Source organism: Rhamphochromis longiceps, linkage group LG22 (genome assembly GCF_057381845.1).
Source record: "Rhamphochromis longiceps isolate RC_006_pf linkage group LG22, R_longiceps_female_GT1.1, whole genome shotgun sequence".
NCBI lineage: Eukaryota > Metazoa > Chordata > Actinopteri > Cichliformes > Cichlidae > Rhamphochromis > Rhamphochromis longiceps.
This window is the reverse complement of record NC_140577.1, coordinates 24,865,773-25,006,357: the sequence shown is the minus strand read 5'-3', so window position 1 is coordinate 25,006,357 and position 140,585 is coordinate 24,865,773. Positions and strand designations below refer to the sequence as shown.

The 140,585-nt window shown below is 41.0% G+C and overlaps 11 protein-coding genes across 16 annotated transcripts in view; 5 read left to right on the top strand and 6 right to left on the bottom strand.

Annotated features, from left to right (window-relative positions):
- The window catches only part of mfsd2ab (MFSD2 lysolipid transporter A, lysophospholipid b), a 14,409-nt gene extending 11,625 nt beyond the window's left edge, over positions 1 to 2,784 (top strand). The window contains exons 10-14 of the mRNA XM_085395736.1: positions 507 to 590; positions 727 to 839; positions 944 to 1,087; positions 1,342 to 1,518; positions 1,611 to 2,784. Of these exons, the coding sequence (XP_085251862.1) occupies positions 507 to 590; positions 727 to 839; positions 944 to 1,087; positions 1,342 to 1,518; positions 1,611 to 1,665 (573 nt within the window). The 3' untranslated portion in view covers positions 1,666 to 2,784. The remainder of the gene's footprint in view (positions 1 to 506; positions 591 to 726; positions 840 to 943; positions 1,088 to 1,341; positions 1,519 to 1,610) is intronic.
- A 1,488-nt stretch (positions 2,785 to 4,272) lies between these two features.
- Positions 4,273 to 5,504, top strand: LOC146644149 (SOSS complex subunit C-like). Its single transcript, XM_085396822.1, has one exon. It carries the CDS (start codon positions 4,489 to 4,491, stop codon positions 4,798 to 4,800), a length of 312 nt encoding a protein of 103 aa, XP_085252948.1. The 5' UTR covers positions 4,273 to 4,488; the 3' UTR covers positions 4,801 to 5,504.
- A 7,040-nt stretch (positions 5,505 to 12,544) lies between these two features.
- Positions 12,545 to 17,756, top strand: yars1 (tyrosyl-tRNA synthetase 1). Its single transcript, XM_085395650.1, has 14 exons — positions 12,545 to 12,667; positions 13,234 to 13,307; positions 13,391 to 13,537; positions 13,626 to 13,801; positions 13,919 to 14,048; positions 14,191 to 14,271; positions 15,452 to 15,544; positions 15,662 to 15,797; positions 15,910 to 15,995; positions 16,084 to 16,219; positions 16,308 to 16,426; positions 16,515 to 16,708; positions 16,807 to 16,948; positions 17,062 to 17,756. The coding sequence occupies exons 2-14, from the start codon at positions 13,251 to 13,253 to the stop codon at positions 17,170 to 17,172; spliced, it is 1,608 nt and encodes a 535-aa protein (XP_085251776.1). The 5' UTR covers positions 12,545 to 12,667; positions 13,234 to 13,250; the 3' UTR covers positions 17,173 to 17,756.
- A 1,140-nt stretch (positions 17,757 to 18,896) lies between these two features.
- Positions 18,897 to 57,565, bottom strand: nhsl3 (NHS like 3). Of its 4 annotated transcripts, none has more exons than XM_085395645.1 (10): positions 57,062 to 57,565; positions 56,072 to 56,477; positions 26,355 to 26,513; positions 26,107 to 26,150; positions 25,862 to 25,997; positions 23,818 to 23,925; positions 23,562 to 23,725; positions 23,281 to 23,451; positions 19,713 to 23,148; positions 18,897 to 19,334 (listed from the first exon to the last, which is right to left on the bottom strand). In XM_085395645.1, the coding sequence occupies exons 2-10, from the start codon at positions 56,301 to 56,303 to the stop codon at positions 19,294 to 19,296; spliced, it is 4,491 nt and encodes a 1,496-aa protein (XP_085251771.1). In that variant the 5' UTR covers positions 56,304 to 56,477; positions 57,062 to 57,565; the 3' UTR covers positions 18,897 to 19,293. The 4 variants fall into 4 exon arrangements, with proteins under 4 accessions (XP_085251771.1, XP_085251773.1, XP_085251774.1 ...); XM_085395647.1 differs by having other exon boundaries at positions 23,281 to 23,448; positions 57,062 to 57,564; XM_085395648.1 differs by lacking the exons at positions 56,072 to 56,477; positions 57,062 to 57,565 and adding an exon at positions 45,184 to 45,698.
- A 12,945-nt stretch (positions 57,566 to 70,510) lies between these two features.
- On the top strand, positions 70,511 to 75,310 carry sync (syncoilin, intermediate filament protein). Its single transcript, XM_085395987.1, has 6 exons — positions 70,511 to 70,685; positions 71,639 to 73,224; positions 73,303 to 73,517; positions 73,668 to 73,875; positions 73,945 to 74,069; positions 74,142 to 75,310. Exons 2-6 carry the CDS (start codon positions 71,695 to 71,697, stop codon positions 74,188 to 74,190), a joined length of 2,127 nt encoding a protein of 708 aa, XP_085252113.1. The 5' UTR covers positions 70,511 to 70,685; positions 71,639 to 71,694; the 3' UTR covers positions 74,191 to 75,310.
- A 139-nt stretch (positions 75,311 to 75,449) lies between these two features.
- rbbp4 (retinoblastoma binding protein 4) lies at positions 75,450 to 82,880 on the bottom strand. The gene is made up of 12 exons (XM_085395988.1): positions 82,595 to 82,880; positions 81,132 to 81,282; positions 80,888 to 81,033; positions 80,619 to 80,792; positions 80,258 to 80,373; positions 77,734 to 77,894; positions 77,506 to 77,632; positions 77,248 to 77,325; positions 76,416 to 76,492; positions 76,229 to 76,286; positions 76,035 to 76,145; positions 75,450 to 75,846 (listed from the first exon to the last, which is right to left on the bottom strand). The coding sequence occupies exons 1-12, from the start codon at positions 82,611 to 82,613 to the stop codon at positions 75,784 to 75,786; spliced, it is 1,281 nt and encodes a 426-aa protein (XP_085252114.1). The 5' UTR covers positions 82,614 to 82,880; the 3' UTR covers positions 75,450 to 75,783.
- A 544-nt stretch (positions 82,881 to 83,424) lies between these two features.
- Positions 83,425 to 97,234, top strand: tert (telomerase reverse transcriptase). Of its 2 annotated transcripts, XM_085395493.1 has the most exons (17): positions 83,425 to 83,717; positions 84,356 to 85,631; positions 85,719 to 85,908; positions 86,002 to 86,155; positions 86,246 to 86,413; positions 86,550 to 86,711; positions 87,665 to 87,766; positions 87,852 to 87,937; positions 88,019 to 88,135; positions 88,279 to 88,350; positions 88,643 to 88,831; positions 89,064 to 89,190; positions 90,855 to 90,916; positions 91,780 to 91,904; positions 94,000 to 94,137; positions 95,318 to 95,480; positions 96,299 to 97,234. In XM_085395493.1, the coding sequence occupies exons 1-16, from the start codon at positions 83,502 to 83,504 to the stop codon at positions 95,419 to 95,421; spliced, it is 3,288 nt and encodes a 1,095-aa protein (XP_085251619.1). In that variant the 5' UTR covers positions 83,425 to 83,501; the 3' UTR covers positions 95,422 to 95,480; positions 96,299 to 97,234. The 2 variants fall into 2 exon arrangements, with proteins under 2 accessions (XP_085251619.1, XP_085251620.1); XM_085395494.1 differs by lacking the exons at positions 91,780 to 91,904; positions 94,000 to 94,137; positions 95,318 to 95,480; positions 96,299 to 97,234 and adding an exon at positions 91,358 to 91,670.
- Positions 96,320 to 101,853, bottom strand: slc6a18 (solute carrier family 6 member 18). 2 transcript variants are annotated; one of them, XM_085395496.1, is made up of 12 exons: positions 101,478 to 101,853; positions 100,631 to 100,771; positions 100,212 to 100,349; positions 99,022 to 99,203; positions 98,734 to 98,844; positions 98,545 to 98,657; positions 98,332 to 98,460; positions 98,088 to 98,244; positions 97,761 to 97,965; positions 97,512 to 97,671; positions 97,260 to 97,422; positions 96,320 to 96,538 (listed from the first exon to the last, which is right to left on the bottom strand). In XM_085395496.1, the coding sequence occupies exons 1-12, from the start codon at positions 101,611 to 101,613 to the stop codon at positions 96,320 to 96,322; spliced, it is 1,854 nt and encodes a 617-aa protein (XP_085251622.1). In that variant the 5' UTR covers positions 101,614 to 101,853. The 2 variants fall into 2 exon arrangements, with proteins under 2 accessions (XP_085251622.1, XP_085251621.1); XM_085395495.1 differs by having other exon boundaries at positions 98,088 to 98,460.
- A 1,819-nt stretch (positions 101,854 to 103,672) lies between these two features.
- LOC146644142 (sodium-dependent neutral amino acid transporter B(0)AT1-like) lies at positions 103,673 to 109,831 on the bottom strand. Its single transcript, XM_085395383.1, has 12 exons — positions 109,606 to 109,831; positions 107,877 to 108,017; positions 107,606 to 107,743; positions 107,340 to 107,521; positions 107,139 to 107,249; positions 106,928 to 107,040; positions 106,573 to 106,701; positions 105,902 to 106,058; positions 105,624 to 105,828; positions 105,378 to 105,537; positions 104,513 to 104,675; positions 103,673 to 103,843 (listed from the first exon to the last, which is right to left on the bottom strand). Exons 1-12 carry the CDS (start codon positions 109,799 to 109,801, stop codon positions 103,673 to 103,675), a joined length of 1,866 nt encoding a protein of 621 aa, XP_085251509.1. The 5' UTR covers positions 109,802 to 109,831.
- A 7,806-nt stretch (positions 109,832 to 117,637) lies between these two features.
- LOC146644141 (sodium-dependent neutral amino acid transporter B(0)AT1-like) lies at positions 117,638 to 124,733 on the bottom strand. The gene is made up of 12 exons (XM_085395365.1): positions 124,517 to 124,733; positions 122,319 to 122,459; positions 122,090 to 122,227; positions 121,820 to 122,001; positions 120,576 to 120,686; positions 120,381 to 120,493; positions 120,107 to 120,235; positions 119,344 to 119,500; positions 119,031 to 119,235; positions 118,741 to 118,900; positions 118,034 to 118,196; positions 117,638 to 117,793 (listed from the first exon to the last, which is right to left on the bottom strand). The coding sequence occupies exons 1-12, from the start codon at positions 124,713 to 124,715 to the stop codon at positions 117,638 to 117,640; spliced, it is 1,854 nt and encodes a 617-aa protein (XP_085251491.1). The 5' UTR covers positions 124,716 to 124,733.
- A 10,086-nt stretch (positions 124,734 to 134,819) lies between these two features.
- LOC146644140 (sodium-dependent neutral amino acid transporter B(0)AT1-like) lies at positions 134,820 to 139,944 on the bottom strand. Its single transcript, XM_085395384.1, has 12 exons — positions 139,643 to 139,944; positions 138,960 to 139,100; positions 138,345 to 138,482; positions 138,075 to 138,256; positions 137,876 to 137,986; positions 137,166 to 137,278; positions 136,948 to 137,076; positions 136,680 to 136,836; positions 136,353 to 136,557; positions 136,107 to 136,266; positions 135,332 to 135,494; positions 134,820 to 135,211 (listed from the first exon to the last, which is right to left on the bottom strand). Exons 1-12 carry the CDS (start codon positions 139,839 to 139,841, stop codon positions 135,002 to 135,004), a joined length of 1,908 nt encoding a protein of 635 aa, XP_085251510.1. The 5' UTR covers positions 139,842 to 139,944; the 3' UTR covers positions 134,820 to 135,001.
- Between the last annotated feature and the right edge of the window lie 641 nt (positions 139,945 to 140,585).

Sequence of the window (140,585 nt, the reverse complement as noted above, 5' to 3'; positions counted from 1 at the left end):
TTGCAGAACAGCAAGACTAATTTCAAGTGCATACATTTTAAAACAGAGTGTGTGCTCGTATACTAAAGTGAAACTACATGAAATGAGTCTGAAAGCTACAGATGACTGCACAGAGAGACTGAGGTGACGGGAAGTACATGAAGGACATGAAGAGTCCTTCATGTACTTCCTATCGAAGGCATTCAGAAGGAGAGGTGGGGAAATACCGAGAACACTGTGCACAATGGCTGGGTGTTCTCGCCACGACGATCTGGGGGCTGTCCCGCCTCTTCATGTCCTCTTTAGGTCAGATGATATCTGAAGTGCTTTGTGACTGCATCATCAGATGTCTAACATGCTTCTCTTCTTTTATATAACACAGATAAAGTAGGGTTTTTGTTGTTGTTGTTTTTCCCGATATTGACCTGGAATACGGAGGGGCGTTGGAGAAACTTACAGGAACTTCTCTGAGTTTTGGTAAAACAGTTGGTTAACCACACTTGCTTTTTGTTTCCCCCCTCTTTCAGCTCTCCGCTACTCTGGCCATTCCCTTCTGGCAGTGGTTTCTGACTCGTTTTGGAAAGAAGACAGCGGTTTACGTTGGCACACTGGTAAGTCCCTGAAATCTTGTTAAAAGTATAAACAAACCATAAAACTTAGGGGAATTTTTCTTTCATAGGAAAACTGATGCAGTATCATTAAGAGACCTGTTTTGGGATTTAAATCTCTCACTGCTGTCATTTCCAGGCTGTGATTCCTTTCATGATCCTGGTGGTGTCCCTGAAGAGTAACCTGGCTGTCACCTACATCTGCTCCTTTGCTGCTGGCGTTGGAGTGGCTGTCGCCTTCCTGCTACCTTGGTATGCCTCTCCGCTGGCTCGTATTTGATGACTTTATAGATAAAAACGTTTTTTCTTATCAGGAATGCACATAAATGACCAAGCCTCACGTTTTGTTTGTTCAGGTCTATGCTGCCCGATGTCGTCGACGACTTCCAAGTGCAAAATCCTGACTTCACCGGCCACGAAGCGCTCTTCTATTCCTTCTATGTCTTCTTCACCAAGTTTGCTTCTGGAGTCTCTCTCGGCATCTCTACTCTTAGTTTAGAGTAAGCACTGGCACCAAGTTTAAGCATTTGCAGCGATTTGTTTAGTTGAATTTCTCAGCACCTAAAATCCCACATCAAAGCAAGGAGTTCCTTTCCGTTCCATTAGATTACAGTGAGGCTATAGAGTGCATGTGGGTACATATCACATGAGCAACCACAGCAGTGTTTTTCATTTGATGAGTAATTTGTTACTTTTCCTGCACATCAATATCTCTGCTGCGCTAAAAGCTAATAATTTTATTTCTTCTTTTTAGCTTTGCGGGTTACATCAGCCGAGGCTGCTCTCAACCTAAGGAAGTGGACTTGACGTTGAAATTACTGGTTTCGGCGGCACCCATAGCTCTGATGGCGATTGGCCTGTCCATAATTTACTCTTACCCGATCAATGAGGAGAAGAGGCAAGCTAACCGCAAACTCCTACAGGACCTGAGGTAAGTGCACAGACCCAAACGCTTCACCATCTTCTGTGTGTGTGTTGCATCTGTGTGAGGCAACCCTCCAACCGAAGTCTCTCGTCTCACAGGGAGAATGAGGCGGACTCTGAAACGGACTCAGCAGAACTAGCCAACGTGGTCTAGCTCATTTTCCAGACAGACCAGTGGGGTGAACGAATGGCACTTTTGCACCGGACGGCACCAACAGACCCGCGACTGTCGGATCACTGCCTTGTCCACTAATGCTGCTGTTCCAGAAGTACTTGATTCACTCAAGTGTCATTGTTTCAGCCACCCTGAGGCCTTTTCTAAAGACAACCCTCCCATCTGTGAATCTGTGATATTTTCCTGGCACACTTCTCTGTTTCTGTTTTTCGTGGGGAAAAAAAGCCTTATTTTTTAGATGTACTGTGAAAAGATCCTTTTCATTTTCTTTGTTTAGTTGGTCTTTCTCTGAGTCAAAAATCACACAAGAACTATGAAAAGCATTAAGAGCATGTTTTCATTAGTATTAATGGTGCTATGTACGCACGTCGAACGTGAGCGACCTCAGGAGGCTCTGAGATGTGAGCGTTCGACACGAGGAACTTGAACAGCGGTACAACCTTAATTTGTTCCCCCGTTTACGGGGTTTTAAAAAGCTGATGCAAACGTCGGGGGGGTTTTTTTGTTTTGTTTTTTTAAAATAGAAATTGTATTTTTACATTTTCACTTCATAGTTTACACAATCCAATCAGCCAGCCTGTTTCATCTTATTCCCATCCCACTGGCTTTTCTTATAAGAGGTTATAAATAATGGTGATGTTTGAACTTGTGGCCAAACAGGAACACCTGCGCTCTAAAGGGCTTCTAATAGTACTCCACCGTCACACTGAAACCACTACAGGAGTGAAAGCAGTTATTTTTCAAAAACATAACTGATGTCTGTATATTCAGCAGCTACATTATTTCCATTATTTATAAGGACAGCTGCTGATGGCAGGAAAAACCTTTTCTCTCTCAATGCTTTAAATTTAAGTTGCTACAGGCACCTGTAATTTAGTGATATCATTATTTAAATATTTATTAGTTTTCATTTTTCCTTTTCAAATTCATGTTTTCTAGAAAGCCATGCTTCTTGGATTATTTAACTCTATTTAAGGCCTGTAAAGCTGTTGCCAACTGGGCATTCAGGTTTAACCTCCTTTGCGGTCTTTGCTTCATATGCATTTTATAAAAGGGAAGCGCATCATTTTGGAGAAAGAAGAAGGGGGGGGGGGGAAAGATGAAGATAGAAAGCGGAGCTCTTATCGATGGGTGTTTATGTTTATCTGTATATATGTTTTTATTGGAGAAGCACATGCCAATCTGTCATCACGAGGATTATGTTTCATGTCTGTCGATATGGAAATGTGTACATTGAGTGTCATATGTTATACATAATGTTACATCTTTGGCATTTGATTCGGACAACTGAGTTGCCAATGTTTATTTCATTCATGCTCGTTTTCTTTACCCTCTGCTGAAGAGGACAGAGAACGTACATCCTTACAATTACTACAGGTTTAGTCTACATCCTGTAAATACTGTCTTGTTTTAATTTGTTGTGTAGTTGTTTTTTTTTTTATTTTTTTTTTTATTATTGACTCTTGAGTGAGGCTGTAGCCAAATGTGTGAAGCTTTAATCCCGACAAAGGCACACAGGCGCCTCCTGTGCATATGTATATACTTGTGTATATATCTTTGTTATATTTGTGTCTGCAAGTGGGATGAACCCATCTACACTGTGGTGTAGCTATTTAAGAAAAAAAATACTGTGATGGAGGAAAAATATGTTAATAAACACTAACTGATAAATGTCCATTGTGCACTGTGGGGGAAAAAGAAATTGGCAGTAGTCTTTACTTCCTCCTTGTGTGGATTAAAAATAAGGAACTTCTTCTCCATCCACACATCCCATGTGGATGGATGAGATTCCAAGATGCATTGCTGATCAGTTGTCTCCCTCTATGATCAGAGGGGATTTTGGTCTTTCTGGTCCAGGATTTGTAAGGGGAAAGGGGGAGTAAAGTACACAATGAGGCCCAGCTTATGTCATCAGCTGTGTTGTTTGCCTCCAAGACGTGTCTTCCCGTCCTCAAACGGGGAAGCGAGTGTGCAAGTATACAAGTACAAACTGTGTGTACTTAGTATTGAGAAACACCTGCTGACATATTTGACCAGATCAGCGTCATCCCTGTGCCCTGGCTCTAATGGGTAAGGCTGACAGATTGCAGATTGCCAAGGAACCATGAAATAATCAATTAAATGGTGAAATAATAAAATATGTTTTCAAAAAAGATTAATTGACATATGTATTTAATACACTATTTATTTATTTCCATTTTAATTACGTACTCATCCATTTAATTGCTTAATGGTGTATTTAGTGATATAATTTGGCCACTCTTTGCACTCCAACTATGACGAGAGTCCTCGTCGTATTTTCAGGTGTGGCTCTAGTGAAACCCAGTTTTCACATTCACATGGTTTATGATTCATAATGAACTGATCCCATCTAGTGTTCAGTCACGAAATTGCAATAACTGTTTGGTGAATGTTGGTTTTATTTCGCACACATAAACGGCGACATTTGGATGAATATTTTCTTCCTGGTAGAAGTTATACTTTTAAAAAAAAAAACATCATTACATAAATAAACATTTAACCGTTGTCATCTGCGTGTTTCCGTAAGATAAAACGATAAAAAAAAAACTGATGTCGTTTCCGTGAACTTTTATTTTGAAAGGAGAACTATTAGCCGGAAGTTGTCCAGTTCCTTTGCCTAAAGGCGGTATTTTATGTCTTATCTCTGACAGTGCGTGCTTTGTGTTTCTCCATAGCGAAGATATTCTATATACCCACATACCCTAAAGAAGCAATCCCGGCAGTCGGCTTTATGTGCTTCGTGGACTCGTGAAACCGGTGTTTGCTAACTGCTTAGCTAACATGGCTGCTAACCCGCCGGGACAGGGCTTTCAGAACAAGACCCGTGTGGCCATCCTGGCGGAGCTGGACAAGGAGAAGAGGCGGCTGCTGCAGAGCCAGTCCATGAACAGCCCCGGAGCCAACATCCCGCTGTCGTCCAGACCCAGCCTGAAGGAGGTGAGGGACAGCGCCGAGCAGCAGCACATCGCAGCCCAACAGAAGGCCGCCCTGCAGCACGCTCACGTCCACTCCTCCGGGTTCTTCATCACCCAGGACTCCTCGTTTGGGAACCTCATCCTCCCGGTGCTCCCCCGGCTGGAGCCCGACTTCTGACTCTAAATTCTGACCCCGACCCCTAAGACATTAAAACTGGTTATTTTATGGTATTGTTGATCTGATGACTGATATTATATTTTATTCTGCCAGGGAGACTAAAAGACGTCACAGACAGAATAAAATATTTGAGCGTAATGTCCTGTGTTAAGCCCTCACACAGATTATTCTTCATTAATTATGCGATCATGACTGTGTTTCATTCAGATCAGTGTGAGTCAGGATGAGAAGTCTGCTGCTGGCATAATAACAGATTTTACGTGGCAAGTGCTTTCATCTATGAGAGTTGGAAAAAATCCAAAGAAGCAACAGGATGTAAAACGAGTTTCAGAAATTGTGTCTTCAAAAGGAACTGAATACTGAAGATGCAAGTCTGGATAACCAGATGGAAACACTTACCGACGTCCTGGAAGAGCCCGAAAACCCCAAGTTTACTGCATACAGTTGCATCACCAACTCATTTTGTTGTTCCTGGTATTTTAGAACCGTTTTTTTTAAGTGTGTTGTACTTTCATATGTCACAGTATTATTAACATAGCACATTTCAGCCCAGGGGTACTGACTGGTTTGTGAATATCTGGGCTCATAATTGCAATCTATGAGATCTGTGTAGGTTACAACAGTTATTTGCCCAGAATCCCTCAACAGATGACTTACTATGGAAGCACAAACATGAGATGGGTTTAAATAAACTGTTAAACATATTCTGGCATAATTCATATGTTTAATTATACAATTTTCTTTTGCATTTCCTCATTTTATGTTCATTCCAAAGAAATAGATTTGAAACCTTTGTATAACAACTTACACAGAAGACTATCAGGATATCCAAAAGCGAAGGACAGTGTCCTACAGGTGAAGAAGAGAAGGGAGGGTGGAGTGGGTGTGTCAGAAGGATAGCAGCAAGAGTGAAAGGGAATGTTTACAAGATAGTAGTTAGACCTGCTAGGATGTGTGTACAGAGGCGGTGGTATAAAGGATGCTGAAGGTGGAGCTTCCAGGCAGGAGGAAAAGAGCAGGGCCACAGAGAAGACTGATGCAGGCGATGCAGAGTGAGAGAGGAGAGCGAGTGCTCACACACATACCTGTGTCAACACACCTGTCAGTCAAAGCAACCACTCCCCTCACTTCACTGTCTCTTTCTGAGACAGCCTCAAGTGGCTTAAAGAGGAACAGCAGTTCTCTTTTTTTTGCCGCTTCCTTGTTGGCTTCATTTTTAAATCAAAAATGCAAGAAACAATTTAATTAATCACTGTTCTTCACTTAATTCCTTAACTTATTATAAAAAATAAATAAAAACTTTTCTGCTGTCTCACCTCTGTCAGTTCTCATGCTGTTGCAAGAACAGCATGATCATCACCTCTTTTTAACCTACCGTAGTCTCAGCAACTTTGTCCCATAGCTTGCACATCCTTTCCACCTCCATCTTTCTTCTCAGCCACCTGATACATACCTTTCCTCCTTCCTTAAAAGCCAGCCTAAGAAATGTGATTTTATAATTGCCCGATAAAGTAAACTGCCATTTTCAAAAATGTTATCATCCAAATTCATGCAGCGTGGCTAAATTAAGAATGAATTACAAACCCTGGCTTACTATACTATCATAGTGGAGGTGTAACATTACTGCTAAAATAGCTCATATGAACCCTGATACTGACCTATGTATTTATCAAAACAAATGTTCCGATATTACAAAGAAAACTAATGGTTGCTTTTTACAGTATTAGCCAAGGGCGTAGATTTGGTTTTGGCATTGGTGGGGACGGATGATTCAACCACTGAACTCTGCCCTGTTTCTTATTTTTTTCCTTTTTGTCTTTGCTTCTTGATAAAAAAAAGGAGAAATATACTTGCCTACATATGCTATTCTACATGCTTTTAAACCATTTAAAATCACAATTCATAGTTTTATACAGTGGGGCAAAAAAGTATTTAGTCAGCCACCGATTGTGCAAGTTCCCCCACCTAAAATGATGACAGAGGTCAGTAATTTGCACCAGAGGTACACTTCAACTGTGAGAGACAGAATGTGAAAAAAAAAATCCATGAATCCACATGGTAGGATTTGTAAAGAATTTATTCGTAAATTAGGGTGGAAAATAAGTATTTGGTCACCTCAAACAAGGAAAATCTCTGGCTCTCACAGACCTGTAACGTCTTCTGTAAGAAGCTTTTCTGTCCCCCACTCGTTACCTGTATGAATGGCACCTGTTTGAACTCATCATCTGTATAAAAGACACCTGTCCACAGCCTCAAACAGTCAGACTCCAAACTCCGCCATGGCCAAGACCAAAGAGCTTTCGAAGGACACCAGGAAAAGTATTGTAGACCTGCACCAGACTGGGAAGAGTGAATCTACAATAGGCAAGCAGCTTGGTGTGAAAAAATCAACTGTGGGAGCAATCATCAGAAAATGGAAGACATACAAGACCACTGATAATCTCCCTCCATCTGGGGCTCCACGTAGTGATGGCCAAATGAAGCTTTCTGAAGCACTGAAGCTTGTATTGAAAAACGGTTCATTACTCGAAGCTTTTCAACACAGTCCTGTTTGGTGACATCTGGTGGCCAAAAATATGAAGAGCAGCTTGAATCCACAAAATAAAACCAACTGCTTCATTATGATTGCCCACTCTACAGAGTGGAGTTTTGTCTGATATTGGGCCGCTGTTGTGTTGCTTTGAACGTGTATTTTTTGGTGGTTAAAAAAATGTGTTTTATTTGTTTAATAAATCGTTTTGACCAGTAAACTCTCCTTGTTTAAATATGCACCATGGTGTGGTCTTCCTTTGCTTGTGACTTCTTGATGTTAGTAAATACAATAATTGAAAAATACCACGTTACATATAATATATACATATAATAATGTACAACACATTATGGAGTATGCTTCTGCTCTGAGGTCCTGCCTCCATGCACTTATGCAATTAATCGCTAGACAGGTGTATCTATAAATAATATTATATTAGGGAAATTTTCCCAGACATATTTTTGACCTGGGGGTAGAATTGATTGTGAAATGGAAAAGGAAAAATGCTTATGAAATTGCAAATTAAAAACATGATGCATTTAAGGTAACCCTTTTTCATTTTTATTTAAAAAGAGAATTTGTTCTAATGTGCGATGGCCGAACCTGTTCCTTTTCGTGGAGATCATTTATCCTGCCTTAAGGAAAATCCCTTCACATGGCCCAGAGGAGGCTGGAGTGCAGAGAAACTGGTAGAGATGCAGTTTTACAGTCTACCTGGGCCCCACCAACTATCAGCTAAAGAGAATAAATAAATTCAATTGCTGCACATTTGGCAGACTAACATTTTCAGATTAATTAAACAATAATATATATATTTTTACAACATTACATGTAAAGAGTCAAGTGAAAGTTTTTCTAAAGTTATTTAATGATATTTATATTATGGAGGCAGATTTTTGACATTTTACCTTTTTCCCGTTTTCAGATATAATAAACACGCACAAAACAAAAGTAAACGGCCAGAACACAAAGCTGTAAAACCCACCCGATTGACAAAAATCAACTCAAAATTCTCCCACACAACAGAACCTCCTCTATATTCCTCGCTGGCTCCAAATCTCTCAGTGGAATGATCAGTGGTTCGCTGTCACCATCAAAACACTCCACAAATCCCGTGAATGATTCGCTTCCTTATAAACCATTGAATCAGACATCGAAGCAGTTAGGTTCTAAATGAAGCTTCGGACGTCACTGATCACGTGACTCTGGCCAAACGAATCAAGCTTCGATACAGTGCTTCTGAAGCAGTGTGTTGATTTTTTTGACACACGCGCCGGAGCTTCAGCTTCAAGCGGGCCATCACTAGCTCCACGCAAGATCTCATCCCGTGGGGTCAAAATGATCATGAGAACGGTGAGCAAAGATCCCAGAACCACATGGGGGGACCTGGTGAATGACCTGCAGAGAGCTGGGACCAAAGTAACAAAGGTCACCATCAGTAACACACTACAACGGCAGGGAATCAAATCCCGCAGTGCCAGACGTGTTCCGCTGCTGAAGCCAGTGCATGTCCAGGCCCGTCTGAAGTTTGCCAGAGAGCACATGGATGATACAGCAGAGGATTGGGAGAATGTCATGTGATGAAACCAAAGTAGAACTTTTTGGTATAAACTCAACTCGTCGTGTTTGGAGGAAGAAGAATACTGAGTTGCATCCCAAGAACACCATACCTACTGTGAAGCATGGGGGTGGAAACATCATGCTATGGGGCTGTTTTTCTGCCAAGGGGACAGGACGACTGATCCGTGTTAAGGACAGAATGAATGGGGCCATGTATCGTGAGATTTTGAGCCAAAACCTCCTTCCATCAGTGAGAACTTTGAAGATGAAACGAGGCTGGGTCTTCCAACATGACAATGATCCAAAACACACCGCCCGGGCAACAAAGGAGTGGCTCCGTAAGAAGCATTTGAAAGTCCTGGAGTGGCCTAGCCAGTCTCCAGACCTCAACCCCATAGAAAATCTGTGGCGGGAGTTGAAAGTCCGTGTTGCTCGGCGACAGCCCCAAAACATCACTGCTCTCGAGAAGATCTGCATGGAGGAATGGGCCAAAATACCAGCTACTGTGTGTGCAAACCTGGTAAAGACCTATAGTAAACATTTGACCTCTGTTATTGCCAACAAAGGTTATGTTACAAAGTATTGAGTTGTATTTTTGTTATTGACCAAATACTTATTTTCCACCCTGGTTTACGAATAAATTCTTTACAAATCCTACCATGTGGATTCATGGATTTTTTTTTCACATTCTGTCTCTCACAGTTGAAGTGTACCTCTGGTGCAAATTACTGACCTCTGTCATCATTTTAGGTGGGGGAACTTGCACAATCGGTGGCTGACTAAATACTTTTTTGCCCCACTGTATGTGAATTATATAATGTTAAATTACTATTAAAGAAATGACTAAGTATTTTAGGCTTTAGTTTACTTCAGCCATATTCCATATAAATCAGGTATCATACAAAAATAACAATAGCTTCAAATACAGTCATGACAATAAAAGAATATGACTTTAAGGACTTAACAACATTACTTCAGTTATAGTGCACCAACACCTGTTATAGCACTAAGGGAACACTGAATGACCTGGTGGTTTTTGTCCATAAAACTACTCATCTAAGATTATCACAAAGTAAAAGATCTCTCAGCAAAATTATGCAACATTTTAGGCACTACTGCCCCGATCAAATCAGTGAGCTGGGATTTCTTATTCTAAACAGGAACTACTGTTACAGCTACTGGTGCCCCACACAACAACTCAATGTCCACTATGTGAAGGAGCCAAACACATGCCTTCTCCTCTCATTAACTGAGATAAACTGCTGGCATATTTGTTTTACATCTATACTGTCCAGTCTCTCCTGGTGGACATGGCATACAGCAGCATTGTTTAATCTCATTTGAGTCATTGTTAACCGTAGCCATCTTTTTAGTCTTCTGAGAGCACTGAAGCTTCTTTCAGCCTCAGTACCTGCGTTTTATCCTCAGATTAAAATTATTATTATGTGCTTGATGTGCCTCACCTTTGGCCCTGGCTCTTCCCCTCTGACTGCACTAGGACATATTGCCACCTGATAAAATAACACATTGATTCGTGCCATATAAAAAGTGAGACATGTCAATTCAGATTCTTTGTCAAATGTACACTAATGAATATATTTACATCAGCAGCCTAACAATTGTTATGATAATAAATACTAGTTAATCAATAGCACCAAATCATCAGTCAGTCACCTGTGACCTCGCCTCTTCACCTCTGTCCGAGCTACAACATGGCAGAGCTGCCTCTGTCACCTGATAAACAACAGTGAGACATTCCAAATACATGCAGTCACACATGTGCTTCAAATACAGTCATGAACCAACAAGTCATCATCCAATTCCACCTGTGATCTTGTATCACCATTACTCTCTGAGCTCTGTGTTGGTTCTTCTGTCACCTGACAAATAGGACAAACATGACAATAAGAATAAAATGTGGAGCTGCTTCAGTGTTTCTGTCAATTTGTGCAGATCTTGACTCATCAGTAATGTTTGTAGGGTGAGTGCATTTGTAAAACAATTTGTGCAAACTGCACTACAAGGTGGAATATTTGTAAAATCATGACTACCTCATGATATATTGTCTCAAAAATTAACCCTGTGAATATGTCAGTGCCATTAGGATGAAATTATTGTGTCACCAACATTTTAACGTTAGACGTATAATTTTAACAGCCTCTGTAAACTAATATCCTGGCTGCTCGAGGCTGCTGTTTTCTCTGACAGTTTCAATCAAAATTAGAAATGCTACTCTGAGACTGAGAGAACTAATAGTGCCGCCTGTTGTGCAGTTAGTTTCCAAAACACGTTATTCATGGCTACATACAATTTTAGACTGATGTGGGCCAAAGCCTAGCATAGCCTGTAACGTTATTATGACGGACACATTTTATGAGTGAACTTGACTTTAAGTGACTTACAGGTTTCTTTGAAAAATACTTTATTATATCCAGGTTCTTCCTTTTTGCTGCCATCCTGCTCTCCTCCTTGCAGGTCCTCACTGCGCAGGCTTGCCGCTGCTAAAACTAAACAGAGCTCCCTGAAAGGCACAGCCAATCACATTGGCCATATTTGTCACATGACGTAGGACTCTTTCTGCACCACTGGGTGAATGAGACGTTGACAGATCGTTTTTTTTCTTTCTTTCTATCGGGTTTGTTTTTCTTTACTCGAAGAGATCAAATTATTGGTGGGGACAATTCAATAATCGCTGGACATGTCCCTTCCGTTCATGCCAAATCTACGCCCTTGGGGTCCGCCTCTTTCTTGCTCCAGAAACAGTTCACTAAAAGTCAAGGGTGACATTGGTCATACACACAACACACCGAGTGCCTTAGTGACAGGAGGGTCTGGAGCACTTTTAAAGCGCACCCAAGAAATCCTGGAGGTGACTGAAATTCAAATTCCAACAGCAGAATGAGTTCTTAATTTTACTACAAGCACAGATCTAAAAGTGGCAGAGTGAACTCTTTAGGCCCTTTAGACTTATCTGACAAGAGAAAGAATTGAGTCTAAGCAAATATTCAGATGTCAGAAACTTTAGTAGACCAGCTTTACTTGGAACGCTTCTCTGTTCATTCATATATCTGTCTTGCGTAAAAAAAAGTGCGTAAAAAGCTTCCTACAGTCCTAACAAGGACTGTTTTTTGTTTGTTTTGTTTTGTTTTTTAAAGAGGAGGAATCTTTCAGGTTCTACTGCTACTGCCTTGGGTGTCAGCGACTCTTCTCTGGTGCATTGAACTATTGCCAGCATTTCCCCAACAATCCATCAACTTCTGGCCACCCTGGGAGAAAAAAAAGAGTTTGTTTGCCATTGTCTTTAAATTATTAAGTATCACAATTGTAATTAGATCATAATTACCTGATCACTCCCAAGATTTTCTCTGAAATGCTTGACAAGAGTAGAAGAAAAAATTAGAATATAAGTGAGTACTGTACTCTGACAGGAATTAAACTTTCAGTTTCAGACAACGATTAGACAATTCTTAAAAAAACAAACAAACCAAAAAACAAGTGGACAGAGCCTTTTAACACTTAACTTTTAACACTCTGATCATTATATGAAATGTAATGATTTATCATCGTTGTTTTTCCAATAAATCTCATTTCCTAGTGTAAGGATGTTGGAGGGCAAAAAAGAAAAAAGTTTTACCAACCGGTAGGACCTGCACTCTGAACTCGATTACTTCCGCCTAGAATCGATAGCAGAGCGGAGGCTGTCGCTGATGCAACACTGACCGGTCCGTTCAGCCGGTTTCTCTCACCCAGGACTCTTTGAAAGGAGACGGTTTTGAGGTAAGTCGGCTACTGTGCAGTGTGATTTTACCGTAGAACGACATTGCTGTGAGATAAACAAAAAAAAATGTAGCAATTAGAAAAAAGCAGCTGAATCGATTATAACCACAGGAGATAGGTAACGTTAGCTGCACATGGTTTTCTCGCTAATTAGATCCTTCATTCATCGGTGGAAGTTAGCTAAATTTATAGGCTACATGCTGAATTTTAGCAAATTTACCGGGGAAAGATGTGCTTTTTCATTTTTATTTTTGGGTTAATTGCGTCTTTTTCAAAACTACCGTTATGTTCATTGGCTAGCCTGCACAGCCTGTGGAGCATCAAAGTGAAGTTTATTACATGAATACGGCTTATAGACAGCAAACTGAGCTGCAGTATTTTTAATTTTTTAAAACGCGCAAAATCTATATGCATTACTGTTTTGTTTCAGTGGAAAAAAACATGGCAGTCAGGCGAATGTTAGTCATACCTGTCTGTAGCCAAGATCAACAATAAACCGAAAGCAATTTAACTGGAACTCCCTTATTAAGAACCCCAGGAGGATGACCACTGTGCTTGTGTTACAGTCGGAGTACCCAGCGCCATGGCAGATCAGCTGAGTCCAGATGAGAAATTTAACCTCATCACCAGGAACCTCCAGGTGGGACACGCAGGCAGCTGCTCATTGTTACTGGAGCATACAGGTCACACTCACATGTTTCTGCTCGTGTGTGTGTATTGCAGGAGGTCCTTGGAGAGGAGAAGGTGAAGCAGGTCCTTCAGGAGAGAGCGCTCAGGGTTTACTGGGGCACAGCAACCACTGGCAAACCCCACGTAGCTTACTTTGTCCCCATGTCTAAGATAGCAGACTTCCTCAAAGCTGGATGTGAGGTGGGTGTGGCAGAGCTGACTATGGTTTTATTTGTAGTTGCTATTAAATTAAAACAGCCTTTTTACTCCCTCTTCTACCTTTCCTTAGGTCACTGTTCTGTTTGCAGACTTGCATGCTTACCTAGACAACATGAAAGCTCCCTGGGAGCTGCTGGAGCTCAGGGTCAAATACTATGAGCAGGTTATCAAGGCCATGCTGGAGAGCATCAGTGTGCCTCTGGATAAACTCAAGTTTGTCAAAGGAACTGACTTCCAGCTCAGCAGGTCTGTTTGCTGATTCAGAGGCTGATCTGACATCCACTCGTTCAACTTTACAGTCTCTTAAAACTTGCCTGTAGCTGCAGCTCATACTGAACATGTAGGTGTTACCATGTTTTCCAGGGAGTACACTCTGGATGTGTACCGCCTGTCCTCCATGGTGACAGAGCACGATGCTAAGAAGGCTGGAGCTGAGGTGGTGAAACAGGTGGAGCATCCTCTCCTGAGTGGTCTGCTGTACCCCGGCCTACAGGTAGTAATGCTGTTCATAGAATTGAGACGCTGGTGTCATCACACTGTGACAATGCAGTAGTTGAAGTTTCTCAGATGTGTCCGTGTCACAGCTTAGTATTATTCACAGTAACCGTATCTTGTGTTTTTCCTCATGCCCTCAGGCTCTGGATGAGGAGTATTTGAAAGTGGATGCTCAGTTTGGAGGTGTTGACCAGAGGAAGATTTTCACTCTGGCAGAGAAGGTATCCTACACCTTTGCACATTTACAGAGGTTTTTCCTTTAGTTTTAGCTCAAGTCCTCTGCAGCCTCCCAGCAGCGCACAGCTGCTAATGACTCTTTAGTCATTAGCAGCACTAATGTACTGGATTCCTTTGAATCCAGTACATTAGTGCTGTGACTTATCATACCTTCCACAATAACACTGGTGTATCTTGTGAAACTGGTGATATAGTGATGCATTTCTGTTTGCTAGTGTGGGCAGCAATGGCCTAAGCCCACTTATTTCTGAGTGCGAGAGCGGTGTGTGAGCTTCCAATGACGATTTGTTACCTAAAAAGGGAGCAGCTGTATGCCAATAGTGTGGTAGTGGTTTGCCTGTAAGCGGCACGCACTTTGCAAACTATGAAAGTAAACGGTAAACATCAAACCGGTTTCACTACTTGATGCAAAAACGCACTGAGAATATGAAAACAAAGTTGAAGGAGGAAATCCGCGCGAGATATAAAAATATCTCTTATAATATATAAGATGAGGAAAATAGTGGACAATACCTCCCACCCACTCCATGACGTGCTGGCTAGTCACAGGAGCACGTTCAACGAGAGACTGAGATTCCACAAATGCACCACCGAGTGACAAAAGAAATCATTCCTGCTTGTGGCTTATATCCCAGTACAACTCGTCCATCTAAGGCACAGTATAAAGTCAATAGTTACACCCTTTTTAAACATGTTCTAAAGTGAAAGTAACAAATAAACCAACTTTACTGGTTAGAGTTAACTGTCAGTCATATATATTTCATCTCTGTGATATTCTGGATATTCATAATTGAGCTATTTGTATATATTATATTACATCCAGAGAGGAATGGGAAGTTCATTTACTTTCCTCTTCCTGCACTCTTATGAATGTAGTGTGCTGTAGGGATTACTTTTTTAACCCCGAAGTTAGCCTGACTTTGATGCTTCAAAGGTCGTGGTGCTCTCACAAAAAGCCAAACGAGTTTTTCTGTTATAGAAGATGTAGAACATTTATTCTGTTATTATCAGAGCGTCAGATCCAGTTCTTTACCTTTCTGAGAATTTTAAGGTTTTCTCTCATGTCAGCTTCTATATTTAGTTACATATGAAAGTGTGATAACAGACTAGTACAGAATTGATAACGTTCAGCTGTTCAAGCTTTTAACCTGTGTTGTTCGGCAGTACCTGCCCTCTCTCGGCTACGCTAAACGTGCCCACCTGATGAACCCGATGGTGCCGGGGCTGACGGGGGCTAAGATGAGCTCTTCAGAAGAGGTAAGGTCATATAAACTTAGTTTGTCATGGAAGGAAGTGATTGGAGTTCAAGATTTTGACGGGAAATTTTCTCAACACTCCGTCCATCTTCATTTTATTATCTGTTTTTGCTTCCAGGAATCGAAAATCGATCTCCTGGACTCCAAAGAGGATGTAAAGAAGAAGCTGAAGAAGGCTTTCTGTGAGCCGGGCAACATCCAGAACAATGGAGTTCTCTCTTTTGTCAAATATGTCCTCTTCCCTCTACGAGGAGGTAGAAACAATTTTTCAATCTCTTCCTGCAACCTGGCTTCAGACTTCCTTTTTTTTCGGCAAATCAATTTGAATAATCAAATGAGTTGATCATTTGTACTGTTGTGTTTCAGTGTTCTCCATCAAGAGAGATGCAAAGTGGGGCGGAGACAAAGTTTACAGTGTGTTTGAGGAAGTGGAGAAGGACTTCGTTGCAGAGGTGAAGGACGCCTTAACTGGTTTATTTGAACAATGAAGTCTTCCCGTAACGAGCTCTGGTTTAACCTGTAGTTAACTGCTGTTTATAGATGATCCACCCTGGAGACCTGAAGGCCTCTGTGGAGGATGCACTAAATGAGCTACTGGAGCCAATTAGAAAGAAGTTCGAGTCTCCTGAGCTCCGTAAACTTACCAGCAACGCCTATCCTGATCCCTCAAAGACAAGTCAGTGTCAAACCGTGTGGCTGCTGTGGCTTAAAGCGGGAGTGGCTTCATACTGAGACTTAATGCTGTCTTACTTGTGTGTTATTAGAAGCAGGAGGGAAGGGCGTTAAGGCCGGAGGAGGAGGAGATGGTGGTGGAGGAGAGGACGATGAGCTGGCTCCATCCAGACTGGACATCAGAGTGGGAAAGATCCTCAGTGTGGAGAAGGTAAGTTATTGTCATTTCATTATAATCAGAACTTTTACATCATTGGATAATCACTGTGGAACTTAAAAATAATTTCCCCCCTCTGTAGCATCCAGACGCTGAGTCTCTGTACCTGGAGAAGATCGATGTAGGAGAGCCTGAGCCGAGGACGGTAGTCAGTGGGCTGGTGGCCTACATTTCACAGGAGGACCTGCAGGACAGACTGGTGTTGGTGCTGTGCAATCTGAAACCCCAGAAGATGCGTGGGATCGAGTCTCAAGCCATGCTGCTGTGTGCCTCTATGTGAGTTTCATTTTTGGGGGCTGGGTTGTTTTGTTTTTTTGCACAAAGTGAAATTTAGCTTAAATTTCCAACTCCTCCGATCTCTGTTTGTTTTCCAGTGAGGGCGAGCCCAGAAAGGTGGAGCCTCTGGATCCTCCAGAAGGTTCGTTGCCAGGGGACAGGGTCTTTGTGGAAGGGTATGAGTCAGGCAAGCCAGATGATAGACTTAACCCAAAGAAGAAGGTGTGGGAGAAACTCCAGGTATGTTTCTTTATGTATGTTTAACGTTAAACCGCTGTATTTTTCCCCCTCTACTAAAGAGCTAACATTTAAAGTACAGACTATAAAATCATGTGTGTTATCTGGTATTTTAGGTTGACCTAAAGATATCAGACGAGTGTGTAGCTCAGTGGAAAGACAAGCAGCTGATGACCAAACTGGGGCAGATCACATGTAAGACGCTCAAAGGAGGGAACATCAGTTAAACACGCAAACGCTGAAGCTGCTCCTGCTCGCCACAGCAACAGTACTTCCATCGAGTCGCCATGGCAGCAGCATCGAGCTTCATCTGGATGTTTCCTGAAGAGTGACGGCACATGATGCCTTGTGTCTTACATGTTTTAAACTCTCTTAGACAAATTCTGAAAACCTGATTCATTACTTTTCCTTTCTTTGAAGTTGTTTAGTGTTACTAGTACACATATGGGGGAAGAAAGGGCCTTTTCAGTTAAAGGACTCTGGTCTTTATAGCTTATTCGTGGAAGTAGCCAATGAAAAATATCTCGGGTTTCCTAAAAGGGACTGAACGTTTCCTTAGTTACCTGTTTTACTGTTTGCCTTCATGGTAAATGTGAACATCAGGACTGTGGCCAATCTGCCAAATCTGCTTACTAAGCATAGTTTTATGGGTTCCCAACATCCTATGTATCTAAAAATCAATATGCCTTGTACTATATGACGGTTGTATTTTGACTAATGTTGCACAGAAATCCAGATCTGAACATTAGTTGTTATAATCAAACCATGCATCATCATCTCTAATGTGTAATAAACACTGGTTGAAGTCTGAGTGAGAATATCATTTGTGATCCGTGAGAAAGTTTTTGAACTATGAACACAGGAAACAGTTTAATACACTTAAATTTTATTTATAGAAGTAATAACTGCACATATTTCTCTATAATCAGCAAAACAGAGATTTTTTTGACCCTGTGTGAGGAGTCCGTGTAATTCACTCATCAATGATTCTGAGAGGGGGAAAGTTTTGTGCAAATATATTGAGCTGTATTTGTTTTCCACCATAAAAAGGCTTACAGAGTTACAGAACATGTATTAAAGTGGACCCATCGTGCTCAGTTTCAGCTGCATGTCTTTATCAATGGATGAAGTAGTTTGCATGATTCACAGTTCAAAATAATAATGATTTTTTTTTTTTTTAAAACCCAGGCTTTAATTCATCAACCATCTGAAACAAGTTGTTTTTGTCTCTTTCCCCTCAGTTTAAGCAAACTTTCTCCTGATTGGCTGCTCCTTAACAGGCCTGTGTACTCAGTGCTGTGTGCCTGAGATTCCCCACTCTCACTTACATTAACATCCAAAACTAAAAAATGCCATCTGAAACTGAGGCGTGATGTCTGAGCTTTTGGTTCACAGGGATTACAATAATAGGTCCGCTTTTGAAAACACTGACATCCTGCTCCAGTGTAATGGTCCTCCAGGGCCAGTCACCCCAGTCGTAGCCCTAAAGGTGGTTTTCAGATGAAACAAATTCTTAAATATTTCATATTTGGTAGGAAAAGGTGACTGACAGTGCTACTGGTGAAAACAATCACACATAAATAAATAGGATACTGATGAGCTGGCTTTGCAGTCACCCAAGAATTGCTAAAAAAAAAAGAAAAAAAAGCATCTACTTGATATTTCACCTACTCCCGTATTTAGATGCTTTTATTCTGTTAAGTCTGAACTATTTAGCATATGTTGTTTACAAAAGTGCATCTCGGGAAAACAAAAACACTGAATTCTTAAGTATGCGGCATCCCTTTTTGACAAATGCTTTCCACACCAAAAAGCGTGAATGATGCTAAGCTCAGTAATTTCTTCACTCAGTCTAAGTAAGGAATGGATATCCTGTCCTACAGTGGATGCTTTTGTCAGACAATATTGCAATATATATAATACAAGAGGAGGGGGAAACAGACCATCTATGTACAGAAATGCTTTTTTTTCGAAGACAAGTCGTTTTCTCTGAGTTGAAATTACAACTACCTAATGGAACCTCTGGGAGGCGATCTAACACAAGCTAAATATTTGCAATTCAGCCAATGTACAGTGCTTCACCCTGAGGGGCCTCAGTAGGACATAAACTATATTTTTAGAAAAATACTCCAGAATAAAGCTATTTTAAGAAATTGGGAGTGATACTTTTTTTTTTTTTTTTTTGCATAAATATTAAGGAAGGCCAATACAGGCTAAGGCTTTTTGGAGGAAATGCACACAAACACTTAGTTAATGTCTCTTAATGTCAGTCAGTCTCTCTTGTGAGTTGTCCTTTTTCTGTTCCTCTGGTATCAGCCTGGTTCTTGTTTAATCACCAAAGAAGTCTTTCAGAACAGTGTTTCAATTGTGTCCGCTGTTACTCTGGTTGCTGGAGGGGGAAGACAAGTGGTGGTTAGACATTATAGCATCACCATAATACAGTTACAGGAACACGCTTGATGAGTATTCCTTCCTAATCTAATCGAATTACTGAGACATGATCATGAGCTTCAGGTTACGGTTAATTAAAGCACATGCTTGCGCATTTAACTGGAGAAAAAAAAAGTCTGTAGGCAAACCAGCAGCATCTGTACTGGGCTTGTGCCGGAGGTGACTCTTATTCTGCAACCTCTGCTTTGCATTCTGCTTTTTCATGGCAAGAGTTGGAAGAGTTATTTATTCATGCTGGTACAGAACAAACCTTGAAGCTGTTGCAAACTCAGCAGCAAAAACACCAATGAAGGCACAAATATAATGATAAACTTACTTGTTGTTTCAGACAGGTTTATTCCACTCCTATGTTCTCCTCCTACTACTGCTCCATTCCCTTTGACATTGACCTCCATCTTTGACAAAGAATTCGGAAGACTCGGTGAAGAGTTGATGCTGCTTTGCGTCGGCTTCTTGGCTACAGGTGGAGGAACTTTATCACACTTCACTCCATCAAATGTAAACACAGCAGCCTTGGATTGATCGGACACTTGCATGAGCTCAGCTGCCAAGCTTTGCTTTAGATTTGCCTGAGCGTCAGGGGATGAGGCAGTCTCTATGACAACCTTTTTTGTGCTCCTAGAGAAGATAAAGCTAGCAGTAGAAGCTGGAGACTTGTGCATGTCATATCCTTCGTGTGATTTCCGTGGCAAAGCTCCTGGGTCACTGACGCAGCTGTATGTCGATGATTTCACACCCAGTTTGGAGGGCAGACCATCTCTTGAAGACATTGCTGCAGTTTTCATTCGTATGGCTTCCTGTAAGCGCATTGAAGGACTGGTCATTGTCACAGAGGATGATTTAATGGCCTGAGGGGGAGATTTCAGTGACAAAGACTTGCGGATGGGTTTTTGAGGAATGTTTTGAGATCCTTGGATAGAAACTGGGGAATTATCCTTAACTGGTGCTTCCTCATTTGTGGACTTGTCCTCTGGCGGACTTTGCACCTGATCTTCGGTCATGTTGACTGATCTCAGGCGAACCATTTGAAGCAGGGAAGGGGTGACAAGAGGTATGTTAGCATCCTCTTTGGGAATGGGAACACTTTTGTGGCGGGAGAGGAGCTCCTTGGTCCTGGCATCTCGATTTGCTAGGCTGGAATGTCTTCTGAAATTAACTCCATGAGTTAAATTATCTGACGGTAAAGGAGGCGCTACAGGCACAGTCAGAGCTGAAAACTGAGTACTGATGGACACAGGGGGATCTTCAATTTGCAGAGAACCTCGCTTCTGGAAACTGCCGGGAGGATCTACAGCTGTGTTTGGTACTGGGCTTTCTGCTCTTTTCATACTTGGTATAAGAGGCGATTCCACTGGTGGAGGCAATACAGTCTCTAAAACAGATGAAGAAATCTCCTCAAAAGCTATAGATTTTGGAACCTGCACGTCAATCACTGGTTCTGTGTCGTTTATAACTGGTTGTGGAACAACTGGGTGCAAATCTGAACTCTGTACAGTCTGCACATTAGGGTTGCCCAACTCTGTGACGCAACCAGCCATCACATCTGGTGCACTGTCGGTTATGATGGATGGAGGAGGAGGTGGAGGAAAGTCAACCTCATCCACTCCATCAAATACAGAGTCCCCTTCCAAAGGAGGTGGTGGAGGTGGCCAGGAGGACTCTACAATGTGGATCTCCTCCTGTACCCTTTGTAAATCATTTGGAGGTGTAGATACTGCTGAGGGAGGTGTTTTCCTTGATAGAGGCGGTGTCGGGTGGTATGCTGGGGGAGGGGTAGGTGGCGGAGAAAACTTATTGATTCTGGGGACCTCTATTGAAAGTGTTTGCATGGACTGGACTTCACTTCTGTCCATCTCAGCCTTGCTCTCGTCAAATAAAGCTGTCACACCTTTCTCTAAAGACATGTAGTTCTCCACAGATATAGTGACCTCTGCTGTGCCACTCGTTACATTGTTCTCTTTCTCCACTGACTTCTCCGCCAAGACCATTTCCCCTTTGTGCAGTAGTGTCATGGGTTTCTTCATGACAGGAGGGGGATCTTTCTTTGGAGTTGTCCCTTGACTCTCTGGCTCCTTCATTACAAAGCTACTACTCTGTTCTTGCTGCTGAACATCTACGCTTGCTTTTCTTTTGTCCTGGACGAAAGATGTTTCTTGTTCTGGATATTCCTTACCCTCCTGCACCACATGAACTCTGTCAGGATGCATTGTTGATAGTAACTCAGGCTTTGCTTGAGTTTTGGACAGTTCTATGATAGGTTTGTCTGTAGCTGTTTGAATTTGATCCAAAACCTGCATCTCTTTCCTAGTTTCAGTCTGGGTTCCTGTGTCGTTACTTGTGCTTTCCTGTACTTGTGCTGCTTTTTGTTTAACATTAGGGCAAGGCCCACAGAGGAGCTCCAAGGTGCGTCTGCTGTGGACCCATGTCTCTGGAGGAGGAGGACATGGTGCTTTGACTTTAGGAGGTGGTGGGATGTTCAATAGCTCATTTACTTCCTCTCTAAAAGTTGAGGTATTGTTCTTCAGTGCAAGGTCTTTTGTAGCAACAGTTGGTGAAGATCCCTGTGGAGGCTGATTTGAGCTACACACAGAAACTTCTGTATTGGCAAGCTCAGATGTTCCAGATGATAAAGACGTAACTGAGGATGAAGGAGATGCTGCTGAGGATGAGGCTCGCGACGCTGATCTTTCCGGCTTGACTGGTTTCTTCTTCTGCTTCTCTGGGGAGGTTGGGGAGATCCCTTTTGGAGAAAGTGTTGGCGTGCCACTCTGACTAGAATAACCACTAGATGGAGAAATGGTCCGTTCAAATTTCCCATCCTCTGGTGGAACTTTCTGTGGGGAGGAACTAGATTCTGGAGATAGCCCATCTTCATTTGAAGATGCCTTAGCAGAACTCAGAGGATTGGTGGAAGAATCTGGAGAGCTTGACCTAAGGAAGTTTGATACATCTTCGGGTATCTTAGTGCTATTTGTAGAAACCAACTTTGTCTCATCCTCTGGTACAATATTCTCTCTAGTAAATGTCACCTCCCCAGAAGCAGAGTCATTAAGACTTTTGTTATCCACAATAACCACCCTGGAGTTACCTCTAATCTTATTACTGTGCAGAGAGTTTGATCTACGTGGTGGTGCTGGAGGTTGCTTGGTCTTCATAACTGAAAGGCTACGTTTCTTTTTATTCTTTGCTTCTTCTCCAGCAGCCACCGCCACCGATTCACCAGATTCTGTTGCTGGTCTTGTAACAAGGTTTTCACCTTTACCGCTAGGGCTGCTAATCGCATGAACAGAGCTACGGAAACTAACAAGGTCCTGATCCCCAGCAGTTTGTTTGGTTTGCCCATTTAGACATACTCTCTGTGAAGAGTTACTGCTTTGTGTGCTACCCTTGGAGGACAGTGGGGATGAGTTTGAAATAATGGTCTCAGAAGACTTTGACTCACTCCAGTTTGACCCTGAAGCTGATGTGGCCAGTGTGGAGTCATTGTGATAATGGTTTGTCTGGGAAGTGTCACCATCTGATCTTCTGGATAGCAAGGGGCTGACTGCCGAGTCCCCAGATGCCAGGCTGCTTTTGCTTACAGTGCGAACACTGCTGCCATGGTTGACACTGCTGCCATGGTTGACACTGCTGCCACGAGTCCGGCTGGTACTGCGGTCAATCTCAATGAATTCAATCGATGCTGGCATTACAGCATTAGGAATGATTGTAGACAAGTAAGTGGCCTGTGGAGAGATAGACATCACTGGCCCCTGAAAGAAAACAGAAAATGTTTCATATGTAAATGTGACAAATTGCCAATAATCAACTAGGAATTAAAAACAAAGTTCACACAACTAATTTAAAGACAGTTTTCTTATCTAACAGCTTGATTTAATTCCTACCTGGGGTTCCTGGAGGAAATTAAACATTGAAGGAGATAAAGAGGTGGATGTTGTCATGCCAGGTACTGCAAGAGACTTGGGTCTTAGGTTGGAGGTGGGAAAGAGCTGGGAACCAAAGTCCTGGTGGTCCTGGAGATGCTTCCTCACCAGCTCTTCACCTCTGAATGCCTGCTTAGAGTGGAGTGGAGTGGACCATTCTTGAAATATAAAAGGCATATTAAACTTATAACATATATCAAAGCTATTTACAATGAATAGGTTCTTTCTGAATAACTCTTTACCTCCAGCTCTGAAACATGTACCCTTGCTCCCAACTTATTTGCGACTGGAGTCCCATCATCTGTAGAAATGGTGATGACACCTGATGATTGGCTGTTACTGATCTGTGTGTTGACAGAGACCTCAGTAGAAACAAGCGGCTGAAAGGTGGAGTTTCTGTTTAGGCCTGTGAAAAAGGTATATCACTGTTAGCACCATTAGTAACATGGTAATATAGTTTTAGTTCATCATCAACAAAGAACAATACTTTGAGCGTACCAAGTTCTTTCTGGACCTGGTTGGGAATACCCATGATGGTGGTTCTCCTGGTCTTCTTCCTGCTCTTATCTTGTCTTTTGATTGGATTCAGGGGCTTGAATGTAGAACCTGTAAGTAAAAAAACAAAACTTTCACATGTGCACATTTCAGGCTTCAATATTCTTGTCTGATTTTTCGCCGCACATTAAAAACTGAATTGTGAATTCTTTGCTTTGCAGGTTGTGCTGTAGAACTGCCAAAGCCCCATCTCATGTTCATGCTAACTGCTAATTGAAATTCTGTTGACTGTCCTTTATAGTGATTAATTATGGTCATTATGACAAATGTGGCAGCAAATTTCAGGTATTCCCACAACCAGGGAGAAGGAGCAAGTTTATGCTAATCCTTCCTAAGAATCTACTCTTATATTTGCAGCTCTTTAAGGCTCTACCTAAGCTAGATGTTACCACCAACATGCTAGCATGCCTATAATGATTATCCTAGCATAGTAATGGGATGCAAGTATGCGGTTAAAAATCTTCTACTTTTTGGTGTAGCCCATTAGAGTGACAATTAGTACCAAACAGTATGAATAAAATGGATGGAAATGTCATTAGTTTTTCAAGTAATACATAACAGATTCTGGAAAAATAAAAACAAATTTAAGAAAAATACTTAATGCCTAAATATTCCGAGCTGGCAGCCAGTTTCAGCAGCTTATTCTAAATATGTATGCACATTTTATGATGGCACTCAAGGAAAGGTCAGTGTTTCAACAACATATGTAGGCGCCATGGATATCTATATAGGATTAATGGTAATGTTTCCAGTATGTACTGACATATTTAAGGGAGATGATCAATCTTAGGGCCAGATTGCTGGCATGACTAAAAAAAGTTGTACACTCATTGGACACTTTAATAGTTACATCTTTTGCCTTCAGAACTGCCTTAATTCACAGATTTAACAAAGTGCTAGAAACAAAGATTTTGCTCAGTATTGAAATGATAGCATCATGTAGTTGCTGCAGATGTGCCATGATGCAAATCTCCCACTTCATCATATCCCAGAGGTGCTCTACTGTATTGAAATCTGGTCACTTTAGAGGCTATTTGAGTACAATGAACTCAATTTTATATTAAGGAAATCCATTTTAAATGATTTGTGACATGGAATTTCAACCTCCAGTTGTTGGAAGAAGTGCACATTGTGGTCATAAAGGAATGGACATGGTCAGCAACAATAATCAGCGAGGCTGTGGTACTTAAACAATGATCATTTGGAACTTAGGGGGCAAGAATGTGTGGCAAGAAAATATCCAACACGCCATTATACCACTGCCACCAACCTGAACCACGCTTTCCATGTTATTTATGCCAAATTCTGACCTTCCTAATCCTAATATGGCAGCAGAGATTGAGACTTGAACTTCAGAAGATCATATTGACCATGTCTACATGCCTACATGGAATGCTGTCATATGATTGGTTGATTAGATACTTACTTTAACAAGCAGTTGAACAGGTGCACCCAAAAAAGTGGCCAGTAAGAACAGTGCTTAAATACTGGGAGCAGTGAAATATATTATATATAAAGTAAAATATATTAGGCACTTTTCTTCTCTTGATAATTAAGGTTTTTTTTTTGTAAATATATGATCTGAATACCAATTAGACTCCCTGCATGCACACACAGAATGGCACGCTTTCCCCTTCAGTTGTGATGTGTAGAGCTGCTGTGATGTCTTTAGATGTTTAGAACTCTTTGAGTTACAGAAAAAAAATCTTCAGCTGTGCATAAGAGTATGTTAGTATGAGTGTGTGTCTGTGTATCGAGTTCCTCCTCCTTTGATTTCACACCATAACTGCAGAGGCACCAAGTAGCTGGAATGAGACGTGCATGCTAAATAAGTACCCACCTATGATTCACCATAAAGCAGTAAATTCAGGAACAAAGCTCAAACTGCTCTCATGGGCACTATGATTAGCTCCTATTCCTCTAAGATGAAGGCAATACATATCCCTCCTTTCCAAGTTCTACACACACAAGCAGAGCTGTTTCTTGCCTTGGCGGGTAAGTGCAGGTCTAGTCATCGCAGCAAAGGTTACTGTGCTATCAGTATTCCCAGAGTTGGCTCTTGACTCTGGAGATGCATCTCCATCCTTGGAGTTGATATCCTCCGGATGAAGAGTGTCTGTGGACTGCAGGGATACACACACACCGACACACATAGAGGTGTGTAGTTAGGTAGCTGTCTTTGCTTTGAGGAATAACGAGTAAAATGATCCACAGAGCTTTTAGGGCACTTACAGCAATGCTTTCACTGTCAGGAAAGTTCCCTCCATTCTTGTGTTCTGAGAGATCAAAACAGACAAGTTTGAAAAAACTGAAGCTCCATATACAATCACTCTTATATAGACATACAATCATTTATGTAACCATAGATTTTTTTTTTTTTTTTTAAATAAAGTGGGATATACAAAAATCTTCAGTTTAAGACCTAACAAAATGTTATGTTATGTCATATTGATATGAAGAATCAAATGAATGTGCCTTACCTTCCTGCTGTTGTATCTTGAGTCCCTCTTGAGCTTCAGTGTGCAGGTCTTCCAAGTACTGAGGCCTGCTGCCCTCAATGAAAACATTCTCCTGGTAGTGCTGCGAGGCTGTATAATGGACTGTCAACCTCTTCTGGTCTTCATTCACCTTGGGACCAGCTGTTGATATAATAAGAAAAAATAGTAAAGGTCAAATCTATTTGGTATTTTATACCTTTAAATGCCTGAAATTCACCAAAAAGAATGGTCTTAATTTTGTAACGTGCACTGAAACGTCCAGGTATATTATAAAAAACGATTTTTGCACTCCAACCATGTCTTGCAACAACTGTGATGTCTACCCATCACTGTCCTGCTCAAGGGCAAGGTCAATGGGATGGCACAGCTAACAACAAAGACACAAAACCACCGGTTTATGCCTGTTAGAGCAGGGGCAACACACTCACAGAACTGGAGTTATATCGAGTTTATATCAATTTGTTTTGGAACCCTATTGTGTGACAGAACCTTTATTCACACATATTGTAACATCAGAACTACTAATTTTGGCAACAGCATTTATCCAGAATTATTCAGAATTAAAACAATAGTGAGACATCAACTCTTTGCACTATCCCAATGAAAGCAGTGGTGTTAGCATAAATACAGACATTTATCAACTTGACAGAGAACTTGCTTCACTTCCACCTGATAAGAATGTGCGTTTGTCAGCGCACCTTTAATGCAGCGCACTTATTAAGTCTCCTCATCCAAGTTTGGCGTGCAGACATCCCAGTCTGGCCAGGCCCTCGGCAGTAAACTATGGCCTGGCTAATCTCCTGCAGTATCTTGCTTCCTTGTAAACCCCGCAGGGATTACTGCCGATAATCTGTCCTCATGCAAGGATGCTGCAAGAAACCCTGCTGAAATATTAACTACAACACACATACCTCTTACTGATCAAATAAACAGACTATTACAAAAACAGGACTCCTGTGTGGGAACTGGACCAAGCTCTGTCTCTCTGCAGGACTGCTTTGCACGACGTCAAATGACAGCTAAGGAGCTGATCCCAGCTGACACTGGGTAAGAGGCACCCTGGACAGGTTGCCAGTCCATCACAAGGCAAACAAAAAGAGAGAAAAGCAATAATACAAACCTTTAGCTAACGTAGAATCAACTGACCAAACATTCATGTCTTTGGCATGTGGGATAAAATTGGGGCTTCTTGCCTTCTTGTGTTAACCACAGTGATGGCAGCTACATCACAGTGCTACATCTAGGATTCTGAACCACAAATTCATGAAAATCTGCACAACTGTGTATGAACTGGGAAGTCATTTCCATGGGAAATCAGTCATGCAAATTGGCTAAAATCTTAGCTGAGCAAGGGTCAGCGTGAGTTGTTCCTTTTCCTTCCTTTATCGCTCCCACTGGTTCCCAGTTAGGATGGACTACACTCAGTTTAGTCTATAAACTTCCACTTGACAACTGTGAGCATCTCATGACAATTACTCAAATATGTAACACTTTAACCAGTAGCAACAAATAACCGAAGAAGCAGCCCTCCCTGATACTCTGCCAGACCCCTGCAGGAGGTTTAGGGATTTGGGTTGATTAATACGATTCCCCCCCAAAAAGTCAGCAAAGAGCTTTATCTCATTAGACAGGACCTCCAAATTACCTTCAACACTAATTCTTACACATCGGTGTGTTTGTGAACTGTTGAGGTAGATGTCAGTTAAAATGAAAAAACAGTACTTGCTTTTAAGGTATATTTAGTATGATAAAAAGCTTGGTTAAACAATCAATCACAGCAAAGTTAAAGAGATTTACTGCAGCCTCCACGTGAGTCGGCACTCACCCTTTTTCTTGAAGATGGACAGCAGAGAGTGGATGCTCTTCCTCAAGTAAACAACCATGCCTACACCAGTGCCATAACAAAACCCACACTCAAAACGCCAGAGCAAAGCAAAACAGAGTCTAACAAGTTGTCCTTCTGTCAATTTGACCTGCGATTGAGATCCGCATGCCTCGACTGAGGAGGCAGAGCTCGACAGCAATGATCGCAGGTGCTTCTGCAGAGACTTGGAGGGACTTGGGAAGGACAAGCGCACAATGAGATCTGCTTTCAGCCCAGCTGCCTTATCCCCGAGTCTGATACCCTCCTCCCTTCCCCCGCTGCTCTTTCTCTCTCGTGTCTGTTTTGCTCACACAGGCTCCCTCCATTGCTATTCCCTCCCCATTGTCAAATGATGAACCCCTCCCGCCAGCAAGACGGCTGTCAAAGTTTGGCTTTCAGGAGGCAACCAGCCCCCCACTTCACTCAGTATAGACAGACACGTGTGGAGCTTTGTGCACACACTCCACCAGTGCAAACCCAGTTAAAGCTTCCTTATGCTAATTAAAACAAAGCTACCCATGAAAAATGTTCCAATATAAGAGAGCTAATTTCTGCATATTCTACCATAGATTCTAAAACTACCCGCTTGGTCACTGATATAATCTGAAGTTGTGGAGCTTCTACATCCCTACTGGAAGCCTTCAGCAGTATGCATGTGTCTGACACTGTGTCTCATTATCTAAGGGCTACAGGGGCTGCATTTGACAGTAAAGGTTGTGTCCTCACGATGAAAAGCTATGCCGTTCCAGTTTTATTCTCTTATGTCTCCCTCCATCACTTTTTTCCCAGTACCCTCACTCCCCTGCCTGTCTCTGCCAATCTCAACTCCTTTACATCTTTCTATAGTTCTTCCTTCTTCCTGCCTGCCCCTTTAGCCTTATATCTAACAAAGGTCTAATTTGAGTTATAAATAGCTGACAGCGCCTCAGTTCATCATCTGTCTGCGGATGAGTTCCTGCTAATGTTTCCTGACAAACTGCAGAGGGTATGAAATATAACACGGCTTCAGGACAACTCAGTTAATGTGGATTCGGTGCCAAACAAACGATCAGTACTGCATCCCGGGATTGCTTTCCTGCTGGTGAAGATGCAGCACTTTGATTCTCTTGCCCCCTGAATGGGGGTTTTTCTACAATAACAGGGTCACAGCAGGGGGCTACAGCTGGCTTGCACCAGCTGGAGGGTAGTAATGCAATTACCTTCAATCATTCACTTGCTATCCCTCCACATACAGGAATCCTGGCACTGGTAAAATAAAAGTGGAGCTTCTCCCGTAAAGAAATCTGCACCCCAGTGCCCCAGGGTCAGACTGCCCAGCCCGGGGTGCTGGCAGTGGTTCAACCTCAGTGTGGTGAGCCCAGGCTGGAATATACAGAGGCATTCAGGAGCTTTAGACCTGGGAGCCGTGCCAGAGGATTAACTCTGCCACCAGATTAACCTGTCCATCTCCTCACCTCGTGCTCCCACTTGCCTCACCTTTGTCATCTCTCTGTCTTACCCATTTATGCCATATCACACTTTGCACCACATCTTTGCTCTGCATCTCATCTTCAAGTGTCTGGATGACATCGCCAGGCAACTAATTCAGTCTCATCACTGTCTAATCCATATTAATATCTTACCAATATGAGACAAGAGAGAGCTTACGGGCATGAGAAAGGAGCTTTGTTGCAAGTCGCAAACGTTCCTTTTCTTCAGATATAAATCCCCTGCACACCCACTCCCCTCACCACAGACCTTTACTACATGCCAGTTTTGGGGGTCCCTGGCCCAACATATGCACCCTCCCCCCTCTTGTTAACTAAGACCCCTCATATCAATATTCATTAGAATGCCTAAAGAGACACCATCTGGTCCTGGTGGAGAGGGCAGAGGGGAGCGAGGGCCTTTAGTACACACAACAAACCATTCCACTGCATAAGCTAAACAAAACAGAAACTAACGGACACTAAAGCCTTTCTAACGCAGGTTTCCAAATCAGTTCAAGGTGTCAGGTCAAAAGATGGGGAAAAAAAGCCAAATATTTACTTGTAAAGTGCTACGTAGCCTATTTCCTTCAGCACTTTTAAATCAACTGGTGTGCCTTTTAGGGGACAATCAGAGGTTGTTTTACAGCCTTGTCTTTGTGAGTCTAAAGATAATATCATAAATCACCAGTGCCAGACTGTTGGGCTTGTTTGCAGGTCAAATAGTCTGTGAAAGAATAATCAGAGCTCAGACAGCCAACAAAACCTGCTTGTTAAAAGGTCACAGGCACAAAAATACAGCCCATGCTTCATTAGCAACAGTCACATTTAAAATAACGATAATGACTTGGGATGTTATTTTCCTTTAGCCTTCTGATTTACATCTTGTATCAGAGCTCCAGCCAGGTGTGTGATCTGCTGAAAAGGTAAAGTGTGTGGAGTTTGGAAGAAAAATGTCTATTTGTTTATTTGAACATCCCATTTTTTTTAAAACTCATATATTTAAATTCAATATTTTATGGTTTTTAAGATCTCTTCTCACACTCATTTGTCATAATAAACCTTCCTATAGGGTTGTTATTTACAGATGTTTGACTGCTGATCAAATAAAACCACACATTCAAAGTTTCTCTGTGTAACCACGTGAAGCATTTTTCATGTGTCTTGATGCATGCTCAATCATTCAGGTAAAGAAATCCCAAAAAGTTGATTCAGCTTTTTTATGTATTTAACACAAAATACATGAATACATTGTTAATTTAAATTGGAAATGAATAATATTAATCAGTGAGCTTAGAAACAGTACTGACCACTAACATCAACAAACAATTCCAACACAAACTCCAAAGTGGCAGAAACACTGAATTACAATATGTCTTTAAATAACATTTAACTACTGATAACATTATCAGGGAAGGAAACTAAGTTGGGCAGTTAGCTGCTACATTAGCAGCTTTGTTTAGTGATGTAACAACTGATTATTTAAGAGGAAAACAATTATTAGTTCTAGTCCTGGCCAATATTATTTTCTTTTTTATCCTAGAAGTGGACAAGGCTTTCAAACTACACAGGGTTTTAGGTTGGGAACAAAATAAATAATAAATACTGACTCCTTCAATTCCCAAACTATCATTAGAGCCTCTATTTTCATAGATATTGTGTGTAAAGTCTATAATCTGAGCAGATAGATTAGCCCTAATCACAATTAAATGAAATGCATGTGTATTACAACTGTAGAGCATCTTTAAATCCAAACTAATGAGATTAATTAACTCTACTCTTTATCCAAAGTTGCCCGTTTGTAATAAAAAAAATCACTTCAAATATGAAAATAAACAAAACAGACAATACATTATTAAAAACTTCGAAACTGACCTACTTTACAAGCTGCAAGCATAACAATGTTACTATACACAGCTACCTTATCTCTCAGAGCAGCACACAGACATAAGCTTTTTATGGTTTCTGGTAAACATGTAACACACCCATATAGCGTCTTGCTCCACTAGAGAGTGCTATATCAGCTCTGATTCTGCTTGGACTGCAAGTATGAGACTGCAAAAAAAGCAGGTCATTCGATGAGGATGTTTACAGCAGATACACATGGCCACTTTGCATTGATAGTGGCAAAAGAAAAGCAGCTGAATATAAAATATGACTCCCAGTGAGCTGACCAAGCCCAACCATGGATGCTAACACACACAGAAATAAACACCCTTGATGGAAAATTTTATAATTTCATAGTGGTTCATCACACATCCTCGGCTCACCCTCTCATTTGCTGCACACCGCAGAAATGAGGAGAAGAGACTAAGAAGTGATAGCTGTATTGCTTTTGTCACAACCTCAAAATCCGTATCAGGTGAGCACATGGGCCACTGGACCACAACAAGGTACAGGGTTTCCACTTCATGCCTGGCTGGGTTTCAAAAGTGCTTTTGTTTATTACTGGGTGTATGGTTCACTACATTAACACTGGGCTCATTAGAAAAAAAGAGGGGGGGACACCAGGTGACAGTGGCATGTAGAAGTAATGTTTTCCACTGGTTGTGTGTGGCTTTACAAGGCACTTTACATTGTAACGTTAAGACCTTCCAATATTAGAAAGATAATCCCAGTAATCAGAGGACCCCCTATGAGCAAGGACTTGGTGAAAGTGGGAAGGAAGAAAAATCCTTTTTAACAGGAAGAAACCTCCTGCAGGACCAGGCTCAATGTACGATAAGTAAGTGCTTTTAGTCAGATCTGAGTCTCTAAATGCTTTCTTTCGGGCATTTTTTTGCACTCATGGCTCTGTATGATGTCAGCACAGAAGCCCCACCCACTTTCTGTTCAAAACTTCTGTTTAACAAAAAGTAACCAATTAGAAGACAGCTAGCTCAAAGGGTGGAGCAATGGACTTAAAAATGGATTGTTTTAGACAGTGAATTAACTAAGGAGCCGCTCCAAAGTCCAGTCCAGGATAAATAAGGATGACTCTGAAATGTGAATGACACAAAGCTATGCTAGCAGAGAACAACAACAAGAACATGAAGCTCAAAATGATCATGATAGGCTCCCTTTGAGGTACAGATACAAAACATTCATGTTTTAGCAGTAGATTGTAGCAGAGATAATCAAGCTGGAGTAAACAGAGCTTTCGTTGGAGTCTATTTTCAGTCAGATAAACATACGTTTGCTGAAGTAGTAAATATTTACAGCAGCACAGTGGTGTGTGACATATAAACTACATAGAGCACAGCATCCAGCCAGTGGATCTGTATTTTTTCAATAAATAGTCTGTGGACAAAAACTGAACTCTATACCACAGAGTAACACAATCAGGACTTTAGATGACACCTGCCTTGTCTTATGATTCAGCGTTTAGTGATTATCAGCAGATAGAAAGTGTAAGGTTTGCAGTCGATTGAGTCTTCTAAGGTTGATCTTTCCATCCCTGTACACACAAATGAAGCTGCCACAGTACAGGAAGAGAGGGTTAAAGTGTGACCAGCAATAAACCTCCAATCACCCCAACACAGGAGCACACACACACAGGTGTCATTATTCAAGCTGGCTGCTACACTCCTGATTTGTATTCAGTGGTTGTTGTAGTGGACTTGAGTTATGAGCTCCCCTCAGCTTTTAGTTGTGCAGTATTTACCAGGGCGAAGGAGAGATGAAGGCTAGCCCGACAGCCCTTACACACATATCTATTGGAATATTTCATGTATGTTGTGATAATGTGTCTGGAAACATTGCATTGTTATATTATGCTCATTTATCACTTTATTTATCTGATTACATTTGACATTCAGAGAGTACGAAAAAAAATGCAAACAGACAAAAACGAAAACCTGTACTAAAAAAATCATGGCGATTGTGCGAAGATGACAGCAGAAGAAAGAAAATAGGACTAAAGGAAGGTAGAGAGGGGCGGAGGAAATGGGAAGAGGGCAGGAGGATATGGAGAGGACATAAATCACTGTGTACGGTAAATGTCGCTACCCATGAATCACCCACATTTCTGAATTCCTCTGGGTGAGAAACAGAGGTGGTGAGCTGAAGAGGGAACATGAAAGGAAGACAGTGGGTTGAATAGATGTGGTGAGGAGGATGAGAAGGGCAAAGGAAACACTGAAGCAAACAAGGATCTGAAGAGTTGTGGTCAAAATTATGTCATTGAAAGAGTATGACAGTTTCTAGATCATTTAACTACAGGTTATTTGGTTAGGCACAAACATCAATAATGAGCCCAGATTTTATGCCAGGCAGGCAAAAACTCCCATTTGTCAGCATCACTGGTGACTCAGCGATATGAGGTAGTTTAACAACTAACTTACAGAAAAACAGAAAAACAATGATTTAGCGCTCTATGAAGAAGAGGTGGGTGATTTTTTTTTTCTGTAACATTTGGATTTTGCTAAGACTAAAAGCTAGCATGTGTACCAACACAGGCAGCACTAACTGATAGCTAGGTTTGCTAGCTATCAGCTAGGTTTGCTAGCTATCATTATTTTGGTGATGTTGGTACCTATTCAAGCATTTTTAAAGGAATTATCTGATAAATAATGCCTTGTTGTGTGGTTCTGCCTGCCATAGAAGTTTGGATTTTGGTTTTTGTACATGAAATTCTAGTATTTTATTAGTCTGTAATTTAGCGCTAATTGGTAGGTATCTATGTCTGTGTTGATCTTATGGCAGCTTATGGTTGGAGGTTACTAACCAGTCTCGATGGAATTAGCTGGTAACTTTACACTTAACCAAACTTAATCAAACACGGATAACTTGAAGTACAACCAGTGATCATTGCTGGAAAGACTCTAATGCTGGTGCTTTAAAATGCAAACTCTATAGTGTGCTACTGTTTAGCCATTGCACGTCAAGATTTTAGTAGGTAAATAGGTTTTATGTGAAAAACAACATTTTTACTCATAGTTGAAATATTGTAGTGAAGGTTTAGTGAGTGCCAGTAATAGAATATTTACAGGTGCTTTACCAGCACTAATCACTTAACAAATTAGGACTCAGGGGCCAACAATACACAAAAAAACATGTAATAAAGGTGAGATCTCAAACAAATACTGATACAGGTTCTGAAATGTAAAATTGGTTCATTTAGACCCTCTCTGCACTTAGCTTAAGCACAATTAAATTAATGCAATGCCTTGTTAGCTCATGTGTCGTCTTAACCCACCGGTGCCTATTTACCGGAGATAAATCCTGTATTTGTTGCTTTTCCTAATCCCGACCTGAAGCAGGTGTAAACCTCAGCCGAGGTGAATGGACTCACACACAAACACAGAGCCAAACTTAGGAGCCACACCAGCCACTGTGCTTAAAAATAGAAAGCGTCACTCTTTTTGTAATTATCCCTCTTTCCCCCCTCTGTCTCTTCTCTGTCTCTCTTAACCAGATAAGGGGATTGTGCATATATTTCTTGAAGGAGTCGTGAGCTGTTTGTGCTGCCTGTCGCTTCCATTTAAAAGCTTTTTGTGAGCCAGACTGAAAGCTCTATAAACACATATGGATGTTTCACAGCACACTCACAGTTGACCCGCTATTTGCCACATTCATCTACAAACTCCAAACAAGATAATAAATCTATCTCGTTCCAACTGGTGTGTGGGAGGGAGTGCAGGGGTACCCCGGACTCCTGCAGAGCAATGTGGGCCTCCAGAGAAATCTGCCATGGGAGAAGACAAAAGGGTGCAAGTGTAAAGCATACTGCAATAATAATGCCCAGTGTGCAGTCACACAGAGGTGGATGCCAATGGACCGACAAAACCACAACTGCACAGAAGCTAAAACCTTGGAAAATTCTTCCACTGTTACAAGTGGCATCTCACTTTTTTGTTTAGATCAAAATTCAGTTCATTTTGAACTAAACATAAAATGAGAGTTTCGTGTGTTGTGAAACCGAGTTATTACGTCTAATGTACCTGAAAGAAACAGCTGGATATGAAAACGGAAACAGGTGAGGCAGATTGTTTGAGCCCATGCACCTGTAATGGTGAGGAGTCAGGACTCATCTCTGAGCAGGGCTGGATCATAATTTTTCAGTGTGGGGTTTGCTGTTGTGAATGGGTGCATTTTAACCCAAAGCATGACCTTTTCCGGACACTAACCAAGCAATTGTTAATGGCTAAACCTACCCAAATGCAGCAAAGTACAGTAAAATGTGATTGCAAATGAAATAGATCAGCAAAAATACAAAACAAAAAAGTAAAACCAAGGTCCAAATCTGCAGGGTTTGCCCGAAGACACCAGAAATCAATTTAAGTGGTTAACTTGGTAAATGGTAAATGGTCTGTATTTGTATAGCGCTTTACAACTTAACTCGCTATCCACCTGTAGGGGGCAGCCCACCATCTTCCTGCACAATGGTATGGCCACAGTTATGCAGGTTTCTGATGCATAATTCTTTTCGTTTTCCTTTATCTGAATTTGTAAGCTTTACAAAGAAAACTGATTTTTGTCACAGCCCGTGTTTCATGTTCATGCTTATCATTTTCCTCGGAACGTTCCCAAAATTCGCTTGCAAAATGAAAGCTCACAGGATAACGTGACCGCTGTCTCAGATAAGGATCCTGTCTGAAATTTCACAATAAAACTTCAGCCGAGATAAAGAGTAAACTGCTTGACGTTTAGCAGCTGTTCAAACTCCCAACCTCTTCGACCTTTTTTCTCAATGACAGCAATGCCACAAAATGTAAATGTCAAACTCTGGCTTGACTCATCGGTTGACAAAAGCTATGTCTGCATTTCTTTTCTTTTTTTCCTATTTAACCAAAATGCCATTTCTATAATTTTAGGCACTTATTTTCCTCGAGAAGTTAAAGGAGTTCTTTTTCTTCAAAACAATCACCCCTTGTTTTTCTCCTCTAAATGGATCATCAGTCTGTTATGATGGATAAATGCATGAGAGTTAGCCAGTAGCTGCTGTGAGAGAGGCTGTCAAAGCTGTGGAAAATGTCATAGCTGTGTTTCAAGTCCACTTGTGGAATATGCCAAGGCATTGTGGTATACTTTAAATAAACTTGTTTGTATTGCCACCATTAAATGTGAAAAGCAGAGTTTACGTGGAGCAAAAATAAATAAATAAGAGGATCTGCTGACATCCTGCACAGAGGGCTGTGAGGTGCAACGAGGGGGCGGAGATCTTCATTTAAGTGCACGTCATCCGAATCACACCGTTCGCATTAGGCTTGAACAGACGCAGCCTGTTTTCAGCGTACACTACAACACACATGTGATAAACACACACGTAAATGTACCAGCAGTGCAGAGAATGAGTCTAGCATGTGTCTACTAACTTCTGCGAGTGACTTCTAGCCACTGAGAACAACAGCTCATTCTGCTAGCTGTGAGCCTTCATTAAAGTCTTAGAAACACTCTCTCTTGCTCATCACTCTTCCTCTGCGAGATCCCATTATGCACGGCCGATGAGCTAAGCCTCCCTTTCGTAAACAAGTCAGAACCGCTCGGACTGAATCGGCCTGAAAACACTTTTAAATGTGTGTGAAAAGGCGTTTGAGTAAACCTGCTGCCAAATGTTGGAGTAGAAAAAGAGGCTGAAGCTGGCACCACCTCACAGCCTTCTGCTTCAGTGTATAACGCCTGTGCCTGCATGAATCCAAGGTCTCCTGACCCGGGGCATTTCTAGAATTTATTTATTTTTTAATTGGGCGACCAGACGGGGGAAAATTTGATCAAAAACAGGAAGACTGAATTGGTTGTGAATGAAATAAATTTAATTGTGAACATCCATCCTGCCGCCATAAACATGCAATAAGAGAGCTTTACTGAACCCCGAGAGTCGAGCATGAAGCGATGGTGCTCGCATTTTAGTTACAGCCACAAATAATTATTTTTTATTTTACCAATTTCACACATGTCATCTTGTTTAAGTTGCCCAATTTGCAAAGTGATGGAGCCCAATAAATAACAATAAAGAATAAGCTAATGCTTCAGCTCATTGTAGGGTATCTTCCTCTCTCTCGTGCTCGCATTTATTAAAATTATCAACATAGGGAAGTATTGGGGGGGGCAGTTACCTCCTGCCGGTCCCCCCTTGGTGGCACCCCTGCTGGCACCTGCCAGTGCTTCCCGTCAGCCTGCTAGTATAGGTGCAAGTATATGGTGTAAATTTGAAAATCCTTCACAAGTTATCACATTCAAAGATTTTCAGAAAACCTGACCTTGACTTTGAGTTCAAGGTCACTGAGATTCGAAGTTGTCTGAGATTTTTTGTAGATGCATCTATGGTATGAATTTCAAAATCCCACATCGTTCTGAAGTTATCCTCATTCTCAAGTTACTTTCATTCACAAACATGAGTGACCTCACCGCTCACCCATCCGCCAACATGTCCTTTTACAGCTGAGGGGTAAAAACAGCACATTTTTATCCTAACATTCTGTATATGTGGCACAGCACGGGAAAAGAGATGCATGCAGACGCAGAATCCCGACTGTCCACAATAAACAGCCAAGCAATGACACAATCACAAAGAACTGTCCTTTCCAAAATTTCCAGTGTTTTTCACTGTTTGCAAATATCTCTCAAAACTATGCCTGAAAAACTTTAGCTTACCGGACAATTTCTGATGGATAAATTAAAAACAAACAGCTCACTTCTGTTCAAAATGCTCATTCAGTAAAACTCTCAGTTATCAGGGGGAAACCGACACACTCACTGCAGCCACACACACCACAAATTAGCCAATGTATCGCTCTTATTGAGACTGGCAACTTTTGATGATGCCGTGTGATAACCGGTTCTTGTAAACCTTGTTATGTTTTTATCAAAGGTTTAATCATTTTTTCTTGTTGCTACAAATGAATGTTTATCTATTTGGCTCATAGGCAAACCACAATAAATCAAAGACTGGACACAGTTTGACATCTTCTAGTTAAAAATTCATAGAAAATACACAGAAACAGATGAATGACATCTGGCCTTTTGCATATTAATGTAGTAGTTTTCACATGCTGTCTCACATGTGTCCAACATCAGCAGCATTTATATTATCAATGCTTGGCCACACTTAACTGGATAAGGAGAAGAAATTTAAGTTTGTTTGAGCTGCTGGTGAAATTTTCTCGATGCTTTTGCAAAATAACTCCAAGTTTCTATGTTAGTCCTCTAACTCTGGACAGAACATTCACCAGCAGCAATTGTAGCAGCTTACAAACCAGATTTATTTTATCTACATAAGAGGACAAATCTATATGAAAGAGCCCCTTTCACGGATGATTAACTTGAATTAAAGCCACTGTGGTGAAGTTGAAAATTCATCTATTGGCTCGGCAGGACCAGCTTTAATGAAACTGTCGCAAGCTTTGAATTAAAGATCGGACAGAGTGATGTCAGAAAGCGAGGCTTAATGAAAGCATAAAGTATGAGTTTGTTCTTATTTTAAAAAGGTGATCATTAAACCATCAATTCTACAATCACGTCTGAAGCAAAAACACGGACCTCTGAGTTACGATGTCTCTCCCACAAACACCATGGGTTGCATTTGTCTGTGCAGACGAAGACGCTTTGACTGAATTTATGTTTTAATGCATGAACTCTTTCTGCACTGGAGACAGAGGGATCACTCAGCTGCACTGAAGCTACCAGATTTTTAGCAACCCGATGGATTGTTACTCAGAATATACTCAAAAATCCAGAGATGCAGCTCTAACCAACAATGTCAACACTGCTTTTCCCCATAACACAAGTATTGCCCTTTCTCCAAATGAAAGCAACATTAATTACTCATTAATACATTACTTCAATCACCACTCGTTGTTGGAATAATTGCCATTTCGCATATTCGGTGTAGATACAGTTAAACATAAGCATTTGTTTAATGTTGTGTTTTTGGACCGCGTGAAACACGACGCCGGTGTTTTTCAAGTTTTTGAAAAAAAGACACCCAACAACAACAAACGGTCAGACGCTGCCTCAGGAAACTGTGTTATTTCAACTCACTTTTGCAGGTTAGACAATTATGAGAAAACTAAAACGGGCCCTAAGCAGTGAAGAACTGCAGAGCTGTGTGAAAACTCTCTGTGGGTTTGTTACTGCAGGGCCTTCTTAGACACGATGCACACCATTTTAGTTATTATTAATGCAGGATTGTAGACGACTGTAGCAGTGATTAGGAAAAAAAGTTGCAAATGAATCTGACCTAATTAAGTAGAGTAATGCTAGCACGGCTGAAATGACGGCATTTAAGAGCCAATTTTGTCTCCCCCTTCTGGAAGTGAGTGTTATTACATCAGTAACGTGCAGTCCTTTACTTTAAGTAGTAGTTATGAATCTCACGAATTAGGAGTGTATCTAAGGACATGTGAAACTTTATTAATGCAATTTGCAACAATTGTGTTTAGTTTTTCTTAAACATCTTGTTATTTTTCTCTGCTACAAGCTCGTTATTCAACTCTCTGCTTCAGAGACAGTGTGACATGTAGTCACAAGACAAGATTTTCAACTGTGATATACATCAGCTCTAGCCAGCGTTGATACTAATATCAGGAAGTGCATCAATCAGTTAGCAATGACTTGAATGTGCCTCAACTTCATGTAAGATTTTGAGATGATCTTCCCCTAAAAGTAACTGCAGTGGTCAGTATTTGTGCAGGGTATTGTTGGGACCTACAACTGTATTTTACAGAGAGCTAGCAGCCCTGAGAATGAGCGAGTGCATAGAAAATGTGTGCTCGTCCCCCTTTACAGAGAACACTGGTATAATAAATTGTGTATTTCAATTCCAGCCAAACAGTTTTACTGCACAAACTTAACTAAATAGTGATACAAATCAAAACCAACTGCACTTCCTCTCTCTTTTTGCATGCAAAGCATTTGCAAACTGGCTCTATATCAGTTAGCATGCCTGCTTCAAACTATTCTGGAAATGGCATCTAGGGCTAGAAATTTCAGACTTGCCACAATTGTATGTTGCCGAAACTGTCCCTTCCTCAAGGGCAAGAAAACAAACGTTTCTACGGTTAAAGGGCATGGGAGGACAGGCTAAAGGAAGGAGGTAACGATCCGCTTTCATCACTTTTGTGACATTTTGTGCAACAAGTTAAAACATGATGTTACAGGTGGGAAGCTGTGCTGCTAAAACGGGCAGACACTAAAAGGCGGTAATACCTGTGAGAAACAGCGATGAAACACAGGGGTCTGTCTGTCTCTGCAAACTGTACTGACGTGCAGACACAAAGTTGTAGGTAAAGAGGAAAGAGATTTAAGAATGGCAATATCAGCCTGTTTCTCCCCGTTGTTTTTTCTCATAAGGTGGGAAACGCAGCTTCTGAGAGAGCAGGAAAGAAACTGAAAGGAAGTGAATAGATGTGAACTATAAATATAACCTGATCTGTGTCACTTAGCTGCATGTAAACCAGAGGAGATGCACACAGAAACATCAGCACAATGTAACCGATCAGTGCTGAAGGATCAGATGGGGAGAAGGATAGAGGAGGGATAGATAGCGGAGATGAAGAGTCATCTAGTCTTTATCCAACTGTGTGTTGCTAAGCTCCTCTGCAGGGAGTCCGTGACTTTGACAGTGGCGCACAGTAAATGAGATCTTCAAAGGAGGACCAGGAAGAAAGCATCTTAGCCCCGCTTACAGAAATCAAAAGGCTTAGGCAAGCCTTACCTGGCTGGATAATGGAATATGGAATATCACTACCCGCACAAGACAGTTGTAATAAGAATGGGAGGGAAATACACTGGCAGCCTTAGTCACGAATTTATACGATGTGTTCCTCTCTTCTTCTGTCCCAATTATATCCTCTACCAGTATAACCTTCTTTCTATTCTCCCACCCTAATTTTGTCATCTGCGTTCTTTCACTTTTCTGGCCTTTATCAGCTACAACACCACATTCTTTTCCCGTTTTGCCCAGTCCAGGGTAAATATCTGTCCTTTTGAATGCTAAGATAAATAACTCGCCAAGAGTCCAAGGTTAAGAAGATAACCAAACAGAGGAGTGAAAGCCGAACTAAGATTTAGAGGAGTGGTGTGGTTCAAGGATATGTACTGATATTTGAAATTTACAGTAATACCAGTTTGTTCCATGTGTTATTTGACACCTCATCGTAGCGAAGATGAACTCAGACTTCCCCGTGATAAAAGCCAGCTGTGAGGTTCTTCCAGCACAGTGGACAGTTATTAGAAAGTAATATGAAACATCTGCAAGCCCATCAGCAGTCAGTGTGTGTGTTTGTGTGTGTATAATTTAACCTAATCCACTGTAGCCACTGCCCTACAGTTGACATCAGTGGATGTACAGTGGATGTGCCATAAATCTGCTACAACGGCTTTCTTGTAATATGTTCTGTCAGGGTCGATAAAGCCAAGAAAAAAATAATTGAATTACTTAATAACACAGACTGTATTTAAATGATAGGAGTGAAAAATGAAACCAAAGCAAAAGTGCCTCAAACCAGCATGGTTTATTTTGGTCCTCTGGTTGCAAAAAGAAATCCAGTGGAAAGAACACTACATTTATTTTGTAAATTATAATTCCTGTTAAAACCAACAAGTCAGGAAGAACAAGGTATGACTTAAGTGCGTAATTAACTCGTCACTACCCTGTGGCTATGCAGTGTCCCTCCCAGTATCCCTCCCTACCTCAGGTCAAGACTTCACCGTGAGACTTTACTAACCAGTACACGATGCAGTGGTGGCTACATCCATCCTTCCTGTATATAAAACCTCTGTTTCACACTCCTGGGCTGTGTGTGTGTTTAATAATAATAATAATAATGAATTGCATTTATATAGCACTTTTTGAGACCCTCAAAGCACTTTACAGTTCCACTATTCATTCACTCTCACATTCAAGCACTGGTGGAGGAACACTGGTACAAGCTACAGTTGTAGCCACAGCTGCCCTGGGGCAGACTGACAAAAGCGAGGCTGCCATATCGCGCCATCGGCCCACTCTTCCTATTCCTCATCACCATCTGTCTTCAGCTGCCTGAGGCCCTCTTGTAGGCGCTTTTGAGGAGTTTTGGTGTCCTGACATCAGTGACATGTATGTCCTCCTGTGGCCAGCTTATCATCCCAGCATAGTAATCTGATGACCAGTATGGCATTTGTATTGATAACTCAAATCTTATTACCACCCTTCAGCTTGCTAGTACTTGGAGCTGTCCTGTAACTCCACCCCTTCAGTCTGGATCACCTTCCCTCTCTTTGCAACCATTCAGCCACACCTATCCAGCCTGAGTGACATCCTTATGCCCTTGCTGCACATCCCGGTGAGGTGGATCAGTGAATCAATGCCTTGTTTGTTCCTGGTGTACAGCTTGATGTCATCCATATACAGGAGGTGGCTGATGGTCACTCGACTCGTAAATCTATATCCAGTTTTGGTGATGAGCTGGCTCAAGGGGTTGAGGGCTCTGCAGGACAGTGCATATATATTTATCTTGTGCCATGACAAAGCATTTGCTCCTTTCCTGATTGGGTGTTGCTAGTCACAGTTAACTCATGATTTAACAGTATGAGGCAATTACTGTTTCCCACAGGCCCAGGCAGATTTGGATAGTTTTTTTCCTTCAATAAATGAACTCATCATTTACAAATTACATTTTGTATTTATTTGGATTATTTAATTTATCATATTAGATTTTTTTGACAATCTGAAACATGTAAGTTTGAAAAATAAGCAAAAAACTAAGAACTCAGGATAGCGGCAAATGCTTTTTCTCACATTATGTAGTCTGAGATGTTTAACAGAGTTTGACCAGCCTTGGGAAACATCCCACATTCCAGTTGATGACCTTGATCAAAAATACAGAACAAGTGAGGTGGTGTAGGTGTGACATCCAGTCGTTTCTCACTCTGTCGGGTGCCAAAATCCCAGATATAAAGCTCTCAAGAGTTAGATGAAAGCGAGGCAGGGCTCCGGTTTGCAACGTACCCAGAACCACAGAGACAGAAACATAGTTAACCAAGTTCATCTTCTGTGTGTTTCCCTTTTACACTTACAGCACAGAGCTCAACAGTATGCAATACAACACTCTCTTTCCCTTTCTCTTTCTCTCTAGGCTGTTTTTATTTTGCCTCTTTGTGTTGCAAAGGGCAGCTACAATCACCTCAGAAGCTTCACTTTGACTTGCTCTTCAAAATTGTGGGTTTGTGTGCAGGATGAGTGCTCATGCATAAGTAAATCAGCAGGAATGTAGGAATGCATTCACAGTCTTTCTGAATAAACCCCCCCATGAATGAGAACAGGAGAACAGAAGACGATAACCACGCATGCTCGCAAAGACACTGACCACCCTGAGCGCAGACGTGTATGCAAGCACACAGTAAACCACACAGTTTGTTCAAATTTTTAACAGCAACAAGCATGAAGACACTTTGGTTTGTTGTGAGTGGGATGTCTACGAGACTGTGAGCCAGCTGCCTTCATAAAGTGTTTTTTTAGTTTCTGATCTTGCAAGGTCAGCATTGACAATTTAATCTCCCCATAATGAAAAAGACAGGCTCCAAAAGCAACTCCATCCCCCATAGACTCCCATGTTAAACAGCACAAACAACCATGTTTATAGTCTGAAAATATAAACATATTGGTGACTAAATTGTGGAGCCAGACACCAGTCAGTGATGTCACAGTGGATGTGCCCATCTTTTATATACAGTCTATGAAGGAAACCCAGGCTTAGTCAAAATAAAACCATGTGTGTTGTAACCTAACAACCCCAGATCTAGTTTGTTCTTAACTTTAAAAGAAGAATACAGAGACAGAGAAGAAGACAGGCTAAAGTGACCAGATTTTATCAGTCACCATTACAAACAGCAGAATAAAAATAGGACTGGTTCAGGGAAGAAAGCATGAAACACAAAGCCACTCCAGAGGAATAAATAAAAAGATTATGCCATGGCGCCCTGGTGGAAAAACAAATCTCAGTAGCAGAGCGCTATCTGACTATCTATCTGTTTGTGTCAGGGCTGAACCTGTTTGTCAGGGTTTTTTTTCCTTTTTTTTGCTTTGGGGACAGTTAACAGAGACAACGATCAGTGTGGGACAGGCCAAGCTCTATTTTCCACAGCAGGTATAGCGGTCAGACAGTCATAAAATAATCCCCCACTCTCAGCCCAAAGATAACACACACACTGAGGGTGGTTCAGGATGGATGGAAGGGTGGGGTAGAGGAGCAGTGAGGAACAAAAAGAGTAAAGTTAGCGCTAAAATAAAACGCTCTGTTAACTTGATCATTTGTCAGCAGGAAAAGAAATCTCCACAACACAAACACAGAACTTTACCCACACACAGTCCTCCTGTGCACACTGGTGCAATAAGCAGGAACCCTTGCAGCTGACTAAGGTGAAGTCAGCATGGGAATATTCACCCTGCACATAAAAAGCTGACTGTGGGAACTACTTTGCACAACCTTGCATGAGTAGCCACAACTAAAAGTCAGCTTCATCTCTTCTCAAACTCCTCCTTCAGTTTTAAAATGACAATAAGCAAATGACAAAACCTTACCTGTTGTCAGTTTGTCCGCGTGCCCAAACAGCCAGACGCCTTTAGGTTTCTCCCTGTTGGGACTCAGGCACGAGGATGGAGAGGAAGATGAGCTTTTTTCTGTCTTCTTCTTCTTCTGGATACCGTTTCCCATTTTTTTTCTTTTTTTTTCTGAGAGAGGGGGGCAGTCCTCTGGCCCCTAGAGTGGCTCTACCATGTTTTCCTCCTGTGACATTACATCTGTATCCTTACTCTTAAATCCTTTCTACTCCAGCATGAGCATACACTCTGAGTCAAAGTCAATAAAGCTCAAATCATTCCTGCTGATTCAGTCCTGCTGACACACACACACACATGCCACAGTGTGGACTATCTTTGCTAAAGACCCACTGACACCATTCCTGTGCGACAAACAAAAAAAAGCTCCATAAATCATAAATGTCCACTCAAATCTGCCGTTCACCACTGCTAGTCAAGCACAGCCACTGAAGACACACTCAGCACTGACAAGCCTCAGTTTGTGGGTGTGTACGTATGTATGCGTGGAATCGTGTGTGTATGTGTGTGTGCCCCTCCCACTGTGATCGCTGTGCTCCAAAGCAGAGGATTCACACAAGCACCACATTAGACTTATTTCCATCATTTCGAGCCTCACACGCAAACAGAAACCAAAAGCTGCCCGATGAGAAGGGTGGTCTGTAGCATTTACTGCCTGGGAATGAGTAACACAGAATAAGTAATAAATACTGAAATAAAGGAAAGAGTGTGGGCTTAGAACAGCATATGGATGCTTAATAATTCAGCCGATCTTGACAGGTGAAGATATTCTGTCTGGCACTCTTTGAAATTCCCCTTCATCCCACACACACACACAAACACAAACCGAATATAAAAACTATAGTCAGAGGATCAAAGCTTGTTTTGATATGAGATCACTCCGACTACGCTTAGAGGAAATACAAATGCTGAGCCAGACAGATGAGTTACAGAAATAGGGATAATGGGGAATTCTGGGGAAACTAAATCACTTGTGTCGAGTCCAATCTTTTCCTGTAACATCCTCTTCCTCGTTCCCTGTGCTCCCTTTCCTTCTGGCTCCTCCCACCTCCCCGTCTAACCCTAAAAATGAACACCGAGTGACGATTTGGCAGGTTATGTGTCTTGGAGTGATGATGTCATGACCTCTGCTGTCACCAGATAGGAATGACACCATTCCCAGAGCCTGTGGATCGATTGCAGTTGTTCAGAAGGAGGTCAGAGAGGAAGGCGTGTGGAGAGAAAGAGATGGTGATGATGATCACCACCATCACCACGTAGCACGGTGCTCCTATCAGGTGAAAGTGAGATTTCGGTGAAGAAAAAATGCGCACTTCTCATGAGCGAAGCCCTGTTCATGCACAGCCCTCCAGCCCTTGCTCCTTCTGATGTGTAGAGAAGAAGATAAAAAAAAGGCTCCAATAAAAGAAAAAAGCAGATTTACTGTCAGGGGAGGGGGAGCGTGGATCGGGAGAGCTGCTGGGCAAAGAATTTACAATCCCTTCTTTTTCTACAAGAGGAATCGATTTGGCTCTGAGGAGCAGGAGGACTTACTGGGAATTTCCAAATATGAAATATGAATGCTCATGCTATATGTGTGTTAGATTGTGTCTGCATACAGAGGAAGGAGAAAGGAGAGAAGTGCGCTTATGATATCAGCAAGCTTCCTGTTGCAGAGTGTAAAACGATCTTCACTAAAACACTCAGAACGATGTGCTGCCTCCTAATGCATCGCCAACACAACCACACCCAGTGCATCTGCGCTGGTAGAGTACACTGAGCTCCTCGTCTCATCCCTCATAAAACTCTGAGATCTCACTCAGGTCACGCACAGGGATGATGCTCTGCAACATGCCTTCACCTGTGAGCAGCAAAGCATAGTGGCAAACGTGCCCTAGATACATTTCAATATGAGCGTGATGAAAGCGTGTGTCAGAGTCAGGAGACAGTTGAGGATCTGACAGTTGAAGGGAACTGAAAAAAGAGAAACATGCAAAGGGGAGTCGACATGCGTGCACGTGCATGTGCGTGCATGTGCGCATGCGTACATTAAAGGACATTTGTGTAGAGGAATGCTGTTGTCATGGAGACCATCACCAGAGTCTCAAAACAGGACTAAGGAATCTCTCTTTAAATGTTACTGTTTACACTTTTATTGGTGTGTGTGTGTGTGTGTGTGTGTGTGTGTGTGTGTGTATGTGTGTGTGTGTGAGCATATCTGTCCCATCAAAAGCGCCCCGTCAGACAGCATCTGTTTAAAGAAGTTGCAAATTAAAAGCCTCCTCGTCATGATACGTTGTTGTGCTGTATGACCTTGATCCTATCCCTTCACCGTGGCACGAACATTTAGAGTGAAATCCTCAAGCTCAATAATTCTGCCTACATCAGCCCAGCACTTCCATCTTGTGGCAATGCTCTGCTATCACTATTTAAACTCCTGAGGACAAACAACGCTGGTGTTGCAAAAGCACTCTGTCATTAACATTCAGCTGCAGAGCTGCAGACTAGCGAAGGTGAAAGTTTCAGGTATGATCCTGAAGTTCCCGTCTAAACGGTGACATCTGCTGACTAAAAAAGCAGGTGCAACTGAAGTATTTTTCTTTGGCATTGAGCTGATTTCATGAGCACATCGCTCAAGAGTTGTCTGCCATAGTGGATGTCATACAACCACCAGTTGCTTGGGAAACTGTCAGGCAGAGGCTCCTGGATGTGGTTGGGTGAAATCGTTTGTAAAGAAGGTGTTGCACGAAAGACTCCTTCTGACTGTTTTGGTTGCTAGCAGATTGCTACGGTTGCCTCTACTTTTTCATGTTTGTTTTCAAACACTTACTAGCCAAGTGGTAGCAAACCTTGAAAAAGGGGGACAAAAAGTTTGTGTAGCACTTTTCACATTTGTACTACAGCTTTCAGAGATTTTTCCTTTTATTTTGTTGACAAGTCTTCCACTTCCTTTCAAAGTACAACTGCAACAATATGCTGGTGTTAGCAGTGTCAGGGAGGTTTTTGTCAACTGGTTGGGAAATACATGTTTTCCTTTGTAACTCCCTAGCTCTACTGTCTTCTCCAAATATGGCCATGTCCAGCTTAAAAGATAGAAAACCGGATGGCAAGTGTCAAAATGTAAAACTCAAGCTTATGGGCAAGTTAAGTAAGAAAGATATCTATTCCTGTGTCAGCCTGCATTCCTGCCAGTCTATTCTTTGCATCACTTTTCATTCTGTCGTCATCAATCTGGTCTAATCATTTTCAATCCTACCTTCTGTGAGCCAATCAGCCTCTATTCTGTGTTTTAAGTGTCAGCTCTCTTCTGCCATTCTGCCTTTTACATTGACTGGAATGACTCGCCTCATTTCATTCTGGTCACCTAGAGATCCTCATTCAAACCTATACCTGCCTCATTTCCACCCCAACCAGTGTCTCGCCTCATTGGCATTCCAACGGGACAAGCAAGGTAAGCAGTGCTTGCCGTGTCAAATCTAAAAATAGACATAATTTGAAACTTATCAAAGTAATGCGATCTCTCTCCTTTCATATCAGACATCACTGTGATAAAGCTCCTCGCCTGCTAGTTATTGTGTGCATGGAGCCTTGAGCTGCGCTTACGTAACAAAGACGTAACAAAGATGTGCACGGATGACGCAAAGTGCAGCAGATCAACAAAGACAAATGGAATCGCTGTAATTTACAAGAACTGCAAATATGTTATAGGATTTTGTATGCAAACCTTCGTATGCAGTGGAGATGCAACGTTCGTTCAGTCCCTCCTGCGGCCACACAAGGCTGGCTTCAAAAGCGATTCACTCACTTGATCTGTATATAGTATTCACTGCACAGCAAGCTACATTTATTTTTGCCTAATAATTTAATTAAGAACGCTTCAAAGGGTATTTTATTTACATGTCAGCAGACATCTGTCCGATTCACCTGTGCAGTTGCCTATCAAGCTAGCTAGCATCAGCCGATAACCTCTTAACTAAATATGGGCATAAAACAAGACTGTGACAACCTTGAAGCCAGACGCAAGGCTTCAAGATGTTCATCCACAAACTAGTGCTTACATTCATGTTTACTGTCATAATGCACAATCTGATATTTTTCAAAGCACTTTACACCCCCAAAAAATGAAATAAAGTGAAATGGGGGAGCAGTGTACAACTTTTCAGGAGTGGAGATATGAAGATAACTTATTTTTTGTGAACTAAAGAAAGTTACGACCTGCGCTTCAAATGGAAACACAGCTAGCATTAGCAAGTAAACCAGCTTCAATGATTTGTCCTGGTAACAGATAATTTACTAGATATTTATTTAACTATAGTGGTAGCCAGAAAAGAGTGCAGAAAGGTGAACATGTCCATGTAGCATACAGACAGACAGCACAAATGTCTCTGCTTGCCTTTCTGTAAGAGTCAACACATGCCACTGCAAGAATAGTTGGTGAAGCAAAAGCTCTAAACAACTAAAACTTGGTTCTTTGGTCAAATTTATGAAATAACTAAATAAAAGGTTAACATTAAGCCCAGTTAAGCCCAGGCCAGTTGTGTGCTATTTCACATATACTAGAGATAAGAGTATAGTGATTAATTTGTACATGTTTGTTTGCTGAAAGAAAACCAGTGAAAGAAAAAGAAATGGAATTCACCAATTTTGACAATTCATTGAACCAAACAGAGCTTAATATTCAAAAGCAACATTATGCTGGTGTTGATTTCTCCAGTACAAAGTCTGTGTCATATTAGAATTTAATTTGGCTTTATATGTAGGAAACAAGTATTTTATGTACTCTCATCACTTATGCTTATTTTCCTCATGGTTGGAGATATTAAGTAAATATCAAGCTCACACAAGCGTCGTGGAAGTGGACCTTGTAAATTGTTTGAGAAGAGTTGGGAGTTTCAAAGAAATACTTGGCAGGTGGTTTGATGAATCAGCTGTTTAAAACCATCTACCACGTGCTAACTTTAACAACAAAGCATGGGATGAATAATTAATCTCAGCAAAAACAAGCTACACTCTGAAAACCAACAGGCAGTCAGCATAGCAAGCTAAGTAGTTAGCATGTCTTAGTCAAAGTCGCTATGAAAAAGACCTGACCCCACAGTGTATTTCCAGATCAACATTTGTCAAGCACAAGTGCCGATGTGGGATAGCACAACCTGACAACACTGCAGCCTGGTAAATATCTAAGCTTGAACCACAAGAAGCTGGCAAAAGCCTAGATTAGAAACAAACATTGGTGACATTAGTTATTATTCCAAGGTCTTTCATCAAGTGAAAGTTATCAGAACTTTATAGTCCTTAATTTACTCGAGGCTCGCTGAGTTCTGAGTTGTGCTATCATTGTCTTCTTCTCTTCACAGAAATAAAAATGGACAAAGACGCAGCTGTATCCTGTAAACAGCTTTCAACAGGTGTATCTGTTACAACATATTACATAACTGAACCACACACACACACACACACACACACACACACACACACACACACACACACACACACACACACACACACACACACACACACACACACACACACACACATTCTTGAGGGTAAATCAGTTGTATTTCCCTGTATATACAGATGCCCACTCCCTTAGTCCCACAGTGATGTCTTCCAGCTGCTTCCCCACCACATCAAACACACTCCATGTCCTATAAAACAACCATTACCTTTTATTCCATAAACATAACCCCTGCAAGCACATCGGATAATGATCACAAGTAATTTTAGGAACCTCTTCCTACGTACATATAAAGCATTGATGTGACCTGCATGGGAATTCACAAGGAATGTGAACCTCTAAAAAAATATGAGGTACGCTTCACCTTAACCACGACCTGAAAATGCTTAATGTTTCACGACAACATCACCCTATTATTGCTGCCACAGCAACGCGTTCCTCACAGTGTTGCTGCCTAGGAGACGTTTACCTCAGCGACATGGCTTTAGGTCTGTGGTGATGGATGAGGTATCTGCTTACCCAGGTGAAATTACCACACACTCATCAAAGTGTGTGCGCATTGGTGATGAATGATGTTCGAGGGGGGACGCAGTGGGGATGCATTAAACTTTCACACCCTCTCGTTGCCCGACACTCACTGCCTTCATCCTGTCAAACTGCATTAAACCAGCCCTGAGTTGTGGCCTGTAATAAAGCGTGGGCTGTATACAATGTTCTCAATGTAATGAGATGTTTGCTCTTCTATTACCCTGCTAGGTCTGTAATCTACATCCCAGTTTGTGAATATACACACCCTGACTGTATTCTGTGATGTGGCAGCCGAACACACACATATAAACCCGTAGCAGATCCAGAAACTCAAGTACTGAGTGGGCTCCATTGCAAACACATTTAGAAAGCCACATGGAAAAAAAAAGAAAATAAAAAGGAAAGGCTCACACGGGGCTGTACACATGCAGAAAACAGTGACTGCACACACAGACGCACTCGTGTGGAATCCCGGGGATTGCGCAAAATGACCTCACTGCACAAAAAGCCAGCAACCAAAGATGGGCTGTGCTGGACAAAGCAGGTAGTTGCGGGGGGCTCTACTCAACCTCGAATGTGTGTGTGTTTCTTTGTGGAGGTGATGTAATGAATGTTGGCGCCGCCCTAAGACCAGCAATATGCCGCTGACACACAAACACAGAGATACCCTCTGATACAGGGCAGCTCTCGGTCACACGCCCTCACACGCAGCTCAGCAGACGTCCAACTATAAACACATGCTGACTGCACAGTAACAATCAGCGAAGGCCAACACACCCACAGCAGTGCTGAAAAGAGCGTTAAGCAATCTGAGAAGTGATTAGAAGATAAAAATATTCTTTAACGAGTGTGAAAAGAGGCTGAAAAACCTAGGAGACACAGAGATGTGTGTGTCTGAGTGCATGTGTTTGTGCTGAGACGTTGCTCTAATTAAAAAAGCATTGAGAGAGTGTTCCCGAAGAGTCCTCTCAAGGCTGAATGGAGCTTTGTGATTCGTTGTAATCTCTCCTCTACATCACATAACTCTAGGCCCAATCTGGCATCCAGGCTAACACACACACACACACACACACACACACACACACACACACACACACACACACACACACACACACACACACACACAATCCGCTGTGATACAAGACTCCCAGGAATTCAGCACATCAAAGACAGTTTTGTTTTTCTGTTTTTTTTAAGAAGAAGAGGAGTCTCTGTAAAATGTAGCCAGCAGTCGGTGTTGAACTGCAGAGCGCTCCCTTTCAGAGGAGACGGTCTGAATCAGTCATGCACGGATGACGCAGCTAATGTAAACCAGCAAAGATGTAAGTGTGCCGCACATAACAAAGATGTGCACGGATGACGCAAAGTGCAGCAGATCAACAAAGACAAATGGAAACACTGTAATTTACAGGAACTGCAAATGCGTTATGGGATTTTAAGCAAACGTTCGTATGCAGTGGAGACGCAACGTGAGTCTGGTTCGTTCAGTCCCTCCTGCGGTCACACAAGGCTGGCTTCAAAGGCGACTCACTCCCCATTAGCTCCCTTGTCTCAACCACGCACCCAACTGTACAGCAGAGAAACACATGTTTGCAACCGGGTTGAGGAAACTGTTTTATTCTTCTACACTTAATTTACGCCTTTGAGAAAACAAATAATTTTTAATAAGTTGACATTTTTTAAGACTTTAATGTCACAGTGGCTTTGAGCTTGATCTGTTTATAGTATTCACTGCACAGCAAGCTACATTTATATTTGCCTAATAATTTAATTAAGAACGCTTCAAAGGGTATTTTATTTAAATGTCAGCAGACATTTGTCCTTGCTTATCAAGCTAGCTAGCATCAGTCGATAACCTCTTAACCAAATATGCCCAACCAACAAGACTGACAAACTTGAAGCCAGACACAAGGCTTCATGATGTTCATCCACAAACCAGTGCTTACATTCATGTTTACTGTCATAATGCACAATCTGATATTTTTCAAGACACACTACACCAATAAAAAACCGAAATGAAGTAAGTGGGGGAGCGGTCTACAACTTTTCAGGAGTGGAGATTTGAAGATAACTTTTATTTTTTGTGAACTAAAGAACAAGAGCGTGACAATAATGTGAAAACTGCGCCCAGGACAAAAACAAACAGGGCAACTCTTTGCCCTTTAAAAAACAGACAGCATGCCAGCACAAAGCCAGGGAAGAACCAGGAATGATGCTGGATGTATGTGCACCTCAGCCCTGCAACAAGACTTTAGTTTAGTCGGTAAGAGAAGCAGCGAAGCGCAGTTAGCTTCTAGCCTCCATTTTTAGCACTTGTTTCTACAGTGAAATTACACTGGTTGTCACTTTAACGCTTCTTTGGGATTCAGTGTTGCATTGTGTTCAGACATAATCACTAAAACAAAGACTGTATGTATGTTCATTAAGATGGCAATTTGTGTCAGTGTGCGGCACTGTAACCTTAGTATTATATTATTAAATTAACAGGCCATGTTACATAGTAATGCAAACATAATGTAACATTATTTTCCCCAAGCAGTAATTAAGTAACATAATGCATAACAAAAGTAACAAGTAATGTGTATTATATTGATTTTATTTTATTTCATTTTATCTTCAGGTCTTGGCAGATGGCCGCCCCTCCCTGAGCCTGGTTCTGCTGGAGTTTTCTTCCTGTTAAAAGGGAGTTTTGTGTGTGAGTGCACTTTTCTTGGTGGAGACTGATTTTTTGTTTCCTCGGATTGAAAAAGTCACCTAGCTGGTTCTGAAAGAATGAACTGTTGTGAAAGAAAAGTAAAGGTGCAATGCACCGATTACTGACAGTTAGGAGACCAAGTGCCAAAGAAAACAAAAGCAGTTCAAGTCTAACGATGTGTTCATGCACACACAACCACAGGTGAGACAGAAAGCACTTGCAGTTCATGCTTCTGAAACAGCACGACTGTTTTTTTTCCCCTTAGAATAAGATGGAAGTGCAGAGGCCTCAGACCCCCTGTGCATGGTGAATGCATGTGAACTTTGAATAGATGCTGACTAATTTAAACAGCTGCTTGAGCAATGTTTGGAGGATTAGAACAGGGAACTATGTCCTGTCAATGCTCCAATTTCTGCTTTTCAGATATCATGGATTTCTTTCAAATGAAACTTTCAGATGATAACAAACACATGTGCAGCTGCATTACGATCCCACTGTAGTCCATCTTAACCAACTGAACTCAAAGAGAACACAGCTAGTGAACACAAAGCTGCATCAATATGTGTGCTCATTTTCTGTTTGCAATCTGAGTCTTCTCATATTCACATCACTCCCTTTTTAGCCTTTATAATGGAAAAAAAAACATGATGCCAAAACCAGGGTTCCCACACATTCTTCGCATCAGCCTTTGACCACATCCTTTGCCCGGGAATTATTAGCACTACTACAAGTTAATCTTTGCTTTCAAATGAAGTCACTGTCTGTTACCCATCCTGTAGTCATAGTTCTCCACGGATGTGACAAAACCATAGCATTAGGCACGGTAAGGGATTGTGGAAGCCCTATTTAGGCAGAAGAGGTACAAAAACCACAAAGGAGGTGACCAAGAAAGTTTAAAAGACTCAGAATCTGGGTTTCCAAGACTTGCTACAGTAACACACACAAGTGCAATGACAGAGGAGAAATGGATGGGTTTAGAGGTGGAACAAAAACAGGAAATGGGAACTGTGGGTAATCTCTGTGCTGTAGAGCAAGCAAACAGTGAGTAAACAGAAGAGAGGGGATTAGACCCCGGAGTCAGACTTTGTGTGTGTCGGTTTTGCCAGGTTTTAAATCTAAAGACTGATGTCCCGATGATAACAAAATCTCTTGTAACTTTCCATCTTAATCTCAAAGTCAACATTCCTCAAAAACACATCATGACCACGAAGTCTGCGGTCATGACAAACAAAACAGGACAAAATTATACGGCAGACTCACCAGACAAACCAAAAGTGGCTTCAAGATGCTGAGCCTTGTTTTTTCCCCCTACGTCACATAAATTCACAAAAAGGGTTATCTCAGCACACTTTAGATTATAAGGTAAAGAATTCTCTCTGACACTTTCTGGCATGTTCACCAATGTTGAAAGGTGCTTTTGCACTAACCAATCAGCAAACAAGGGGGTTTGTGCCTCAAGCCAACTAGACTTTGAGTAAAAACAAAAGTAAACACACAGTGAAAGAAAAAGTAACACGGACTAATATTTTGCTGGTTGAAGGCTCTGCTTCCAAACAGGGACTTTATCAGTCCTTGTAAGTTAAAACAGTCCTCTCTGCCTTTCTAGGAACAATAACACTACTTCAAATGGTAGCAACAGGGAGTCCACAAGCTAGTAGCTAACCGTCTCAAGCTTCAGATGGGATTTTTTTTGTTTGTTTTTTGTTTGTCTCTGGGTTTGTTTGGTTTGTTTTTTTCAGAAAACAGCATGTTGCTATGGTAACAAGGGAAAGTTACATGCCGTAAAACCAAAAGGATGAGCTAAAAGACGATAAAACACTACACGGATTTGAGGGGAACTGCAGAGTCTGTGTAGGTTTGTCACGACAAGCAACATCTTATAATTGAACAACAGAAACATAATCTGATCCACTGTTAGTGCAAACGTATAATTAGAGTATAAATGCTGCTTACAAATGCAAACTGTACTAGAAATAGGAAATCATTCTGATTTAAAGCTATCAATCCTCGTGTGATGAACAATATTTATTTTATCTTCTATTTTAAACTATTTATATTAAATATTAAGAAAACATTTATTCAAAATCTTTAAATGTCCCCCAGCAAACTGTTTATGAGCTAGAATTTCTTCTAGTCTTACTGTGTTTGGCGACACTTAAAAAAGGTCAAGTTCAAAATGACTCCTCTCTCACCTTTTGCAGGCTCATGGTTCTGGTGTCCCAGTTTGGCATCTGTCACAGCACTCCCATTGCGGTTCAGTCCATTGCCGGCGTTCTTTTTCCGCCGGCTCCCCTTTAACCAGCTGAAGGCGCCTCCAAGGGAGCTTCCTGGCTTCCTCTGCCCACGCTGAGCCTTCGCCTCACGGGCTAAGATCTCAGTGATGTCCCTGGGCACCAGGTCACCTGTAGACCTCCTCCGGGACATCCTGGAGGTTGGTCCTGGAGGCTAAGGAACTGTACCTCCACCTGGATCAAGGCGTCTTACTGTTTGTCACAGGACCTGGACCTCCCTGGTATGTCGGGTTTGATGAAACCTCCCTTCCCTGTTTGGCCTCTCTTAGTGTCCGTTTATCCTTTCCCCCCCCCCGTCTGTCACCACCTGGGACAACAATGAGATCAGCAGGATGAGACAAAGAGCGCAGAAGAGAAATATATAAAAATAGGCTGGAAATGAAAGTCAGAGGGAGGACAGAGTGGCATGGGAACTCAAGAACAGAGGAACAAAGTTAAGGCTGGGTTAATGAGAATATCCAAACCCAGTCAAGATGATCAGGAATGGAATCGAAATAAAACATAAACAGAAAAGAAGAGAAAACAAGAAAGTATAACCGTGAACCGAGAGTATTTCTACCCTGTTCTCCCAAAGTTTTCCTGTTACTCAGTCGCCCCCACTCTCCCTTTTCTATTCTCTCACTTTTCTTGTATATGTCCTGGCCCTACGGGAGCTCCAGACCTCTGCAGCGTCTCTGTATGTGTGTGCATGCACGTGAGCCATGTGGTTCACATCAGCAGAAAAGTGCGTACGGCTGAGTTAGAGAAGAGAAAGAGTGGAAGAAAAAGTTTAAAAGTCAACTATTTCTTTTACTTTAAAAAGAGATACACACAAACAACACACACACACGCACACACACAAGCTTCCTGTACGTGTCACATTAACAAACAATCAAACATTTGTAAACTTACAGCGTGAGCATGCTGTCCTCTCCTCTGCTCCACTCCTTTCTCTCCGCCTGAGAACAGCTTTACAGAGCATGTGTGTGTCTGTGTGTGTGTGTTTAGCACAGTGAATGAAGCTCCATGCTCTCTGAACACAGTCCCTCCCTCTGTATCGGAGCCAGCCTCTCCTCCACCCTCTTACAGTGCTGGTAGGAGTGAGCCATTACAGCGCTGCTTGTTCCTCTTCATGTTCATAGCCAGCTGTCACATTTTAGCTCTCGTGTTGAGTCCTTTACTTGAAGCTGCACAGTTAGGTTTTTTTCTGTCTTTCCTCCCAGCCTCGTTTCTGTGGATCAGGTTCAGTCGTCTCCCTCTGGAGAGGAACCCTGGTGTGATGATCCATCATTGAAGCTTTGAAACAAAAATACACCCTTTGGAGCCGTGTAACCATAAATAGAGCGCTCAACACTACTGTGCCTCCTTCCTGGGCTTCATTTTGTCTTATTTATTTGGAGAAAAGGAAAGCTCCATGGGGAGACTACCGAACAGTCACCTGTCAAGGGTGAAGTGATTCAGCCGTTTCACCTGAAAGACAGGGTTTCTCTTTTCTACCTCTTTCTGGCCAGGTAGAAACTTGACACCACTTGTTAAATGTGACACACACACACACACACACACACACACACACACACACACACACACACACACACACACACACACACACACACACAGAAATTAGGGCAATAAGGCAAGTTACAGGGGAGCACCTTTAAGCAGCATTCAGCTGTACTCACCTCAGAAACCTGACCTGAGCTTCAAAATTCACTGTGGTGGGGAACGAGCCGAGCCGACAACAGCATGTTGTTGTGTTGTGGGACTGGCTCGTCTGGTCTGAATGTGGAGGAGACCCAGTAGGGTAAGGAAGAGGAAGCAGAAGGTGGTGTCGCAGCCTTCTGGGAACAGACTGAGGCAAGCCTGTGACTGCAGTCTCGCATGCATCTGGTTAATTGGCAACAAGGGAGTTTACTGTAATTTTGGCATTTTATACTATGAGCACCCAAACCAACCTTTTGTATTTTGTAGCCTGTAACTCACACAAATACTCATCATCATCAAGAGTAAACATGCTGGTTAGAGCAGAGATCCAGCAAAAACATCACTTAATACATCCCATGCCAAACGCAGGTATAATTGTGATGCAGATCTTAGAAAGCTCCTCAGGTACACGTGTACACGCAAGTAGCCCAACAACACGGGATTAAAGTCTTTCTTATTCACATGGTCGGCCTCATCATGAGCTGTGGGCCACGGTCTTGATTTAGCTCCTGAGATGAGGCAGCTAAATTACCTGTCTCTTGGGATTCCTGGGTTATTTCTGGCACACGATCTAAAGATATCGCTGTCAGTCAGCTTTTTTTTTCTTTCAGCACATGGTTCTCATATTTAACAGCTTTAATGACCGTCATCCCTCAAGCCGATCATGTACTGTCAGCGCTCGTCAGAGGTCTTTCTCTGTCTCACATCATGGAAAAGAGCGAGCCAAAAGTAAATTAAAACATGTGGAGGGAATTTGCTTTGAGGCACCGTGTCACTTGTGTTGCAGTAAAGACAGGGCGGCAGTCGGTTAGCTGTTCTCAAAAATTCGACCTGTGTGCCGGTTATGAATGTGAGATGATTCATGGTGAGGTTTTGCTTGGTGAGTGTGTGTGAGAGGGAGAGAGTGGTGGAGGGGTCCATGCTGGATGTGTGTGTTGGAGTCCTGGGAGGGGTTAAAATGAGTCATCGTTTAGTTCACTCAGGCCTAACAGATTGAAATGTTTTAAGGTTTCTATGGCAATTGAAGAGAAAACAGTTACCCTCAATATGTCTGCAAGTGGGCTACGGAGCGCCTGTGTGAAATGTGCATGTGCAGTAAAAATCATTAACCACGAGAACATCATGATCCTGCTGGGTAATGTGTCACCTATCCTCCCTCATTCTGTTCCCATATGTAGCTCTCTGTGTAACAACTGCAGCTACATATGCTCCGCTATCCTTTAACAAGCATTACAAGAGACAAGTGAAGTGATGATGGTCTTACTCGAGGTCTCAAAAACTCATAATGTTATGGCATTAAGGGCAAAAAAGCTTAAGTTGAAACAATTTATTTAAATGTAATATTTTTATAATTCATTTTACTCTTTTATATATGCTGAAAGAGTAAATCCACTTCTGTACTCCTCCCCAGTGTTGGGAGTTAACTCGCTCGTTACTTTCTGCCTCGGCGGACAGAGGCGGTTTCTCGCAGCTTAAGTACAGTTTTTTGTTTTAAGGCGTTTTTTCCCGAAGTCGCAAAAGTATGACGTCACAACATTCCGATTGTTCACTTGCAATGTTGATCCTGGAACATTTACTATGATGATCTGGGAACAACACCAACACGACGATATCAGATCGTGCCAGGTGGGGGACGGTTCCTGAATGCAGTTTGAGATGTGACGAGAAGAGATGCACTCTGGTACTTTAAATAGATGTATATTTTTAGCTTTCACTGGACAAGCACTGCTTTCCTTGCTTGCCCTGAGAGAATGCTACTGGTATAGAGTTGCATCTTACTCAAAATGACTTCTAAATATGCAACTTAAGTGTAAATTATCTTGTTGAATTGTTTTGTAGAAATGGAACACCAAGAGGAGATGTTTATTAAACACTATAGCAGTATATAGATATTGGAAAAAGTTTTGGAAGCTACTTTTTAATTTCACAGTTGCACAACACTTTGTGAGTGACCTGTGTGTATGTGTGCGAGTGTTTGTGTTGGATGTGACTGAAAGGAGGCTGCAGGCAGGAAATCCATACTGCCGGTTGGGATAAGCCCAGCTCTCTCGACCCGGCATTATCATTCTCGACCTGCTTTTGTCCTGCGACAGACGCATTCTTTCTGCACCGACTGTTTCTCTGTTTCTATCCAGTTCTCAAACAGGCATATACAACATTTAAACGCACAAAATAAAACCAAACACCAAAATAGGTCTTAACTACTCTAATCTAACATGTGCATTTTCGTCATCTAGGAATACATTTCTAGGAATTAATTTAGAAGTGAAAAAGACCAAAAAAAGTCCAAATACATTCCACAGTCCAATTATTTATAACATCAACCAGCTAAGATGATGTTAAGCCATGAGGACAGAGAGAGAATTGTGATAAGTAATAATAGTTTTAAAGCATGGGGAGACATTCCAGGTTGATACTCAGCTGTGAAGGGAGCAGAAGGGATTCCTCTGTACAGAGGAAGCTTTGTCTAACCAGTCTATGGTTATAATAGAAGTCAGAGACTCTGTTGGCAATGAGTTCGGTTTGATAAGGGATTTTGGAAATAAAGAAATTTAAGCTGAGAGGGGAAAAGTGCAAAGAAAAAGAAGGAGAATGTAATAAAAATGCTGGTTTTCTCTCTCCTGGCATGTCTCTTTTCTTCTTGGACAACTTGCTGTTACTACCCCACTCTTATGTAGGCAAAAAAAGACTGGGTTATAAATTGTAAAAGCTAGAAGAAGCTGCCCATTTTACTGCCTCTAAATGCAAAAGGAAAGTACCAGAAATATCACTGAGTCATGTCATACAGGGTTGAACCTACTGAAAATGAAGCTGAAAGAGTTTATTGTGCCTCTGGGAAACACTTTTTTAGAGTTGAATGATGAAGGGGTCATTTCGAAAAACAGTGAAACCGAAAGAAATCAGTTTCTCAGTGCTGCAGTGTGGATATCTGTATTGTCATTATTATAAATGACTGTCACTAAACCTGTGACTAAACCAAGATCAGCGTTTAAAGGATTTACTTCTGTTTCATGCCTTCATGAGAGGAAGCATGTAAAGATGACCAGTTTAAGCTGACATGACCCTTCTTGAATACACAAACATGGCCATGGGTTAAGCAAATTAAATAAATGGCAGATGGTAAAATAATAAAACACGATCCAGGCAAACACACAAAGCTCTGCGTGTCCGACGTCAGGAATAATGCTGTTTTTGTAGTTTTCAAAGTATTTCTCAGAATCTGGAAGCAGTCAGAGCCAAAACACACTGGCTGTGTACTGAGCCATCTGGCCTGCAATTCATACAAACGCACATACAGAAAAACACACTTACATGCAGAATTGACTCAAATAATAACACCCAATTTTCTACTTTTTGTTCTATTTTTGTTTCAGCTTTACTGCCCCATGAGCACGCTACTTTAACTGAGTTACATTAGAAAGCAACACTTTTTCATTCTCCTTATTTTCTGGCATCAAGTTTTTCTAAACTATTTTTTACTGTTATTTTTGTCCTCATTTTTCCTTGTGTGTTTTTACTGTTGCATCACATTTTGCACGCAGAATATTGCAGCATTAACCTCAATATGAAGGCTTTTTAAATGAGATATTTGTAAGGATGAACTACTCCTTTAAAAACATGCCATGAAATATTTTTGCAGCAGGAATTCCTGAGAGGGTGTGGTCACCGCTGGGTTGTTGGGGCTGGACAAAAACAGGCCACAGCTTTCCATCCACCTCGTTCTTTCTTTCTTTGTGTCTCTCTTCCCCGTTTGTCTTTCTTTCCCCATCTGCCTGTTTTGAGCGTCCCCTGGGGGTCGTTCAGATGAGGCTCCGACCTCACAACAGGAAACCTGAGGTGACCTCAGCCAGTTCTCTAATAAAATAACAGGATTGCCACTTGCTCAACATCAGATTAGGAGAGCTGAAAACAGCAGTCTGTCACTCTCTAGTAAATCCATATCTAAAAATATGGATTAATAGATTTGTGCACAACATCTTTATTAACCTTTGCATTGTCATGTGCATTACATATGCACCATTAAATGCCTTGAAACAACAAACTGTTTCGTTAAAGACTGAAAAATAATCATCTAGCCTCTACCACCCACTAAAGGTTGTTTAAATACAACCTCGGATGAACAACAGTACATAACATATTACACTGTTTCATTAATTATTTAACAAAAACTACAAAAGTGAGAAATGAAGTACACCACATGATTCAGTAGCTTGCAGAGCCACATTTAGCAGGGATAACTAAAAGGACTCATTTTCTGTGACTTTCAGTCATCCTGGATGTATGTTGGCCTACGTTTTACAGCGTTGCTTCAGTTCATTGAGGTTTGCAGGTATTCGTTTATGCACAGCCCTCTTAAGGTCTCTCCATTGATTTCAATCAGGTTATTCTTTGCTGCTGTGCTTGTCTTGCTGTATGATGCAATTTCAGGCAAGTCTCGGCTGTCAGAGTGATGGCCTCACATCTGCCTCAATACCTGCAGGGTACCCAGGTTCTGTGGCTGCAAAACAAGCCCAAATCATCACTCCTCTGCCACCGTGCTTGAAAGTTGGTATTGTTTGGGTTTTTTCCAAACGCTGTGCTGTGCATTATGGTCCGATATCTCCACATTGGTCTTGTCTGTCTAGAGCATATTGTTCCAGTCTTGTGGTTGAAGATGCAACGTGACAAACCTAAGCTATGCTGCCATGTTGTAGAGAAAAGAGGCTTTCTCTTGGTAACCCTTCCAAACAAGCCAAACTTGCTCAGTCTTTTTCTAATTGTACTGTGATGAACTTTAATATTTAACACAATAACAGAGGCATGTAGAGTCTGAGATGTAGCTCTGGGGTTTGTTGCAGTTTTTTGAGCATTGTGCAGAATGACTGTGAGGTGAGTTTGCTGGTCCCAGCAGCTGTCTTAAATGTTTTCCACTTCTGAGTGGTAAAGTGCTATCAATACTCTAAGTTATTTTATTAGGTATGTTGTATTCTTGTACAGCACTTTGGTCAACGCTCCTGTTGTAATTAAATGTGCTATATAAATAAATAAAATATAACTGAGTAATCTTTCTCACTGCAGAACGATGGACTGCTGTGATGGCCAGCAACAACTGCTTCTCTGAGCTGATTGTTGACACCTTTTGTTTTATAGATTTGCTCACACTTGCTGATGATCAGTTAACACTACAGTTGCATTTAATTAGCACAACGTGGTTGCTACCCTCTTAATTTCAATGGAGAGAGTAAGGGTGTACTTAGATTTCCACACACTGTTGGGCATTTCAGTTTAATTCTAACACAGTATAATATGTCATATTTTATAGTTTGTAGTCATCTAATTTTAACACCTGTTATGGACAGATTATTTTTTATTATGTCCTGTAATGTAAACCCTTTAAAAGGCAAGAGGGGCTTTTGTATTAAAATGACTGTAGTTGTGAAAAACAGTGGCACCAATTGAGCCTCTTGTGACGAGAGCAGATGAGTGATATCCTGAGTAGTAGTTTAGTAGTATTAGCACTAAATGCTGTTATGACACTTCAGTCCAAACAGAGGATGCTCTCCCTTAGATAAGATCCCAGCAAGTCGTCATTTGAAAGCTTTTTTTAAGACGCGCTGCTGTTGTCAGCTTCAGGTATTTCACGGCTCACAGTACAAAAACACTTCCCTAAAACAAATGAGCTGCAAATCCAGTTCTTGCGACAGTATCCTCCTTCCATCGCTGATCAAGATCACTTCAAAGAAATGTCTTCTTATCAGATGAATTCCTTTGCTAAAAATTCCACGCACCTACAGCAAAGGTTAAGCTGACATGCAAGCTCAAGCAGACAAACAACCTCATGAACACACAAAATCTCTAAATCTAAAAACGCAAGACCTGCGCTGAACATATCCTATAATGATTTTCTTTATTGATTCTGTTCACTCTGTGCCGAAGCTCCGTCACCGGTGACTGAACGCCACTGAATGATCCTGACTGTCAACATGAGCGTAGCTTGTGTCGTCTTTCCTTATCAGCTGTTTTCATCTGCAGCGTTCCTTCATGGGAACTGGTTGTGCCTGTGAAGAAGCCTACAAGGATTACACTGAACGGCAGTCACAATAAGCTGATGTAATACCAAAAAAATCTGCTTTTGTTTGAAAGAGAAGTGATTGTCTTTGAAGGGAGGCTGGGGTGAGATAAATGAAGGGGTCAAACAAGCCGTGGATGCTCTGTGCCTTTTTAAAGGTAAGCATGTTCATCATTGTCAACTGGAGGAAACAAGCTTAATCCAGAACAGTGGAAAAACACACTGAAAAAAGGTCACGAGGCTGCCTACTTCATCATATTAAGTGATGCTTTACGACCATAAAAAGCCTACTGGTACAGACTGCGAGTGACTGAAGATGGTAAAGAGATGACAATTACGTAGCAGAAGCACTCTGTTCAAAGTAAACACAACATAAGGTCACTGTCATTAAAACACACTCAGCTGTAGTAAGACACGACTATAAGACATGACAGATGGGCAGGAACAACACGAGTCAGTAGTCTAACCTGAGGACGCAGTTGGTTGTCAACAGATAGTCTTCGCTTTAGATCTCCAGACCGGCTGTGAAAGAACACATTTTTAAAGTGCGTTTGAAGAAGCAGTTCACTTTGACTGGATGTTCAGGAGAACACCCATGTGTAACGGCAAGATTGAGAGATGTGGATCCATCATTTCCTGAGTTTCTTTGCCACAAAATAACAAATTATGCAACTTTATTTTAAGACACTGAACTAAGAGTCCGGCAAAGCAGCAACTAGTTACTCGCTTCATCATTACTGGCAGTTCCTCATAAACAGTTTCTGAGTAAAAGTGTTATCATATGTGCATCATGTCTGGTTCTATTTTGGCTTTACACAGCTGGATTTCTTTTGTGCTTACAAACACCCAAACAAAATTGTAACCACTCAAATTGTCTTCTTAATTAAATATTTTCCAAAATGAAACCTTGTTGAGCTACCACCATGACTGTCATGGTTCAGCTGTGTAGTCTCACCTACCACACAGCAGTGCAGGACTCCAGAGAGAAAATATACTTCAAAGGTCGACTCAAATGAGACAAAGGGCAGCAAAACTGAACATAACACACACGTGACAAGAGACTACCAAAGTAAAACAGGAAACATAACACAGACAGAGACTAAGACAGGGGTCAAAGGGTTAACTGATGGCACGACCATAGCTGGACTGGCCATCGGGCATACCGGGCATTTGCTCGGTGGGCCGATGGTGAATTTTTGCTTTTATGGGCCGATGATTTATTTTTATTTTTTTGTAACGGTATAAACAATGAAAGGTGGTGGATTAGGTGACATGAATGAGTTGAAGGGAAGTTATGAACTGTTTCTGAGAGACAAATAACACCAGGATCCTTTTCGATGTAGCTGACAGCTGGTAACTGTGCAGGGGTGGATCTAGCAAAGTTTTGCCAGGGGGGCCAGGTAGAACATTAACAGGGAAAGGGGGGCACAAAGAAATACTTTTCTTTTTCTTTCTTATTCTCATTTAAAATGTCTGGCTGTTATTAAATAGTTTTCTTAAGCTTACAACCAAAGTTTTTATCTGATGTAAAATGTATAGAAATCATACATATACCAACAAGACTGTACATCACTGTCACAACAGCATTTGTTTTCATTCAAAGGCTTTATGGCTTTAATACCTGGTGGGCCGGTCTTTGTAGAATCCAATTTGCGATGTGCACGGCTGGCGCGGCCATTTATTTTTTAATGCACCTTCTCAGATTAATTCACTGCGTGTCGTGCCCAGGGCTGGACTGGATTTGTCTCGCATTAACTCCCTTCTTTGTCAAGATGATCCCACACTGCTTCAGTAATGTTGAGGACCGGGCTCTGGGGAGGCCGATCCATGACTGATAGTGTTCCACGGTGTGTTTTTCTATCCAGGCATGCTTCTACTGCACTGGAAGTGTGTTTGGGATCATTATCGTGCTAAAAAATGAAACTGTTGCAAATCAAATGCAACCAGATGATATTACACGGTGGATCAAAATCTGATGGTGCTTTTCTTTTCATGACTTTTGCACAGTGCTATAGCTTTGTTTCAATCTTGACTTTATAACAAGAACAATATTAATTCCCTGTATGGCAAATGTGATCAGACCCCCAAACACAAGCACAACCACAAACAAATGACCCATATAGGACACTTCAACATGAAACACCAGGAAACATTTTCCCAAACTGTCCTGATTTTTTCCTTTTTTTTTAACAGCTGACAATGCACATTTAGTTTATTTAGGTGTGTTACAAAGAAGAAGTTAATGCAGTTCAGGAGCAGGAGTGAGAAAACCTAAAAGCAGGTGATCTCCACTGTGCTCGTGCCACACAGGTGGTCCTGCAGGTCTGTATGCAAGCCAAACAAACTGAACTGCTCCCTCCAAATGGCATCAGTGTTTATGAAATAGAACAAAATGTACTTCCAGAAACCCTGGAAAATAAAATATATAACAATATAACAGCTGTTTAAGAGGTATATTTAGCTAGTTCAGCTTTCTGTTGCTAGTGACACCTTACTGCTGTTTGTGAGAAAATGAAAGAGATGAAGGAAAGGAGAAACAGAAGAAAGAGGACGACACACTGACAGGACATTCTGGTGAGTTTGGAAAGTACTGCAGTTTGGAGCAGCAAGTCCAGCATATGGCCTATCTCAGTGGGACAGTGGGCTTCCAACCACCACACCCCCTTGAATATTTGGTTTCCCCCTTGCCCTACTCTACACCCACGCACACACACTGATCACCTCTCCATCTATACTCTAATCATTTTTCAGGCAAGGAACTGAGGAAGAGAGGGAGCGCCACTAAGCCTCTCTCCCAGTGGCTGCGTGGGTGTGCATCATCCCAGTGTTAAACAATGTGTTGAAACAGATCAGCCCTGGACATAACGTCACGTAAATTACCGTCTCTTTCCCTAAGCCGGGACTTGCCAAAACACAGAGCTGAAGCAGTCGAGGAGGGTGAATTAGATAAACATTACATCTTCTCTTGAGCACAGGGGACATACGTTTGCAATGGAAACACTGAATCACGATCTCAGGGGAACGACCGTCACTGTTTTACAGGGTGTTAACTGCACATGAAGTATATTTAGTAGACAGGGTCAAGTAAATACACATCACAGGGGGATATGTGGTAAATTAATCTTTGACAGTTTGAGTCCATCTTTTTCTTCTGGCTGTTTTGAGCAAGCTGAGATGATGTGAAACGAAAAAGAGAGAAAAACCACAGTATGGTATAGTAACAGCTGGGAGTACATTTCTGCATTTAAAGAACATAAAACAGCTGTTCTTAACATTATAGAAAATCTTAAATATTTTCTATAATGTTACCCAGTGTCATAAAAGTTCAAATTAAGCTATGAGGCCATCTAGTGGTGTTTAGCTGTAATACGAAAGTACTAATATATGAGTAGTGTAAAATGAAAGATATAAAATCTGACAAAATACAACAGTATACAAAAAACTCATACAGGGAATTAATTTTTTAAGTTCTAGATAAAAAGAAAAGTCACTCAAAGGGAATTTAAACAATAGTTTTTGGTGTAAAAAAACCACAAAGCAATTCTTTGCTGCTTAGGTCACAGTAATATCTGCTCTTTACTATCTTTCTCTTTATTGCATCGTCGCCATCATCTCATTTCTTTTTCATCTGCCTCATATTTTCCAAATAATCTGTATCCATGTCATTCCCTGCTCGTCCGGAGCAGCACCTGTCTGCCAGTTGATTGTTGGGGGTCAGGAGTTTGGATGGAAAACGATCCTCCTCTGGGAAACAGCCAGAAAAATGCAGGCAGCTATTTAAAGACTTTTCGATAATGAGATGGCAGGGGTGGAATCCTGGAGCTGTGTTCTTTCATCATAAACACATGCCCACGCCTCTCAGCAGCCGTAACGGATGCATCTACACTCCCTGATCTCTAAGGTGTCAAGACTAAGAGATTCCTGGGAATTTGGTGGCCTTGTTTTTACTATACAGCAGCAATTAAAAATAAGGCAGACTTTTCCAAGATTATGTTGAATAATTCAAGAAAATAAAACAGCTAAATGAGCTAAAATGAGAGAACTAATAAACTTTCTACTTGGAAAGGCCATTATCTGTCCTGTATGGGGTCCTATTTGTGCCAAAATTATGTTTAAATGTGCAGCCGTCCCACTGAATATGTAGTTGTACTTCAGTTGACGGATGAATATTGATGGACTTCACAGTAGCTACCTACATCCATCTTTTATACTGTTTATGAACAAAACACTGTTTCGCATTTGTGTAAATCAAACTATACTGTTATCTTGTTACACTTCCTCTCATTTGGATGTTGAGAATAATGCCCTGACATGCTGTTTGTTGTTGATTACGTCGTGGAAGAGAAATTGTTTAAGCCGTGTTTCCAAAGTAACAAAGAGCCGACGGATGGCCTGGATTGCAGCCATTCGAAGACCAAATATAACGTTCCAGAGCACTCCAGCTCACATGTTAGTCTGCTCCAAGCATTCCCACAAAGGTCAGTCTTCTGTTGTAGTTATTACGTAATATATCATAACATAATTATTGATGTATGTTACAAATAAGTCTTAATTTGAATTGAATTCGTTGCGCTATGCTGCTTTGTTCGCGGTGGCTTTGTGGGCTAATGTTTGTTGTATTTTGTAGGAAAACCAGCCTACAAAATGCTGGAATGCGATCCAGACTGTGCACTCTCTATCAACCTGGGTCATACCGAGTTTAAAGCTGCTACCACAGCGAGATTTGATCGGTTAAGAGGGAGAGCAATATCAAAACAGCCACGAAAAGTCCTGCATATATGTGCCCAAGTGTTGTATTGAAGCAATCAAGTGATGAATAACTGTTTTCCAGTATGTTGTTTTGCAATGTTGTGTTTTTGTTGATTTGTTTTTCACCGAAGCAGCTGATAAAGCACAATGGAACACAATTTTGCGTCTTTCCTGTAAGATTCTATAATAGAATGAAATAATAATGCCAGTTATAAATAAGGTCAATAATAATAACTCTTTTTATTCTATTAGATCCGAAAATGTTGTGTAATACTACAACCTGAAATGACAAATAGATTGCGTTGGCCTGTACAGGAGATAAAGAAAAACAATCTAACAACAGCTGTGAAATGGAATAGTCCAAATCACCAAAGTAAACTGGACCTGGGCTTGTTGCAGGGATCTGAAGTTACTAAACATTTTGTGAGTGTATGCACTCACACTTAGGACCATATAATAATAAATATGTGCATGATGAAAGTCGGGCAGCACGCTAACGTCCTTACTTGTATGGGTCTGACCCTTTCACTCCTTTGATTTTTTTTCCTCATACTTTTTTTTGCCTTTTCGTCAAGTCTGTCTTTGTACAGACCTGCCGTGTTCTCCGTTGTTTTGTACATAACTGGTTTTGGGGCAAATAAAATGCAAGTAGGGATTAAAACCGCAGAATTAATGATTACCGGTGCTGGAAATGCTAGCGCTTGATGCAGTGTTTTGATTTTGTTGCCCTCGTACCTACAATGCAATGCGCGAAAGTCACGTGGTCTGTCAATCTCTATTAGCAAGCATGGTTAGCTAGCTTGGTTAAAAGCTAGCTAACCAAGATTTATAAGCTTTATGAGCACAACACGGACAACATAGTATTCATTAAGATGAGACTAAAATCCCTAAATCTCATTCACCAAAACTGAAGCACAAACAATACCACACCGTAAGACATATGACTTTCAGATAATTTCACAATAAAGCACCAAAAGGCATCAACACCACAAACACACCTCAGCAGTACAAATCAATGACACCATTTACAGGGGGGTGCGGTTAGGAAATAATGATGGTCAACAGTTGGCACCTCCCTTTTCATAGAGGCAAGTAATGTTTTCTATACAAGCCAGAAAACATGCCTTATCATACTGTAAAGATCAGCACATTAAAGGATCTTTCAGACAGGAAGTGGGATGTGCTGCGATGACTATTAGGATTTTATACTCGTCGTGCGGTGCCTCACAAATGGCAAAGTTCACATCAAATTGATGTCATATTCACTGTTGTTACCTACCTCTTAATTTTTTATAACATGGCATGTTGTGGTCACTGGTCACCAAGCCCTGCCTGTACAACATAATTAAATCTCTTGCTCATGGCCTTCCCGTCTACTTGGATGCATATCACATACAAGTCAAACATGGCCGCAGTCAAAGTTCAGCTGCAGCACACATAAATGCTCTTTAGCCGGCGCACTTATGCTGCACTTTACTTAATGCAGTGCAAACACATTATTGCAAGCCACAGAAAAGAATGGGCTTCAGAGTGCAGCACACAACTGCAGTTTTCAGCACTTTACAGCTCCTGGTACAAACAATTGCTTTGGCAGGTGTGTTTGTTAAAGAGTTTCGTAGTATTTGAAAAACAGTTCAGAGCTCAAAAACAAAAGTTTTGTCACATTTTCAGTCGATGTAAAAATTGTGCACATGAGCAAAATTTTGACACAAATGGAACCTCATACTCTCGGGGTGAAACAGGCAGCCTGCTGTGCCTCTTCTTTCCCCCTGCACAGTGTTTATTAATAGACATAAACAGACCCGGGGTAGTCATGGTCACGCATAGCAGCACAGTGACTGAGTGAGAGGAGGCTGGGTCAACTGTCTTTATCCCCCCTCCTCTCTCGGTTCATCTGTACTCGCTGCTCCCGCTCATTCTTTAACACTCACTTTACTTTTGTCGTTTGAACCAGAGCGCCTTGATTTTATTCTTGCTCAGCAGATTCATCATCGGAATACAGCAGGAAGGCAGAAAAAAGGAATCATATGTTGAGAAGTAAGTTCTTGTGATGGTTTAAATTAATTATACGTTCATGAACTTTCTGTTGTTGTTCATAATGCAGTTTTTTATTTTTACTGTGGCCTTTTGCTTAACTGATAAGTAAATGTTTTTGTGTAAGATGGACATCAGGCGCATGCTGGTGCTGTCTCTGGGTGTTGTGCCTTATCCCAGCACCTGTCCTGCAGTGAGACAGCTGGTCCCTGTCATATCTTCTACTGAGCTTTGTTCTGTTAGCAGTCAAACATGTCAAAGAAAGAACAACAAAATGTAGCTTCTAAAATATGCTCATTAATTACATGAAATGACCTAGTTAAATACAAGCACAAGAGTTCTAGCTTGATTCTTTGCTTTTTTTAGTTGGTTTCAAACCAAGAAACAGCATCTATCACATGGATCTTGTCTCTCTTGTCTCAAATCTCTACCCGATGACATTATTGGGTCAATTTGATCAATTTACCCTTGGGGAGTATCTGGCTAGTCTTGGCAAACACCTCAAAGGGTACAGTTACAGCTGCATTATTCACCAGGGGAGACTCCAAGTGCCCATCCATCGACAGGGACAATGACATGTTATGATAATCTGCTTGCTGGTGTAATCTCTGTAATGCCACTTGCTGGAACTTCAGATGAAAACTGTCTGTGTGTGTTTATATCACTAGAGGTTTTGTGTTCATTGAATGCATACTTGTCTGAGGTGTGTTTGACCGTGGCCATGCACTGAATTGGTGCCCGTGGCACCTAGCCTAAGGGAGCAGCTGTCAAAAACATGCCCTGCTAAACCATGCCTCCACATGCCCACATGTGCTAATGACATCAGCATAGCTTGCAAGTCCAGCCAAAACATTAACCCAGCCCCTATTGTATGCTCACATGTTATCATTTTAAGCCAGACCTAATATATAGCTAAGAGGCCTGAGACTGCCTAACGTATTCATCTGGTTTAACAGGCCTTTCTGAAGGGGACTTCTACATCAAAACGGGCAACGGGAATTAGGCCAAACAGATGGATGACCTAGATGATAACATTTCATCCTCTGGTTTTGAGCCACTCTTCATTAAGGAAGAGGAGGGGAATCCAGAGAGATCCCTCATGGAACAAGGAGAATGCAACACAAACCTCCATGACCTCACCTTCACAGGCGCACAGCTAAAGCAATCAGCTTTGATAAAGCCATACCTCCAGGAGATGGATGACTTACTGAAGAGCTGTGAAGAGCTCACCGGTATTTCATTTGGCTCTCAGTACTCAGCAAATTATACTGAAACAAATCTGAATGAATCCAGTCATGGTCAGGCAAAAGAGGAAGTAACAGTGGAAAAGTGTGGAGAAGCATGGAAACACCCCCAAGCCTATCTTTCAACTAGCTACATTGACACACACATAGATGGGACCAGTGCCGAAGAAAAGCCTGCCCAGGGCCAATCGCATTGCATGGGAACTGTCATCGACAGGTGTGGCGTGACCACAGAACGCTGTCGCCAGGCAGAAATGCCTCTGACATCAGCAGGTAACAAACTGAGCAAAACCATGGTGGAGTATGAAGGCCAGCTGCTGGGGATGCTAGCCATGCTGGAGGGCTGTATAGAAGAAACTGGCATGGATTTTGAACCCCAAGAGTGGGTTACAGATGAAAGCCAAGAATATGTACACATCAACAAGAACCCTCAGCTTTATAGAGGCACAATACTGGTGCCCATTCAGCAAGAGAGGCTATTAAAGACGGAGAGCCAGCCAATGCAATTGGACTCCTGGGAAGAAGGTCAAGTTTCCAAGGACACCGGGAAAAGAATGACAGCAGGTTCAGCAACACATGGCAGCCAGCACAAAGATTTGTCTGGCCATGACATGATGGGTGAGCTCTCTGTGGACCGATCAGAAAGCCCAGGTCATCTAAAAACAGACAAGGTGTTCGGCTTTTCAGAGACACCCATAGATACTACAAAAGAGAACACGATGTACTGCGAGGGAATGAAGCCTGGACATATATTTGATGAAAGCACAGAAACAACAGGAGATGTGATTGAGATTGATGTAGATGCCAATGAACTCCTGTCTGAGAAGACAGAAGAACTCAAGAGAGACACCTTAGATCTGGGATCTAGTGTGACAGAATTAGAGGCCTTGGGGACTCAGATGGAGGACTGCATTGAAGAGGTACAGCGATTACAGAAGAGGAGGAAGGAGCTGCTGGTAGAGGTGCTGTGCCTGAGAGGGGAAATGGGCCAAGGGGCAAGTGAGGAGGAGGAGGAGGAGGAGGAGCGGATTGATAACAAAGTGGCAGACCTGATGAATGTGCTCAAAAAAGAACAAGAAGGCAGAAGGGGAGAAAGAAAGAGGGAGAGAGAGATCCTCAGGGAGGAGAGGGCAGAGGAGGAAAGAAGGATGTGGAAGGTGAACCTGGAGAGACAGGGGCTACAAGATGAGCTTAGAAAGCTGAAGAGGAGGCTATTTGCAATGGCGAGGGGCTGCGCCCACAGCCAGGCAGCTCTGAACAACCAGCGCCGTGAAGTGGAGATACTAAAGAGAGAAGAGGTAAGAACATAATTACATTTCCATCCATCATGCATTTCCAACCATTCATTCATCTTCTTCTAAATGAATTTCTTCCAGGAGAAGCTGAAGTCCTTGGTGCTCCAGCTGATAGAAGAGGGCTGCCAGCTCAGGCTGGCCCAACAACAACAGCTCTCAGTAGTAAGAGCGAAGCTCCAGGAACAGAGCTCCAGTCAGACTACCAACACTGCAGAGGAGCTGACTGAATGCAGGAGGCATTCATGTGGGGACATACAGCAGTATGTGGAGGGTGGCCTGAAAGCATTGGAGGACAGGTGCAGTCAGTGGAATCACCAAAACACGTGTTTTTCTTCCTTTTGACACACACAGACATTTGGTAGTGCTGTAGTTTTAAGACATAAAAACCCACTGACACAGTGTTACAGCTATAAAACACTAAAGCTTTCTCTGATTTGCTTGTCCAGGTATGAGCCCATTTTGCTTGCACTGTTGAAGAGAAGAGAGGCAACAGCTGGCGCAATCGTTAAAGCCAAAGAGCAGGCCCAGGAGCTGAGAGCCCAGCTGAGACCTCTGATGGAGGAGATAGAAAAACTGAAGCTGCAGAGGGCTTGTTTGGAGGAGAAACTCAATCTAATCCACATGCAAAGAAGAGAAAACGTGGGGCAGTACAAGGTAACCAAGGTGACTGAGGAAAAAGTAGGGCATGACGACAAAAACACTGACATTATGCCTGCCTCTCAGGAGACGGTGCACTGTCTGGAGGAGAGCAGCAGAGAACTGAAGACTGAGTTACAGATTCAGAAGCGAAAAACCAAAGAGATCAAGGAGTTGAGAGATAGCCTTAACGAGCAGCTCCTACTTTACAGGTAATCCGTTCATCAAGTCTGTACCACACCTTTAAACCTTTAAGCCTGTAACTAGATTGTTTTTCTTTACAGAAATGCCATTCAGGACCATAACATGGGTGACAATGAGGAGGAAACATGACTGTTCTTCACACAAAATGAGCTTGTGTTTTAGGAAACATAGTAAACTAAAGGTTTGATCAGTGCACTTTAACACATATAAACATACATGCTGTTATAGGACAAAACCAAGACAATCTTTTTTTTTGTAAAGATAAACTAGACTGCAGCTTGTAGGAAAGTTTTTGTTATGAATAAACGCAGTGTGTTCTTTGTAATCTAAGTGCCACTGATGAGTTAATGTCTGTCTCTGAAGAGCAGACTGAATTTCTTGTACTTATAAGGCCAACGTGCCTGAAGAACTAAACACTGGGACACAGACGAACAGGGTGAGTAAGCCTCAGAGACGGGAAAAAGTACCAAAACATCACAACACAAAAGAGGCCTGAGCAAAGTGTGACGAAGCATCATCAACTCTTTCACTAAAATGATTAAAAACTGTGACTGCTCACGTTTGACAAGGAGACAATCCTCATTTTCACAGAATTACAGGCATAGTGGATGTTAAACATGCAAAATATTAAACATGCAAAAAACGTTTGTGGCTGAAGGAGAATAAACTATGCTGTACCATGAGTACCAAAATGAATCAAATAATATATCAATAATTTAGTGTCATTAAATGTATGGCTTAAATAAACTTAAATATCTATTCATGTCACTTTAAAATTTGATTTTAATTAATGACATTTCATTTTAAAAAACTAATCAATCATGTTTAATTGTTTAATGAGGGATTTATTTCATTCATTTTGGCACTTGTGGCCCTCCATACAGTAACTTTTCACCCTGAAAAGTAAAAACCTGCATTTCTTTAAATGGCCAGCAGAGGGCGATGACTCTGAAGACTTCTGGCTTTATCTGTGTGGAATTAGGCCTCTACTCCTTTGCTTTATGGTCCAGATAAACAGTCTGCTAACACTCAGTTACTATTTTGAGGTCATAAAGAATCAAAGTTCATTTTGTTAATAAATTAGGGTGACTGTAAGGGTCAGAAAGGAGTGTCCAGTGCAGTCAGTGCTCATAGACCAACAACCTGTCTATCACAAGTCATTGCTTGTCATTTCCAGTAAAAAAAAAAAAAACAAACAAAAAACATAACAGGATGAAAATGACAACAGTACCTTCTAAATCTCTCTTCTATAATCATCTGTAGTCCACAAAAACCAGAGCAACAAGATTTCAGGAACGTTACTTCAAGAAAGTCACATTCAATGCCACTGTTCTGTGGACTGCGTCAAATTCTAGCTGGCATTTTACTTAACGTTGTAACATAATCACTTTTAATTGTTCAATAACACTTTATTAGGGAAAGAAAGCATTTACAATATAGCATTGTACAAGGAAGAGCCAGTTAATTACAAAAATACAGATTATACATAAGTGCATTGAAAAAAACAATAAAGAAATAAAAATGAAAAAAGTGAAATTCTTGAGGCAGTAAGTTACTAAAACGAGTCACTTTCAGTGTCCCAAAACAATCCAGCGCTACATTTAGTCACACTGTGTTCTTAGCATTTAGTGTCCCGATGGAAGCGGAGCAGGATGGCGGAGTAGCTGAGTGGAACTATTTGTGATCAGGCTTGTAGGTGAATGCACACGACACGTGGAGGTGTTACGCGGTAGCTTCACTTTCCATTGTACCCTCAGGTTCTTCATCATTGTAGATGTTCTCAGCCTACACGGACAAATCAGTGTCAGTTATTCAGACTCAAAAATATTAGCTGTGAGAAAACCTTTAGTAAAAATATGTCTAAATAAATAAAATAATTGGCAGATGGAACAACACACTCACAAAAAGCATTAAAAATCGTATGGTACAAGGCAGAGGGATTGAAAGCTAACATGTGGTCACAGCTGTCTTACCATTTGCCACACTTGCATAATGTTGTCCTCAGACACAGAACAGGTGACCCAGGGTTCATTGGGGTTCCAGGAAAAGTCAGAGATCTTGGCTGTGTGGCCTCCGTGGATAAACTAGTAAAGAGAAGAGAAGCTTCAAGTTTCGGCATACATCAATGCAAGATGGCGACACTTCTACAGACTTCAGCGAGTCTCACCAGAAGCTCAGGCGGGCCGTCCTCTGCATCTTCTGGAGACTGCTCCTCGCCAATTTTACTACAGAAGAAGAAATGAGAGTTAAACTTTATACAAGGCAATGTCACTACACTGTGCCACACATTTCCGGGGTCAACTAAGTCTTTAAAGCCATCTGTTTTAAGAAGGTCTTATCAAATAATTGTGTACCTGAGATCCCAGACATTGAGGCGGCGATCTGTTCCACTAGATGCTAATACGGTTTCATTATGAGGTGACCACTGAACCTAAAACAGAATTTAAGGCGCTGAAGGTGAAAAGCATTTCATTCATCATAAAAGTAAATCTTTGAGTTACTGTCTGTGTGATTCACTGCTTTGGAATTACAAGAACGTCTTGGCATCTGCATCGGAATGATCATCAGGAATATTAATAATAATCAAAATGCAGAAGTGTATATTGAAACCCACACAGCCACTATTTTCTCAACAAGAACACTGATATCAGCAGCAAAGTCATTGCTGTCGTAGTTTAACGCCGAGCTGAGCCATTACACAGCAAAAAGCAAAGAAGCGGTGCTCTGACCAAGACGGTGAGTTTGGGTGGAGTTTTTCTACAGTCCACAACAGCAACGCGTCTTATTGTAATCGAGATTAAAAGCCTCACAGGTAAGAGAACTAGCAGCAGTACTTGATCAAACCAACATGTTTGCTCAACGAGCTCAGAGGTGAAGAAAAGCATTTTTCCAGTTTCTCCCAGCCACTGAAGTTTGTTTGTAGGATACAAACAAAAACAAAAGCTGCAGAAGTTAAAATATATTATTTAGACAGACTGCTAACTTACTTTAATATTTAAATTTACCAAACCTGCTGCAGGCTGAAGGCAGCAGGTTGAGTCAAAAGAGGCATATACTACATAAGATTTATTTCAGTGCTTTATTTTAAAATTTAAATCAGTATAAAATATACAAAATTATATCACTGCACCACTAGATACTGTCCTTATTTTAGTACAATTTCATTCATATAAAGAAACATCTTACCTGAAAGATCTCATCTTTGTGCGACTCAAAGGAATGTAGCTTTAGCTTCAGGTTTCTCAAGTCCCAAAGAGCCACGGTCTGTGGGCGGCACAGATATAGATTAAAACATGCCTGCAACATTTTCGGCAACAACACTGCAGTTACAAAACTAACAATACCATGAGGATTATTTAGTCAACAGTTACAAAATGCACTCAGTTAAAAGTCCTGCTGTTAATAAAACAATACCAATTAAAAAGTGTTGGAATATTATATCACCTTGTCTGCTGAGCCGGTGGCAACGATGAACTCGCTGAAAGGGTTAAATGACAAACAGTTGACCTCTGCTGTGTGGGCCTCCACTGCATGGCTGGCATTGGAGGTATTGTTTGAACGAGTGTCCCAACTTAAAGGACAAGACACAGGGTGACGCTCATCCTTTTGCTGCATTTGAAAAAAACTGTAAGTGTGCTTCACCTGCGCGTGGTATTTCACTGAGAGCCTTACATCATAAGCTTCTGGTCGTCTGCTACAGATCCAAAGAGCGACTCGTGAAGCAGATGCCAAGAGACGTCTTCAACCACAGCACTGTGACCGGTAAAGACCGTCTTTGCATTTACTATCCTGCCCTCCTTGGGAACAGCACTGATGTCCCACAGACAGATTGTCTAAGGGACAAAAGCACATCAAACCTCATGTTTGCACTTCAGTTTTTTAAAAACGTAGTCAAATTGGAAAATGATTGTTAACAGCAGGTTTTTGGCAGTGCACATTTTTTAATACCTTCCTGACATTTCATTAAGGTCAGTTTCTGACAGCATTTGTGGAAAAACATTTAGACAGAAGTCATTGTAGTTATGAATGTAAAGCAGGGGTGGGCAACTCCAGGCCTCGAGGGCCGGTGTCTCGAGGGCAGGTTTTAGATGAGTCCTTGAACCAACACAGCTGATTTAAATGGCTAAATTAGCTCCTGAAGTTCTCCAGAGGCCTGGTAATGAACTAATCATGTGATTCAGGTGTGTTGACCAAAGGTGAGATCTAAAACTTGCAGGACACCGGCCCTCGGGGCCTGGAATTGCCCACCCCTGATGTAAAGCATGGGTCTCAAACTCCAGTCCTTGGCTGTGTCCCAATTACCGGTAAGAGACTGCACGCTTGAAGGACGCATTTTAAGTGCGGTTACGTCACCGCCACGCGACGACGGCTGTCCCAATTCGAAGTGTGCTTCAAATGCATACTCCAAATGCGCCGTCCATTTCCCCAAATATCAAGCGTGGTCCGGTGCACGATTCGTGGTCCCACATATCCCACAATTCATAGCGCGGCGGTGGGTGTGGATAATTTTGCCGCAAAATGCGGCAGACGCGAGCGGCTGAAGAGGTTTTTTTTTTCTTCCAAACTTTATTGAAACCATAAAGCGAACAGTCAGTCATTCCAGTTCAGTTTGTACAGTAGACATACAAGGCAAATAAGAGTAACAATATACAGTACAATGAAATAAGAAGGATAAATAAAGGATAAAAAAAAAAGGGGGGGATGTGACAGACTTCATAACAACTTTGTATTTGAAAGTTGTGACAGCTCATTCGTTGAACATTGCTGAACGAATTTCAATCAATGATAAACCTTTTTTATTGGAAGTTAATTTAAGAGAGTTTAAGTAATATTCAATTTCAATCAAAAACAAATTAAATGATGGGATTGAGTTTTGAAATTTACATTTATGTATGTGGAATTTCCCTAATAAGATGGAGCGGCCGAAGAGTGAACTGTCAAAAGTACTGAATATGACGATCGATAGATAGATCGATATACACACACATCCTCATAATATTCTGACAATACTATAATATTGGCCATATTATATTTACATCACCACAGTGAGTTGACTTTAGTCTCATGAACAACATTAACTAATTGTTATTTACTAACTAATCTTAAATGACTGTTCAGCACAGAAATGAAGCCCAATAATCATGTTTTACAGTCCCGTGGTCTCAGCCTCAGATACTCAACTAATCAAAGTGATGTCATGACAAAAATGAATGACCAACAAAACATTTTCTCCTTCATTTCTGTCAAACAACGCTGTATGTAACGTGTCTCGCGGTTAGTATCATGGTTGCTAGGCAACCTGAACAGCACGACGAAGCGTATACCGTCCCATTTCACAAGCCTCTCACTTCCACACTTCTCGTACTTATAGTACGCACCGTACTTAGTGCGCGTACTTCAAGCGTGCAGTCTCTTACTTGGGACACAGCCCTTGAGGGCCGGTGTTCCTGTTGCAAACACACCTGAATAAAATTAGTAGCTCATTAGCGAGAATATAGAACTCACCTGCATGCTAAATTTAAGTAAATGTAAGTGTTTGGAAAAATGAACTTCTAAAAGTACTTTTATTGCACCATGTTCATTCACTCACAAGCTGCTGTAACATGAATCAAACGGCTGAATTTCCACCTCAGCATGCAGTCTAAAAGTTGCATAGTCTTGCTAATGACTTTAATTAATTGTATTCAGGCGTGTTGCAACAGGGACACGTAGAAAAGTTGCAGGACACCGGCCCTTGAGGACTGGAGTTTGAGACCCCTGATGTAAAGGATCAGCTGAGTAAATGATTTAATTCACCAGCTGGCATCAGAAATGCTAGTTCAATAACCTAATCGTAGAAATAATGCTCTGTGATAACTACAGTAATAGAAGCTGCAAATGAACAAAGCTGAGAGCAGTTTAATAGTTAAATTACGAGCATTTCCATGTGCACGTCACACAGACAACTTGAGGGATTGGAACCAAACAGTGAATGCAAGCGGTCATGAAGGCTGAAGTCGGCCCACCAAAATATCTGTGTGTGTGACTTTTTTGGCAAAGCAGTTTACTTTTATTTATGGTACTGGAAATATAGTGATTGAAACTAATATAACAAATCTGTAAAATAGCCCTAGTTGGAAATATCTGCTGCTAAAAATTAAAAACAGAAAAATATTTAGCACCATTTCTTCATAAAACAAGAACTACTTCCTCTTACGTGATCATCTGACGCACTAAGAAGAGCTCCTGACAGATTTGAATTCCAGGATAGACCATAGCCTTCTTTCTTGTGGCCTCTGAGACGCAGATCAGGGCGACACACTCCTGGAGTATCTAAAGACGACATAATAAAATCAACTGTCAATTCAGAGACACTGGAAGAGAGGTGCGAGTCTAAAAGAACTGAACAGACAAGTTTGTTTTTGACTAGCGATTCTGTACGCCCAGTATTTATGTTTTGATGAAGTTGTATAATTGTTTTAATACCAGCAAGCTACCAATCACAATCCAGTTTTTCATAACGTACTCAAGAACATGCCATCTTCAGCGGTGTGTTGTGCTTTGTGTGATTGTTGCACCTGGCTTTGAGGGATGCTTGGTGTAATCAAACACCAGCACATCTGAGGTGGGGGTCTTAGTGGCAATGATGCAGGGGTTCTGGGGCATATAGCGGGCACGGTTCACTTCTCCTTCGTGATTGATCCTGATTTCAATCTCAATCTTGCCGTTTACTGAGCCAAAGCCTCCAAACTCTTCAGGGAAATATAGAGAAATATGTTTGCAAGCTGTGAGTATATAAAATATGAAGTGAATGCATTATACATTCTCTCTTTATCAATATACCCACCTCCTTTGTCACTGTCGTAGTGCGAGGTGTCAAACTGGGCATCATCATTGGGCAGCTGCACGCTAGCAATAACCAGGTGATTCTGCTCATCAGACGTGTGAGTGCCCAAAATGAGCCTGTGTACGCTGTAATCCTTTCCCTCGGGCCTGGTAGGGAGAAAAAAAAAAAAAAAGGTTTAATGCATTAATACCACTTTCTTGCATGTTTGAGATATATTACTGGTCAAATGTGTAAGCGCTTCCACCTTGAGACGTCAGGTAACCACTGAACAGTCAGGCTGGGCCACTCTAAGGCATGGGTCATAACCAGGTCGTAAAGAAAGGGGGTGTTTTTCTTCCAGATCTTGTACTCTTCATTGATGACCCTCTCCTCCAACGCATCATCAAAAGCACCAGCTGGAAGACAAAGTGGTCACAGAACCAGTATTGATAATTGGCCACACAGTAATACTGTAACTAAATAAAAAGTACAAATACCTGTCAGATATATCCATAGCTTTCACTAACTCAAGCTGTTAGTTTATACTAGATTTATTTCTGTTACAGTTAATCGAATAGAATAACCCTGTAATTGTCCCACAAGGGGAAATTTGGGTGTAACAGCAGCAAGAAAGACACATATACAAACAAACACAAGACACAGAACAGAAACATACACAATTTTTACATATTTACATCAAGGACAATTGTTACCAAAAACAGAGTACTGTACCGTTATTAAATTAAATAAAATTAAATAAAGTTAAGAGGCAAACCCTGGTTATAGTGTGAATCGGTTGATAAAATAGAGGTTTACATCAGCGCTGTCACTTGCACTATGTTTGTTGGGAGCGGTTTTGATTGTATAGTCTGACAGCTGCAGGGAGGAAGGACCTGCAGAAGCGCTCCTTCATGCATCGAGGATGCAGCAGTCTGTCACTGAAGGAGCTCTGCAGTTAAGCAACATTTACATGCATGGGGTGGGAGACTGTCCATCAGAGATGTTATTTTGGCAGAGTCCTTCTGTCCCCAACCACCTGTACTGGGTCCAGGGTGCATCCCAGAACAGAGCTGACCTTCCTAATGAGTTTATCCAACCTCTTCCTCTCAGCTGCCGATAAACTGCTGCTCCAACATACCACACTGTAAAAAATGACGGATGCCACCACAGAGTCATAGGTCTTTAAAAGCGCCCCCCGGACTCCAAATGACCTCAGCCGCCTCAGCAGGTCGAGTCTGCTCTGACCCTTCCTGTAAAGTTCATCAGTGTTGTGGCTCCAGTCTAGTTTATTATTCAGGTGAATCGGCAACAACCTTTAAAAGTTGGTCTTTACAGTCAACAAATTTCGCTATCAAGTGATTTGACTGTTAACGTGACAAGGCCTAGGTATTTATCAGTGTTATGAGAAACTTCTCATTGTTCCCGCACCTTGCTACAGCGTTAGCATTACCATAAGACGTGAACTCATTTCTTCACCTCTGCCCGGTATTCACACACAAATTACCCCAACTTTTCAGAGACTGTGCCCAAACAATAACTGAGCTTTGACATCAGTAAAGTTCACCTTCACACTCTTAAATTACCCCCGCTTGTGTTGACTGTTATAGAGTAAAACACAAGAGCTACGGGCAGCTTGCCCTAGCTGCCACCTAAGCTAACCTGACAACTAGCTGAGGGGCATCAAACAGAATCGTTTCTTTTTGCTGACAACTAAAGTACTCACTCTACCTTCCTTGTCTGACATCATGTTTCTCCCACGTAGCTGACAGAAAACTGAAAGCTGAAGTGTGGTTAAGGTGTAGAGCCCCTTGAGCCTCGTCCAAGCTGGTCCTCCGGTGTGCCTGCAGACCCCCGGTACCGTTTAAACCACGGGAGTACAACGGCACGCTAAGAACTAGCTAACCGAGCAGCCGACTGTGAGAGACGTGGGTGCATTCGCGCGCTCAGTACAAAGAGGGGCGTCTTCCCACCAATTACGGCGCAGCACCTGTGCGCGTGGCTATCGCAGACTCCGGTGCAGCTGCAAGTAATTTCGATGGCAACCTAGAGCACCAGCCATAGCAAATAGGAACAATGACACTATTTTTTACGTCAAAGCACGCACACCAGACACGAATACTGAGAAAACTAATGTATTGTTATCCTTACTAAAATATACTGTTACAAACTGGACGTTATGAAGGTAAACACCACCCGTGTGCTTATTGTGTTTCTTGGCATTTCTGTGGACTTTGGCAGAGGCACACCAGGTAGAAAACTTTATCGTTGTTGTTCTTCTGAAGGCTTCGTTTGCGGGTTTTTTTTTTTATAATTAAAATGTAATTTTAAGGTCATAAACAAATGTCGCTTTAACCGCCTGTGGTGCCCATATAATGCTGGTGACAGAATGAATGATCTCTGGTGAGCAGTTCTCATAGCACGTGATACTGTCACTTTTTCCACTACACTCGTGCCAAAAGACAACAAGCCTTTACCTGTTTGTCATTGGTCAACAGTAAATTCCCCCCTTTAGTATGAGAACTTTTGATTGGCCGGCTCTAATAAACCGCTTTCCCGGGCCCTTAAAACGTGAAACATAGCTAAATCCAGTTGTAAAGTAGCTAACCTCTTTCCAAGTGCTCCGAACACAGTCGGTATGTCTGCGACTGATATGTCCGGTGTGCTGGATATCCTTCGGTTATTGTACCGGCACACGCAGACACTGGAGGAGTTTTCGGACAGCATCGTGTTCAGAGAGGGACAGAAAGCAGCTCTCATTGAGCAGACAGATACAAACCGTTTCAAATCGTTCGTTAGGAGTGTTTTTGTGTGCTTTGACAAGGAGCTACAGAAGGTAGCGAGCTGCAAACAGGTAACGTTTCGCCCTATTGAAAAGTATACATGTACATTTCCCAGGTTAGTCCTGAGGAGTTGACACGCACTCCTCTGTGGACGTTTGAAGCGGTGTAGCTAACTCTGCCTGCCATGCTGTTATAATGTTAAAGCCAGGAAACCATGTTACACTCCTATATTTTTTTTTTTCTCATTGAAACTAAGCTGGGAGTAAAATGTGCGCTGCTGGAGGATATTTCAGCTTCAGCGAGGTCCTCTTTTTTTCTTTTGGGGCACCCCCCCTTTTCTCCTTTATTAGACATGTTTAAATGTATCCAGTTATAATGACAGATAGTTAATATCGCCCGATATATTCGTCCGGCTCTACACTAGGACACGGGGCGGGCCCCAGAATAATACTCTGAAAGGGTTTTCACTGTGCTAAGTTATACGTGGGATATTTCATTTCAGGATCTTTCGAGTGCCATGACTCTTTGATTTAATGGCTCTAGTTAGTAAGGCAAGCTGTAACTTTGAGGTAATTTTAATTACATAGAAGAATAAAGAACTCAGATTATTGTTTTGTCTCTGGGCTAATATAGCAAAGAGTTTGCCTTCGTCAAGATTTAACAGCTTAATGGCAGATGGCCTCTTCTTATGTATTCATACTTTCCACAGATCTGCAGTCTGCCTGAACTACTGGCGTTTGTTCTCAACACTCTAAAAAGAAAAAGAAAAAGGAATGTCTTGGCACATGGGTATAATTTTCAGACGCTGGCTCAGGAGGATCGGGATGCAGATTTCCTCAAATTCCAAGGCGATGTAACACAGAGTGCTGCCTACATCCACGGCAGTGACCTGTGGAAAAAAGTCATAACGCGTCTGGGCACAGACATCACGCAGTATCTCCTGGAGAGCTGCTCTGTGTTTGTGGCAGTTCCTCCTTCGTGTGCTTTCCAGGTGTGCGGCCCTCCAGTCTATGACAGGGTGTCCATGACCACGGCCTCTTGTGGGTTTTTTCTCCAGCCGCGAGTCAGGAAACATAATCGTACCAAGACTGAGAGCTGTCGAGGGTCAGTGAGTTTGAAACAGAAATGCACAGTTGTGACTCCTGCAAGCAAGAAGATGAAAAGAAGGAATAAAGGAGGGACAAAAGGGAAAAGAAAATGGGAAACTGGAGAAGAGGAGGAGGTGGCAGTTTGTTCAAGAAAGAGGAGGCGAGTAGCATCTGTAGAACATCAACAGGCGATCCAACAAGTTGGCTCTGAAAAGGAAGGACAGGCCGTGGCTGTGGAATCAGCACCACCTACAGCTTTCAAACAGCCTGTTGAAATGCCAACATTTGTACTTCCCTTGGAGGGTGGTCCTAGTTGGAGAACAGGGATTTTCCCCCCTTTACCACCCTCGCAATGTTTTATCCGTACCCTGGGATTCCTGTATGGGGGCAGGGGCATGCGTGGCTTTCTTCTTAACAGGAGGAAGAAGACTGCTCATGGATCCAGAAGGCTTCAAGGACAAGATCTGGTAAGAATAGTCTTCTTCGAGGGACTAGCGCATTTGAATGGAGTAGAGAGGAAGCCTAAAAAACTCTCCCAGCGGTTCTTTGGCTTGGTCCCCCTGTTTAGGCAGCTCTTACAACAACACAGGAGATGTCCCTACACCAGAATACTACAGAGGTTATGTCCATCAATGGAGGAGAGCAATGCAGGACAGGGAGAACTAAACTCACTCTTACCTCAGCACTGTGCACCGCACAGGGTTTACCTGTTTGTCCGGGAATGCCTCTCTTCTGTGATCCCACAAGAACTGTGGGGCTCTGATCAAAACCGGCTGCATTTCTTTGCCAGGGTCAGGACTTTCTTGCAAAGTGGCAAGTTTGAGAGGCTCTCACTGGCTGAACTGATGTGGAAGATAAAGGTGAATGACTGTGATTGGTTGAAGAGGAGTAAAACAGGTGAGGTTAGCACCAATGGTCTTTTTTTTTTTTTTTTTCATGGCTTCGTGTTTCATGCCCGACCTAACTAATGTAACTCATCTGCAGGCCGTTTTCCACCCAGCGAGCTTGCGTATCGGACACAGGTCCTGGGTCAGTTCTTGGCTTGGCTTCTGGATGGATATGTTACAGGCCTTGTGAGAGCCTGTTTCTATGCAACAGAGAGTATTGGGCAGAAGAACGCCATCAGGTTCTACAGGCAGGAAGTCTGGACCAAACTGCAAGAATTGGCCTTCAGGTACACTCACACAACATTACTACAGTAGCCAGCATACATACAGACATGAGGCATACTTCCAAAAAAAAGGAACAAAATTTTCTTTTCATGTAGAGGTCACCTTTCCAAAGGCCAGATGGAGGAGCTGACTCCAGCTCAGGTGGCATCCCTGCCCAAAGGCACCGTCATCTCCCGCCTTCGCTTCATTCCCAAGACTGATGGCATGAGGCCTATCACACGAGTCATAGGAGCAGATGCCAAAACAAGGGTACGCACCAACAGTTACCTCAGACTTGTCTGTTATTACATCCTGTGTCCATGGGCTGGTTTTTCAACTTTTCTTTGGTCCTCCCTACAGCTCTACCGAGGTCGTGTCAGGGACTTGCTGGATATGCTGCGGGCCTGTGTGCGTGCCACTCCATCACTACTGGGATCCACAGTGTGGGGGATGACTGACATCCACAAAGTTTTGTGCTCTTTGGCACCAGCGCAGAAAGAAAAACCACAACCCCTCTATTTTGTTAAGGTGAGTTGTTACATTTAATAGTTTGGCAGAGAACTTTCAATTTATTTTAAGGATAATACAGCTGTAAATTTCAGCACACTAATATGGACATATTGTATAGGTAATGTATAATTTAGCTTTTTCCTCTTTGTTTAAGATGGACGTGAGTGGAGCCTATGAGAGTTTGCCGCATGACAAACTCATAGAGGTGATTGGCCAAGCCCTGTCACCTGTCCACGATGAACTCTTTACCATCCGCCGCTATGCCAAGATCTGGGCAGACTCACACGAAGGCCTGAAAAAGGCCTTTGTCAGACAGGTAGCCATCCGATCTGCAAACATGCTTATCTGAGAGCATACATAGTATTAATTAGTCCAAAAATGACATTTATGGTAATATTAGTTAACATCACATTACTTAAACTAGTGTTATACCTGCTAGCCTGGTGTATTTGTTGGATTAAAACGCATACATTTTAATTTACATGTTATTCTTTATTTTTATTATATCGCTACGTACAGTGCGACTGCAAAAAGGGCTGCTCATAAGCACCAATCAAATCAATAAAAAAAACCCATATTTTTCTTCTTCTGTGCAAACTACATATTCATTATATAAACTAGTCAGTCGGACTGATTATTAGACACTGTAACTTACTGTCAGTGTCACCGTCAGATGAACACAGGCACAGTTATGCTTGACAACACATTCCAGTGACTCTCAAAGTGCCACTGTACTAAAATTATTTAACAAAATGTATTTATGAACAACAACATGCCTGCAGCATACATTTAATGTTGCTGTAGTTCAGCTGCTAGACATATTATATGTAATTTGTAAGGATTAGAGTGTTATAAGCGATGTAGATGTTGATAATCCTGCGACCTTACCCAGTTTATATAATGAGTTTCATCCAGATTGATCCGTGCATCTAGGAGGAGTTAGTGTATGTATGCCTGTTCCCTATCATAAATATAGTTACATGTCTGGTTAAACCAAGTCACTCCAGCTATACTGACATTATGACCAACAAATAACCCAGCACAACCATCTAGATCAGCAGTGGGCAATTAATTTTAACCGATGGAAATTAATGTGTGCCACACCCTGATCTAAGCGCACAGGTCAACAAACACATCGCTGAACCCTTTGGCAGACATGGCCATCAAACTAAGTTAAACTCAATTTAAGAAGAAGAATCTGTGAAAACCACCATATATAAACATTATTTATGAGTGAAAGTCGGTCTTTTTTTGTTTTGGTTAACACAGGCAGATTTCCTGGAGGATAACATAGGATCCACCAACATGAAGGGCTTTTCGACGTCATTGCAGAGAAAAGGCAAAGTTCATCACGCCATCCTGGTTGAACAGGTAACTCTGGCTTCATCGCGTGGTTTGCTGTGGCTGGGCAAATTGTGTGCTTAAGTCCTGAACGCATTACTTTTCCTTGCTGCAGCACTTTTGCTCAGATCTTCATGGCAGAGAGGCATTGCAGTTCTTTACCCAAATGCTAACTGGGAGTGTTGTTCAGTATGGGAAAAAGTAAGATTCTCGAACACCGTTTTCTAAAACATTTTGATGTCATCAAGGCAGTTACGTCTATTTTGTCCCTTTATGTTTCAGGACGTACCGTCAGTTCCGGGGGATTCCTCAGGGATCGGTTGTATCTAGTTTGCTCTGCTGCCTTTGCTACGGCCACATGGAGAATCTCCTGTTTAAAGATATTCCAGGACACAAAGGGTACATTAGACCTCGCTGTATTTCAGTCAGCTCCAGCTTGTATACATATTACCCATCATGGGCAGAAGAGGGCACTCTTTCTGTGCTGTAGCTCTTGATTTGGTCCACTGTGGCTGTTATTTTGCTCTCCTTGTGTCCTGCAGGTGTTTGATGAGACTGGTGGATGACTTCCTTCTGATTACACCAGACCAACATGAAGCACAAGCTTTTCTCAAGTATTACTTTCAGTTCAGTTTTAAATATTCTGTGTTACTGCACAATATATTTTGGAGTAGGGGACTGGAATGGGATTTGCAGTTTTCTGTATAACCCCAAATAAATGCATCCACATATATAGTTATTCTGAACAGCTTGCTTGAGACAGTGGATGACCTGGTGAGCTGCACAAAGTCTCAGTATAAGAGAAATAGAGAGTTTTTACATGTATTTATTTATTTTTCAAACTGCAAATCATGCAAAGCTGCTTATTTTAGTGCATTTATAATGCCGCTTGCTCTTTGTGTGTAGGATCTTGCTGGCCGGAGTGCCACAGTATGGTCTGGCAGTCAACCCGCAGAAGGTGGTTTTGAACTTTCAGGTATCGGGAAGCGCGGCTTCCTGTCCCGACATTCGCATGCTGCCCCCTCGCTGCCTCTTCCCCTGGTGTGGACTGCTGCTGGACACCCACACACTGGACGTCTATAAAGACTATTCCAGGTGAAAGGTCCATTCCAGCTGTAATTATACTGCACAGTTATTGTGTTATATTGTGGTGTCTCCTTGGGCCTGTTGTCAAGGCTTTATAGTTTATGGCTGAACTTTGTTCCTACTCATAAACGTGAGCCAATTCTGGCATAGATGAATGATCCTCTGGTCAAACAAAAATCTCTCTGTAGTTCTGAATGTTTTGTTGTTTTTAAATTTTCTTGCTTTTTTCCTTGTTTCACAGCTATGCTGGACTGTCTCTGCGCTACAGCCTTACTCTGGGTTCATCCCACTCTGCAGGACAGCAGATGAAAAGGAAACTAATGGCTATCCTCAGGCTCAAGTGTCATGCCCTGTTCTTTGACTTGAAGGTCGGGAACAAAAATATTTTTAAGACGTTTCAGAATGCCGTAACTGTTAAACATTGACACATTCTTTTAGATCTGATGATTGTGGACTATTATGGGAAGGTGCAGTTTGGCAAAAGCTGAGTACACAGATCAAAACATGCTGTTAAAGCTTTTCTTTTTTTTTTTTTCAAGACTTGGATGTTCGACTGGACCATTCTGTTGCACATTAGCTGGCATCCTGGAGATCATTGTCTTGTTTCATGGCTCAGTTTCAGCCAAGCTTTGGCTTTCAGGCAGATGCCCTCACATTTGATCCTAGCGTACTTTGTAATACACGGGAGTTTATCGTCTCAATGGCTGTATCCCAATTCAGGGTCTGCAGCCTAAAAGTACGCAGCCTTAACGGCCCACAAGGGCCGCGTACTTAAAGACCGCTAACGCCGGAAGTGCGAGGCTTGTAAAATGGGATGGTCTAGCCTCCGTCGTGCTGCCAAGGTTGCCTAGCAACCATGATACTAACAGCTGGAAACGTGTCATACAGCTTTGTTTGACAGAAATGAAGGAGAAAATCTTTTGTTCATTTGTTTGTTTGTTTCTACATGAGCTTTGATCATTCTCTGTAGGATTAAGGTCAGCTATTGGACGGCGTGTATTTTAAAGTAAAGGCTTTAAAACCAAGTTAGTACAAACGTCACATAACTTTGCCGACATGTGGCCAACAGTAATGTTTTAGTGTTCTTCGTTATTAAACATTTGCACATAAATAAGTGACATAATATTCAGTACTTACTTATAGTTCAAGTACGGAATATAGCCCGTCATCCGCTGTTTTTTTTTTTTCGGCAAAATTATCCACACCCAGCGCCGCGCTATGCATTCTGGGATATGTTGGGCCACGAAGTCTACACCGCCACATCCTTAAAATTCAGGGAAATGAAGGACGCATTTGAGGGCCGCATTTCGAGCAGCCTTCGAATTGGGACAACCTTCGTCGCGTCGCTGTGACATAATCGGCCTTAAAATGCGGCCTTTAAGGCTGCAGACCCTTAATTGGGATACAGCCAATGACTGCAAGGTACCCGGGACCTGTGGCTGCAAAAAAAAGCCCAAATCATCACCCCTCCACACCGTGTTTGACCGTTGGCATGAGGTGTTTGTGCTGATGTGCTGTTTTTATCAAACAAATTGGAGATTATTGCTTTTCAAAATAATCTCCAGTCTGGTCTCATCTGTCTAAAGCACATTGTTCCAGAAGACTTGTGGTTTGTTCGAATGCAATTTTGTCAAGCTAAGCTGCGCTGCCATGTTTCTTTTTTTCTTTTTCTTTTTTTCCTTCCCTCTTACTCAAATTTGGTCACACTTGGCTCAGAACAGGACGGCACTGGTCAAAGCTCGAATACTGGGCCTTCAAAATGCACAGCCTAAAACCAATGTGCGATATCACTGAGGCGATGTCCATCTTTTTATACAACTGTACTTTTGAGGAAAAACCAAAGTGACCATAAAGCAATCAAATTCAATTCCCAGCTGTAAAGCATGGCAGAGGGAGCAGCAGGGTTTGGAGCTGCTTTCTGTTTTGACTAACAGGAAAATCCGACCTGAGCAATCAATGAAGAAATCTTGTATCAGTATGTTAGTAAACTACTTGCTTTCCGTTACATTAATCTATAAATTTTTCTCCTCAGACTAATTCTCTTGAAGCGGTCTACAAGAACATGTACAAGATGGTGCTGCTGCATGCGTACAGGTACTGTTGTCAGTGTCAGATTGGTGCATTTACCCACCTGTAACATCAAAATACATGGACAATAAACACAAACTGGGAACCTTCAACATGAATCGCTTCCAGTTGGGTAAAAATCTGGGTTATATTAATCAGTACCTGCACCGAGATTAGAAATAATTGTCCCGTGGCTCCCCACACTCTCTAGCAGATCATTACATGAAGGAACCTTTTAAAAAAACAAGCGCGTCCATGCTCACAGGTGTACACAAGGGTGCTCACACACACAAACTACACCCTTTTTGGCTCCTACCTCAAAGCACACTGTGTGCTGTCGATCTTATGTGCTGCACAATAATGTTTAATATTTAGTATTTACTGTCATCTTCCCATACATCATTGTGATGTTTTTTATTCTATTACTCTTGTTCTCTTCTGCTTGTTTTCTTTTTTCTTTCTCAGCAGGTGATCCAGGTGATCGATATATGCATTTTTTTTCTCTGCTCATTCAGTTGTTTTTTGCCCTTCTCCCCCGTCCCTCTTCTCAGCTGTTTCTCTTTCCCTCTTTCTTTCCCCCAGTCAAGTCTGTCCCATATTCAGCAAGTGAAGATAAAATAAACAATAAAAGGTGAATCAAATGGACCATTACGGCAAGGCTGGGATGGTCAATTTGGTAAAGTAAATCCGTTGGGCATCTTTCTTCGCCTTTAGACAATAATTCTGATGGCAAAAGAGCCAAACGGGACAGGCAAAAAGAAAAAAAAAAAAAAAGAAATAATTGTCCTGTTGTTTATCTCTAAATGTAAATGTCTAACTGAACCTGTCCTCATTTACAGTTTTTGTGTGAGTCTTCCTGTTTTTTTTTTTTTTTTTTTTTTCCTCTTCAGATTTCACGTCTGTGCCCAAAGTTTGCCCTTTGGTCAGACCGTTTCCAAGAACCCCGTCTTCTTTCTGCAGCTGATATGGGAGATGGCCCAGTACTGCAACAAGCTCATCAGACGCAGCAACAAAGGCAACTTTTGCATTTCACAGCAGCACTTTGTTACTGATTGGTAATAGTGGGCAGTAGTTTGATATAAACACGTTCAAATCAAGTAATAGCATCTCTGCAAGTTGTATTGTGAAGTAAGATCCTGCAGTTTTAAAGAGTAATGTGGGTAGTTGGAAAAAAACAAGATGTTCAGGTATAAGAAGACTGACAACCAGGGCAAAAAATCCAGCACTGCTATGATGTGCTTAATGTTTTGGACCTTAGCACATTTTACTTTGTGCCTTTTTTGCTCCTCAAGTTTTACTCGGTTGCTCTTCAATCTGGGAACTTTATGGTTTGATCCATTTTGGTGACAGGGATGCTTCCCTCTCATTTTCCTTATAGATTTAATATTTACTTAAGATAGCAGCCACACAAGCTGGATTTTAGAGGTAGAGATGCACTCAGAGTACTGCTGTGGTGTCCTGTTTACCATACTATAGATTTGTTTAAGCCGAACAGCAAACAGCAGTGGCATCAGGCTCGTGGCCAGCAGAGGGCGCCCTTTTCGGGTGATGTCGCTTGTGAAAGCTCAGTGAGAGTGTGATAATTGTGTCGCTAACACCCTGAGATGTCAGTGCTCCCAGTTAAACGAGCAGATGAAAACAGGAGAGAATACAAAAATGTATTATATTACATGAAATGGCAGACTCAGGATCAGTTACAGCAGTTAAACTTACTCCTCTCCAAACTGGATGTTGGCAAATAACAGCAGAGCCAAGTTAATGTGCTCCTGTGAGTTAATGAGTCCCACATACTTGCGAGTTGGACGCTTTCAGAGCTGTTATATTTTATCCTTTTTCATTTTCAGTTATCTACATCTTCTTAATCACTGCGTGCTAGTTTAATGTCACTTATTTTTAAATTATATAGATGGTATTGTATTTAATGCATACTTTATTTTTTTTTATTAGCACCCCTGCGGAGACCACACTCCGCAGGGGTGCTAATTATTCTTGTGCAAACAGTTTAAAGGAGCGAGGAATATAGTGGCGTCAGGGTGACTGTGTGGCAAATGGTTAACATGGTTCGAGGCTTCGTCGGGTCAGGCAGTGGGAATTCCAGTAACAGAAGTATACTTTCTATCAAGGTGCTCCCACAATGCTTCAATAACTTGAACAGCAAATTGCAAATTTGGATTAATCACTCTGGAAAACCTGTTTCCGGTAATTTACAGTTGAGTTCTTATTAAAATTTGGCATTTGGGTTAGCTGCCCTTTTTATGTTGAACGATTCAGGCCAGTGTCAAGTGGCTTAACAAAGAAACAGTCCTGTGAAAATGGTCATGACTGAAGTGAAAATGAGTGAAAAAGCAGATGATGTCCAAAGAAAAACTTTAAAAGATCTTCATAAAGCCCGGAGAACTGCTGCTCAAGACTGCTTAAAATGTCCAGCTAAGAAAAATATGAAGGGTGGCTCAAGACTTTTGCACAGCCAGATATTTTCTGATGTTCTAGAAGTAGAAGTTCTTCTACTTCTACTTCTGTCAGTTATTTTGGCATGTGTTCAGGATGTATGGTAGTAATTTGCGTTTGTTTTCCATTATAGTTCATTCTGTGTATTCATGGTACGTTTAGGAGAATCAGGAGATTTATAACCTCATTCAGCCTGGAAAGTTAAACATTAGACTAAACCACATAGTAAATTCCTAGTTTGCAGCAGTGTTGTGTGCGCTTAATTAACCCTAAGACTTTTGAATGTTTAAATAAATATAAACATTATTTACAGCGCACAAATTGCTGGGGATGATAGTTTAAACAGTTTCAATGTGATTTTGAGGATATTAGGCTGATGGTATCCTGTAATATCACAATATGTTGTCAGCATACGTACTGCATTGATATAACCATTTATTTTAGCAGGTTGCTATAGTATTACTAAAGTGAGTAAACGCTATGTTAATTTCATTAACATGTGTTATTATAGGATAAGCTAAACTATTCACTGGATAGTACTGGATTGTAACCCACAATTGCTGCAGTGTTACTGAGCTGTGATGTAAAATTCAACCCATTTTCCTTCAGCCACCTGAGCAAACACATTAATAACTTAATTTCTTCTCTCTTTGCCTCTCTAGGACTGATTTTAGGTGATAAGGCCCAGACGGGGATTGTGCAGTACGAAGCAGTGGAGCTGCTTTTCTGTCTGTGCTTCTTGCTGGTGCTGTCACAACACCGTCTTCTCTATAAAGATCTGCTCGCACACCTGCACAAACGTATGTAGTCTCAAAAGTGATGTTCAGATTCTTCTTCCAAAAAATGCAATTAAAATGTTACGCAAAGTACTCTGCAGAAGTCTGAGCATCTCAGTTTTCCTTTAGATTTTGTTGCTAAAATGGAAAATGGGCACAGTGATGAATTAAAACATGTGCAAAAATACATGGAAATACAAGACAAAACAAAGTGCAATTCTAAAACAGTTGGAATTTGGTATGATTACCTTTTTTCTTTTACGTTTTCTTGTAATTTCTTTAAGGAGGCTTCAGGAATAGTTCTCCAGGCTTCTTGAAGCACATTCACAGCTCTTCTTTGGATCTTGGCTGTTTCTCTTTGAGGTCTGGGCTCTGGGGAGGCCAATCCAAAACTGATAGTGCTGCACTGTGTGTTTTTTCTATCCATTGCTTTTACTGCATTAGCAGTCTGTCTTGGATCATTTTGTTGCTGAAAAATGAGGCTGAAGCCAATTGGATGCTTTCCAGATGATCTTTCATTGTGGATAAAATCTGGCTGTACATTTCTTTTTTTCATGAGCCCAGCAATTTTGACGATCCCCAACACCACTGACACTTTTGTCAGTTGCAGACTCTTGTTCTGCTCACATATTAAGTTGTATTTGCATATCAAAAATAATTTGCTGCAGAGTCACAAATAACATCCAAAGAAGTGCATGTGCATACTATCAGTAGGAGTCTCTTTGTTTCCTCCCTACGTGCAAAAGGAGGAGACACGAAGAGACAGCCTGAAGGGGTCACGAGTTTGTGCACTTCTAGGAGGGGCATCCAGAAGGGCATCTGGTGTAAAGTCCCATATCAAACATGCAGATTTGTTTGCTGTGGTGAACCTTTGAGGACTACAGCAGGATAAAATAACCGCTGCCTGTGTGTATGTGTGTGTGGATGCTTAATTAGGCAAGAATAATTAAAAACAAAATAAAAGTACTACAGTTTGGAAAAATGAAGCTTTTCGATTTCACTACGAAAGGCTGTCCTTCCTGTCGCTTTCCAGGAAGGCTGATTCTTTTTAAATGTGGACTTTGTAAGAGGTGCACCTAATTTAGCCAATATACACATATCATTTTACATGTATAATCTGCAGTTTATTGGCACCTGTCATTTGATTTTACAGTTTGTCACCAAAGAAGGAAATAAAAAGCTTCTTATCTTTATCTTTTTACAGGAAAGCGCAGTCTGGAGCGGTGTCTGGGGGACCTGAGGCTGGCCAGGGTGCGGCAGGCCGCTAACCCCAGGACTCCAGTCGACTTCTTGGCCATTCAGACGTAAATTACTATTCCTAGTCCCAGTTTCCAACATGACCGCAGAACAATACTCGGAGATTAAAGGTATGGATTTATTTAATCTAGATTCCCTCCCCTTTTTTGTTAAAAACATATTAAAAGCCTTTTTTTTTTTTTCTTTTGCATTGTTTAATTCTTAAGTTGTAAGTGTTTTAACAATATATATCACCAAAAAAACCTCAAACCAATACATGACATCTTTCGGATCTAGAGTGTCAGGAAACATGTCTGGAAAACACAGTACTTAGTCGTGTGCTGCAAAACACTTAAGTGCTAAACCTCAGTCATAAACGCACACAATCAAACAACAGCAACCTGTCAAGATCGGTAATTGAAAGTCATGCAGCTACTGTAATAGAGCAGGTCTCAGCCCATAGCTGTGTGTGTCTTTGTGGACTTTGATTTACACCTTGTAGTAGTTTTCCATAAAGAGCATGTGAGGACATACGTCACAGAAGTTGTGAGCCATTCACCAAAGGATTGTTTTTTTTTTTTACTTTTGTGTTACATCACATATGCTCAGTTCTTTAGATAATGCTAAAGTTGTTCAGAAATGAACAAACCTGAAGGGTTCTGTATTCTTTTTTTATTTTCTTTTATTTTTACTATGTTCAACTGTGCAGATTCATATATTTGGAGTCAAAGAAAGGTGTGTAATGGATATAATGTTATATTGGATATATGATATGTAAAAAATATGTAAAATGAAAATTAAGAATGTCACTGTTAAATAAATCCTGTTTTATTTTCAAGGGAAGTAATGTAATGTTTCATATGTCAAGTAAACATCAGAATCTGTATGAAATTCTAGTGAATTTTGATGAAAAGCAGTGATAAACATCTGGATTTTTGCTGTATGGCAGCATTTTTACTCTCCACAGTCCTTAAGCCCTTTGAGTCTTCTGTTCCTGTGTGTCAGTCACGAAGGCGTCGTTGTCGTAGGGATTCAATTCCATCCCAACCGAGGACTTTCTGAATCTGCCACGAAGCAGCTGGTAGAGGGCCACCAGAGGAATGGAAATCACAGGCACCACGCAGAGGAGGATGATTATGGCAAAGACCCAGTCTGGATAAAGCTTCTCTTCAGTTTCAGGGAATTTTTCCTGAAAAGAAAGATCAAGGTGGAAACAATGAAGGACATTTATTTATTTAATTATAAAATATGGTTTAAAATTGGTAAAATGCGCTAATTTTCTTTCTTCGGGTTAAATAGAGCGCAACAACCAGCAAGCAGGCAATTAGCTTAGCTTGACTAATTCAATTCATTTTTTATATTGATTTACTTTATTTAAATTCTATTTTTTATTGCTGTGTCCAGCACTTTGGTCAGTGGTTGCTGTTTTAGTGCTTTAGGGCTAACTTAAGGTTATCGAAACCAACCAAGAGATATTTCAGGCTCATAAAATCCCATAAAGGACTGAGCTGTCATTTTATCCCGCCGGTCTATATTTATTAATCGACATATTTGTTAAAATGTAGGTTTTGATAGACATTTTTAAACTCTTGCTTGTTTGTTAACAGACATTACAGATAGTCGCTTCTCAGGTAAAAGTCTGGCTGCTGGATTCATTTCAGAAGTCAGTTTGATTTTTAGTAGCATCTTCCTTCAGGATAACTCGCTATGACTCACAGCTCAGATCATTTCACTGTACTCAAATTGTCTCCACAATTAAAAGATCTCAATCCAGTAATGTACCTTTGGGATGTGATGGAACAGAAAATTGGAGCAGTTCTGAAGATAAATAGAGGAGCAAACAAACTGCACCTAATAAAATCTTGACTTATGAGTAGATTCATTCTTCAATTCTTGGCTTTCCTGCTTACATAATCTGGGTTCCATGCTTGATAGGTGGGACGTGTCTGTGCCTGGACAATCACATAGGCAACAAACACCACCAGGAGCAGTAAAGGACTGATCACCATCCAGCACGCCTTCCAAAAGATGTTTGGCCTCCTCCCAGTCATGATATAGATGTCGTCACTGAAACTGGCAGAGGAGACGTAAAACAGATATGAATTATGATTGTTAGTGAAGTTTACAGTGTTATGTTCAGGAAGAAGAGGAGAAAAAGTTACGTTTTCATTCCACGGAAGTAAATAACTCCAATAATCTCAAATAAAGCAATGATGAGCAGAGGTACAGATCCCACGTAACCATTAAACACCTCCACCCAGTAGTTGCCTGAGCTCAAGGTGAAGAGGAGCGCCACCAAGAAGGATATCAAACAGATGACCACTGCAGAAGTGAAGAAGGTGAAAGTTTAAAAGAGGGAATTCAAAGGAAATTGTTTTTGACTTAAAAAGCACAAGCTGATGTGCAAGTACCTGATATGAGTTCCTTGGGCATCCACCTGGGCAATAGTTTGAGTTCATTGAGGGGCGCGAGGACACCCTCTATGTTACCAAACATGGAGGAGAGACCTAAACTAAAGAGCATGACAAAGAACAGTACGGCCCATACCTGCGAGCCTGGCATCGATATCACCGCTTCAGTGAACACGATAAAAGCCAGGCCAGTACCTGAAACACTCTGAAGATAAAAAAAACAAGAAGCTAATGAGGATACTTGAAATGGCAATGTCTGAAAATGACCAGTGTTTGTGGATGGAGGGGCTCGAGGATAGAAGAATGACTATAAGATGGAGTGAGTACCTGCTTAAGTAATTTTTGTAGATCACACTCCCTCAGGGACAGACTCTGGAATTTCTCTGGATATGTCGTATTTAGATATTCATACCAGTAATCGTAGTTCTGCAGGGTTATGTTCTGGTCTGAGAACTCAAAGTAATTGGTCAGAGCCAGGATGTTCCTGCAGATAAGATTTGAAGAGTAAGTACTCAGGATCAGGCAAAGACGTAGTTGCAAAACCCCACCTAAAATAGGCATGCTTACGTACTCGTCTTTACAGGCGTTAAAGGCGGTGGTGGCTTTAAACCCCAGGATGGAGAAAATCGGAATGGAGGCGTAGATAGACGTTGCGCTGTTTATCACTCCCACAAGAACAGCGTCTCTCTCGCAGTTGTTTCTAACAACACAAAGAGCGAGAGAAAGACGAGCTTACTAATCACCCCGTGTTCACCGGGGGAGGTTAAGAAGTGTCTGTCCTTACTTCTCTTCATTGTAACTGGAGAAAGATATGAGACCTCCAAACGCCACAGAAAGAGAGAAGAAGATCTGCGTGGCGGCGTCCAACCACACCCGTGGGTTCGTCAGGGTTTGCCACTGTCACGAGCATAACATCTGATTAGGAAATCAGCTGTTTGTGGGACAAAAGATTAAAAATTTCACTCCAACTCACATCAGGGGTGAAGAGGTACAACAGTCCATCAGTAGCTCCAGGCAGAGTGAGGGCACGGATCAGGAAAATAGTCAGCACCAGGTAAGGGAAGGTAGATGTCACATACACAGCCTGAAAATATATAGAAACATTAAAATAACATGTTTTCTGGGGGGAAATGACAGATGTAATGACTTGGGAGAACAGTTTTGTAAGATAGAAACCACATATCGTGATAGCACAGGGTTAGGCGTCCAGTGTTCTGCAACCTATCATTAAATATTAAATGTTTTTGGTAGTTACACTGACCTTTCCCATGGAGTCGATGCCTTTGATGAAGCAGATGTAGACGATGCACCAGGCGCTGGCTAGACAGATCACCATCCCCCACTCCACGGAGCCGCTGATCTCGATGTCAGGTGTGATGTTGAGGGTTTCACGGTACCAGAAGTAATTTACCGGAGTGCTTTTCTTACACTCCAAATTATAGTCTACGTGGACACACATACGCAAAAGATTTTGTAGACCAGCATAAGGCTGGAATGGGCCAAAGCACCATCGACAAGAAGGTTGGTGAGAAGATAACTGCTGGTGCGACTATTTGTAAATAGAACAAATATAAAATTACAATTGCCTCAAGCATGGAGTTGGAAGCATTATGCTTTGGGACTATTTTTCTGTAAATGGTGCCAATGTATGGGCCCACGTACTGAAACATCTTGGATGAGAAACCCGCAGCTGCAACACTGAACGTTGGTCACAAATCGGTCTTCCAATGTGACAATGACCCAAAACAGATCTTTATGGCAACAAAACAGTGGCTAAAGAAGAAGCACATTAAGGTCATGGAGTGGTCTTCCTAGTCTTCAGACCTCAGTCCTATAGAAAATATGTGGAGTGAAACTTTGAGTTGCCAAACAGCAGCCACGAAACCTAAAAGATTTGGAGTTTCTGTAAATAGAAGTGAACTAAAATCCTCCTGAGAATTTTGCAAACCTGCTGACCAACTACAGGAAACGTCTCACCGCTGTGATTGCCAACAAGGATTTTCTCTAAATCATGTTTTGGTGTGTTTGGTATTGTGTCTCTCCATTAAAATGAAACTACCACAAAATACTGTTCATTTGTTTAAAAGTGTGCAAAATTACAAATTCAGCAGAGCGTCAACAGTCCCAACACTGCATCATCATTGCTATTTACTTGTTCATCTCATGTCTTAGTTGCACCTATCTTTAAAAAAAATCATTGTCTTTTTTATTTTATGTTGTGGTGCAATGTTCCCTTTGTGCCATAAAGCTGTCCAGCAGTATTTTTTTTTTTTTACTGAATCTCTCTTGAAATGCTACCAAGAGCATGGCAGGCAGCCATAAATCTTTACTGATAATCCTAAACTTTATCTTTGTTATTAAATCTGCAAACAGTGGAGCAGCAGCAGAATCACGGCGTACGGCCATAAATTTATCAAGCAAGAATAATACCGAGGTGTGCTCCTGTCTCACCTATGCGGCTTTCATTTAGTGGGCAGGTGCTCCACGGCAGGGGTTCCTGAAAAGAGTGGAAGAAGTACCACAGCACCCAGGCCAGAATGGTGTTGTAGAAAACGCCCACCAGAAACGATACAATCAAACAGGCGATGCCTGCACATAAGAAAGATTTTTTCAGGTATTAATTTTATTTTTTGAATTTAAAAATGAGGAATCTTTGACCGGTGTCAATTTCAACAAAAGAAACATTTATTTTTTGGTTATTCTGTTTTACTTTCTACTTTATTATTGTACATGATACAGTTGACTAAAGGGTTGAAAAACAACTAAGAATCTTAGATTAACTAATATGTCGTTAAAATAAAGCAACACACTCGAATAGTATAACTGTAGAGTACATAAAAACATTTACTATTACTTTTTGGGTTACCCACCTACTCCACCGATTACGGGATTGATGGTCTTCCAGACACCCACGCTGCCCTTCCGGAGCCTCTGTCCTACAGCCAGCTCAAGGAAGAGCAGGGGGAGGCCCTCAAACACCAGCGCTATCAGGTAAGGGATGAGGAATGCACCTGAAGACATGAAGTAAATATTTATCTTACAGTTAGGCATTTTTATGATTACAGTGCAAAGCTCTGCTAATGAAAACACACTGGGTTGCTGGGAATCGGGCTGACTTTTTTTTTTTTTTTTTTTTTTAAAAGAAAAACCCACTATATTTACAAAATTTTTAAAAAATTATTAACTTCTCGTGTCACCTCGCTGCTTCACCGTACGAGCTCCAAACCAAACAAATCTGAGGGGAGATTAACAATAGAAAAACGTGACTCAATTAAACAGACTAAGCCAAAGTTAAACAGAAGCTCAGCAGATTTGAGAAACAGTCTTTTGGGAAGTCAATATGTGAAGGTGATAGAGCCCACACACATTTTCTGGACTGGCTGTTTACACAGCCTGACCCAGAGCAGGCTCCTATAGAACTCCGTGGCATGAGGACTCGGCGTATCTCTCTGGGTAAGTATGAGGAAGCAAACAAAGGTGGATATATTCCTCACAAACAGTATGTAATGATTCCCATGGTTAATCAGGTATACATAAAGTTATTCATTTCCAGACAGGTTCAGGGACCGACCCGGTTTGTTCGTTAATACCTACTGAAACAAAATGGAAATGCAAACCGATTAAAGCATCTCTACACTGGATGATTAAACAGGACTCTTACAGATACTCTTACAGTAGGAGCGATGGTGTAAAGTGAGTAAAAGGGCAGCATCTCACCTCCTCCGTAGATTTGGCAGAGGTAAGGGAATCGCCACACATTTCCGATTCCCACTGCAAAACCAATACATGTCAGCAGATACTGAGCCTTGTTGTCCCACTTGGGTCTCTCCTCCGGCCCAGCGTCTTTTCCCATCCTCAGCTGGAAAAAAGACTCAGTGCAATTCCAGTTGTGTTACAAAAATACACCTAATGGAATTGTAGCATGCAGTCTGATCAAATTGCATATATTTTGTGGTTAGTCCAGAATTCTCCTCCTGCTCCGTACTTTGGATGAATTACACTCCTGATTGGTTCGGTCTTCGTGATGTTCAGCACTCCTCTTTCATCCTCTGTGCGACCCTCCCGTCTCTGAGTCAGAGGTGCAGATTCTGTTCTTTTTGAGACATCCAGCCAGCAGGAAGTTTGGTGAAACACTTGCCAGGGTGATTTAGTGGTTTTACCTCCCTCCCGCAGAATGGGAGTGTGCTGAAACTTGAATTAATGGATAACCTGGTGATGCTTTTCTCTGCTACACCGACCTACATCAGAGCAATCAGATACAGGGTGGAAGAGACATCAGGAGAGTTGTGCCGAACAGCTAATCAAACATTGTTCTCGCATACAATCTTCTTGCAAAATGAGTGAAAAGGTTACCGGGTCTTTCTGTGCTCTAGTTTGAGAATAGATGTACGCAAACCTAAATCTGAAGTGATGAAAGTCGATCTAATCAAATGATGTTTTTGGGCATTTTTTCCAGACATAAAAGTCAATAATAATTTGTGTCCACATTTCTTACCTGTACCTGTGAACTCAGGTTGAGATTTAAACTGCAAATCCACACTCTTCCTTCCTCAAATATGATTTTTTGAAGTGTTTTCTTTCTCCTGGCCAGTTGACATTTCCGTCGTCACTTCATGAATCCTTGTGTTGCAGATTTTTATGCTGCAGGCTTGATTGCTGTCTCTAGCTCTCTCTGATATTGCTAACATTCATTCCTAATCAAGCACACCAAAGCTGTCCCATTTCCTATATTATGGCCATATTAAGCAGCGATGTCCGCTTATGCATTGAAAAGAGCAAAAGACAAATCCAGCCAACGGTGTCTCAGATATTATGTGTGAAGTTTCTTTCACTGGCTGACTCTGCGCCGATTTTAATTCAAGTGCTCCGGTCAAAAGCCAAACAAGTTAGGCGTTACTAAACTGCCCCATCAGTGTTATATATATTCATGTGTCAGTCCTATTGTAGGAGCCAAATAGAGGTTTCTGGCCTACATCTAGGGTGCAAGGAGGACAGAATAAAGTCTGAAGGAGCAACTGAAGCACTAACAAAGAACTATTTTACTGCCTGACCTGCGCATTTCGACATCACGCCTTCATCACGGGTCATCATAAAAATCGATTTCTCAGGACATTTTTAATAGGCCAAGCGCAGAGTGGAAACATGACGACAGCCTATGTGAACTTACAATAATTTGCTGGTCCTTTGGATCATAAAGGGGAGTGTCTAATACATAACATGTAGTGGCACATTTAGTCGATGAGCTGGAGGTGCAATTATGATGTGGCGGTAAGATAATAATGTGCTTGATAACAAGTGCAGTTTGCACCTGAAACACCTTAATTATTATATATTAATTAATTTATGTTATGTTTAATTAGTGGATATATCCAAACTGCTTCTCTTTTCCCGGGAGAAGTGACATCATCACCTGTCAAGCATAGACATATTCAAACGTCAGTAAATTTAGTTAATAATTCTCAGTTATAGTTATTAAATCTTGCAGTCATCGGATTCTTTGATGTCTGAGTATTTAAAAATAAGGATCAAGTCTTTTTCAAACATTTGGTGACCATCTTTTATTCCCTTGTCTTCAAATTGATACAGTTCCACACGGCTGGTTTCTGCCACCTGCTGGTATGGATATGCTTCTGCAATGCATTCGGCATCCATCCATCCATCCAGCCATCCATCCATACACCTCTACTGAGCAGTTAAATGAACTAATCCTCCAATAACTCAACAATAATCTAATGGCAAAGCTTACTTAAATATGTATTCACATGTCAAAATATGTTACATTTTATCCCCACCATGACAAAAGTGCACTGATGAAAGAGACATGATGCTTCTGATGCTGACACAGTATTTAAATAACTTTTCCTTTATTAGACAAAATAAAATATTTTTGCCTGACTTGTTTAGGCAATTGTTTATATCTGATTAATGTCTTTCTCTGGCTTCATCTTTTTCTTGCAGCGTACAAAAACCAGCCTGCACAAGGCATAGACAGGCACCACCAGACTGGGAATTCCTGCCAAAACAAAGATGACCACATTGATCCATGAAGGGTAAGGTACTGATGCCAGAGTTGGAAATTCGTCCTGCAAACCATAAAACATCACAATGAGCAAACAAGCCTGTTTTCATTACTGTTTAAACTTCACACAAGCAACTATTGCAAATATATATATATAAATTAAATGAGGGGCCCCTCCCCCACCTGAATCCCTCAGAATCAGCTAACTTTTTTGTACTACAATAAAAAACACATTTAAAAAAGCCATGTGCTACCTTGATTGTCATGATATCATTAAAATAGGGGGCTTCCAACTGGTCATCATGAGCTTGTGAACCTCAGTTGGTGCCATAAAGTTTGGCTGGATGGAAATATAATTTGTTTGACTCAACCCTCTAACCCGACACGCCAATTAAACAGCTTGCAGCTCCGTTGATGAAACCAACAGGGCGAGGCTTCCTGAACTTTTTGAACCCAACAGGAGAGTTGAAGGAGTTATTGCAGCTTTGCAATAGCTGTCAACTCCCCGCTTCAATCCATGAAAACAACCTGTAAACCTGTCCTGTTGTCTGACAATGAAAATCTGGAGGTTTTTTTTATATTAAGCAGGTAAAAATGAAATTTCTTCATTAAATGTGGTAAAATAACATAAAAGAAAAACAGCTGATTCTGAGAGATAATGTTGATTGTTTTCTTTTTCCTTTTTTTTTCAGATTTCACAGATTTTTATAAGAAGTGGTCTTTGTGAACTCACGTAGTCGGGGTCCCAGACTAAATAGGTGAGTTCTTGTTGGGCTTGAGTCACCAGGTAGAAAACTAAAATGACCAGGAGGATGAGAGGGCTGGTGAATCTCAGGGAAATCTGCCAGAAGATGCAAGGCTTCTTTCCAATCATGAACTTGATGTCTTCATTGAACCTGTCACACAAGAGGGTTTTCATGAAATTAAACTTGATTTAATTCATGGAATTATAACTTTATTTAAATAAAACAAAAACAAAAATGAAAGAACAAAAAGTAAATAGACTCATATTAAAGTAGAACCAATACAAAGATCAGTAAACAGTAAAGTTAGAACCTGTAGAAGCAATGTGCAAGGTGATTGCTTTAAGGGACAGTCTGCAGTGGTGGATGGACAAAGTTTCAAATGATGAGGTCAGCATGTGTACAAATGATCCCTACTTCTGCTTTTATGAAAAGTTGAGCGAGAAAGGATAACTATCATCTCAGACACACGGCTCTGGCTGTGAGCAAAGAAACTCTGCACACATGTTGTTCAAATGTTATGTTTAGGAGGGGCAGTCAGTCAGAAGGAAGTTGTTTTAAAGGGCATAAAAAGAGGGTGGGGCTGCACCAAAGACAAATATTGGCTGAATGAGAAATGCTTTTAAACAGTGGATTGTGCAAAGCTACAAATAATAAAAGTTGGAGCTGGAAATGAGCATAACATAGGCTCTTAAATATTTAATTGTTGTCCAACTGTGCTAAATGCACCAAATAAAGATTGATGACAGCCTGATTGTACAAGGTTACAGGACATCATGTTCCTGATTTTACAGATGTGTGGCTGCTTTATATAATACAATATTATCTAAAAGTACATAAACTTTGTGCACTAACCTGTCAATGCCATAGATGTAAACAACAGCTATCATCTCAGTCAGGCCAATGGTCAGCAGTGGGATTGATCCAGCAAAGTTATCGAAGAGAGTTACCCAATAAAGGCCTGACTGCTGTGCAAACAGCAGACAGATGATGAAGGATACAAGACACGTTACTCCTGAAAGACATGAAAACAAGGGAGCTTGTGTTAACATTGGGGTTGCAGGCCGACGTGTTGATTGTTTAGTCTTTGAAACAGAATACCTGTCAGTGCCTCTTGGGGCCATTTTTTAGGAAATAAATTCAAGTCTTTCAAAGGGACTACGACTCCTTCGATGTTGCCAAAAAGTGTTGAGAGTCCGAGGCAGAGAAGCATGATAAAAAACAGGACAGACCAGGCTGGGGAACCCGGCATTTTGGTAATGGCCTCTGTGAAGACAATAAAGGCCAGACCTGTTCCCTCCACTCCCTGAACAAACACAATGCAGATTAGAATAAAAATGGGAAATGGGAGTTTGATAGATTTTCATTAAAATAGGCACCTCACTGAGGAGTTTCTGCATGTCACAGGTTTTAATGTCCAGTCCAAAAACAGTATCTGGATTGGAGCTGTTCAGATGATGAAGGGCTGCATTGTAGTTGCTGGCAGTGATGCTGTCTTCAGGGAGTTCAAATCCATTTAGTAACATCCTGATGTTTCTAAGAAGACATTACAGTTGAGAATAGTAATTACAGGAGTATACATTAGTTATGCAAATAACCTTTTTTAGATTTTTAATTAAAGATGAAAAAGAAAAACACAAGAAAGTTAATTTAGGAATCTTAAATATTACAAACACTGACAAATCTAGGTTAGAAAAATTAAGCAAATATGGAAGAGCCTTAAAGCTGCATTCTATAAAAAAAAGCCACCAGGTGGCGATAGCTGTGGCACTTTTTTAAATCTTTTTTTTCCAATCAAGATGTCAATGATGAAAATGCTCAACTCTTCATAAACAAGCTGTCCATTTTTCATACATATACATATATACCAGTTAATAATTTTTGTTGTGCTAAAGCTCAAATGATTGTTTTTTGCAAGAAAAATGAGAATAATTTTTCAAAAGTTCCAAATTTTTCAAAAGGTTTTTAAAGTCCTAGTCAGCAAGTTTAGTGCCGTTTACTAAAATGATGTAGCAAACTTTCTCAAAGCCTTAAAATAAGCTTTACTCACTCACTGATACAGGTGTCATATTTGTCAGTGGCCCTGAAGCCAATGACGGTGTAGGTGACTGTGGCAGCATAGATTGAGGTGAGGCCAGTTATAATAGTCAGGATCACCGCATCTTGCATGCAGTTGTTGCTTGGCGAAAGAAAGTAAAAATAGAAGTGAGTCGAATCTTACTGTAACAGTCATGTAGTGATACATTCAGTAAAAGGACTAGATGTTGCAGTCCCTGATAATGCATTGCTTTAAATGGTGAGAGTCTTGAGGGGTGGCTGTTCTGAGGAAAGGCAGCCCAGAAACTGGGGATTAGAGATCTGATCTAGATTATCAGAAAATATAAGCCTTTCTTTATAAGTCTTACTGGACAGGGTTGTAGCTTGAGAAGGAGATCAGGCCTCCCCATGCTAAACTAAAGGCATAAAAGACCTGGGCACCTGCATCCAACCAGGTTGTTGGGTTCATCAGCTCATCCACCTGCAAGGGTGAGATACACAGTGTAATGTGGCTTTGTATTAAGATATTTACACAATGTTACATGATGTATATTTATGATAGAACTTTGAAATACACACATCTGGTGTGAACAGGTACTTCACTCCGTTCATGGCTCCTTTAAGAGTCAGTCCTCTGATCAGGAAGATGGCCAACACTACATAAGGCAGGAGGGCTGTAACGTACACTGCCTGAGGTCATGAAAAGATGTGAAAAATTGTCAAATAACAGCAATAAGACTGATTAAGCAATGCTTGTTTTTGAAAAAAAGTTCAGTAAACCTTTCCTGAAGTACTGATCCCCCGTATGTAGCAGATACAGATGACTGTCCAGGCAGCTAACAGACAGATCACTATGGGCCACTGGAGTCCTCCAGAGTCTGTTATTGAGGCAGAGGCATTCAGAGTGACTCTGTAAAAGTAGTAATCCACTGTGGAGCTCTGCTGACACTCGGATATAAAGCCTGAAAATGCATAAAAGTCCACACTTGTGATTAGATATTGGAGACTAACAGATTCTAAGTATGTGCTTGTGTCTTTTCAGCTACCTGTTCGGTTGTCATTGAGAGGACACTGGGTCCAAGGCAGTGGGCCTTGAAAGGAATTAAAGAGATACCACATGATCCAGGCTATTAAGGTGTTGTAGTACAGGCCAATCAATAAAGAGACCAGCATGGAAGCAATACCTGTAGGAAAGGATCATTAACAAACATCACATTTACACAGGACCAAGCTTTCATTAACAACTTTGTGTTCCTGTAGTACCGATAATTCTCCCATTTGTTGCTTGGGTATGTGGTTGTAGAGGCCGTTACTTACCAACACCAGTCAGATAGGGGTTGATGGCCCTCCACACGCCCACACTGCCTTTCCTGAGTCGCTGGCCAATGCCAAACTCCAACAGCAGAAGGGGCAATCCTTCTAGCACCAGCAGGATGATGTAAGGAATCAAAAAGGCACCTGGAACATGTTGATCAGCAGCACAATTAGACAGTCAGAGGTGTTTGCAATACCTCACATACTTAGATACTTAGTAGTGGAATAAGGTTTGGAAGTCAGATGCTATTAAATCTGAGCTGAGCTGGTTTATGCAGGCGATCGTGGCTCAAGAGTTGCAGTTCGTCTTGTAATCGGAAGGTTGCCGGTTCGAGCCCCGGCCCTGACAGTCTTGGTCGTTGTGTCCTTGGGCAAGACACTTCACCCGTTGCCTACTGGTGGTGGTCAGAGGGCCCGGTGGCATCAGTGTCCGGCAGCCTCGCCTCTGTCAGTGCGCCCCAGGGTGGCTGTGGCTACAATGTAGCTTGCCATCACCTGTGTGTGAATGGGTGGATGACTGAATGTACTGTAAAGTGCTTTGGGGTCCTTAGGGACTAGTAAAGCGCTATACAAATACAGGCCATTTACCATTTATCAGCTGTTCCATGTGTGAACATTGATATGTTATACATGTGATATACATGTAACGGCTCTAAACGCCCATTCAGAAAATTCCAGATAATTATGAGATCCCATAGTCACCTATGAAAAATATATACACAAAGATAGAGATCTCAAAGAGAGTGGGAGCACGGTTCATATTCTCAGCAGTGGTGTAGATTGGTGAGCTGCAACCAGCAGTTTAACAAAAACTGTCAGGGGCTTGCTGGGAGATCAGTGACATTAATACTTGAATTTTTAAAAATGGCTTTTTAAAAATGCCCCCCCCCCCCAGTGAATGTGTTTCTTCGTTACTGAACAATGCTAGAGTGTGCATGAATTAGACAGCCACCGACACACATGACTTTTGTACATGTGCAGAAGGGCAATTGTTGTTTAAGCAACAACACTGTTATCATAGATTAAACTCTTGATTTCTGAGATGGCATTGCCATAGCAAGTACATGACACTGACAGCTTTTGTGGGCTATCAAGCTAAGACTGGTGGAAATCAGTGGTGGAGTCAAAGCTAATATTTTTTTCTGTTTTCCATGAATTTAAAAAATTATTATTATTATTGTTTATTTGAAGGAAAAGGTCACAGCTTAAAATAAAGCTCTAATAAAAAATCTTTAATACACTGTATAATTTCTGCTTCAATTAAAACGTAGCTTTAATTTATCAAACATTATGTTTGCTGCCCAATAATGATCCTTGAGAGAAGTAAGGGCCCACCCCCCTTTTCCTTTAGCCAATTGTATGGTTTTAAATCTAATTCAGGGCCTTTTACCTTCCCAAATTTATCTTGACAACAATTTGTCCCATTCATTAAATTGTTTGTGGCTTATTTCTATTGGCAATGTTTAAAATAAATATCATAATGTAGCTTTGTTGGGATTCAGACACTTACAAATGTCAAGTATTAATTTCCAAAGCTTCCACTAAGTTTCCTTGACACACAGATTTTGTAACTTTTAAAACTATTTTCTAATTCTTTCTAATTCAGGAAAATGTTTAAAAGACAAAAACAGCAACATACCCACAAACCTCTATAACACTGCAATAAAAAATGACAATACTGTAATTGGAGACAGAAATAATGCGATGCTTTACTGTTTTCTTCTGGCCTTACCTCCTCCGTGGGTTTGACACAAGTAAGGGAATCTCCACACATTCCCAATCCCTACACAGAAGCCCACACATGTTAAAATGTACTGAGCTTTGTTATCCCATTTGGGTCTGTCACCATCTTCCTTTTCCATCTTTTCCAGGTCCTCATAGTTTGGGATCCTGAGATCCAGTCCTGGGTTGGGAAGAACCAGTCTCATGGTTGCCCAGTAAAACAGAGATGTTACTCTATGGTTCTGGAAAGTCAAAGTGAGGGCTTATTATAAGCATAAGACTGGGTTGAAACAAGTTTATGATCTTTTGCTTTATCTGGTAAGTGCACAGAGTGCACATTTGCACTGATAAGCAAATGTGCACTCTGTGTCAGTACTGTATAAGTCACAAATTTTAATCAAACATTAATCATAAACAATGGCATGGTAGCTCTCAATAATCCTCACAGTGCTTGAATCTACTGATCACCTGTAATCCCATTTTGCAACTCAGTCACCCAGGAGAAGTCATATTGTTTCCAGGAGCTGATAAGGGAGTACATGAACTTTGCAGGGAACTTTGATGCAGCCTATTATGCGACGATGATAACTGAGTGCTCACAGTTAATGGTGGAAGAATTCAAAGGGAGTCATGTGTGGTAGGAACAGGCTCTAAACCCAAGCCAGCTATTCAATGAGTTAAAATTAGAGTGGAAACTGAGATGAAAACTCCTAGAACCCACCTGCTTAGAATCATGCCACCAGGTTCAAACACATTAAAAGTAAAAAAAACAACAACAAACAAACAAAAAGTAAAAAGTGCATCATCTTTGGATATTCCATGGCCATCTCCAAGGCAATCATAAAAATCACCATTAAATGCAGAAGATAACAAGGTGATGCAGTGTCCCCATTGCTGTTTTGCATAGGCCTAAACCCCCTAAGCCAGCCTGCCACTAAGAGTGTATACTGATTCAGGAGTGGAGCAACCATCAGCCGCCTCCTGTACAATGCTGACGTTAAGATGTATGCCAGGAACAAGCAAGACATCGATTTACTGCTCCAACGCAAAAGGCTCTAGAGCGAGGACATATGGATGCCATTTGGGCTGGATAATGTGGCTGAATGTTTTCAAAAACAGGAGATAGTGGACATAAGGAACAGCTACAAGTACCTGCGTATCCCTCCGGCTGATGTGAGCCAAGATAAAGACCCATGAAGGTCAGCCACAGCCAAACAGCTGTAGAAGGTAATGTGCTGAGAAGCCAGCTCAATGATAGGAAGAGTGTGGGTGAGGATTAGTGAGGGTTAGAGACACAATCCAGAATGAAACACAGAGCATCTGCAAATACATCGGGAAGATGACCCCAGAAATCAACTGAAGACAGATGGTGATGAGGAAGTATCATGGAAGACCAAGTCCTTCCTTGAGACATACCATCAACAGATAGAGGAAGTAGCAGATATCTCGAAACCAAAGAGCAGCCAGCAGGACCCAAGCTGCAGGCTGTGCAAAGGTGTCCCTGAGATAGTCCAACATATAGCGGCAGGATGTAAGAGAAAGTTCGACTGAGTACATGAGAAGCACAACCAAGTGGCTAGGATAGTGTACATGAATGTCTGTGCTGCATGTGGACAAGAAAGTCCCCAGTCCTGATAGGAGAATCAATGAGAAGTATTTCAAAGCAACAGGAACTTAGTGTTTTAGCCAGAGAAGCAGCTGCTGGCTGACCAACCACACATAGTAGTGCCTGACAAGAAGCAGGAGACCTCAGATGTGATAAATGAGGCAATCCTGGCATATGGCAACGTCAGGAAGAAATAGCACAAGAACATAGAAGTACCAGGGGCTTCTACCCAAGAGTCCTGAGTAATTTTCAGAAAGAAGAGGCATAATCATTCCAACATATTTTTAACCTGAGAAACCTCTAAAAGAAGGACCCTGTGAAGTTCAGTTCACACTCAGTTCTGACCCCCTAATAAAGCAGCCAGCTGTTTTTACAATGTAAACACTGGACTTATTGTACCCCGTAATTATTCCAGGGCTTCCCAAAAGCAGTTTCTTGAGATTGTGCACGGCATAGAGACCGAGTGTTCTCTATTGAGGCTCCGATGCTTTGGAATAATCTTCCTCTCCATATTAGGCAAGTTACATCAGTGGCAGTTTTTAAGTCCAGATTTTTATTCCCTGGCTTTTAACTCTGGGGGCAACTGACATTTTTATTAATTTTATTGCTATGTTTGGTTTTTCCTGTTGTATTACTATATTTATATTTGTACTGTACAGCACTTTGGTCTACCAGGTGTGTTTTTAAAGTGCTATATAAATAAATGATGATGATAATGATGATGTTTTCTTGTTCTTACAAAATAAACAAACAACTAAAACCTATGCCTCTTTGATACAAAATGGTAAGACGACAGTAGGGAAGTGACAACATGAAGACCTAATCACTGGAAGCGTGACTGTCAAGAAACCGTTCTTAAGGAAGTAAAGCAAAACAGATTACTCAGGACTTCTGAGCAGAAGCAAAACAGGAAGAAAAGTCTGAGGTATGCCAAATTATACAAGAACTGAAATGAATCAAATTTTCATGTCATATAATTTTCATTATTTATGGAGAAGGTCATTGACAGGTACAACAGTGAGTGTTGACAACCATAAAACACAGTGGAGACTGTCATAGTTTGGAGCTTCATTTTAACCAGTGTTGTTGGGATCTTGTCACAATTACTGGAACTGTAGTATGAACACAGAAAGTACCATCAGATTATGAAACACAGTGCAATACCATCTGGAAAAAGTGCAATTGGCCACGGCTTCATTTTTCAGCATCACATTGACACATCGTGCAGTGTCCCCATTTAAAAAATCCTTGAAAATGCTCCTGCCCAGAAGGTTGGCTGTTTTGACGTTCAGCACTCAGGCAAAACCGATCTAACTATCAGCTGATCTCTAATTTGCATGCCTTCATGAGACACGTTCACAAAACTTTACCCTCCAGTGTTATTCTACTGTTATTGTTGAGGCATCAGTTTTCACCAAGTCTGCATTTCATTTGAAAGAGATGTGAAACAACCAGCGTTGTAAGTTAAATTATGTTTAGGGTAATGTTCAAACACATTATGGTGGAATTTGCTTTCTCATCTGCAAAAGTTCAGTTCATAAATGTTAATTATACTGTCTGCAGTTGATCTTTTATTGTCCTTGATATGATAATATCAAGTTCACTTGCACAAATTTCTATTGGAATGATGATCACAATTTTAATGTAAAACATCAAAAGAAACTGATGATAAGTGGAAAATTAATCTGTCTTATTTTATGCATATATCTTTGTTCAAAACTGGAGAAAGTATAATGTTTCCCCAAAAAAGATAACAACAATTTCTTAGTTTATAAAAAAAAGATTGCTGATTTTTTTTTCTATGAAAATAATAATTAGTTCAATTGACATGCTTAGATGACTTTCCTAAAGTCCTTGTATGTATGTAAAAATGTCCTGTACATTTTAAAGTCATAACAATGTACTAAAAATTGATTAGCACTTTATATAGCACACAATTCTTTTGAAATATGTCACCTGGAGTGCAAACCCATACTCACTAAGCACCATTTAAAGCTTCAAAGCTGAACCATGCTGTTTTGGGTACAGTGATTATATAGGTCATTAGTCTATGGGCAAGTAAATCCTGAGGAAATGTATCTTGCTTTAATCATTATTTTTGTGAATCATTAAAGGAAAAGTTTGTCAGTTATCCAAGTGCCTAAAGAACCTAAAGAACAAGAGACAAAGTTCACCTGCAACATATGTCACATTATACTACTTTTTCTTATTGGTTCATTTTTAATTTTTTTTAAAGGAAATTCTCTTTGTTTCTGTTTCAGCTATCAGATAAATAAAACATACATAAACACTTAATATCCTGTATAAATGTAGCTTGAGTTTGGGATTTCTTGCATTTCTTGCCAGGTTCTGTGTCAAATCTTTAAGTTAAGCTAAATTCTAACACTACTAAAAACAAAAAACAAAAATAAAAACATGAAACTTATATGAGTGTGTTTGATTTGAATATGTCGATGAAAACATGTTCTAAGATTCCTGTTGTCTCTGATTTACCATTATGGAAATAACTGTAAAGACACTAAAGACCTACTGAATAACTATTGCACTGATGCACTGATGCATCACTTTTATGGCACATGGATACAGTCGGCAATACTAAAGTAATCCTGAAGCAATAATGAACTAGTGAGAAGCTGCTATGTATGAAGTTGTAGATCTGTTGCTGCAGGTGTTCTACTAACCCTCCTGTGCACGTGTCCAAACCATCTCAGCATTGCCTCTCTAACTTTGTATCCAAACTGCTTAACTTGAGCTGCCCCTCTAATATACAAATTTCTTACTACATGGGGGAGTAAACAACAACATCACTAAAGTTTACAACAAGATGCAAAGCACTCAAAAAACATTCATGTGACCTTAAACAGTTCTGAAAAAAAAGAAAAGGAAAAGGTCTTTGAACAGAAAATACCCAGATTAACTTCTATTAGAATGATGGGAAAGGAAAAGCATGGAGAAAGAGATCCGAGGAATACCATATTGTCTGTCAAATATGATGGAGATAATGTACTGTTGTACTGTACAGGATGATACTCTGTCCAGGTTCAACTAAATGTATGAACTTTAATGGGATTAAAGCATGGAATAATACACCGTCTGTTAATAATCTGCCATTAAGCTACAACATTAAAAAAGACCTGTTTTATTTTTTTCTCTGTATAACTTTGTTTTCCGTATGATTGAGAATTCCTGTTTAAAGATAGATAACTCCATTGACCCATAACAGGCTCTTACGCTTCATGAAAACACTAACCCCATCAGACAAAGTCTTGCATGGAGATCCAGAATGAGGGCAAATGATTAATCATTTTATATTTCTTCCATTTTTGAATGAATGCACCGAAAGATGTCACCTTCTCACCAAGCTTCTTGCTGATGGTCTCATAGCCCTGTACAGGTCGACAGTCGTGTTCTTCGACAGCGCTACATCACTAAATGTGATGTAGACTACCCGAGGTTATGACAAGCAAGCAAATAAATGCTAGTGGAATAACTGGTGAGGGTAGTGTTAGTGGAAGTATTAAAATCGTGTAATCCATTTTTTTTATAATGCCATATGATGACAACTTGTTTACATATGTGAGGAAGAAAGTTAAAAATAAATGTAAAAATGAAAGCTCAGTAACCTTTATGGTCAAATCGGCCTTCTTCATACTATAAAACTAACCAATTAGCTTTACACAGCAATAAAATAACAATGTTTTCTTATCTCCATTTCATTTCTTTGAATAATAAACTTGTAACAAAGCTGACGTTGCACCTTTGAAATACAGTATTAACCTTTCTATGCAAAATATTATATAATGTATAGTGTGCAAATTAAACAATTAAATTAAATCCACTAAATGAAAATGTTGAATCAGCAGCATGCTTGAAAAGCAGATGAAATTCCTTTGAGTAAATCCTGACAGTATAATTAGAAAAAGAGCAAATGAGCATGACTTGTGTGGAGACGTTACCAGGAGAGAGCGTCTTCTCTCTACAAAGTACACGGCAGCATTGCTCTTAGGTTTGCCGAGTTCATCTGAACAAACCAAAAGCTTGTGGACTTTAGAAAAACCTATGAGGTCATTCTTGAGAATTATTAATATGACATGCTAGCAGATTCACTTGAACCCAATAATAGATGACACATTAATCTCTTCTTTTAGCTGCTGTTGCAAAGACCAGGAATTATTTTTGGAAAGAATAATGATAAGGAAGTTCGTCGTTCTCATGTTGGTGAAAAAACATTAACATTACTGTGAAATCTATGACGTTCAAGATAACTTCTGTGTACAACATCCTCTCCAAATGTTCATGAGTGGAGATCCAGACATCCAAACCTGGGTTAGAAAGTACCCATCTCACGGTGTCCATGAGTGTACGGAAGCACAGAAGTCACATCTACTAGTGAAACTGGGACATTAGTGAGTACAAATAGGAGAACATGGTAATACTGAACATTGCTATACATTTGTACCTTTGACTTTTGTCTATAACCATTCAGTTTTTCAATGTGATAATTTCACACAAATTTCATTCAAAGCTTACAAAAATGTTTTAAACAGAAGAGACAAAGCCACAGGAATAAAAGCAAAAACAGCACCGTTGATTTAATAGGACACATTTGAAGATTAATATGGCAACATAGTATAGCGGACATATAAACAGATCAAATATTAAAACTTGCACAATTATATACAGCAATAGCTCTCCTTAATACGTCAAATGTATGCTAACTGAGGCCTGTAGAGTCTATAGCTCTTGGGTTTGTTGCAGTTTCTCTGTGCACGACACAGTCAAACCTCAGGATGAATTTGCTTAACAACTGTTGTCTGTTCTACTATTTTCTAGGTGCTTTAGGAAATGAATCTGTCAATTAGTCACTTTTTAAATGAAAATTATTAGCCTATCACCATAAAAGAATATTTGCTTCACAAAGCACTTATAAACATATTTATGTCTTAGCATTAGTTTTAAAAAGCGGTATCTCATATCTTTATTTCAAGGAATGGTTTGGTCGGGAGCGGTACCACTGCATCCAGACTGTTGGATGACTTCATTAAAAGTAAAGACAGGGTTCCATAAAAGAAAGGAGAGATAGTACAAAGCAAAGAAAGGCATGTCAAAGCATCAAATGTAGATCTTGGAAATTAAACTCATAGCAAAGACCTCCTTGACTCCTGGACAGTGGTTGTTGATCAGTGGTCATGACAATTTACATATTAATGATTAAGGAACTGATCATTGTTCATTGTTAATTCAGTGAGGTAGTTTCAGTCATTATGCAAATGTACTGCTTATTATGTTTGGGAAACCTGCAGTCAGCTGAGACTGAAGAAGTCACTTGGATGAGTGACGAAATGTTTCTTCCACTGAAAACACTACAGCCAGATGAACAGAATCAACCTTTTGGGGTTTAATTAGCAGTCTTGACAATTGAGCATGCATCAAGGCTGCTGATGATCAGATAATCAAGTGCATTTGATCAGCAGCACCTGGCTACTACATACCCTTATAATTCCTTGAAGTCTATCTAGTTTTTCTCTGACCTGTGCGATGCTTGTTTCTTATTCACATGACAGTGTAAACACATATACAGATGGGTCAGCTTAAAAAAAGCTTCTTAGTGTTGGGCCTTCATAACAGCTTAAGTGCATGCAGACATCAATTTTATAGGTTTCCTCAAATCTACAACAAGGTTAAAAACTATTCTTCTATAACATGGATATATGTAATAAGAAGTTACAGGGGTGTAGCTCGAGAATATCCTCAACAAAAGGTCTGGAAAGTAACATATTCAGTATAATTCAATGCAATATATTCTGAAGTAGCCTAATAGTTTTAACCCAACCCTTCTTGCTCTGAAGCAACAGTGCTAATCACCTCACAGCTGTGCTGTCCACTCCAAAATACAATTTATCAAATAAATATCGATTACACAGACTAATGAGATCTATTTACCAAACTATAATTCACTGTCAATGTGGTTTTTTGTTGGCAATGATTATTACCAAACACTTAATAGATTTCGTAATGAACCCGGTATCACAGCAGCAATGCAATAGACACGCGGGTCCACCGTGCAGATGTTGCAGTACCAGCAGGGGGAGATAATATATTTAAGGCCAAGAAGTCGCTAGTGAACAATGAAGTGAAGTATGAAGTATACCAGGGTCCTTTATTAGCCAGATTAAGCTAGGTGGCTAATGTGTGTTTACATTTAAATGTGTTAGTAATGTCTGTTCAAATGCGTTCCCATGATTATTTTCATGGTGTCTTGAGATAAAATACCTCCCTCTGCCATTATTGCAAATTACTGCACGTGTGTCCATTTCACTCTTGCAAAGAGTGACACCATGGACCAACATGCCTAATACATGTTTTGGCGTGGTGCTGGATGCAGGACGCGCTGTTAAATAATCCTGAATTCTTCTTTGTTCTCTGATGTATTCATTTATAGTCTGGATGACATTTTTTTCTTGTAGCAAACAAAGATCAGCCGACATAATGCGTACATAGGCACTACCAGGCTGGGGACTCCTGCTAAGAGGAAGATAACAGCATAGATCCATGAGGGGTAGGGTATTGATGTCAAAGCTGGAAATGTCTCCTGTAAAAGAACAATGAAAAAAATCCAACAACCTATTATGAGTTTATGCAATAACTTTTCAAACTGGTAAGCTATGTGACTGCTGCCAATTTGCTTATTGTCTTTTGACTTTACTTATGATGATAAATATAAACATTTGGGACGCCATATAATTGCATCAGTGAACATTAAGATACAAAGCAAAACAAAGAGGAGGTGCTTAAGTTGATTCAGTAACTAGGATGGTGGTTGCAAACTTACAGAATTTATGTCCCAGACTAGATAGTTGAGCTGCTTTTGGGCTTGAGTCACCAGGTAGAAAACCAAAATAACCAGGACAATCAGAGGACTGATAAATCGCCACGTAATCTGCCAGAAAATAGAAGGCTTTCGCCCAACCATGAACTTTATGTCCTCGTTGAACCTGCCAAACAAGAAAATTTCAGTTAGCTTCACATCATGTTATACAAAAAATTACCACTTTTTGATGCTGCTTTTCCAAACGGACAAAGAATCTTAATGTCTAAGTTCAGGTATTTCCCTTAATACCTGAACTGTTTGTTTTAGCTTGATATGTGCTGAAATGCCTGCACCAAGCTAACCCCGTTGTTCTTTGTGCTTTGCAGAAAGCTGAGCTACCTTATGCAGCTTAATAGTAGTGAAATGTAAAGCTACTCTTCCTGACACTTTACTTGAGTTTCCAAATATGCAGCTGAAATTAATGGTGTTGGATTGTGTGTCCACAGGTGTTTGTACTTTGCGTCGTAATAAAATGACGGTAAAAGGCTCCGCCCACTTCCTATCCATGTCTTACCATGCAACGACTCTGTGAATGGACTGGAGAAGTGTAGTGGTAGAGTCCTCCGTCAGGAATGAGATATGTGTGTCGACTTTTTATTCTCCCTTAAAATTATTATGCCATAACGCTGCACAGAGCAGCTCTGCTAACAAATGGAAGCACTACTAACCTGTCAATGCCATAGATGTAAACAACAGCTATCATCTCGAACAATCCAATGGTCAGCAGTGGAACAGATCCAGCAAAGTTATCAAAGAGAGTTAACCAATAAATTCCTGATGGTTGTGCAAACAGGAGGCAGATGATGAAGGATACAAAACATGTTGCTCCTAAAAAATAAGAACAATGGATCTTTTGTTAAAAATCCAGCAAGAAACTCTAAAAATGTTCAATTTAAATGTAAAATTCTGAGGAATGCATCAAATGTAGATAAAATAAAATAAAATAAAGCTAAGTTACCAGTCAATATTTCATGGGGACATTTTTGGGGAAATAAATTAAAGTCTTTCAAAGGGACTACGACTCCTTCAATGTTTCCGAAAAGTGTTGAGAGTCCGAGGCAGAGAAGCATGATAAAAAACAGGACAGACCAGGCTGGGGAACCCGGCATTTTGGTAATGGCCTCAGTGAAGACTATAAAGGCCAGACCTGTTCCCTCCACTCCCTGAACAAATGCAATGCAGATTAGAATATAAAATAATAATAATAATAATAATAATAATAATAATAATAATATCATGGGAACTTAATAGATTTTCATTAAAATAGGCACCTCACTGAGGAGTTTCTGCATGTCACAGGTTTTAATGTCCAGTCCAAAAACAGTATCTGGATTGGAGCTGTTCAGATGATGAAGGGCTGCATTGTAGTTGCTGGCAGTGATGCTGTCTTCAGGGAGTTCAAATCCATTTAGTAACGTCCTGATGTTTCTGATGAGAAATTACATCAGATTAGTAATTCGGGGTTACTATTATCTACTTAAAGGATATGCTTACATATGTTTATAATGGCAATGCACAAATGCAGGTGTTCATCAGGTATTCTTACCATCCCCACAATTGAGTTAAGCATGTTAGCATTTTCTAGTCACATTAAACACATATTTTGCCGTAGCTTGATGTGAATATATAAGGATGTTGTGGTGCTGTGTGCTGACTGACAAACCAGCTGGTGTCATGTCTACAGGCAGACTGCTTGCAATGATGACGATCTCATTAGACTGACTTTAAAACCTTTGTACCTATAACTGAACACTGTGAAGTCAACAAAGAGGATAAAAACCTTTACAACCTTAACTCAATGTTTTGCAGAAAAGAAGCTAATAGTTCTGTTGTGCTAAAGCCAGAATGTTTGTTTTTTACAAGACTTGGGAGAAAATTTTTCAAAAGATGCAAATTACATTTGCTGAAAGCATGGTGTTAAGGGGTAGGGGTACCTGGACGTCACAGGGTTTTTAAATTCCTGGTCAGTAAGTTTAGTGCCTTTTACCAAAAAGTAGTAAACTTTTTCAAAGCCTTAAAATAAGCTTTACTCACTCGTTGATACAGGTGTCATATTTCTCAGTGGCCCTGAAGCCAATGATGGAGTAGGTCACTGTGGCTGCATAGACTGAGGTGAGGCCAGTTACCACAGACAGGATCACAGAGTCTTGCACACAGTTGTTGCTTTGGAAATTAAACGTGCAAAAAGAACAAGGAAACAACAGCCTGACTTTGGTTTTTAGAACATTTTTCAATGACTTATTTTGCCTATTTTTTTTAAAAGAAATTAAATTAAAGTGAACAAAATGCTAAAAGTGCAGTTCCTTACTGAACAGGGTTGTAGCTTGAGAAGGAAATCAGCCCTCCCCACGCTAAGCCAAAAGCATAAAAGACCTGTGCACCTGCATCCAACCAAGTAGTTGGATTCATCAGCTCTTCCACCTGCAAGAGGGAGACACACACTGACATGTATTTCTGACCTTTAAATTCATACTTTAAAAAAAAATCAAGATTTGAAACATACATCTGGTGTGAAGAGGAACTTTATTCCACTCAGGGCACCTTTAAGAGTCAGTCCTCGGATCAGGAAGATGGCCAGCACTATGTATGGCAAGATGGCTGTGATGTAGACTGCCTGAGGACAGAAATGAGAGTGGAACAACTTGTGGGATGGAAATGTAGCTATAACAATTAGCATACAAAATTTCATAATTTACAATGCTTTTTCTTTCTTTTTTTTTGTGGAAACCTATTCTGGTACTTAGCTTAATGCTATCAATGCATCATATTAAATGTCTTTTTAAAATTCCAGATTTTAAAAATACATTAGATTAATCAGCTTTGTGGTGGAAGTCTTCCACTTTGGTGGTCTAAGAATCTCGTCACTGCTTTTTGCCGATGATGTGGCCCTGTTGCCTTCATCAGGTGAAGACCTCCAGCTTACTCTAGAGCAGTTCACAGCTGAATGTGAAGCAGCAGGAATGAGAATCAGCACTTTGAAATGAGAGGCCACGGATTTCAGCTGGAAAAGTGAGCAGTGCCCACTCTAAGTCAGGGACGAATTACTGCACCAGGTGGAGGAAGTTAAGTATCTCGGGGTCTTGTTCACGAGTGAGGGGAGCGAGGGATTAACAAATGGCTCTGACGTGGATGTGGACGCTGCACCGGACTGTTGTGGTGAAGAGAAAGCTGAGTGTAAAAGCGAAGCTGATGATTTACTGGTCGATCTACATCCCTTACCCTCACCTAAGGTCACGAGCTCTGGGTAATGACGGAAAGAATGAGATTGTGGGTACAAGCTGGAGAAATGAGCTTTCCCCAAAGGGTGACTGGTCTCTCTCCCTTAGTGATAATGTGAGGAGCTCAGTCATTTGAGACGGGCACAGAGTAGAGCTGCCACTCCTCCACATCGAAAGGAGCCAGTTGAGGAGGTTCGGGCATCTGACTAGGATGCCTCCAGGGGCCACCTGGGTGAGGTTTCCTGGCATTTCTTTCCGGACCCCGGCCCTTGGGCAGACCCAAGACATGTTGGAAATGTTATATCTCTCAGCTGGACCAGGATTGTGTTGCACTTCCCCAGATAAGGAGGAGATGCCTAAGGAGATGGAGATCTGGGCTTTTCTGCTCAGGGTACTGTCCCTACGACCAGGCCCCAGATAAGCAGAAGAAAACTGATGGATGGATGGAGGGATGGATACTCACGTTAATGAATAAAATAGGAACATTGGCAGAGTAAAGAGTGATCATTTTATTTAAGGTTCTACAAACCTTGCCTGAAGTACTGATCCCTCGTATGCAGCAGATACAAACAACTGTCCAGGCAGCTAACAGACATATTATAATGGGCCACTGGAGTCCTCCAGAGTCTGCTATTGAGTTAGAAGCATTCAGAGTGACTCTGTAAAAGTAGTAGTCCACCGTGGAGCTCTGTTGGCATTCTGGTATAAATCCTAAAGTGGGAAAAAAAACCCACTCTTAAACATAGCAAAACAGATGCTATGATTTGTGTGTGTGGGATGAAAATCAGTGTACAAATACCTGTCCTGTTTTCATTGAGAGGACAATTAGTCCAAGGCAATGGATCTTGAAAGGAATTGAAGAAATACCACATGATCCAGGCAATTAAGGTGTTGTAGTACAGGGCAACCATAAAGGACACTAACATGGAGCCAATACCTGAGGGACAGCATTAATCATCTATCATCACAATCACTAAAAACCACACACTGGGTATTTTTGGTTTTTTTGCAGGGACCATTTTACTTACCAACACCTGTCAGATATGGGCTGATGGCCCGCCACACTCCCACACTGCCTTTTCTAAGGCGCTGCCCAATAGCAAACTCTAGCAGTAAGAGAGGCATTCCTTCTAGCACCAGCAGAATCAGGTAAGGAATCAAAAATGCACCTGCAAATATATTTAAGTAGGTTAGAGATTGTTAGTATATCATTAACAGGTGAAAGTAACACACAACTGTTTTCAAGCACAGAATTCTGGGGAACAACTAATGCCATGACAGACATACACGACTGTGGGTGTAAGTCATGCACATGAATGTTTTATTCTCAAATCAGTGCTTTATTAACTGAATTAGCCTGTGCTATATGAATAAATCTAAACTGCCTCTAACCATTCACGCGAACAAACAACGGCCAGGTTCTCTTAGAAAATTTAAATACCACCACTAATACTGTTACTACTACTAATCGTCTTATTAAAATTACTTATCATTGCTGGATGTCATCATTTAAAGTCTAATTTCTTTGCTTTTTTTTCTTAACCACAGTGGTTTTCTCATTTCGGTCTAACCGACCATGAGATGTTTTCTTGTTTTTCTTGTAGTCTATTAGTGTTTTAACATATCGGGTTTGATGTCCAATCTTTTTCTTACTTGAGCCACAGTGATCATCTCAGGAAAAATTATATTCAGAACTTTCATTTTTTCAGCCAGAGGCTCTTTTTTTTTCCTTTTACATTTTTGAGGCTTTCATCACTCCAATGGAAAGCTGCGCTTCCTCTTTGAACTTAATAGTTTCAGTTTCTGCTTTCTTGGCATGGTGATGCAAGCTCCTCCCTTGCTACATCATCACCACTTTCTTTGCTTCACCTAGAGGCAAGTGTGTCTATTTAATGGAAAAAATCGGATTTGGTTCAGAATGATTCAGATTCAATTTACGCATGATGGTAAGAACAAAACAGACTGCTTTGCGCATTTCATAAATCTGATGGTAATTTTGTCATATTAGACATATCAGTAAAAGAGGGCCGTTGTACGCTGGACAGAAATAAAACCCAAAGTGCAGATGTCTGGCCATTAACACAGCATATGAGCCCAAAGACCTCATACAGTGGTGGAGGAACAATGATTTGTTGATGAACAGTACCTGAAAGTCACATCCTGAATAAATAGAAAACAGATCCAGCAAGAACTTGACACAGGACCCCAGAGATACGTCTAACCCTTCAGTTTATCCATGTACATGAAGGCTAAGTATTCCAAATTACACAAGAAGTGGACTGATAATCAGATTGTGTGGGTTTATTTTTGTTTTTTGAACAAGGCTCTGAGTTTGTTAAATGAAGTGTTTTCTGTTAGTCTACATTTTAATGCTTTATGTTTTTGACAAGTGTCCGTTTGTCTGATTCTGTCTGATAACGCGACAACACGATGAAGTGTGTAGGAACTTAAAAATGTTCAAAATTCGACATATTTATGATAATTTAAAACATCTTCTAATAAAAGTTATTAATAGCAGTTAGCCATTAGCAACTGTGTGGCCCTAAAAGTTAGATATGCTCTTATGTACAAATACGATGGGCGACGTTTATCACTATGGTTAGTCATAGATGTGTTTGGCTATATTTAGCACTTTTTTTTTGTAGGCTAAAAATAAGATTTCGTGTCAGTGCAACCTGAAAGGTCACATTGCTGTTTTGTATTAATCAGTATACACCATCACTATTGCACAGAAAGGACACTCGTTGCTATAGCTCATGATACTGTGCTTGAGTTAACGATTTAAAAAGAATGATTAAATTACAAAATAAATGCATATTTTAAAAATATTTGAGTGCAATAAGGTAACTGCATAAAAGTCAACACCTGTCATTACATAATTAAGATTGTGTTTAAACTTAACCAGCTGGACTCAGGGGACATCTTGGTGAATAATCATTAATGCAGCTTGACTGCAAACCTAAGGGCACTCTCTTGTATTAATGAATTGGTGACAATTTAACTCCATTTAAGTGTTGGTACAAAGGTCAAGTGATTTTGTTGCAGTTAAAGTTTTAATTATTTAAAGAAAAGCATATTAATATTATTAATAATAATAATAATTATTAGATTAATATAAAAATTACTTCCTGTATACCACAAACACACATTTTTTAAAATCAGTAAATCACTAAATTGTCTGATTATTAACCAGATATGTTATCTTGCCCTTTCTGTCTTAGCTTACCTCCTCCATGACTCTGACATAAGTAAGGGAATCTCCAAACATTACCCAGACCGATACAGAACCCCACACAGGTTAGTATATACTGAGCTTTGTTGTCCCACTTGGGTCTGTCTGCAGCCTCCTGTTTTTCCATCCTCTCCAGATCTTCATGCCTGGGGATTCTGAGATCCAGTCCTGGGTTAGGAAGTACCAGTCTCATGGTGTCCACTGTATACTGAAGCGCACGTTGTGTCTACTGCTGGTGAAGCGTTTGTCAGGGGGGAGTGCATGTGTGTGCGTCGGGTAATCATGAAACGATTTATGACCTTTACTTTATCTGCAGTGTTGGGCAGATTAACCAGACACAGGCACACTCTGTACTTTCTCCTTCATTTATAGCCGTTGAGTTTCTTAGTTTTATTACAAATTAGTTAACAGTCTACATGAACATTTAAAAGAACAGAAATAGGAGCAAAACCCATTTCTCTTGTTGCTATGGTCAGAACTCTTTTTTTATTCTAAGCATCAGTTTTATTTTCATCACTTTTTGTAGCACATTTCTTCTCACTGAAACACTAAATCATTGCTTGAACCATAATCTAAACTGAACCACAAAGATTTTTAACTGACTATAACTGTTTTTTAATATCTATAGCTTATATTGATTGGCATTGGGTTTTACCCATGTCACAATTATGGGCAATCAGCAAAACACACAAACGCACAAAAAGCTGCAGTCTTTAAATTTGTGTTGTGTGTATTTAATCATTTTAGACTTTAGTACAGTGCTTAATCTCCTTTATCAGATGTTTTCTTTTGCTAACATAAGATAAACAGAATAATCTTATAATAAAATAATAATAATAATCTTACTATAATAAGGGTAGCATATGTATGTATATATGTCTGAACAAAATGTTAGACAGATATCGTGAAACGCATGGTAATTATTAACATTTATGTTTTTAAATGAGCGTCTATTATAAATCCAATTTCTTTGCTTTGCTTCTATATTAAGTTCATTTCATCATCCCTACAAATGTTACGTTTTCCCTTTGTGTTTGTATCATGTGCCATAATCAGCATTCATCTCCCGTGCAGAACTGAGACTGAAGACAAATTTGTATCCGGGGCTAAATTTTGTTTGAGTGAGCACTTATTAGTCACAACTAAGGAAATGAGGGCCACTGTGGTTTGGGCAGACAAGACCAAAGGGGAGATGACTGAACATAATGCAACCAAACCAAACACAGCACATCAAAATAAACCAGGGATCGGCAACCTTTCTGATGATGAGTGCCATCTAAAATTTCCTCAGAAGTCAATGTGCCATATGATTGCATTAGCAATGAATTTAATAACGCTCTATATTAACAGTTACACGCTATATAGAACCACTTTATAGAATCACATTTGTTCGCAGATGTTTGCAGTTATCAGCTATTTTGAAACAAAAAAAGACACTTTTTATCCATAACAAGAACTCCATAACAGCAAATGAGCTGTACGACAGAAAATGCAATGCTATTTATGGTCTCCTCACAACAATGATAAGAAAAATAAACTGGGCCAATATGGCATGTTTGTTAGTACAGAGATACACATGTTAATGTCAGGTAGTGATGTCCAGCAGGTGAAAATGCAAGCACCATGAACACGCACAGCTATGGATTCCAGCTGCGTTCGTAGTTCTGCAAACTTTGACCCCCACAGAGAAGGGCAGGGCGATATGGCCAAAAATATTTATCACGATGTAGATTTGAAAATTTGCGATAACGATATAACTGACGATATAATTGACACGAAACAAAATACAACTCCACAACTTTATTAGTGGGAAAAAAAACCCATCAATTTCTTCTTGTTTAAACAAGCAGCTGTTTATTTTAATGTGCATTACAGCCACACAAAATTGAACAGTGGTTATCCTGTTATATACATGGTTATGGATAACCATGTATATCCACAAAACTTAAGAGGTGCTTTGCAACAAAAGTGCAGTGTGCAAAATCAATAAGTCAAATAATAATATTGCACAAACTCTTGAGTAAAAACAAAACAAACAAAAACATAGATAAATTATGCTACATTTTCTACATTTCAAGTTTTAAGATTCTTTGTCAGAAACACTAACATGTTCACAGATGCGGGCTTAAGGGAGGACCTTTGACAAGTTACATCATTTCCACCTGTGCTGAACAACCTTTGAGATGCAGAGCTAGTTGCTGGAATGCAGAGGTATTCCCTAGCTAATCTGCTGATGTGGGGAAAGTTTACTGTGTGAACTTTCCACCACGAAAGAGGATCACACTCACTGTCTGCTGGTGGACTATTCACATAACTGCGCAGTTCAGATGATAACCTCTCTGCAGTTACCTCTATCTTGACACTAACTGGTCCCTTCAAAAAAAACTCCCGAGACTCTTCTTTGGCTTTTTAACAGCTCCCTGACTTGTTTGGTCTTCAGTAGATTTATGAGGTGTTTCTGAAAAACCTGTGGCTGTGCTACCCTGGTGTGACACAAGATGCTCTAGTTCACTCATGACTTGAACTTTGATGGCTTCGCTTTCACTCTCACAGAAATATTCTGTATGAAACCGTGGATCGAGGAAAGAAGCCATGTTAACAAGCCTCTCTGTGACACTGTCTTTGTAGCTTTTGTTCATGTAATCAAGTATTGCTATTTTGATGTCTTTGGTCAGCTCAGTGTCACCTTCTTTTACTTTTAACATGTCATTGTTAAACATCTGAAGAACAGGCTTAACACATGAAATGGTTACATACTCTTCAGCAGAGAAAGCATCTGTAAACTCCAGGAGTGGACTCAATGCAGTGCTGACCAAGTCAAGCACTTCAATGTCTTGCCATGGCAACATGAGGTGCCTTGTGGTTTTATCAGCTGCTAAGACCTGTGTTATAGCTTTTTCGTGTTCCAGCAGCCGTTGGATCATTCTCTGCTTTGAACCCCAACGAGTGCAACATTCAGTTATGAGTTTGTGTTCTGGTAGGCCCAGTTCCTTTTGGGCAGCCTGCAGAGCTTGCTGGCACTTCCAGCTGTGGCCAAAAGCAGCAACAATCTTCTTTCCCACTCCAACTGCCCATTTGATCCTTGGGTCCTTCACACTTCTTTCTAAAAGACATACATTTAAAAGGAAACACAGTTCATTACTCAACAGCAATATCAATGCGGTGTGGAATGTGTGACATTTAAGTTTTATGTATAACACACAATTATTTACACACACATATAGACACACATATTTATTAGGGGTGCAACGATACTCGTATCGATATTGAACCGTTCGATACAGTGCATTCGGTTCGGTACGCATATGTATCGAACAATAAAATATTTTTAATTTATTTTATCAACTTTTCTTCTGACGATGCTGTCTGTGTTGAGCGCTCAGTGGATCTGCGTTCGACTACTCCGCCTAGACTGCACTGTCGAGTGCAGATCCACTGAGCGCAGCGCAAGCTAGCAAGACAGAAGCTAAGCTCGTTGCAACATGGCAACTACCTCAACGCTACCCGAAATTGAACCTCCCCCACCCTCATTCAGATCTGGCGTTTGGAACTATCTTGGTTTTCATGTGAAGCATGACCCTGATGGTAAGCGCGTCATGGACAAAAGTAAAACAGCATGTCGTATGTGCCACGCAATGCTCAATTTGTGGGAACTAGTGCGTTAGCGCAGTTAGCTTGTTAACGTGTTGACGCCGTCCAGCCCCAAGCACAGGGCGATCCGCGGTAACTTGTTAACGGAGATTTGCCGCGTTATGGCTTTAATGTCATTTTAACGAGATTAACGCTGACAGCACTAGTGGGAACACAACGAACATGACTGCACATTTACGCCGACATCATCCTAGTGCAAAGACAAGTGGAAGCAGACAAAAACGACAAGCATGCTACAAACTTTACCCGAGTCATTTAGATAGCCGTTAGCACATGATTCTCCTTATGGGGACCTGATATGTTTAATATGCTGCTGAAAGTATATGGGAATGGTTGGTGATATTAAAGTCCTGTTTGTGGCACATTAGTATATGTGAGGGGGCAAACTCCTCAAGATGGGTGGTGACCATGGTGGCCATTTAGAAGTCGGCCATCTTGGATACAACTTTTGTGTGACACATCAAACTTATTGGTAATGTCACAAGAAAAACAATGGTGTGCTTGGTTTCAACGCAACTTTATTCTTTCATGAGTTATTTACAAGTTTCTCTTTGTTCACAGCCATTGACACGTCGAAGAGGTTAACACGTGAGGAGCAGATCAAAATTGTGTTGATATCTGGTGAACGCAGTAACCGGGTCATTGCAGCAGATTTCAATGCAAGACACCCTACGAGACCACCCATCTGCCATGCTACAGTTAGCAAACTGCTTGCTAAGTTTCATGAAACTGGTTCAGTGTTGGATTTGCCAAAATGTGGATGCAAGAAAACTGTCACTAATGAAGAAACATCAGTGGCTGTCCTAGCTTCATTCAGAAAGAGCCCACAGCGTAGCACTCGCCGCATGTCACTGGAGAGTGGCATTAGTCGAACATCCCTTCGGCGGATATTAGCTACTCACAAATGGCACCCTTATAAACTCCAGCTACTGCAGCATCTCAACGAGGATGACCCAGATCGGCGCACAGAATTTGCAGAATGGGCAAATCAAAAATTGGAACAGGACCCTCAGGTCACGCAGAAGATTTTGTTCAGTGATGAGGCAAACTTTTATGTGAATGGTGACGTTAACAAACAAACCCACCGCTATTGGTCTGACACTAACCCACATTGGATGGATCCCTCCAAGACTGTTGGAACAACAAAAGTGATGGTTTGGTGTGGTATGTGGGGTACAATGATAGTGGGTCCATTCTTCATCTATGGAAACCTCAAGACCACTGGATATTTGAAATTTCTACACGATGATGCGTTTCCCTCTTTATGCCCAGAAGCCTGCATGTTCCCTGAGTTTTTCCAGCAAGATGGTGCACCACCACATTATGGGTGCCAGGTCCGAGCATTCCTAGATGAACAGTTTCCTGGAAAGTGTATTGGTCGTCGTGGGCCAGTTGAATGGCCCCCAAGGTCTCCTGATCTGACCCCCTTAGACTTTTATCTTTGGGGTCATCTGAAGGCAATTGTCTATGGTGTGAAGATGTGCAGCACCTGAAACTACGGATACTGGATGCCTGTGCTGGCATTTCTCCTGCGGTGTTGCTATCAGTGTGTGAAGAGTGGGAGAAGAGCGTTGCATTGACAATCCAACACAATGGGCAGCATATTGAACACATTTTATAAGTGGTCAGTAGCTTGTAAATAACTCATGAAAGAATAAAGTTACGTTGAAACCAAGCACACCATTGTTTTTCTTGTGACATTACCAATAAGTTTGATGTGTCACATGGTCCTCTTCCTACTGAAAAAACAAAAGTTGTATCCAAGATGGCCGACTTCTAAATGGCCACCATGGTCACCACCCATCTTGAGGAGTGTGATGGCCAAACCCATGGCCACACTCTAAAGTCGGTAACTTTTGTATTTTCATTCTTCATTTGAACATAGTAATACATTTTAGTTGCCAATAACTTTATTGATTGGTTTGGATACATTTGTTCTATTTGTAAGCGCGCACATTTAGTTTACTTATGTATTCATACTACTTCATTTCTTTGCTTTCTGACTAACTTTTGTCTTTTTATTTCTTACCTGCCATTATCCCTGGGAGTTGCTGGACAAAAGATGGTAGCCAGGGTTTGAAACCATTAAATACAAAGGAAGATAATTGGACCACACCACCACTTCCTGCTGAAGGGGGGAATGTGTGTTTTCTTTACTTTAAAAACAAAGTATTTGTATTTAATTAAATATTTGAGTTTAGGGTTTAATGGGGTTTTTTGATTTTCTTCTTTAGTGTTTAGTTTATTAATACTGCATCGTTTGTGATTTATGATTGTGTTTTGTTTGTTACCCCTCATGTGTCACAATGGTCTGATCAGCCATTATATATACCCTTGTATGTCATTTCATGCTTAGGTCAATTATGTGTGTTTGAGCAGTCATTTGCCTGGTTAAGTTTGCAGTCTTTGCCTGAGTTCAGTTTTGTTTCTTTGACCTCTTTTATGAGCTCAACATTTATTACTTTTGTAAATATAATTTTTTGGGGTTAAATAAATGAAAATTATATTTTTCTAATAATTCCTGGGACTCCTCCTGTTTTTCAACTCGGTCCATCACAAGGAGTTTGCCCCCTGACATATACTAATGTGCCACAAACAGGACTTTAATATCACCAACCATTCCCATTTTATTACAGTGTATCCATATAAATGGCCCACCCTGTATATATATCTTGCAGCACAAGTACCCACATTCAGAGATCAATAACACAAACAGTATTATTACCATTTAAACTAATACAATAAGTGCTTAATCTGACGTTATAATTAACTTACCTATTGCAATGTGCAGGCGATGTCTGAAGCATGAAAGTCTGGTCCAGTTGTTGAGTGCAACGGCTTTCACAATGTTGGCCCCGTTGTCTGTCATCACACACACTTGTTTGAGCTGAGGAACTCTTTTAAGACTTTGGCTATATTTTCCCCAGTATGGTCCTCGGGGAAAAAAACTTGTTTCGAGGCACTTGTTTTGTAGCTTCCAGTCTTTGTCCACATAATGTATTGTGAGGCTCATGTAGGGGTCCGATGTTCGGCTTGACCACATGTCCGTGGTGGACGCACTCCACTGAAGATAACGCATTTGACACCTCAGTACTTTAGAGAAGTATTTCTTGGTGGGTAGCTTGTAGCGTGAATTGAACGTTTTAAGCATCTTTTTGAAACCTTCTCTTTCCACACTATGAATAGGCATCATGTCCCTGGCTAAACAATGTGTCACTGCATTAGTTAGTTCCCCCCAGCGTTTGCTAGTTTTGTCATAAGGCATGCAGCTATTTAAAGCTACGTTGATTGTTTGAGGCATTTTGTTGGGTAGATAGCTTGGACTGGGAGTACTGTAAGATGCTAGTTCAGATTTGCCGCTACCACTCCCCGGAGTGTCGGCCGCATGCGGCTTTTTAGTCTTTATTTTGCGGCTCTGGGTGGTTTGGGAAAATAAATTAGAAGTATTTAGCTGAAGTGTATTTTATTTGTGTTTAGTTCTTTTTTTAACTTGTACTTCTAAATTGGAAGATTATTGTGATTTTGAAATATAAAAATTTAATTATATCTTATTATTTTTTCATCGCTCAAAATAAGTGTCACACTCGCGGAAGCCGAAACGCCGTGCATTTATCGAGACTTTCGACCCCAGGTAGGCCAATTATGGATCTTCATATCCACATTATGTCGGCAGCTATTCTCCACCGTGAACTACGTTAAAAACAAACACCGCTCACGCCCCACAGATGACAGCTTACAGTCCTGCGTAAAGATGAAAGCCCCGATTTGCAGACGCTGTGCGCAGAGGTTCGGGACCATAAGTCTTATTGTAAACATATCACGACAGACCCGACGATGTTTGCATGAACATGCTTTTCAGCATCTCTTTATTGACCGCTTTTCACACACGGTTGCTGTACGCATACAGCCGGCTGTAGCTTTTCAGCTCACAGCCCGACACATACCAACACAACAGCATAGAGAGCACAGACTTTAAGGTGGCGAGGCGTGATTACGGGTGCCGCTCAGGTAGACCACGCCCCGCCACACACATTAACCAGGTAAAATACATATTTAGGCATAATTTTGCAAATATCTTTTTTTTTTTTTTTTTTAGCCGCATAGTGCTTTTTTCCAATTACTTTTTAAAAGTCAGGTCAAGGCTCCAAAAGCCCAAAGGCGATATAAGGGTGGCGGCTCACAACAGTTTTTGTTTGCTACATGGATCATTTTAGTTCAGCTGGGTGTCTTTACTTTTGTTATATTTCTTTAAGAGTTCAAAATGTGTTAATTACATAAATAAAATGTAATTTTCTCGGTAGCACTTCATGGATTTCATAAGCAACACTTTAGTTGCTCTGTGGATTCTTTTAAAAAGCAATTAAAAACTTTTCTTTTCAAACAAGCCTTTTGTTGATCTACGTATTTTATATTCTTTATTTACATTTGATCTTTTACATTGTGTATAATGTCTGTTGATTGTATTGTTTATTTTAATCTTTGTGTACAGCGCTTTGTGACTGCCTTTCTGTGAAAAGCGCTTAATAAACTTTACTTACTTACTTTAGTTGTTCATACAAAGAATAAAGGTAAAAAAACAATATATGCAGTGTTATCTTCATTTTAGATGTCAAAAAGTATTTGCGGCTCCCAGTGTTTTCTTTTGCGTGGAAACCGGGTCGAAGTGGCTCTTTGGGTGTTAAAGGTTGCAGACCCCTGCCATAGGCCATATATTACTCACGACTCACGTATAGACCCACTGAGAGAGCTAACCCAGTACACAGTTATACCCAACCACATGGCAGGAGAGTTAGCTTAGCTTAGCCTAGCGCCCGCTAGCGGCACAGACAGAAACATAGTAATTTCCCCCCTAACCTCAGTTACAGTCCCAAACACATCTTATTATCACATCGTCACACATCACAAACTTAACGTTGCTCATTAACGCACACTTTTCACGGAATGACCACTTCTCTGCTGGTAATCCGGAGCAGAAAAGCTCAGGTGCCTTGCCCACGTTTCTCCCTGCCCATAGTCTCTCTCATACAAAGCGGTAGGGTGACCTCTACTGGCCACTCTAAAAAAACTACAGGTGAACTAACAACTGAACAACAACCGTAACTACGGGGCCTTTTGTACAGCCGCCCCCAAATGTATGGAGTACATTTGCTCACAACAAAAGGCAACTTTACAAACAAAGTCACTATGATTGCCTTCTGTCTTCGTCCGGGAGGGCAGGCAGTGCCACCAGCCTCGCCACAGGTCGGGTGAAGGTCCTGTCTTTCACCTTGATGTCAGCAGACCTGATGTGCCCGTCTGCACCGGGGTGGACTTTGGAGATGCGACCCACGAGCCAGGAAGTGCGAGGCAGCTGAGGATCTACGATCATCACCACCAAACCTTCTGTGACATCCGCGGGGGATGACTGCCATTTCTGCCGCAGCTGCAGGCTTGGAAGGTACAGCCGGATGAATCGAGACCAGAAGTGGTCAGCCAGCACCTGCTGAACACTAACACCAAAAACTCCATCTCCGCATGGCGGAGGTTTCATCATGGTTTGGGGTTGCTTTGTCCCAGTTGCCTTGCAGCCATCGATACTGGTTTCATGACCAATTGTTATTGCTGGGTGCTATAATACTTCAATGAGCCAAAGAACACAGTGAAAAAGACGAGCTCTGATGAAGAGTGATGTACAAAACATTCCAGAAATACTGAGAAACTGAAACACTTTTACAAAAGTCCTGCTGCTCATCGCAGAACTTTCACGAGCGGCTACTGAAAACATCTCATGGACGCTGCTAAAGAAAGTATAAGAGTTAATCAATTCAATATTTAGTAAGTCAAACATATGACATGATCGGTGTGCTCAGTGTGTTCAAATAATGACATGAAAAGCTCCGTTGTTTGTGCTAGTTTAGTCAGACAAAGTTTATCAATAGTTGTGCCTCAAGTTAGGATCAGTGCAGAAATTTCACAAACCTTTTCTTGGAACTGTACATCACAAGGTAGAAGTTTACAACAGTCCGCCTTAAAAACACAATAACCAAACAACACAAAAGGGGGCTGAATGGTAGCGAGGCCTGTATTCTTCGTTTTTTTCCAGCTTAAAAAAATCTAAGACATTATTACAGTGTGTAAAAATCTTACTTAATCCAAGGATTATTTACAAAATATTAAAATAAACCTCATGTATATAGAGGCACTCGGCACACCACAGGAAAATGCAACATAAAGTGTCTGAGTAATATGCTGGGTTGCCACGTGACACCAAAGCATCTTCAGTTCATCTTTGCATTGATTGAATGAATGAATACCATTCTTCTGAAAGATTTAGTGACTGCAAAGCCATCACTCTAGGGAACGATGGTCAGGATTTGTCCCATAATTAGTCAATTGTCTGTATTAGACATACATGCGTGGTACATTTAAAATATCAAAAGAATAGTTATATATTCAACCACTGACTGGTTAACTTAACATTACTACTTTCTGTGGGTACAGGAGAAACATATCAGACCGGCTCACCCATTTTTTTTTCTTTGTGCACTCCATACAGATGCAATCTGAGAACATGTTAATTATTGAGCTTTAGATGCTTGTAAGCATATTTTATGAACAGAGCAGGTCAACCTGTTTCCTTCTGCCAAGATAAGCTAAGCAGCCATTGGGTGTCCTGTAGCCCTATAATAAATCTCCCAAAGTGCACAATCATGCAGAAACTAACTAACAACTTAAAAATACACATCTGTTTTTCAAAGATAATAGTCAGCAGTCGCAATCTTGTGCATAGAACACATCAATAAAAGCAAGTACACATCAGTCACATTAAACAATCAAGGCGACATCAACCTAGAACTTTGCTTTGCCGTTCATTTCTATTTTGGCTGAGATAGTGTCCACTGGGTGATCTTTGTAGCTTTTGTCCTTGCAGCACTTCCTCTGGAAAAATTTAAAGAGCGCAAAAATGGGGATGGCCAGACTGGGAATTCCAGCAAGGATAAAGATGATGGCATAGATCCAAGAGGGATAGGGACGTGCTTCCAGTATGGGAAAGCTCGCCTGTGATCGGGATCAACAAAAAAGTTACATTTTGCAGCACAAAACATCAAACTACATCTTTATTCCTGCAGTTACTGTATGTAAAAACTTGTTGTAAACTACTGTGAACAACAAACTTACCGCTTCCTCGTCCCACACCAGATAGGTTAAATCTTTGGTGACTTGGGTAACAAAGTAGAAAATTAGGATGAAGATCATAAGGAGTGGGCTAATCACTCTCCATGTTGCCTGCCAGAAAATATTGGGCTTGTGGCCAACCATAAATTCAATGTCCTTGTTGAACCTGTTTGAAAGCAATAAGAGGGAGACATACATATGTGTAAAAATCATCCATAAAAGGCAACCTTGTAGATTTTATTAGTTACAGTAAATAAAGCATCACATGTCACTGTTTGCTCAACTGGCTGATACCAAAGCAGACTGTAGTCTGTTATTTTTCTCTAAGCTAACTTTGAGTCCAAATTGACAACATTAAAAGATGTATATTACACCACCTTTTTTGCACCTTTTCTTCTAACTATTAGATAATTGTTATAAATAAGTCAACTTAACTGCTTTCATGTGCATGGTCAGAAACTCTAAGCCAAAAGTACATTTTACACATTCCTCCCCTTCCTGTTGCAACATTAAAACACACTTCTGCTGTGATGAGTTACATTATCTCTACTGCAAGGTCAGAAGGCAACGCTTTGTTTGAACTCTAACAAGAACTGTTGGTTGCCTCACTGAACACTGACCTTTTCTGCCTCTTATGAAAATACCAGGAAAGCGAACTTTCCCATAATGACAAGTACAAACATGATTCTGTTTAGATGGTCGGATGTTTGATAAAGTACCTAGAAGGTCATTACTTTGGAAGCTGACTCAATGATCACCTAAGGACGGGCACACTTACCTATCAATCCCATAGATGTAGATAACTGCAAACATTTCACAGAAACCGATGATTAGGAGGGGGATTGAGCCTGCAAAGTTGTCAAAAAGAGCTAGCCAGTAGTTCCCAGAGCGTAGGGTGAATATGAGCCCAAGAGCAAAGGATATTAAGCAAGTAAGACCTGAAAAAACAACACAAGCAGGCGGTTACAATCATACCCAGTTTTCCATGGTGGTTATGAAGAAGTTCTCAATGTGAGAAAGTTACCAGTAAAAACTTCTTTAGGCCAAGTTTGAGGAAGAACTCTAAGGTCTTGAAGGGGAACCACCACTCCCTCAATGTTCCCAAACATAGTTGAAAGGCCGAGACAGAAGAGCATGATGAAAAAGAGGACTGCCCAGAGAGGTGAAACAGGCATCTTGATGATGGCCTCTGTGAAAACGATGAAGGCCAGGCCCGTTCCCTCCACACCCTGAAGCGGTACAGGGCAAATCTTTCAAGTTCTGAATCGATTTTGAATCATTTTTGTGACACTCAAACTGGGCAAATAATCAGGGAATTAACAGGATACAAAAAAATAAAGGCTCCACTGACCTGACTGAGTAAATTCTGAATGTCGCAGGTTTTTAAGGGCAAACCTTGGATGATATCTGGATTTGTCTGATTTAGGCTGGTCAGAACCTGATCGTAGTTCTCTATTGTGATGGAGGTTTCAGGGTAGTCAAAGGCATTGATGAGATGCAGGATGTTACTGAAAAAAAGTAAGAAAAAACTCATATGAGTCTATCTAGATACAAGTAAATCTCACTCTCTCATTTTTCCCCCTATTGTAATGTCATCTTTTGTGCAAACTGAAACTCACTCTCCCTGGCATTCATCAAATTTCTGCGTTGCCCTGAAACCGATGATGGAGTAGATCACCGTTGCAGAGTACACCGAGGTGCAGCCATTGATGATGGAGATGAGAACGGCGTCTTGCTCACAGTTGTTGCTGCAAGTAGATTTTAAAGGGACATAGCGTGAGGACACTTGCTGGACAGTGAGTTCCATTATGACTGTGTAATCAAGACCTTTACTCACTGAACAGAGTTGTAACTGGAGAAAGAGATGAGGCCCCCGAAAGCCAAGGAGAAGGAGTAGAAAACCTGAGCTCCTGCATCCAACCAAGTCTGTGGATTCATTAACTCATCCACCTAAAGAGAATCCAAAGATAAGCATTCTTATTGAGCTGTGAGCAGATTTCTGACCTATACAGAATTTTAAAACGGACACTTTCCCACCTCACTGGCTGTTGTTAGTTAATAATCTAAGAGGGTACACACAATGCACAATTGCACAATTGTCACCAGGTAATTTGGCTTTAAAGTGCCTATCTAGATTACTTATGTATTGGAATTTACAGTACTAACTGTGCTGCGTTTCAGCCTTCAGTATCAGCTTTTATATCAGCTTTTATCAGTCCTGTGATAAAGGTTTACTGCTCTCATGTTTCAGGCCTGGGTGTCTTAAAACGGCAAATAATAGCTTAAAGAAATAGGCTTGTATCTCTGTAAGTACACTTTCTAACAGTTATATAACCATATATTACTGTAATGTCTGTGCAATAAATATGAGCCTTCAGCCATCTAGCTTAGCTAAGCATGAAGAGTGGAAACAATGAGGTCCAGGTTTCACTGACGTTATTGAGTAATTCTCCACAGACGTTGTAAAACTGTACAAAAACCATAATGACAAATAAGTTCATCTTGTCCCTTCTGATTCTTGTGACATGTGATACATTGAACCCTTACATCTGGTGTGAAGAGGTACTTTATTCCCTCTGTAGAGCCTTTGAGAGTCAATCCTCTGATGAGGAAGATTGTGAGGACAAAATATGGGAGAGTGGAGGTGATGTAGACAGCCTGAAAAAAGAAAGATGGCACGTGTATATCTGAGCAAACCTACATGTAAAAATCACTTCCTTTTCTTAGACATTGTGATTTTTCAGACCTTGCCAGTAGTCTCAATGCCACGAATGCAGCACACATACAGCAGAGTCCAGGCAGCGAACAGGGCCAGCACCATCCACCACTGCAAACCTCCAGAGTCATCAATGGCTGCTGAAGTGTTCAGAGTCTCTCTGTACCAGAAGTAGTCAACAGTGGTGCTCCGTGCGCACTCAGCCACTAAACCTGCAAACGGCACAAGCAAGAGCAACTTGATGGCAGGCTAATCATCGCATAACGTTCTATTGTAACCTCTTGTTAGATGAAGGCACACCTGTGCTGTTAGCATTGAGAGGGCATTGGCTCCAAGGCAGAGGATCTTGAAAGGAGTTGAACAGGTACCACATGATCCAGGCCATGATGGTGTTGTAATACATACCGACCAAAAATGAGACAAGTAACGATGCAATGCCTGCAAAAGAATGAAGAAAGCAGTGGAAAAACTCACAGTGATTATCTGCTTAAGATGTGGGCCATGTTTGCTAGCTTATTTTAGCATGACAGCATAGTAAGTGCTATGTTTATATATGTTACATATGATATATGCTTGGCAGGAATTTGGTCTCATTATGGTGCTCAGTGTACACTTAAGTGATCCCAATATTGAGTGTTTTTTTCTAAATGCTTGGATAGGAATGATTACTCGGTCTGTATTTTGTATTAAAACCTAGCTTGAGTAACCGTTGCTGCAAAAGCAAACCTAATGGAAGAACAGAACAATTCCATCCTCTAAAAACTCTAAATTAGTTAATACATGAGATATTTAGCCATTACGGGAATTATAACTTATTGCTGTCTGTGGAGCCATTTTGCCAACATAGACACAATAAAACACAAAGATACGAAGGCGCACACACCCACACACATGCATGTTTTTTTTTGTACACACCAACTCCAGTCAGGTAAGGGTTGATTGCTCTCCACACTCCCACGCTGCCTTTTCTCAGGCGCTGACCAATGGCAAACTCTAAGTGCAGCAGCGGGATTCCCTCCAGAACCAACAGGATAAGGAACGGGATCATAAACGCTCCTAAAAGCACAACATTAACATTCATAATGAATTAGCAAAGTGGTGAGATTTTCACTTTATTAGACACTTTAACAAAGGAAACTAAGCACAAAGATACTTGTAAACTGTGAAAAGCAGCTTTTTATTAGCTAAACTAGGAACTGTACAAACCAAGAATAAGACTCACACATTACCGTTCCCATAGCATTTATCTCAAGAAAGACTTTATTTTTTTGAGTTTCATTAAATAGAAATAAAATTCAATAAAAATCTAGTCAGCATCTATATCTGATTATTTATGGTGAATAAAACGGGCATTTCCATAATTCATACTGTGGGGTTCTTTGTGTTGATACAACATGTCTGCATGCTTTGTCCTATCACTTGGTTGTAACCTTTTAACAAAAGCATTTCTCAAATGGTATAATTTCTTTCTAATCACTAAAATCCATAGTGTCCTTTTGTTAGCAAAAACAAAGTAAATCCACTGATATTTTCTTTTGTGGCATCTAGTCTATATTCAAATATCTTTCACATCTACTGCCCCACACGTCCCTGCATACCTCCTCCATGGCTTTGACACAGGTACGGGAACCTCCAGACGTTACCGAGTCCCACGCAGAAGCCCACGCAGGTGAGGAGGTACTGGGCTTTGTTGTCCCATTTGGGCCTGTCCCCAGCCTCCTCGGTTTCCATCCTTTCCAAATCTTCATGAGATGGGATTCGGTCATCCAGTCCTGGGTTTGGTAATTTCAGCTTCATGGTGGCTTGCTGTAAACCTCCTCCGTGCAAAAAAGAAATTGGAAATAAGAGCTTCTGTGTCTCTCTTTAATAAGAAGTTCTGTTACTTTTGTAAATTTTTAAGCAACTGAGAGGATTCAGAAGTAAACCTCCTCTGTGCAGTCGGCTCCTGAGTCTCCGAGGACTATCTCTCTCTCTCTCCTCCCTCTCTCTGAGTCCTTTATCCCTACTGTGTGTCCAGGTGAGGGACACTGAGGCATTTACTGTGACCCGTTGCACCTAACTTGTGGTTATCAGTCACTTGTCTTAACCTGTGTTATATTATATGATGTCAGCAACTTTAAGCGGAAAAAGGTGCAACCTTGTTCTTAGTGGTTAATACATTACACGAGATGCTGCCAATAACCCTTTCCCTGGGCGAAGAGTGATTGGGTGAATTCTAATAACGGAAATGATACAATATAAACCTCTATCTTTACCATCGGGTCACGTTTTTGTAATCCCTGATAAACTAGATGGCTTATTTCTTGCTACAATAAGAACATTATTCGGTCTGTGAAAGCTCATTTGTGACTTATTTTAAATGATAACCATTAAAGTATTTTTAAAATGATCACAGAGTTGTGGAAGTGATTTTTTTCTCTAAGTTTATACCATGTTTACCTCACAGTATGATTGTCAAGTAGTTCACGGCCCTTGTAAACCTTATCAGTGTTGCTCTCTAACGTAATAACTAACTAATGAAAGGCTGGCATCAACATTTAC

What these genes read in the sequence shown, in the direction of transcription:
- rbbp4 (XM_085395988.1), bottom strand. An exon ending in GACGACCAGAAGCTTATGAT is followed by an intron (nt 77,633 to 77,733) that starts GTAAGGCTCTCA and finishes TTGTCCTTTAAG; the next exon opens with TTGGGACACTCGTTCAAACA. An exon ending in TTATGCAAGTGTGGCAAATG is followed by an intron (nt 75,847 to 76,034) that starts GTAAGACAGCTG and finishes TTGTCCGTGTAG; the next exon opens with GCTGAGAACATCTACAATGA.
- LOC146644141 (XM_085395365.1), bottom strand. Translation starts at nt 124,715, where the DNA reads ATGAGACTGGTACTTCCTAACCCAGGACTGGATCTCAGAATCCCCAGG. An exon ending in TCTCAATGAAAACAGGACAG is followed by an intron (nt 122,002 to 122,089) that starts GTATTTGTACAC and finishes TTCCCACTTTAG; the next exon opens with GATTTATACCAGAATGCCAA. An exon ending in TCAAGCTACAACCCTGTTCA is followed by an intron (nt 120,236 to 120,380) that starts GTAAGGAACTGC and finishes TAATTTCCAAAG; the next exon opens with CAACAACTGTGTGCAAGACT.
- yars1 (XM_085395650.1), top strand. Translation starts at nt 13,251, where the DNA reads ATGGCAGATCAGCTGAGTCCAGATGAGAAATTTAACCTCATCACCAGG. An exon ending in AGATGAGCTCTTCAGAAGAG is followed by an intron (nt 15,545 to 15,661) that starts GTAAGGTCATAT and finishes TTTTGCTTCCAG; the next exon opens with GAATCGAAAATCGATCTCCT. An exon ending in TCCTGATCCCTCAAAGACAA is followed by an intron (nt 16,220 to 16,307) that starts GTCAGTGTCAAA and finishes GTGTGTTATTAG; the next exon opens with AAGCAGGAGGGAAGGGCGTT.
- sync (XM_085395987.1), top strand. Translation starts at nt 71,695, where the DNA reads ATGGATGACCTAGATGATAACATTTCATCCTCTGGTTTTGAGCCACTC. An exon ending in CTGAAAGCATTGGAGGACAG is followed by an intron (nt 73,518 to 73,667) that starts GTGCAGTCAGTG and finishes TTGCTTGTCCAG; the next exon opens with GTATGAGCCCATTTTGCTTG. An exon ending in AAAACGTGGGGCAGTACAAG is followed by an intron (nt 73,876 to 73,944) that starts GTAACCAAGGTG and finishes CCTGCCTCTCAG; the next exon opens with GAGACGGTGCACTGTCTGGA.
- nhsl3 (XM_085395645.1), bottom strand. Translation starts at nt 56,303, where the DNA reads ATGTCCCGGAGGAGGTCTACAGGTGACCTGGTGCCCAGGGACATCACT. An exon ending in GAACCATGAGCCTGCAAAAG is followed by an intron (nt 26,514 to 56,071) that starts GTGAGAGAGGAG and finishes TTATATCAACAG; the next exon opens with CTGGTCCCAAGGTGAATGAA. An exon ending in ACCTGCACTTACCCGCCAAG is followed by an intron (nt 23,926 to 25,861) that starts GCAAGAAACAGC and finishes TTTTACTTACAG; the next exon opens with GTTCTACATTCAAGCCCCTG.
- slc6a18 (XM_085395495.1), bottom strand. Translation starts at nt 101,613, where the DNA reads ATGGGAAAAGACGCTGGGCCGGAGGAGAGACCCAAGTGGGACAACAAG. An exon ending in TCCAGTTACAATGAAGAGAA is followed by an intron (nt 98,461 to 98,544) that starts GTAAGGACAGAC and finishes TTGTGTTGTTAG; the next exon opens with AAACAACTGCGAGAGAGACG. An exon ending in AAGCATGGAACCCAGATTAT is followed by an intron (nt 96,539 to 97,259) that starts GTAAGCAGGAAA and finishes CTTTCTTTTCAG; the next exon opens with GAAAAATTCCCTGAAACTGA.
- LOC146644140 (XM_085395384.1), bottom strand. Translation starts at nt 139,841, where the DNA reads ATGAAGCTGAAATTACCAAACCCAGGACTGGATGACCGAATCCCATCT. An exon ending in GTGTCAAAGCCATGGAGGAG is followed by an intron (nt 139,101 to 139,642) that starts GTATGCAGGGAC and finishes TTGTGCTTTTAG; the next exon opens with GAGCGTTTATGATCCCGTTC. An exon ending in TTTGATGAATGCCAGGGAGA is followed by an intron (nt 136,837 to 136,947) that starts GTGAGTTTCAGT and finishes ACTTTTTTTCAG; the next exon opens with TAACATCCTGCATCTCATCA.
- LOC146644142 (XM_085395383.1), bottom strand. Translation starts at nt 109,801, where the DNA reads ATGAGACTGGTTCTTCCCAACCCAGGACTGGATCTCAGGATCCCAAAC. An exon ending in GTGTCAAACCCACGGAGGAG is followed by an intron (nt 108,018 to 109,605) that starts GTAAGGCCAGAA and finishes AACATGTTCCAG; the next exon opens with GTGCCTTTTTGATTCCTTAC. An exon ending in CCCCTATCTGACTGGTGTTG is followed by an intron (nt 107,744 to 107,876) that starts GTAAGTAACGGC and finishes CCTTTCCTACAG; the next exon opens with GTATTGCTTCCATGCTGGTC.
- tert (XM_085395493.1), top strand. Translation starts at nt 83,502, where the DNA reads ATGTCTGCGACTGATATGTCCGGTGTGCTGGATATCCTTCGGTTATTG. An exon ending in CTGCAAGAATTGGCCTTCAG is followed by an intron (nt 85,909 to 86,001) that starts GTACACTCACAC and finishes CTTTTCATGTAG; the next exon opens with AGGTCACCTTTCCAAAGGCC. An exon ending in GTCTATAAAGACTATTCCAG is followed by an intron (nt 88,832 to 89,063) that starts GTGAAAGGTCCA and finishes CTTGTTTCACAG; the next exon opens with CTATGCTGGACTGTCTCTGC.
- LOC146644149 (XM_085396822.1), top strand. Translation starts at nt 4,489, where the DNA reads ATGGCTGCTAACCCGCCGGGACAGGGCTTTCAGAACAAGACCCGTGTG.